This window comes from Triturus cristatus, chromosome 3_1 (assembly GCF_964204655.1).
Source record: "Triturus cristatus chromosome 3_1, aTriCri1.1, whole genome shotgun sequence".
In the NCBI taxonomy this organism is placed as follows: domain Eukaryota; kingdom Metazoa; phylum Chordata; class Amphibia; order Caudata; family Salamandridae; genus Triturus; species Triturus cristatus.
Genome location: NC_140583.1, coordinates 108819927 through 108964105, shown reverse-complemented (window position 1 = coordinate 108964105; position 144179 = coordinate 108819927). Strand labels below are relative to the sequence as shown.

At 45.7% G+C, this 144179-nt stretch overlaps 1 protein-coding gene across 2 annotated transcripts; it reads left to right on the top strand.

Annotated features, from left to right (window-relative positions):
- Positions 1 to 31668: 31668 nt before the first annotated feature.
- On the top strand, positions 31669 to 133828 carry EHF (ETS homologous factor). Of its 2 annotated transcripts, XM_085643510.1 has the most exons (10): positions 31669 to 31834; positions 83755 to 83852; positions 110996 to 111095; positions 113338 to 113586; positions 115398 to 115457; positions 119932 to 119991; positions 120368 to 120436; positions 122473 to 122529; positions 126858 to 127053; positions 133206 to 133828. In XM_085643510.1, exons 2-10 carry the CDS (start codon positions 83832 to 83834, stop codon positions 133303 to 133305), a joined length of 912 nt encoding a protein of 303 aa, XP_085499636.1. In that variant the 5' UTR covers positions 31669 to 31834; positions 83755 to 83831; the 3' UTR covers positions 133306 to 133828. The 2 variants fall into 2 exon arrangements, with proteins under 2 accessions (XP_085499636.1, XP_085499637.1); XM_085643511.1 differs by lacking the exon at positions 83755 to 83852.
- Positions 133829 to 144179: the final 10351 nt, after the last annotated feature.

Genomic DNA, 144179 nt, shown 5'->3' with positions numbered 1-144179 from the left:
CGCTGGATTTTATCACGGAGATAGCGCGCTATCAGCTACGCTTATCTCCAAAGCGATAAAAATTGCAGAGTTGGCTGCCAAATGTGCGATTATCGCTGGAAATCCAGCGATAATCGCACAATGATTGGCGATACGTTGTTGATAGGGCAGGGCAAACTTAGCCATAATATCCACCTTCCATTGGATATAATGGCTAAGTCAGATTGAAAGCAGGTGTAAGAAAAGTAGCGATAAGCGCGGTTAATGGTACTTTTCTTATCGCCATGCAAGTTAGCGGGAGGTTTGTTGATAGGGGAAATGTCGGTTAGGGACATTTCTCACGTTATTTTAGTGCGGAATGCCCACTTTGCATCTCATTAGAGATTAGAGATGCAAAGTTGGGCGTTGAGGGAAAGGGCGCTAAGGCAAGGATTCACGCGATAGTGTGACCTTGCTGATAATGCGATAAAATTATCACCGCTTTTCGCCCGCAAACGGACGCTAAAGCGACGATAATTTTATCGCGGCCCCTTGATGATATGCCCCATCTTTGTTTCCCCAATTACATTCTCCCTCAATTCTTTCTATCCTGTATCTAACCTCACTTCCATTCTACTAGGGACCTTATTCTTTGCTTGGGTCTGATATTTCTCCTTCTCTTTCGCATATGTGGCTTGTTCCCGTGCATTCATAGCTTCACATTGAACAGGTCTAGGTAAGGGTTTCATGTCATACAACACTCGCTTAAAATTCTCAATTATCCTCAGATTAAAGGTACCATGCAGTGAAACTGCAAACACCCTTCATTCTATTGTTTGAGCCAAATACATGTGTGTAAACAGATCGTGGCTGTCATGTAATGTGAGGGCATGCTCTTGGGAGGGGCCTACTTGCCCTCACTAACAGGTATTCTCACATCTTCACTAAAAAATGCTCCTAATTTCTTGAAAAATGTAATCTTCACTCTATATGAGACACAACATAAAATCAATAGACTTTAATTTAAATAACCGGCGATGCTGAGCAAATCACAAGGAAATGCGCACCAATACTAACATGCAACCTCATCAGAACTCCGCTGAACTAACCACTAACAGCGTGGCACTCGAAGCCGACAGAACCAATCCCAGTGCAGCACACACACTAACTGACCAATACCAGTGCAGCACCTTATGACATAACTCGCTGCAGCTAATAGCAGAAGCTCTCAACAGCAATAAGCCTCACGGTAGCAAATTATTGAAAAACAAAAACAAAACTATAACTCTTGTCTGTTCTACTAAAGAAAGCTCAAAGTCATTGATCACTCTACGTGAAGAATAGGGATAAGCACATTTCTCTTCATAGGTACAAGCAATATGCACGAAAGAGCATCTCAAATCTCATCTTCAACAGAGAACCCTCATGGATCCAAATGGACACCACACCCTGAAACACACTACGTCATCAAAACAGAGACCGCAAACATAACAACACTCGACAACCCACAATCAAAGATGCATAATCCTACCAATGCTCACACTTCTAGGGCACTGCAACGGCTTCAGGTATACCAGAACACTGCCAGTTCTCTGATCTGGACCAGGGAACCTGGAGGACGCGGACTGGACAGGGGAAGATTCTAACTGACTCTGGCCCAAATCCTAACTCCCTAAACCTCAGCTGGAACTAAACACTACTACCAGATTGTTGCACTTGATTTGCACTGTGCAGATCATTGGTGCAAACTCAAGCACAAGCTGCTTTCGAGTGGAGGGACCTTTAGACCTGGGCTGAGGCTTCACATAAAAAATCAACAATACATCAAAGACAGTGAAGCACATTAGGCCCCGCGAGGATGACCGAGAGTAGTAGATTTGCAAACCATGAAGGTTTTACTAAAGTTGCAAACTGAAATCATGCAGGTTTATCAGAGACAAATGGTCAGTTAGATAAATGTCTGTGTTATATCAATCAAAAGAACACAAACTCTGGAAATACAAAGCGAAATGTAGATAATTATCATAGAGCAAAACTGAGCCGATTCGGTTTCCCATAAAGGGAAAATTGCCAAATATGCTAAACTAAAGAATATCAGGAAAAATGTAAGAAAAGTCAAGCAAAGGTGTCGGTAAGTAAAGCCTTGAAACGGCAGAATCAAATAAAGATTCAGTCAAATAAATGAGAATGGATTTGCTCAGGAGCCTTACTCTTTGAGCAGGTGCAGAGGGGAGCATCTAATCTCGCGTGAGTGGAAAGGGTGAATCTGCATCTAACAAGCGCAGCAATGCACTATTAAAAGACACAATTCTTTGCAGAGAAGAACAACTCTCAACGGTCCCCGTGAAGAGATCCAATCAGAATCTAACATTTCACAATGAAACATTTTCAGTCTTCTATCCAGACGACGCACAATTGATGTTTTCTGTTGCACGCCTTTAAGAGATACCTTGCAGCAGGGTGGTACATAATAGTAAGCCAGTCCTCAAACACAGGTGTGGAAATTCATTATTTACTCTATGGAATGCATACATTTAATCCGTTCTCAGAAAAATCAAAACATTTTGTGGCATTCTAATTAACATGAACTCCTACAACGTGGCTCCTGAAACGAGAGAAATGGAAAAGAAAAGTAAATAAATATGTTTTTTTCCAGGTTGCTGTAACTGCTTGCTGGTACCTGCACCTGCTCCCTGAGCAATAGTGATCCTGGTGAGTGCGGTCCGCTCCCTGCCGTCCTCCCGGTTGCTGAATACTGCGAGGGCTCGGCGGCCGCGGCGTGGTGCAGCCTCGGCCTGGAGTTTGGCGCTGGCCGGAACCCCTACCATCTGGGCAGCGCTTGCTGGGGCGGCGCCGAACGCTCTGCGCCCGCCACCCTGCTTGCTGCGGCCGCGGTTGAGGGTCGTGATCCCCTGCTGTGGTGGAGCTGACATTGTTGGCTGTTGTCTGCCGTGGTGCTGCCTGGACCAGCACCTGCTACCCTGGAGCCCTCCTGCTGGTGTCTGCCGATAGCGAGACGCGACGTTGCCTGGGCCCGATTTCCTTCACTGGAGGAGCGGCCATTTTGAGTGACAGGTTGGTGAGGCCACGGGGAGGTGCGCGACTCCTGCGTTCTGCTGCGGGGTGCTCCCTTCAGATTGGTACGTTATCGGACTCTCCTTCCTGTCTACTCACTTTCTTTTAACGCCTAGTGGTGCTTCTGGAGTTTGGAATCCGCACTGCCTGTGCTTGCTGTTTTTCCTGGACCGAGGTTACCTGCATTGGGTGGCCCATGGACTCAGCGGACTCTGTGTTCTGATCTGCCCCCACTGGTCGCTTTCCGCTGCTTTGAGCTTGCTGTCCTGCGCCCCTGGTGCCACGTTGACTCAGTGCTGCTCCCCTTATACTGGGACCTGACCCGGGTGCAGGAGGTGGTGGTCTCGTCTTCCGGACCTTGGGACCCTGTGCCCTCTCTGCTGCTTTGCACTTACCTGCTCCAATCGCCGGCATGGGGAAAGTCGACAGAACCCAGCCCAAGCTACAGTTTGAGCAGCGCAAATCCCGGCGTAATGAGGAAGGGGCAGATGGGGCTCCCTCAGAGACTGATGTCCCAACTGACGATCCAGTGGGGGACATCAAGCATATCATTGCCTCTATGCAGTGGAGCCTCACTGCCAGTGACTCCAAGATTAACACGCTGGATTGGGTCTCTGAGCGCGTCGACAAACACTCCGTGTGCCTGGATATGGCGGAGCGCCGCATTACTGAGGTGGAGGAGGCCCAGACTGACGCAGGGAACGCGCAGAAGCAGATGGACCGCGCTATTTCGGCCTTACAAGACAAGACGGAGGACCTGGAGGCCCGGTTGCGCCGCAGCAACCTACGCATCAAGGGCCTGGCGGAATCTACTGCTACGGGGAACATGGATTAATTTGTGGAGCGTCTGCTGATCTCTCTCCTGGGTGCTGATACTTTCTCTCATCTATTTGTAGTAGAGAGGGCGCATCGCTTGCTCGGGCCCTGGCCCCAGCTAGGCGCCCCTTCCCGTCCCATTGTCGCAAAACTTTTAAATTATCGGGACAGAGACGCTGCGTTGCACAAGGCGAGGGAACTGGGTCCCCTGAGATATGAGGGGTCGGACATATCCCTGTTTCCTGACTTTACCCTCAAAGTGCAGGAGGCACGGTGGCAGTTCAGTACACAAACGCAAACTGAGGGACCAACACATCGAATATGCTATGTTATACCCAGCACGTCTTAAGGTCCTCTTCGATGGGAAGCCCAGGATTTATTCAGACCCACAGTCACTATAAAAGGTCTTCCGTGACTGGGAGAGGGCTACCAGACGCTCAAACAGTCAACAAGCCTCTTCCTCGTAGAATGAAGCCGCCGAGTCAATGGACAATAACGACTGAATAACTGGTGATAACTATATTATGTGTTATTCTGTTTCCTGCATTCATTGTTACTGGTTTGGTCACATGTCAATATATTTTGTCCGAGATTCTACTAAGGCCGAGTGCAGTGCTTTCGGTAATATTTTGCACCAGCGCAGGATCTCTCTCCCCTTCTGGGGTTTCTTCCTTTTAAGCCCTTACAGCTTCCCGTGTGAGCAGCCGGGGTAACTTACTTTCACTCAGTGGTTTACCCATCCACTGTTGTCCTGGTCTCCCAGGACAGAGTTGCTATGAATGGTTGCTGTTTCTTTATGGTTGACGGATATGGTTGCAGTGGGTTTGTGAATTGCAAGCGTTGTTTGAGCGGTGTTTTGGCTCAGTTTGTGTTGCTGGGCAACATCTGCCCCACTGCGTTAACTGCTGATCCACTTTATATAGGTGGGCGTTTAGAGGGAGCGATGGGTGGGGTACCCTCACGACTGGTCTCCTTGTTTGTGAGGGTCGGGTGGGTAGATGCTTGCCTCTGCAGTGTTGGGGTTTGCAAGGCGTGGGAGCGGGGAGGTGTGTTTCTGTGGGACGTTTTTCTTTTTCTTTTAATTTTTCATGCTTGGATTGTACCTTTTCCTTGTGTGGCGGGTGGGGGGAGGGGTTGGCCTCTATGCGGGCATTCCTCACTACTCCTCTGTAATTACTATGTCGGAAACGCAAGCTAGGGTGGGTGCACCCCGGGAACCTGACCTTCCTGACATGGTATGTGCGGGGATTAAATGATCACCGTAAAGTGCGTAAAATTCTTGCACACCTGAGGCGCAAGGAGGTAGACGTTGCATTACTGCAGGAGACACATCTCCAGCCGGGTGGTGCTCTCCTTGCAGATCACAAACTTGCGAGCGCCTCTCACGCAGCTTACTTTACCTCACACTCCAGGGGGGTCTTAACTTGGATTAATCCTAAAACAGGCCTTCAACTAGAGCCTCTGTTGTCAGACACAGCAGGTAGATATACCGTGTCACGTTGTTATGGTCCTAATTGGGAATTTCTGGTAGTCAATTCTTACGGTCCTAATTATCACGATCCGGAATTCTATCGGTCCTTGTTCGCACTGCTCCAGGACCGACGCTTCCTCCTGATCTTCTGGAGTGGTCACTTTAACTGTATTCTAGACATGACCCTAGATCTATCAAATGGCCCTCCCCGTCCGCTCTCTGCCTCAGCTAAGATGGTGCTAGACGTCGTTTTATAGTTGCAATTAGTTGATGTGTGGAGATCGTGGTCGCACGCCCAGGGTGGGTACATGTATTACTCTGCATCACACGATGTTCACACCCGCATTGACTACTGGTTTATCCCACGTGCTATGATATCTAAGGTTATGGATTGCTCGGTCCTTCCCCGCACCTTTTCGGATCATTCGCCGGTTGTGTTCACCGTTGCCGCCCCACCCCGGACTCCTCCCCTGTTTTTATGGCGATTCCCCCCCTACTCATTGTTAGACGCTGTTTTCCACTCGGAACTGAAAGAAGTGATCTCTGAGTTTTTTACCAATAATGTGGGCACGGGTGACTCCTTCACCACAGTGTGGGAGGCGTTCAAGGTGTATATTCGAGGGGTGGCCATTAGTAAGAATACGGGAGTCCTCCGTGCCATTTGGGACCATCTAGCCCTGCTTGAGATCTGCTTGTCTGATCTCGAAATGCGACTGACCCACACGGATGACCCTACGCTCTGTGAACATATAAAGTCCATATTAGACGAATTTCATGAGGAAGCCGATCGAGAAGTTAAACAAATTGGCAAATACGCTTCTGCCAGAGCCTATGAAGAGTCTGATCGGCCGGGCTCAGTGCTGGCGGCACTGGCGCGCCACCGAATGGGATCTGGTACCAATGTTGTGATAGAAGGGGAGGATGGATCGCTGCTGACAGAGAGTGCTGCGATCGGTGCCCGCTTCCGCTCTTATTACCAAGAGCTGTACAGCTCTAAACTCTCCCCTAGTGATGAGGATATAGCCGGCTACCTGGAATATATACAGCTCCCATAGTTACAGAACTGGTATCGTGAGTTCTTGATGCGCCCTATCGAGGTGGCGGAGGTCCGACTAGCGTCGAACTTCATGCGCGAGGTGAGCGCCCCTGGTGTGGATGGCCTCACGGTTGCATTCTATAAAGGCTTTAGTGACCTCCTTATCCCACACCTTATCCCCTTATTTCACGTTATTGCTGCTGAAGGCTCTATGCCCCCTTCCATGCGCTCGGCACTCATTATCACCTTCCTAAAGCCCAATAAAGACTCACGCAAATGCTCATCCTACCGCCCGCTCTTTCTCCTCAACGTGGACACTAAATTATATGCCAAAATTCTTACGAACCGGCTATCTCCGCTACTCCCTCAGCTGATTGGACCTGAACAAGCTGGATTTATCCCTGGTCGCACCCTCAAACATAACATTCGTACAGTTTTCAGTGCCATGCAGCACATGCTGCCCGAGGTCAAGGCTGCGGCAGTCTTCCTTGATGCCGAAAAGGCCTTCAATTCAATTAAATGGAAGTTTATGAAGGCTGTGCTGACCCGAATGGGGGTTGGCGGAGTGTATTTACAGCTGATCTCAGCATTGTACAATGCACCTATGGCTAGAGTCCGGGCGGGGGATACGGTTTCAACACAGTTTTCAATCTCCAGGGGCACTCGCCAGTGGTGCCCACTATCCCAGCTGAACCAACGTTGCAGGCACTGCATGAATATCACGGACACAGAGGCCTCTGCTTCCCCCGATATAATCTCCTCACATCTGCGTATGATAACGATACCCTCCTTTATGTCAGGGACTCTGAAGTGCATCTTTCTCTGGTAATTCGGGAGGTCCTTTGCTTTGGAGGCCTCTCCGGCTTATCAATTAATTGGGATAAGTCTATCATTTTTTCTCTGACGCCGGCAACAACACAATTCTCGCTAGATTATCCACTGCAGTGGACTACGGAGCATGTATGGTATCTTGGCATCCAAGTCCACTCTGATGCGGACGTTATCTTGAAAGCCAATTGCGCCCAGTTCGGATAGGGGGAGCCTTGACTCTCTTCATAAACTGTGCATGCAGACTATGGGGGATCTCTTTCGGGATGGGCGAGTGTGCTCTTGGGAGGAGGCGGCGGGCACTGATGACGGATACACGGCACTGCCCAAATTCCATTTCTTCAGAACCCAACACGCCTTGCTGGCAGTTTTGGGAGAGAAGCTGCAGGAACCTTTAGATATTCCACCTCTGACTTCCCTTTTGGGCGCCCAGAGCCCATGCAAAATGATCTCCAAATTATATACCTCGGCCCTTGCCACGAAGGTTCCCTCCCTCAACAAGGCTCGACAAGCCTGGCAATCTGACATTGACACCCCTATCACGGATGACATGTGGCTCTACTGTTGCACAGTGACCCGGCAGATCTCTATTAATGGCTGACATAGGCTTGCCCATTTTAAATACTTGAATAGAGTGTAGCATTCCTCTTCATGCCTTTACAGGTTTGGATTACGTGACACTGATGACTGTGAGCGCTGCCGAGCTTCCTAAGATGTTTTTTTTCCGCTTGGAGTGGCTATGTCCCCCGGTTGCACAATATTGGGATACGATTTTTCATAAACTCAGTGACATATTGGGATCCCCCCTGGCACCGGATCCCCTGATGGCACTTTTAGGCTACAGTAAACCTCTTCAGAAAGCTATGTGCAAATTGGTCGCTTTTGGCCTCCTTTTGGCTAAGCGTAGGCTGGCGATGAGATGGTTGAGGGGGCCGTTGCCTACTCTAGCGGAATGGGAACGAGATGTGGTTTACTGCCACACTCAATCGGAGATTTACAATGAAATGAGGCCACCGAGTAGCCGCCCGAAGAGTTTTTGGGGCCTTTTTGCTCAATACCGGGCTGCTAACCTGCCTGAACCTGACGCCCCTGATGAATCACTAACGACAATGGTTGCTCTCTGCTCATCAGTACCCTGAGCTATTGCTGCTGATGCCAACGATCCCCTCTGGACTGTTCGCTTTCTGTCAGTGTTCCACATGTTGAATGGGTGCCTGTACATCAACGTGCGGCGTAACACCTCAACACTCGCAGGGTTGCTACATCCCTTGGGATGCTTCTCTCCTCCCACCCTCCCAATGCTCGCCACTGTCCTCTGTATTGTTATTATTCTTCTGTTTCCGGGATTGTGATGCCAGTGATCTGCAGTCGTATTTTGTTGGTTTTTGTTCTTATGTTTCTCTCAGATGTGTATTTGTTTTTGATTTTCCTCCTTTGTTGTGTACCTTAAATTGCAAGAAAATACAATATTAAAAAAAAAAAAAAGAAACAACATAATTTTGCCTCTGAGGCTTATCTTGGGCTGCCACCCAGGCCTCATTCTAGGGCTGATCCCAAAGTGAAACACCCATTAGATCACATCTAGTGGTGGTGTTTGCCCACCCCACTGAACTGCCCACCATGTTAGAAGTTCTGTCGAGGCATTTATATAGCACTTGCATACATTGAATAAGGGGGGAAAGTAGTAGAAAGATGGAAAACAGTGGCAAAGAAAGAATGGATGAAAAAGAACTTGAAAGAGTCAAACATAGGGGCAAGTAGAGTCTGGTGGTGGATGAAAGGGGCATGTGCTGGAAGCAATATTATGCGGCCTTAGTATTTGCCAATACGACTTTCGATTGCTCTGGCTGTGGGCGTCTGAGCAAAACTTGGACCCCAGATGATGCACTGTCTGCACTGAGTCTTTTGTTCCCCCTCAATATTTCTAGAGTACTTAATTACATTTGGATACCAGTTATTAATTTTGTACATTACTTTCTCCAAAGAAGGCGATAGCAGATAGTCTAGGCATTCTCCTGGAGGTAGTAAATGTACTGGAACTCAAATACAGGGCGACACTCTTGATAATATGCAGCCAGTTTTCTTTTCTAAAGGAACTGTTTCTGAGGAGAGGGTTGGACAATATAGAATGAACGCTCCCAAAATGTGCTGTGCGACTCATAGTTCCACTGCATCCTCACATATCTCTTCTAATGTCTCTGCATATGCACGGTGTCTCTACTAGAGCTCTCGTCGGTGCAGTTGCATGCGTGAGCAGCTCATCCAGTCCTGGTCTTTGCTGTGCATTCTGGGATTGGAGTCTTTTGAATCCCATTATAAAATGTGGACATTCAGTCACAAACTGTTTGGAGGGAAGTTCCCTTTAAGCCAGCCAGGGTCCGTGGTCAGATAGAGCCTCAGATGAAATCAGAGTGGTCATGGACAGCTGCAGACAGACTGTAGGACACAATGCATTCTGGTTTGGTGGTTGTGTGGGGCAGCAGTGCCTCGAGCAGTCTAGCACTACTAAAGCTATTAGTCCCAGGAGACCAGTCCGAATGATTGGAATGCATTGGATTGGATTGGCATTTTTGTAGCGCTAAGTAATGCTACCCCTGATGAGGCACCGGTGAGCTCTATGGGGAGGTAGAACGCTACTCCATGGAATACTATTGTCGCAGGGCCAGTGTTCTCGGGGAGGCATTAAGACGGACACCAGACTGGTGGGAGGCACAACCTGACCAATCGCCTTTTCTTTCCACACAGCAAGGAGACTGGATACCGACATCACCAGACGAGTGCGAAACTACTGCTGCAGGAACAGGTTACTATACCTTTAAGTGGAACGACATGGACTATGACTCCGCCCCTTGTGGTGACGTGGTAGACAACGCTCCAACAAGAGACGACGGATCCCAGAAGAGGGTGTGTTTCACCACCAGAGGTCGAGAGGAGCAAGGAGAGTGAAGGAGTGATGAGGTCAGCGTTCGAGTCGAAGAGAGAGGAGAAGGAGAACGAGAACGAAGAGGGACGCGAGTACCATCTGGCAGAGGAGAGGATGTCGGGGATCTGAAGACGTCGGGACAGCCGAGGGGCTACGAGGATCACGCTTCACCCAGCCACGCTCCCGGAAGAGCGTGGCTAACCCTGGTATGCAAGGGAAACAGCTTAGCACCTATGTCCGAGCGGACATTTCTTTCGATAATATATCATATATATACTCATTTATTAATATTTTAAATAATTATTTTAATAACTTATAAATTGTTAAACAATATCTTATAAATTATAAATACATCTATGCACATAAAATAATATTATGAATACAATTTAAATAAATATATATGACAAGTTTTACAAAATTTAACTATTTTTAAAATTAATTATATACTACATTAACTAAAATATTACAAAAAATATTAGATAGCGAAGGGAATAAAATTACTATTCAAACTCCAAACAATGCAACAGTAGGGAAAGTGTTGGATAGCATAAGGATAAACATTTCTATTCCAACTCCAAACTATGGAGCAGTAGGGAAAGTGTTGGATAGCGTAGGGGTAAAAATTACTATTCCTACTCCAGTGAGTGCTACTGTAGGGAAAGTGTTGGATAGCGTAGGGGTAAAAATTACTATTACCACTCCAGTGACTGCAACAGTAGGGAAAGTGTTGGATAGCGTAGGGGTACAACTTACTATTCCCACTCCAGTGAGTGCAACAGTAGGTAGTGTTGGATAGCGTAGGGTTACAAATTACTATTCACACTCTAGGGAATGCAACAGTAGGGAAAGTATTGGATAGCATGGAGGTACAAATTACCATTCCCACTCCAGTGAGTGCAACATTAGGGAAAGTGTTGGATAGCGTAGGGGTTAAAATTACTATTCCCATTCCAGTTAGTGCAACAGTAGGGAAAGTGTTGGATACAGTAGGGGTAAAAATTACTATTCCCACTCCAGTGAGTGCAACAGTAGGGAAAGTGTTGGATAGCGTATGGGTGAATATTACTATTCCCACTCCAGTGACTGCAACAGTAGAGAAAGTGTTGGATAGCGTAGAGGTAAAAATTACTATTCCCACTCCAGTGAGTGCAACAGTAGGGAAATATAGGATAGCGTAGGCTTTAAATTAACGTACTTATTAATTAAATAATTTTTGTAAAATAAATAACATATTAATAATTAATTATCAAAAAAATTAATAATAAAGACCAATAAAATTAAATTAATATTTACTTAAATAACATTAAATGACTTCTATCCTATTCCCCCATAAACACACAACCCGCTACACATAAAAAATAACACAATTAATTTAATTATCAATTAATAAAAATTAATTACCAATAAAAAATTAACTAACAAAAAATTAATAATCAATACCAATTTAAAAAATAATAATTACTTAATTATAATGAATTAGTTCCCACCCTATTCCCCTATAAACCCACAACCCACTGCACATAAACAAACAACACAATTAAATTAAATATCAATTAATCAATAAACAAAAATTAATTACCAATTGATAATACATTTACAATAAATTAACAATAAGAATAAATACAAATAATAATAATACATTAATTATAATTAATATAATGATAAATTAATCAATTAATAGAAGGTAATTACCAATTAGTAATTATTTAACCATAAATGAATAATCAATAATAAATAAAGACATATTAATTAATTAAATATAATTAGATTACTTCCCACCCTATTTCCCTATAAACCCACAACCCGCTACACACAAAAAACATAATTAATTTATCAATTAATCAATTAATAAAAATTATTTACCAATTAATAATTAACAATGCATTAATTAACAATAACAATAAATAAAAATATTGATAAATTAGTTATAATAATATAATGATAAATTGATCAATTAATAATAATTAATCAACAATTGATAATTAACAATAAATTAATAATCAATAACAATAAATAAAAACATATCAATTCATTAATTATAATTACATTACTTTCCACCTTATTCCCCTATAAACCCACACTTCGCTCTGATACTAAAACGCAAAATTTACATTAAAAAAAATACTATTTTCTAAACATTTAATACATATATTTAAGAATAATAATAAGAAAACACATTCCAAAAAATGTTAAACATTCATATAAAATACATACTAAAATACATAACACTAATATAAATATTGATATAATTAACAACAATATTTTTGCTAACGATATTATTTATGTTACTTATTTCGATATAAAAAAACAATATTACTTACCCTAAGGTCGATATTCTGGGCACTGATATTCTTGACATCGATATTCTGTCCCTAGGATATTAAAAAATCGATATTAGTGTGGGTTGACATTTTGACTGCTCACTGCAGGGATCATAGGGTGCCATTTGAAATGTAGCACCTATGTGCACCTGTGCAGGGGTCATAGGGTGTCATGTGAAGCTTAGCACCTATATACGGCTGTACAGGAGTCATAGGATGCCATGTGAAGCTTAGCACTCATGTGCACCTGTGCAGGGGTCATGTGAAGCTTAGCAACCATGTCCACCTGTGCAGGGGTCAGAGGTGCCAAGTGAAGCTTAGCACCTATATGCGGCTGTACAGGGGTCTGATACCGCCAGGTAAAGCTTACCACTAATGTGCACCTGTGAGGGGGTCAGTGGGCGCCAGGTAAAGCTTAGCACATATGTGCATCTGTGCAGGGGTCAGAGGGCACAGTGAAGCTTAGCACCCATGTGCACCTGTGCAGGGGTCATAGGGTGTCATGTGAAGCTTAGCAACCACGTGCACCTGTCAGAGGTGCCATGTGAAGCTTAGCACCTATATGCGGATGTACAGGGGTCTGATACCGCCAGGTAAAGCTCAGCACCAATGTGCACCTGTGAAGGGGCCAGGGGGCACCAGGGAAATCTTAGCATCTATGTACAGCTGTGAAGGGGTCAGAGGGCACCAGGTGAAGCTTAGCTCCTATGTGCACCTGTACAGGGGACAGAGGGGGCCTTGTGAAGCTTAGCACCTATGTACAGCTGTGCTGGGGTAAGAGGGCGCCATGTGAAGCTTAGAACCTATGTGCACCTGTGCAGTGGTCAGAGGGAACCAGGTGAAGCTTAGCACCTATGTGCGGCTGTGCAGGGGTCAGAGGGCGCCATGTGAAGCTTATCCCCTGAGTGTGGCTGTGCAGGGGTCAGAGGGCACCAGGTAAAGCTTAGCACCTGTGTGCAGCTGTGCAGGGGTTAGAGGGCGCCATGTGAAGCTTAGTACCTATGTGCATCTCTGCAGGGGTCAGAGAGCACCAGGTGAAGCTTAGCACCTATGAGCAGCTGTGCAGGGGTCATAGGTGCCATGTGAAGCTTAGCACATATGTGCACCTGTGCAAGGGCCAGAGGGCACCAGGTAAAGCTTATCTCCTATGTGTGGCTGTGCAGAGGTCAGTGGGCACCATGTGAAGCTTAGCACCTGAGTGCAGCTGTACAGGAGTCAGAGGGTGCCATGTGAAGCTTAGCACCTATGTGCACCAGTGCAGGGGTCAGAGGGTGCCATGTGAAGCTTAGCACCAGTGTGCAGCTGTGCAGGGGTCAGTGGGTGCCATGTGAAGCTTAGCACCCATGTGCACCTGTGAAGGGGTTGGCGGGCACCAGGTGAAGTTTAGCACATATGTACAGCTGTGCAGGGGTCAGGGGTGCCAAGTGAAGCTCAGCACCTATTTGCAGCTGTGCTGGGGTTACAGGGTGCTATATGAAGCTTAGCACCTATGTGCAACTGTGACAGGGACAAAGGGCACCAAGTGAAGCTTAGCACCTGAGTGCGGCTATGCAGGGGTCAGAGGGCACCATGTAAAGCTTAGCTCCTGAGTGCGGCTGTGTAGGGGTCAGAAGGCGCCATGTGTAGCTTAGCCACTAAGTACGGCTGTGCAGGGGTCAGAGGGTGTCATGTGAAGCTTAGCACCTTGGTGCGATTGTGCAGGGGTCAGAGGGCGCAATGTGAAGTTTAGCACCTATGTGCGGCTGTGCAGGGGTCAGAGGGTGCCATGTGAAGCTTAGCACTAATGTGCACCCGCGCAGGGGTCAGAGAGCACCAGGTAAAGCTTAGCACCTGTGTGCAGCTGTGCAGGGGTCAGAGGGCGCCATGTGAAGCTTAGCACCTTGGTGCAGCTGTGCAATCAATCACAGAATTTGTAAAGCGCACTACTTACCCGCGAGGGCCTCAAGGCGCTGGGGAAGAGGAAGGGGGGGTGCCGCTACTGGTCGAACAGCCAGGACTTAAGTAGCCTCCTGAAGGTCAGCAGGTCTTGGGTCTGTCGTAAGCTGAGTGGAAGGGTGTTCCAGGTTTTGGCGGCGAGGTGGGAGAAGGATCTGCCGATGGTGGTAGTTCTTCGGATGCGTGGGACGGTGGCCAGGGAGAGGTCGGCAGAGCGGAGCTGGCGGTTGGGAGCATAGAAGGTAGGCTGGGCCGGTCTTGTGGTGTGCCTTGTGTGCGTGGATGAGGAGTTTGAAGGAGATTCTCCTGTTGACGGGGAGCCAGTGCAGGTTTCTCAGGTGGGGGGTGATGTGGCTGTGGTGTAGAACGTCGAGGATCAGGCGTGCAGAGGCGTTTTGAATTCTTTACAGTCATTTGATGAGCTTGGTCGGGGCTCCCGCGTAGAGGGCGTTTCCATAGTCGAGTCGGCTGCTAACGAGAGCCTGAGTGACTGTTCTTCTCGTGTCTGTCGGGATCCATCTGTAGATCTTGCGGAGCATGCGGAGGGTGTTGAAGCAGGAGGAGGAGACTGCGTTGACTTGCTTGGTCATGGAGAGCGTTGAGTCGAGGATGACTCCCAGGTTGCTTGCGTAGTCGGTGGGTGTCGGGGGTGCCCCCAGTGTCGTGGGCCACCAGGAGTCGTCCCAGGCTGAAGGGTTGGAGCCAAGGATGAGGACCTCCATCTTGTCCGTGTTCAGCTTTAGTCGGCTGCTCTTCATCCAGTCGGCGACGGCCTTCCTTTCCTTGTGGAGGTTGGATTTGGTGGTGAGGGGGTCCTTTGTGAGGGAGAGGATCAGTTGAGTGTCGTCGGCGTAGGAGATTATGTTGAGGTTGTGCTGTCTGGCGATGCGTGCGAGTGGGGCCATGTAGATGTTGAACAGTGTCGGGCAGAGGTATGATCCCTGGGTACGCCGCAGATGATCTCGGAGGCTTCGGATCGGAATGGCGGGAGGCGGAATCTGTGTTCTGCCGGAGAGGAAGGAGGTGGTCTATTCCAGGGCTTTTTTCTCGGATCCCTGCATCGTGGAGGCATGCGCATAGTGTGCGGTGGCAGACAGTGTCGAAGGCGGTGGAGAGGTCGAGGAGGATGAGGGCCACGGTCTCACCGTTGTCCAGCAGGGTCCTGATGTCGTCGGTGGCAGCGATGAGAGCAGTCTCGGTGCTGTTGTTGCTGCGGAACCGTGACTGGGATGGGTCCAGGATGCTGTTTTCTTCGAGGTATCGGGTTAGCTGTTTGTTGACGATCTTCTCGATGACCTTTGCTGGGAACAGAAGCAGGGAGATGGGCCGGAAGTTCTTGAGGTCTTTCGGATCCGCCTTGGGTTTTTTGAGTAGGGCGTTGATCTCGGCGTGTTTCCAGCTCCCCGGGAAGGTCGCGGTCTCGAAGGAGAGGTTGATGACGTTGCGCAGGTGGGGTACGATGGAGCTGATGGCTTTGTTGAAGATGTGGTGCGGAAAAGGGTCTGACCGGGAGCCGGAGTGGATAGTGCTCATAGTCTTGATGATGTTCATGTTGGCCCAGGCTGCCAAGGGGTCATGGTTGGTAGCATGCGGTGAGTCTGGTGTGTCAGGGTCTGTTGGGGCAGTTCGTGTGTCCAAGCTGTCATGGATGTCGGCGATCTTGCGGTGGAAGAAGGTGGCGAGGGAATGCAACAGGGCTTGCGACGGTGGGATGTCGTTGGAGTTGGAGCTGGGGTTGGAGAGTTCCTTCACGATGATGAAGAGCTCCTTGCTGTTGTGTGCGTTGTTGTCGAGGCGGTATTTGAAGGAGGTCCTCTTGGCGGACCTGATGAGGTGATGGTGGTGGCGGATGGCGTCTTTGTGGGCTGCGTTGCTGTCCAGCGTATTTTCACTGTGCCAATTGTTCTCTAGTTTCCGGCAGGTACACTTGGATGCTAGGAGTTCCACGGTGAACCAGCTGGCTCTCTTGCTAGTGTCTCTGTAGGTGGGTTTTTCAGCGGGGTGAGGGTGTTGGTGCAGTCGTCCATCCATCGTCTGAGGTTGCGGGCGGCGGCGGCGGGGTTGGAGGGGTCGGTGGGTGGGCTGAGGGCGAGGTTTGCCTGTAGTTGGTCTTCGGTGACTTTGCTCCAGCAGCGGCGGGGGATCTGTTGGGTGCGGTGGTGTGCGGTGGGTTTCTGGAAGGTGAAGTGGATGCAGCGGTGGTCAGTCCAGAGGAGTTCGAGGTATGGCTGAAGGAGACGTGGGAGCTTGAGTAGAAGACGGGGTAGAGCGAGTGGCCGGCGGTGTGGGCCGGCATTGTGACGAGCTGTCTCAATCCGAGGTTGGCGAGGTTGTCGATCAGGGTGGCTGAGTTGCTGTCGTTGCTCTCCAGGTGGAAGTTCAAGTCTCCGAGGAGGATGTAGTCGGTGGAGGTCCGGACGTGCGTGCTGATGAAGTCGGCGATGGAGTCGCTGAATTGAGGTCGGGGTCCGGGGGGTCTGTAGACAAGGGTGCCTCTTAAGGTGGTGTTGGGGTCCGTGTGGATCTGGAAGTGCATGTGTTTGGCGGTGCTGAGAGTGTCGGCGGTGCTGGTCGAGACCCTGATGGTGTTCGTGTGGACGATGGTGATTCCTCCTCCGACTCCGTTGGTGCGGTCTCTGCGGGTGATCTTGTAGCCGTCTGGGATGGCTATGGCGATGTCGGGTGCGGAGGAGTCGTTCATCCAGGTCTCTGTCCGGTGAGGATGTGTCGAGCAGGTCCCAGAGCTCGACGACGTGTTTGCGTGCGGAGCGGGTATTCAGTAGGATGCACCGGAGGTGGTTGAGGTCCTTCTTGGCGGGCGGTTTGGCGGCTCTGAGGCTGGTGTAGCTGCAGTTCCGGCAGGTGAAGGGCCATGTGTGCGTTTCGGGGCGGCCTTGAAGCAGGTGTGGGTCCGTCCGGGGTTGAGAGCGCGGAGTGTGTTGGCATCATAACGGCGGCGGTCGTCGTGGTGCGTGTGGGGGGCGCGCAAACCAGGGGTTCTGGCGCTGGGCGGGGTACAGGTGCGGACGGGCGCAGACGGGCTTTCCTTAGGCGCTCCCGCCCGCTGCACGGCCGCACACTAGCTGCCATATATAGGGAGGTGGGAGGGAGGAGCAGCTGGGAGGCGGGAAGCAGGAGCGGGGGCAGCGAATGGGCCGAGAGCGGGTGGGGACACAGGGGACACAGCGGGGACATAGGCAAAACGGGTACGGGGTTAGGGGCACAGCAAGGGGCAAAATACAGAGCGCACAGGGGGCAGCGAGGGGCACAGAAGAAAAACGGGCAAGAACAGATGGGGCAGCCTAACACACGGGCACAGAACAGTAGGGGCAGCGAGGGGCACAGAAGGAAAAAACGGGGTCACAACAGTAGGGACAGCGAGGGGCCAGAGGTGCAACTAGAGCCAAATTTTGGGGGGGGCTAAGAAAAAATTTCGGGGGGGGGGCTGAATCTTTTTTTTGCATCTTTTATATAGCGCAAACTCGACTCGAAGGTACATGAGCACTGTATTTACATTACATATTCAGGCACGGGAGATGAAGTGATTTGCCCTGAAACACAGGATGTGGACACGACCCCGAGGCTCGAACCCTGGTTTCCAGCACCAAAGTCGACAGTCTAGCCGACAGACCACATCCTCTCCCCTTTGAGCAATAGGCAGAGTGGAGCTGCAGGGGCTCTTAGAAGGGGTGAAACAACAGCAAGGCCTCATTAACATGCAAATGGTCTTTTACAGAACTGTGAAGTGCTCGGTGCGGCTGTGTGTGTGCCCAGGATGCTGTCTCAGCCCGGGCCTGCCACACACGACGGGGGGGGGGGGGGTGAAGCCCTTGAGTCCAATGGGTGTTGCGCGGCTGCGAGGGGCACAGAAAGAAGAACGGGCTCACAACAGTAGGGACAGCGAGGAGCACAGAAGGAAGAAACGGGCTCACAACAGTAGCGACAGCGAGGGGCACAGAAGGAAACAAGCATTTGCAATGCAACAGGTCTCGCATTAGTGAAGTTTGAGCTATTGGCGTTGCAAGTACTAGTACTGCACATTAATGGACACTATATGCCATTCCTGCAAAAAAGCACTAAAAAACACATTAAATAAGACACACCTGTAAAGAAGCACTAACACTGCACATTAAGAAAGCTCAGTGCTAAGTTGGACAATGGATGCTTCTGGAATTGAAGAAATATTGCATCTCTTTTGTACTGTTCATATTTCTAATGAAGGTTGAAGAGTTTGTTGATTGCCGTCACATGGCTGGGTGCGTTCAGTGATCTATTGGAGGGAGTGTCTGCTTTGCCAGTTGTTATTGGAAAGAAATTTGATTGGTAAATTGGCCGACTTTTGTTTTATTGTTCCAGAAGACGATAGAACCGCGCTGCATGACCACACCGTGTGATCTTGGGCACACTTTACAATTTCCACCATCCATCCAGTGGCTAAACTGCACAGTGTAAAACCCAATAACTGGGCACAATTACGGTGTCCCTGTGTGATCTTGAGCACTTATCACATCTCTGAGTACTTTAAAATACTTGAGCTCTTGGACAAATACTACCATGCATTTGCCTTGCCCAACTGTTTGCTGGTATGTGATTGATAAGAAACATGGCAGCACGACAACTGCTGTGGCCATTGCCGCACAAAAAGCACTGTCTCCAGAGTTGAGGCCGGGATTTTTCTCTCTTCTCATTTGATGGTGGTATTCGATCTGTTGTTTGGCTTGTTTGCTGTACTGTGCACACAGTTCCACGACACAATAGAGCGTAACGGAAGTAACAGTGTCTCGGTTGTGAAAGGCATGGCCTCCCATACCCCGGCTTGTAATGGGAAAAGGGAGTGAACAGCAGTTTTTAATTAACAAGAAAAAGGTCAGAATAATTCTGGTGATTGGTGTTCCTGTTGGCGTGAGATTGTATGTTTGTCTGGTGGCGGTGCAGCATATTTTGTCCCATATTGGTTCACTATTATGTCATCTTTAATATGATTAGAGCTAAATTTAACATCATTATTATCAGTTTAACATTTAACTACAGCATTCAGCAATTGGAAGTAGACCAGTTAACGATTGCAAAGTGCCTCTCACTGAAGGGCTAGACACGTGGCAGTGCTTTTAATAACATTTGATGCATTATAACTAGAAAGTATTTTATTGAAATTAGTAAACAGTGCAGCAGGGAGGAATTATGTGGCTAATTTTTAATTCAGCAGAAATAGCCACAGCATTGCATAAATACAGTGTCCCTGACCATAACTATCACATTACTATGCACGGCACCCCTAGTCATGAGCACCTCCCTGGTCACTCCCACACACCAATACATTTCAGTTTTCGGTTCAGAATTGCACAGCATGTATCTCGAACTCGCATATATCAAAGTGCCAGCATTACCGTTGCTTCTTTCTGCTTCTACCGCCTCCTCCGGTCCCTGTAGCAGCCGTGCAGCACAAATAACTAATCACAGCCGCAGCGGCCTGGAAAAGCGGCCTCCTTCAGCCACGGTCACAAAGCTCTCTGGCCACTTCCCGCTGAAAGCTGAATATGGCGCTCATACCTGTGGAGCAAGGCCCGGCATTAACCTTGCTAAAGAAAGACGAAAGCGGGCGCCGTGCAACTAAATTATATAGCGTGTCGCCCGTCCCTAATAAAGTTATGAGCATGGCGGCCCGTGAAGGCCACCATGCTGATAAAGAAAAAAACACTAAGCAAGGAAATAAAACACACAAGAAGACTAAATCTGTCGTTGTGCTACAACAGATGGTGTGTCGCCCGTGGTTCTTAAAGTTATGCTCATGGCGGGTCAGGAAAGGGCACCATGCCGATAAAAAAACACAATAATGGACAAAACCAGGCACGCTAAAACATATAGCGCGACGCCCGTGTCAAGGCAGGAAGCTTCAATAAAAAAAAAAAACAAGGAGGAGGGGCGGGACGTAGTGCCCGGCGCCACGTAACCGGCCAGTAAGGTTCGCGGTCGAACGAAATGGCTTTTCTTCTGAAGGCACGTTAAGCCCTTCGTGAGTTTTCATTTGGCTTAAGCAGTTACACTGTTTTTGACAAACGTAAAAAAGTATTTAAAACTTGGAAGGAAACGACATGGCACGAGAAACGAATGCTTCAGAAAAACAAATAATGGTAAAAAGAATGACCGCGTGAACAAAAATGCAAGTGAAGGGCTGCTTGGGAACGAGCCTCTGCATAGGCTTAACATCGGTAATTCTCGTAAAATATAATTAATCTCCCCATGCCTATCCAAAAGTCAATGTGTCTGTCTGTTATGTAACTGGTGTCCTAAAGCCCGGCTTCTAAAGTGGTCCGGACGCGAGCGCCCAAAGTGAAAGCAAATTTGTCAGGCGGACGCGCTTGGCGGGGGCGGGGGAGCGGACCCTTTGTAGTGGGATGCCAAACGGGTGATAACGAGAGGGCTCGTGGGTGGTAGAGTGTGGAAGTGGCTTCATACAATGAGAACAAGCAAGAAGGGGGTGGCAAATGGTGTGCACTTTGATGTGCTCAGTGGCCGCGCGGCTCACTGAGGACATCAAAGCAAGTGATCAGGCAGTGCTTTTCAGGCTGCCAAATGGTGCGCACGCCCGGCGCACATGCACTGTATTTGGAGGCCTGAAAAGCACTGTTTGCACTTCCAAAACTCGCTTACTATAAGTCTCGCCAGAGCAGCGCTAAAGCGCTGTCTCAGACGAGACCTAAAAACGGGCTCCCAACAGTAGGGACAGCGAGGGGCACAGAAGGAAAAAAGCGGGCTCACAACAGTAGGGACAGCGAGGGGTACAGAAAGAAGAACGGGCGCAGAACAGACACAGGCAACAGAAGAGAGATTGCAATACAAGGCAAGGAAGGACACAGCTACAGACAACAGATTAAACACAGACAGCAGAAGCGAAATGGCAATACAGGAGGAGGATACAGACCTAGAGCCTACTTCCTCCGAACGGCAGCTGGGGAGGGACCAACACAGGCGGTGATGTGCGGAGGGGGAGCAACCTACCAACAGGTGAAGGGTGCAGGGGTCAGAGAGCACCAGGTGCAGCGAAATACCTACGAAGAGGTTTATCTGCGCTGGTGGTGGTCATGTACTTGAAGAAGTTCTGATCTCAAGGTGCCTCTACTCATTGGAGGGGAGACTGTCATGTTACCTGGAACGGAAGCCAATGGAGACCGGTGTGTCCTCCAGGAAAGGCAGCAGAGCACACAGGAGGAGGAGCCGGAGCGCCGGGATGGAGTCGGTAGGCTGGTCACGTGACTGCATCTCACTGGCACAGCCGGTAATTGGTTGCCAAGGCCGGTGTCAATAATCAGTCACTGCATGTGTAAGCATTGTCACATAGAGAGAAAAATAAGCATTGGCAACTGAAACGAGTAAAGGAGCCGATTGCATCGCCGTGCTGAGAGCTTAGAAAAAGTGTTAACCTGGCTGAAACCTCTCTTTAGGGGGACAAATAGGCAGACAGGGCCGGAAAGGAGAATCCTGGCAAAGCTGGCTCAAACTTCCATCCTTCTCAGGCCGGTAAGTCAACTGTCATTAAAGTGGATAATAGTACAATCTGGAATGTGCTGCACAATCGTCAACTGCCTCGGGAAGTCTGGGGTCTACGGGTTTATAATAAGCCTGTGTACACTCAGCAAGCAACTTTGCAGATCAAAGACATGAAAAATCATATTTCGTAACACGGGGGCAGATTTACAAGCCCCTTGCGCCACTCTTGCGTCACTATTAACATGGGAAAAGTGACGCAAAAATGGGAAAAGTGACGCAAAAGTGGCGCAAGGGGCTTGTAAATCTGCCCCACGGTACTCAGGGCCTCATTCATGAAAAGTGACGCATTACTGCGTGAAAACAGTGATGCGTCACTTTTCACTGCGCCCTCCCTGCAACTCCAATGATGCGTCATATTTACAGTATGACGCATCATGTCGCAAGGAGTCACAGATACGTCAGTATTTCTGACGTATCTGTATGCGCAAAAGTGACGCAGGGGCTCATAAATGAGCCCCTCAGGGGCAGATTTATGTTTCCTGGCGCATCCCTGCAAATCAGCAGGGATGCACCAGGAATTATGCATCACGCAAATTTACTCTTGCGCCACACATGATGCGCCGCATTTACAATGCGGCGCATCATGGCGCAGGAATAAACAGATGCGTGACACATCCGATGGCGTAAGGTTGGCGCAGTGATTCAGTTGCGTCGCAAGCGCGACGCAACTCCAGCACTGTTCCAACCTACCCTATCCCTAACATGGTGCGTCAAGCCTTACGCCTGCTTCAAGCAGGCGCAGGGTTTTGGCGCATCAGCGTTGGGAAAGTGACTCAGTCAAATCTTATAGATTTGACTGAGTCACTTTTCAGGGGCGTTCCTGCGACGGCACGCCCCCCCCTCTGTCGACACGCCCACGTGAAACCTGACGCAGGTTTAACGTGGCGCAGGGCTTTACATCGTGACGCATCTCCATAGATGCGTCACGATGTAAATATGGCACAACGTGGCGCAGGGTTTACACCGCCGCTGCGTCACAAAAGTGACGCAACGGCGGCGTAAAAGAGGCGCATCTCCAATATAGATCTGCCCCCAGGTACTTACACCTGGAGAAGCTGTGTGCACTCAGTCCTTCTTCGAAAGCACCAAACCAAAATAAACAAGCACTTTAAGGAAAATAAATCCACAGAGTCCGTTCTGATGTAAAATGTGCCCCAAAAAGGCTCGCGAAATTTGTACAGTTGGATTTTTCCAACTACCTGCAGTTAAAAAAAAAACTTTGTCGTCGCGACAAAGTGAAATGAGCCTGTGAAAAAAATCCAGAAATCAGCAACGTGCCCCAACAAAATCTACGAGTTTTTGGAAAGAATACTTCTTGGAGGGGACAATATCATGCAAAAAAATGATTATGGAAATATCGTGTGCAGCTGCAGTTATGTGAAGACACAAGTACCGCAATACATTTCTGACAAAGTTATAATTTATCACACAACTACCCTAAAATCTTGTTGATCAATCTTAGATCTCTGTGACGCCTGAATTTCCAAACTTTTATTAAACACGTGGGGGCAGAAGACTAGAGCTGTTACTTAAGACGTATGGCATAGTGACTACGTTACTGAATCTGGAATCTTACAACCTGGGTTTCAAAAGGAAAGAGTACAGAGAAGGGCTGAGGGAGGCGCTGCAGGCTTTGTAAACTCCCCCTCCCCCTTCATCCATGCAGTTTGGTATAGATTAGGTGTGGCTTAAAGGGAATGGTCATCAATCAATCAATCAATCACGGAACTTATATCGCGCACTACTCACCCGTAAGGGTCTCAAGGCGCTTGGGGAAGGGGGTCTGCTACTGCTCGAACAGCCAGGTCTTGAGCTGTTTCCTGAAGGCCAGGTGGTCCTGTGTCATCCGCAGGTGGACGGGTAGGGAGTTCCAAGTCTTAGCTGCCAGGTAGGAGAATGACCTTCCTCCAGCGGTGGCTCTCTGGATGCGAGGGACGACGGCGAGGGCGAGGTTAGCGGAACGTAGCTGGCGGGTGGGCGTGTAGAAGGTGAGGCGGCTGTTGAGGTACCCTGGGCCTAGGTCGTGGAGGGACTTGTGTGCGTGGGGGAGGAGTCTGAACGTGATCCTCTTGTTGACAGGGAGCCAGTGCAGGTCTCTCAGGTGGCACGAGATGTGGCTGCGTCGGGGGACGTCCAGGATGAAAAGAAGGTGCAAGGCACCAAGAAGGAGAGGAGGTCTCAGCTCTAGTGAGGCAGTAAAGGCGTCTGGTTTTCTCCTGCCTGCAGTTTGTACCCAGGTCTGAGGAGGTTGTTGCTGTTATTACGTGGCCCACAGACAGTATATTTTACTTTCCTTGTCAGGTATAGTTGTGGTTCGAACCTCCAGCCACAGCTTCTCGGCCGAGTCTGTAAATGCAATTATGTAAAATAAATCTGTGTGCCACAGGATAAAATAGCTCAGGGGCTCCCCCAGTGCTTAATTTGAGCAGTTGGTTTCCAGTGCTGGGTACCGGCACTTAATTGTCAACATCGGCCCTTGTGACTGTCTGTCACGAGGTGGCGCTGTCTGGCTACTTTATAGATGACCATAACCACAGTTCATTATTAATACAATGTACATTAAAAATGACTATCACCTGCCGCCCAAACCATTCTCGTAGATTTGGATGCCTGAAATAGTCCGGATTGTCACACTTGTAGGATTGTGTTGTTACTATCTGCAAGCTGCAGTGTCCTCCTTATGAGAGCCCTGGCACTTATGTTTTTTTTTAAGTAAGCACTGGCTCCTCCACTATCTGCTAAGAAGTTGCTGTGCTCAAGGTGAGGCGGAGCACACATGTGTGCAATAATATAGAAACTACTGTACCCGGCCACTTGTCTAGAAGTTGTGTTACTGCAGGGGTGAGCTCAGAAGGAGAGAGTAAACGACCTCTGAAGGCATCAACATACAAGCAAAGTTTCTACGGAAGGGGCACATTTTCATATATTCTTGCCTCGGATCAAAGCGGTGCTTCATGTCTCGGATCTTCCGGTTACCAGAGTCTAAATCCTGTGCCAGAAACCATTGACGTTAGGAGTTACAGTATTCGAGTGCTATCCATGACAATGTATTTGTTAAAAATGTTCTGCAAATGCACAGAAACAACAAAACGTGAGTATCTGTCCTTGCAGTGTTTTTTTAATGCATCCTCGCGCTAAAATTGACCTGAGGAAGCATTTTGAGGTACACTATAGCGCGAAATGAAGGAATTACAGTTCACGTAATTTCGCCAAAAAATTGCCCAATGACACAAAAGCGCAAGTTTCACACACCTTTGAAGTAAATATGCCTGTCAGGCTGCCAGTGATGACGTTTATCACAGGACCACCTTGGAAAATGAAATGATGCATCCTTACAAATCCGATGATAGTGAAACGTCATAAGTGTTGTGCAAATTTAAAAAGTGCCTTCACAACTCCACGATCGATTTTTTTAAATTCTTAATCGTTTATCCTGTTCTTTGCAGTAAGCTGAGAGGTATGGGGGGCGCCAAATATTACAAGCAAAATACAAGTTTCCGAGGAGGATTTGAGCATCCCGGCATCACACCACGACCTGCTTAACAGGGTGGCAGCCTGAGCTGCTAAGAGGTGCCTGCCTGTAGCAAGAAATCGTTTACTGCATGCATGTGTGGGAGAAGATGTAGCATGAGGGGCGGGGGGATCTACACAACCCATCTTCAGGGCCAACATTTTCTTTAGAGATGCTGATAGCGAAAATGGGCACCTACCTATAATTTAACAGCCGAAAGTGTGTGAATGAAAACCATTCTCGTGCCTGTCTGGAAATATGTCATTGGTGTTTGTTTTTTACATTCAGCCTAATCCAATCTGCTCACATATTGCCAGCGTAGTTCACAGAGGCACAGAGAGAGAATGGTTTGCAAAAAACAAACATTTGGTAAAGTAGGGTACCCGAGATTGAACAGCAGTGTCACTTTCTGGAAAGGACATCATTTAGCACCAAATTACAGTTTGAAGAATTTCGGACAGTTGTGGTGGATATACATTGGATTTGGTGTTGTTTGTCCCTCTAGAATCCTGAGGTAATAGCCAGCCCCGTTTTTCTTGTTAACATACACTTAACATGAGCTTTTAGGGAAACCCGAAAGGCATCCCAAGCGTAGCAAAAGAATGGGAGCAGGTGAAAGAGTTCAAAAAGTGATTGCCCAAGAGCACACAATGTGATTAAATGGGTAGGCCGGGTTTAAAAACCATGTCTCCGTGTTCCACAGTTTTCAAGTAGGACACTAGCCCACCGCTGAGGAGCCAGTGATTCTGTTGCTAAAGTCACGGAAATAACTGTCCCAAGAAAATATCGCTATGCATGGGTCCTGCCCATATTTATAGTACAAAAAGAACGCAAATGAACAATTGATGGACAGAATGCAGAACAATGTCATACATTCACCCCAGTACAGAGATCTGGGCCTAAATCCATCTTTTTTTTCTCACCATGCCAGCCCAGTTTAGACCTGGCCATATGCAAATCAGTCTTGACCGTGCGCCCGATGGGAACCGTCCAGCCCGAACTGCCAGGCCAGGTCCTCCCTGGACTTGAAACCGGTCCTAGGATGCTTGTTTCCGGTCCAGGGAGGACCTGGCATTGCAGTTCGGACTGGACTGTTCCCATGAGGCACAGGGTCAGGACTGATTTGCATATGGCCAGGTCTAAACTGGGGTGGCATGGTGAGCAAAAGAATTATGGATTTAACCTAGATCTCTTGACTGGGGGTGAATGTTTTGATTTGTTCTGCATTCCGTCCATTAATTGTATGTCTTTTGCTTTCTCGCCCTAAGTGCACCAAGTATACCCAGATGTGGGTCCTGGGCTCACTGTGCGACTGGAATCAAGCTATCCTGGCTGATGAGTGGTGAAACCCTGAAACTGGTGCTAGGATGCTTGTTTCCAGACCAGGGAGGACCTGGCTTGGCAGTTCGGGCTGGACTGTTCCCATGAGGCACAGGGTCAGGGCTGATTTGCATATGGCCAGGTCTAAACTGGGGTGGAATGATGAGCAAAAGAAATATGGATTTAACCCAGGTCTCTTGACTGAGGGTGAATGTTTTGATTTGTTCTGCATTCCGTCCATTAATTGTGTGTCTTTTGCTTTCTCGCCCTAAGTGCGCCGGATATACCCAGATGTGGGTCCCGGGCTCACTGTGCCACTGGAGTCAAGCTATCCTGGCAGATGAGGGGTGAAACCCTGAAACCGGTCCTAAGATGCTTGTTTCCAGTCCAGGAAGGACCTGGCTTGGCAGTTCAGGCTGGACTGTTCCCATGAGGCACAGGGTCAAGACTAATTTGCATTTGGCTAGGCCTAAACTGGGGTGGCACGGTGAGCAAAAGAATTATAGATTTAACCCAGATCTCTTGACTAGGAGTGAATGTTTTGATTTATTCTGCATTCTTCTTGGCTAAAATGTAGCCGGAGGAACACATTTAGCAGTCGTGTCTGCCCCCTTTCAATTAATTTTCTACCTTTTCAGGGGCCTTGCCAGGGCACTGTTATAGTGCTTGCTCCCTGTATGGTGCCTCTTTCCAAGCATGTCCAGTATTTTCATATAATATGACAAGGTAGAAGTAGAGAGTGAAACATTTTGTTGAGCCTTGGGGTAGTAGGTATACTGGATACTGCTGTTTTCAATGCCTGTTTCAGTGAAGACTGTTTCATTCTATTTACATAACAGAATTATTCATTTTATAAACTACTCAACATACAGCTAAGTTCTATTGTTTAAAAGGGCCTGCTGTAGAGGAGGAGATGGGTATGGAATAACACCTTACACATGCAGGGATGTAAATGCCCATCTGGTGGTGGAGTTTCAAAATATGAAAACAGATAAGTTGGAATCAACACCAGCTTTGCTGCTTGTGTAAATTGTGCGATCCTAGTCAAACACTTTATTTCAGAGCCTCCGTTTTCTTCTTTATCAAATATGAGCTCACTTTTAAATACTTGAACTCAGGATTTGCGATGTACAAGCCCCTCTTATATTTGTTTTAATAGACTGTAATGCAGCTCTATCTATAATAAGAATTTAAGCCACGATTAGGGTTTGCATGACCACTGACTTGCCTCTTAGTTCACTAATGGTATTGTTGCCGACCGAGCCATAAATGTCTCTAAAACTTTGATTTTTAATAAATGTCTGTCTCTGCAGTGATCTAGTCCAATGTACTAAGGTGAATCACTTCTCCATGTCAAAGAAATAAACTTTTTTTTAATTTTGAAGAGATTGTGTCATATTATGTTTATTGCATGATATACATAGCAAACATTTTCATGGCCTGGCTCGTGCACAGACTCTGAGGGCAAAGCCACACCCTTGGCTCGGCCCACCCTGCTATTGGGCCTGCGCGTCCTGTAGTATTTGCCACTCAGGCTTAGTACCGTCAGTTACTTGATAAAAGGATTCGCAAAAGGCGAGGACTTGAAACAGAAAGACCTGCCCACATGCATCGGTTTGAGTGCTGTACTGTCAAGACATCTTGTAGCAGAGACTTGGACGAGCGTGCGCAGTGAAAACACTTTTAAAGTAAGTGATTCTTGGCAGGGCCGCCAGGCGTTGTGTTGAACGTGACTGTAGTCATGAGTTACCAGGGAGAACTACTAGGCCCAAGAGTGGTTGCCAGGGGGGTGGCTTCAGTGGGCGTGTTTGGGGTATGAAACTCATCAAATGCATTCTTGATTCGTCAGTTGGGTCTGGGGGCTCTCTGTCGAGTCTGCTTTGTCTGTGTCGGGTTTTCTCGTCATTCCCGTCTCACTAAGAGGTTTTAACTTGTTGATTTTTTTGAATTAGCATCCTAATCACATATAGTGAACGGTTTACCCAAAAAGTTGTACATCTTCACCCATAAAAGACTTCTTAGAAGGTTGGAAATGTACCACTCTTTGGAATCCACCAACGTTGCAAGTGGTAGGCTTGGAACGCGCACCAGTCCCAGGTTTCGAGACTTACGAATCAAACAGTAAAAAGTGATGAAAGGGATGCTTGGAAAATAATCTAGCCACGGTAATCCATTAGACGGCATTCCAACCTATTATTTTACCCATTGTGCCACCCGAGACAAAGGCCCACCTAATGCAAATCCTGCTCCCATGGCAACAGTCCATAAAGACCTTGGGCACCTCAGCCCTCCACCGTGGAGCCCACTGCTGTTTAGTTGGGGGATTTCAGATTCACACACCCACCAATCTCATTGTCTAAGCTGCGCCTCTTCTCCCGCAGCTCATAGTCACGCTAACAGATGTCTTCTTGTGCAGCTGCATGTGCCTCTGTGTCTCTGTGCATGCAATGTATCCTGCAAAGTGGTTGCAGAAAGTCGCCCACTGTACTGACCCAACCTCAACCACCACCTGACATGCAACTGGCGGACTCACCAAAGCCCTACTGGACTTCAAATCATCGCTATAAGAACTGTAGTACGCAGTGGTGGCCAGCACGGCTCGCTGGTGGTGTGGCAGGGGGAGGGGCGGGTGTCACGGGGAGTCGGCGTTAGGCAGAGGGAATTTTTTTTTAAAAGAACCTTACCATGATGCTGGGTCCTGCTTCTTCTCTGCTCCTGCCCTACTGCCTCCAACAGGAACAGGAAGCAGGCGGCCACGCCCCCTCCTCTAAGCCAATCACAATGCTGCAATGCAGCATTGTGATTGGTCTAAGTGCTGTGACATGGCGCTCAGCCGAGGGCGGGAGGGGTGTGCATGTTCTCTATGGAGGCTGTAATCCAGCCTGGATGGAGAAAGAGGAAAGTGCGCATGACTGGTTTGGGCTGCCAGAGAGGGCCGATCAAACAGTGAGTGACCACTTAGGAGGGGGCAAACCACTCCTCCCCTGCCCTGCTCGGGGAGCAAAGCAGCCCCGGCCACCTGCCTGCTGCAAAAGCAGGAAACAAAGCATAAATGATAATAAATCTATGTTAATATTATTTTATATTTCGACGCTCCTCCACCGTAGCGGAGAAGCTGCCACTGGTAGTACGTAGTTGACTTCAAGGAAATCACTCTGAGAGTACAGGTGTGTGTGCAGACATTTGGGTAAGAAAGCTGTGTCTGGTGCATTGATGTACAATTAATTAGCTCCACTTCCACTAAAAATGGCGACAGTAGTTTGCCAGTGAATTAGAGGGTATCGGCCCGCGCTCTACCCAGCCAAGGCCCCTAATCCACCAATGACAATGGTCTAATTTTTTGACAGGTTTGCCCCTGGCTCAACTTAGGCCAAAGCCTTTGCTACGATTATTAAGGAAACCTTAAAGGAGCATCTGGTGAATGATGTCACAATAAGTCTCACAGCCCAAGCTGACGTCATCAAACAAAGAAACACCGTAGAATGCCTGTGATGGTAATTGTTTGTGAGGCGGGACTGAGTAAAGAATAGTTTTTTCTTTCAATTGGAATGTCCCTTTTTATGACAGGATCAAGAACTCAGGGGTTTTTCATTTGACCTTTCTGGCTTTAGGTGTGAATGCCAACAATGCATAATGGAGTGATACCCCGAAACCGGTCCCAGGATGCTTGTTTCCGGTCCAGGCAGGACCTGGCCTGGCATTTCGGGCTGGACTGTTCTCAAGGGGAGCAGGGTCAAGGCATCCGTCTAATCTGTGATGGCGTGATGAGCAAAAGGAAGATGGATTAAACCCAAATCTGGGACTGGGGGTGAATGTTTTGATTTGCTCAGCATTCCGTCCATCATCTGTTCGTCTTTGCCAACGGAGTGGACCTGGCACATAAGCACAGTGGCACTGCCCATTCCAATCAAGCCGCCAATGAACATCACAGCCAGAGGCGCAACTAGAGCCAAATTTCGGGGGGGGGGGGCTGAGCAAAAATTTCGGGGGGGGCTGAACTTTAAGCAATAGGCAGAGTGGAGCTGCAGGGGCTCTTAGAAGGGGTGAAACAACAGCGAGGCTTCATTAACATGCAAATGGTCTTTTAAAGACCCGTGAAGTGCTCGGGTGCGGCTGCTTTTTTGCCCGGGAAGGTGTCTCATCCCGGGCTGCCACACACGACGGGGGGGGGGGGGGGGGGCTGAAGCCCTGTGAGTCCAATGGGTGTTGCGCGCCTGATCACAGCCAAACCATCCCTGGCCCTTATGTTAACTAAAGAGTGCCGCTTCAGTGTACATGTGTCGGACTCTGCCCCAGCCCTACTGGCTGTAAGCATTGACTGACCTCTAGGGGCATGTCGATGATTTCCGTTCCTACCTTCCCATATGCAAATCCACCGAACGAGCACAATGGCCGTCAATTTCCTAAAACTGTTGTGGCTGGCTCTGCCGCAGCCCTTCCGGCCTCCGAGTTCATGAGCATGACTTGTTTCCCTGTAAGCGATCTTATGTGCAGATACCAATCATTTTTCGCTAAGCCGCCCGCCCATCTGATGATGGAAGGCAAAAAAGAAGAAAAAAAACAATAAACTGGAATTAACAGCTAAACAAAAGGGGTGCCCAAAAGGTATTTTGTCGACTGTCTTTCGTTATACACTTCTGCCATAGCCCTGGGGTGACGTGGTCTTCGCAGAACCCTAGAGAGAGGGGTTAATGAGTGAATGAAGACGCAGACAGCCAGAGCTGCCGCCTCGCAGTGCCAGGCCGGTTGCCTAACCTCACCTGGCCTAACCTGTTCTTTACGGGTTTTAAGGTGTGAGCTATATGCAAATAGGAGAATGTTTACCATCCTTCTCGGATTCCCGGGAACCAATCAATATGTACGGAACTTCAGCCGGGAAAACCCCCTCCCTGGGCTGCCACAGGTGCCTCGCTAGCTGTCCCGGCCGCTTATTTGAAATTATCGCGTGAGCCCTGTCTCCACACACTCGAGGCGCTGCATCTTTGGTCCTCTAGCCGCTGTCCCGGCCTGGAAACTGATCCGCGTGGACAACCCCCCGACCCAGCTCCGCGTTTCACCTCCAGGGACCAGCCACTGACGCCCATTTAATGAGGTAGGCTTCTGTTTTGTCATCCCGTTTCCGCACCGTACTCGCTCTGTTTTAGTGGCGCAGGATGGCTCAGAGGGTTAGACGGTGGTCGCGTCTGCCTCTCAGCTCTACTCCCGCCAAGGGCAACGCAGGCTTTGGTCCGTCTCAGATTGGTGCGCTGTAATCATTAAACGGGTTAGCACCTGTTAGTGTTACCTCTCACAAACGCCATGAAGCGCTACGTAAAAGCATTATTCGTTGCTTATAATAACAACTGTTATTTAAGTTGCGTAGATACTGTATGAAGTGCAATATAAAAACGCGTTATTCAGTGGGGGAATAATAAAAGCTGTGCTTAGATATTGTGTGAGGCGCTTGAAAAGCGACTTTTTGTCAAGTTAAGCTATACAGGCCCATAACGAGTGGATGGTGGTAGAATGTTATGGGGTGTCCCTCACACTTTAATGTTGCACAAAGCGCTTATTATACCTTGGTCATAACAACAACATTTATATAGCACACTCTACCAAGTGCCTTGTTTCGCGGGGCTTACATTTTTTTATGACACACGAATTCACTTTTAAAAAGATGATCTGTTGAGTGAAACACCGAGGATTCAAACATGGGACTTAGTTTCAAATCACCCCGGGACCTCTGCATTAGGTGCACCAGTACACCGAGGGTTTTCACGTTTTTTTCCCGCCAATGGTGATATAGAAAGTGTGTGCTGTGAAATTAATTCTCGTGAACTTCACGCCTACTTGCAAAAGCCGAAAGCCACTGCTTAGTTGGAACTTTCACCGGCAGATATAGCGCTGATAGCGCCGAAAACGCTCCCAGCTACAAGCAGGACCGGTTTTGACGCTGGTGGTGCCTGTCGCCACAATGTTTTCGGTGCCCCCACCAATTACCTCTTTCACAGATTCCCTCATGAACTGCTATCCCAAAAGGTTCTATGCAACAAAAGCAGTAACCCACTGAGATATATATATATCCACATGAAATACGGCTCTGTGTTCTGCAGGGTATACGTTCTTTGCAGCAGGAACATTAACCCTCTTCGCTACTTCATGATAAGTCAAACTGCAACTAGACAAAACTTCGATATCTCTCCAGTAGGAACATTAATTAGCGGAAATATCTTGACATGTTTTGTGCTGACTAAAAACTGCTGGATACACAAGGAACTCTGCAGCAGGTGCTTTTAAAACCGGAAGGTATTTCTAAACACAGGCTCCTGTACCCAACGACGACCCTCTTCGCCCCCTCCACAATATCAGTGCTAGGTGCGGCTGCACCAGAAGCAGCTACAAGCCTGATTAGGTATTGGTTTACCAGTGGAACAGCACTCACTTTTTTTCTTCACTTTGGAAGGATGAGAGGTTAAATCGACCCTGCTGGGATTCAAACCTGTGAACTGCAAATGTACCCTATTATAGCAGTAGGGCGCCCGCCATCCTCAGACCTCCACTTTGAAAGGCGGCATATACTTCTCTTTAAAGAGCCCTTTTATCAGATCTCGCCCCACAGATATCAGATTCTGCCTCAAGGGGTATGTCGGTCTTCCACCAGGGTCTTCTGGTCATAAAAAAGTCAGACATTTTATTTACATCGCAGGGTGATTGCTTTTGGCGCTTCTTTTATGGTGTTCGGTGCACCAGGGACTAGCACCACGAAGTAACAAAGCGCTTTACAGAGAGCATTATTTCTACAGCAGCACCACCTCTGACACCGGATGTGTCAATGTAAAATGGGGCAAATTCTAATCTCTTAAATTACACCTATTTACAATCTGAAGCACAGGAGTGAGCAGGGCGCCTGTCACAAGTGTTTGCGTGAGTTGTTGTGGCTCACTACTCACTTAACAGTGACTTACTCCGGTGTTCGAGGAGAAAGACACGCTCATGGAAGAAATCTCTGTGAAGTCGGCCCAAAGTTATTATTTGCCCAGAGTCACACGGGTGGTAAAAGCTCAAGTGTCAAAGGTGCGGTTAGAAGCCTGACCTTTAGGCTCCAAGGAATGCTGTGCAGCCATTACACCAGATCTTGTCGTCACCTCAGCCTTTGACTGACACTCGCAACGGTGGGTTTTTATTTTTATTTTTCTGCTATTGATGATAGTCTATTTATGTGATCCTAGGGAAATGAGGCAATTTCCTTCTCACTCTACTACACAAAAATGTAAATCCAAAAATACATACTTTACATTTTCAGGTAATGGCATATAAAGATAAGCTAGCGAGTTTTGTAATAAAAATGTGTCTTATTAGTAATAACTGCTGTCCGTATTGACTATACGAGTTTGGTGGGATTTAGTTTAATTTATAGTAACAGTAAAACATCCATATGTTCACTCTAAAGCCTGTTTTTGATAAAAAAGCAACATGATTATTTTACCAATGTGGTAGCAATGTTTGATTCCTTTTGAAAAATATGTGCATGTCTGTTTTAAAGAAAACCGCAAACACATGGAATGATATCTCTTAATGTATATACCGGGGTTTATTTCATAGCGCTCTCAGCTTTGGGAGATAACTGCAGCCCAGGAAAACAAAGTGACTTAGACTATGTATCTAGCTCAAAGTACAGCTGAAGCTACCTCAAGGCGCTGTGCTGAACGAAGGTGTCTGAGATGTTTAGAATAGATGATTGTTTAAACTCTTGTGTGAAATAGAAGAAGTTTCCTTCCTATGCATAGAGTCAGGATAACATTCCAGAAACGAAACACGAAATTATCATGTCTCCCGACATGATAATCAAACTTGCCCAGGATCACACACTTGGTTAGGAGGGGAAGCAAGGACAGAATTCTCGAGGTTCATAGCCGGGAGTTAAGAATCCGTGGACCTTATCTCCTAACATTTTCTCTGGATGAAGAAAGTCTCAAGAATGTCTTAAGTCAGAAAAATAAATTCTGATGACAAGTTTATTCGACGGAGAACCTCGTATGTCTGCAAGTAATTGTATATGGAGGTGTATGTTCATTTCCCATTCAGTAGATCTTGAATATTGTATACGATAAACTCCTGTAGCCTCCCTATTACATATTACCATTTACTACCCTAAAATAAATAAAGTATGACAGCCCCGGGGATCAGTGCTGGTACAACCCTTGGTAAGGTATCGGTGCCTGGGGAGAAGTGTTGTCAATACTCTCAATAAATTACCGGAGCTCTGGGCGAAGAGCTGGCACTAGACTAAATAACGTACCATAGCTTCGCCAAGAAGTGCTGACACTAGACTAAATAAAGTACCATAGCTCCGGTGAGAAGTGCTGGCACTAGACTAAATAAAGTACCATTGCTCCGGTGAAAAGTGCTGGCACTAGACTAAATAAAGTACCACTGCTCCGGTGTAAAGTGCTGGCACTAGACTAAATAAAGTACCATAGCTCCGCTAAGAAGAGCTGGCACTAGACTAAATAACGTACCATAGCTTCGCCAAGAAGTGCTGACACTAGACTAAATAAAGTACCATAGCTCCGGTGAGAAGTGCTGGCACTAGACTAAATAAAGTACCATTGCTCCGGTGAAAAGTGCTGGCACTAGACTAAATAAAGTACCATAGCTCCGCTAAGAAGAGCTGGCACTAGACTAAATAAAGTAACATAGCTCCGGTGAGAAGTGCTGGCACTAGACTAAATAAAGTACCATAGCTCCGGTGAAAAGTGCTGGCACTAGACTAAATAAAGTACCATAGCTCCGCTAAGAAGAGCTGGCACTAGACTAAATAAAGTACCATAGCTCCGCTAAGAAGTGCTGACACTAGACTAACTAAAATACCATAGCTCCAGTGCGAAGTGCTGGCACTAGACTAAATAAAGTACCATAGCTCCGCTGAGAAGTGCTGACACTAGACTAAATAAAGTAACATAGCTCCGGTGAGAAGTGCTGGCACTAGACTAAATAAAGTATCAGAGCCCTGGGTAGAAGTGCTGGAACTGCCCTAAGTAAAGTACCATACCTCAAGTGAGAAGTGCTGGCCCTATCCAAAATAAAGTGTCACAGCTCCGGAAAGAAGTGCTGGCACTACCCTTGGTAAAGTATCAGTGCCTGGGGAGAAGTGTTAGCACTACCCTAAATAAAGTATCAGAACCCCGGACAGAGGTGCTCATACTATCCTAAATAAAGTATCACAGCCTCGAGGAGACGTGCTGATACTAAACTACTGAAAACATCATAATCTGGTGAGAAGTGCTGACACAACCCTTGGTAAAGTATCAGTGCCTGGGGAGAAGTGTTAGCACTACCCTAAATAAAGTATGACAGCCCGGGGGAGACGTGCTGGCACTACCACAAATAAATTATCATACCTCCTGTGAGAAGTGCTGCCACTGCCCTAAATAAAGTATCATAGCCCTGGTGCAAAGTGCTAACACTACCCGAAATAAAGTATCACAGCCTCGGGGAAACGTGCTTACACCGAAATAGTGAAAGCATCATAGTCTGGTGGGAAGTGCTGACACTACACTACTAAAAGTATCATAGCCCCGGTGAAAAGTGCTAACACTATCCTAAATAAAGTATCATATCCCTGGTGAAAAGTGCTGACACTACCCGATATAAAGTATCACAGTCTCAGGGAGACGTGCTGACACTGAACTAGTGAAAGCATCATAGTCTTGTGGGAAGTGCTGACACTACACTACTAAAAGTATCATAGCCCTGGTGAAAAGTGCTGACACTATCCCAAATAAAGTGTCATAGCCTTGGTGAAAAGTGATGACAGTACCCAAAATAAAATATCACAGCCTCAGGGAGATGTGCTGACGCTAAACTAGTGAAAGCAACATAGTCTAGTGAGAAGTGCTGACACTACACTACTAAAAGTATCATAGCCCTGGTGAAAAGTGCTGACACTATCCTAAATAAAGTATCATAGCCCTGGTGAAAAGTGCTGACAGTACCCGAAATAAAGTATCCCAGCCTCGGGGAGATGTGCTGACACTAAACTAGTGAAAGCATCATAGTCTGGTGAGAAGTGCTGACAATACACTAATAAAAGTATCATAACCCTGGTGAAATGTGCTGACACTACTCGAAATAAAGTATCCTAGCCCCGGTAAGAAGTGCTGGCACTACCCTAAATTAATTATCATAGCCCCGGAGAAAAGTGCTGGCACTACCACAAATAAATTATCATAGCTCAAGTGAGAAGTGCTAGCACTATCCTAAATAAAGTATCATAGCCCCAGACAGAAGTGCTGGCACTACCCTAAATAATGTATCATAGCTCCGGTGTAAAGTGCTGGCACTACCCTTAATACAGTATCAGAGCCCTGGGGAGAAGTGCTGGAACTGCCCTAAGGAAAGTTCCATAGCTCAAGTGAGAAGTGCTATCACTATCCAAAATAAAGTATAACAGCTCTGGAAAAAAACTGGTGGCACTACCCTAAATAAAGTATCAGAGTCCCGGGGAGAAGTGCTGGCACTACCCTAAATAAAGTATCAGAACCCCAGCAGAAGTGTTGACACTACACTAACAAACCCATCATAGCCTGGTGAGGAGTGTTAGTAATACCCAATAAAAAATCATAGCTGTTCTGAGAGAAGTGCCGACACTCCCCTAATAAAAGTAGTACAGCAGGAGTGCTGCTACTCTGCTATTAATAGTAGTGTAGCCTTAATGATAGTTACCTGCAAAGTCCTCTTACCAAGTGCCGACGGTTCATCAGAGCCACCCCGAGGAGCCTTTGCACTGTCCATGGAAGCATGGCGGGGTGGGGCAGTGTCAGTACAGTTCTAACAGAGGTGCAGGAGCCCTCACAGATAGGGCAGGCCTGTCTTATTAAATGTAAGGAAGCCATGCTGAAAAGGTACGACACTCCAATATTTAGGGTGTAGAGTCCTGCTGGGAAGGGCCAGTTCTGGTTTCATAAGACGACTGGAGGCCAGCTGAAAAGTGCTAATATTGTCTTAGGAATGTGATAAATATATGGTCCGTAGTTGTATGGAGGTTTCAGCGCTACTCTGTGTGGCGCAACAGCGCATACTCTTGGTATGGAGGTTGGACTGTAATCCCCTAGGTTGACCCTACTGCCCAGGCTGGGCTGGGACTATTGATGAGGACGAACCTGTTCTCCAAATGTAATTAATATAAAGAATCCAAGCAGAGTTTTTTTCTTATTTTCCGGTGACAGGCGCGTCACTGTGACTTCCTATCTGAGCTTGGAGAGTCCCAATGCACCATAATAATGCGCACGTCATTTATGTATTGTTGCATTATTCCATTCGGAAGCCTTGAGAAGGCTCATTAGATAAACAGGGTGAGCGAAACACGTGTCGGCTTCAGCACCAAGCTACATTAATATACAATTTGAAACACCTTGTACTACAGGTGGAATGGCTGTTTTTATATTAACTGTATTTCAAGTGCGGACTCCTCCTCACCAACTATTGTCTGAAAAAATAATACTTGTTCCCTGCGGATAAGTGACAGGTCTGTGTTAATAGAAGTTCTAAAGTCCTGGTGTGGATTATGTATGAATGCATGTATGTATGTATGTATGTATGTTTGCATGTAAGCATGTATGCATGTATCTGTATTTCTATAGCGCTGGTTCTGGCCTAGTTAGTATGCTGGAGCCATGCTCAGAATGCAGGCACTGTTTATCCCAAGAACCCTCCTGAGATGTGCCTGCTCCATTCTAATAAAAGTGCATGCTGGTGAGAGGTCAAGAGGTCAAATGAACAACACTGGAATAAAAAAAAACTCATACCCGAAGAATTCCCCGCTTCACTTTCTAAGCTGAGGGCTATTTTACAGGAGAGGACGAGGTGTGGCAAAGGGCGGAGGTGGGCTTTAACAACAAACAGATGGTGAACACAACTGTGAGGCTTCCACCTCGGGGTTGTGTGTCTACAAGACACTTGTCGTCTTTAATACACACACGGCCCTGTTAAAGGTCCTACCGTGGGGTGGTGAACCGCCCCCTGCTGGAGGAGGTTTACAAGACGCAGGTTCTTTCAGCGGGAAAGAGTCGCTCCAAGAAGGAGCAGGACTGGATGCTGATTGGCTGATAAATACCATCTAAATCCGAAGATGGCGGCAGACAGGCCGATTGGAATGTTGGAGGTAACCTGGCTCTTTTTTAGAGGAATTTTAAGTTTCGCACCTCGAGTGTATTAAATAAAAACAACAGTTTGTAGCATTCTTTTCTGTTGAAGGCACTTTCATGGAGTCAGTTTAAACAGCCAGTACTGCTCCTTGCACATCTTTAAGGATGTGCCATCAAGCACCACCCCATTCATGCCTAGATAGTAAAAGAGAGGTAGGCGAGTTGAAGATGTTCAGCGTGGCCACCCGCAGAACCTTCTGTGGTCACTCTGTGTTCAGGAATGTGTTCTGAAGGATGAGCTGTGCAAGGAACAGTACTACACTTTATGTGGCAGAACCTTCTGTGGTCACTCTGTGTTCAGAAATGTGTTCTGAAGTATGAGCTGTACAAGGAACAGTACTACACTTTATGTGGCAGAACCTTCTGTGGTCACTCTGTGTTCAGGAATGTGTTCTGAAGTATGAGCTGTAGATGGAACAGTACTACACTTTATGTGGCAGAATCTTCTGTGGTCACTCTGTGTTCATAAATGTGTTCTGAAGTATGAGCTGTACAAGCAACAGAACTACACTTTATGTGGCAGAACCTTCTGTGGTCACTCTGTGTTCAGGAATGTGTCCATAAGTATGAGCCGTACAAGGAACAGTACTACACTTTATGTGGCAGAACCTTCTGTGGTTACTCTGTGTTCAGGAATGTGTTCTGAAGTATGAGCTGTAGAAGGAACAGTACTACACTTTATGTGTCAGAATCTTCTGTGGTCACTCTGTGTTCAGAAATGTGTTCTGAAGTATGAGCTGTACAAGGAACAGTACTACACTTTATGTGGCAGAACCTTCTGTGGTCACTCTGTGTTCAGGAATGTGTCCTCAAGTATGAGCTGTACAAGGAACAGTACTACACTTTATGTAGCAGAACCTTCTGTGGTCACTCTGTGTTCAGGAATGTGTCCTCAAGTATGAGCTGTACAAGGAACACTACTACACTTTATGTGGCAGAACCTTCTGTGGTCACTCTGTGTTCAGGAATGTATTCTGAAGTATGAGCTGTACAAGGAACAGTACTACACTTTATGTAGCAGAATCTTCTGTGGTCACTCTGTGTTCAGAAATGTGTTCTGAAGTATGAGCTGTACAAGGAACAGTACTACACTTTATGTAGCAGAACCTTCTGTGGTCACTCTGTGTTCAAGAATGTGACCTCAAGTATGAGCTGTACAAGGAACACTACTACACTTTATGTGGCAGAACCTTCTGTGGTCACTCTGTGTTCAGGAATGTGTTCTGAAGTATGAGCTGTACAAGGAACAGTACTACACTTTATGTAGCAGAATCTTCTGTGGTCACTCTGTGTTCAAAAATGTGTTCTGAAGTATGAGCTGTACAAGGAACAGTACTACACTTTATGTGGCAGAATCTTCTGTGGTCACTCTGTGTTCAAAAATGTGTTCTGAAGTATGAGCTGTACAAGGAACAGTACTACACTTTATGTGGCAGAATCTTCTGTGGCCACTCTGTTCAAAAATGTGTTCTGAAGTATGAGGTGTACAAGGAACAGTACTACACTTTATGTGGCAGAATCTTCTGTGGTCACTCTGTGTTCAGAAATGTGTTCTGAAGTATGAGCTGTACAAGGAACACTACTACACTTTATGTGGCAGAACCTTCTGTGGTCACTCTGTGTTCAGAAATGTGTTCTGAAGTATGAGCTGTACAAGGAACAGTACTACACTTTATGTGGCAGAACCTTCTGTGGTCACTCTGTGTTCAGGAATGTGTCCTGAAGTATGAGCTGTACAAGGAACAGTACTACACGTTATGTGGCAGAACCTTCTGTGGTCACTCTGTGTTCAGAAATGTGTTCTGAAGTATGAGCTGTACAAGGAACAGTACTACACGTTATGTGGCAGAACCTTCTGTGGTCACTCTGTGTTCAGAAATGTGTTCTGAAGTATGAGCTGTACAAGGAACAGTACTACACGTTATGTGGCAGTACCTTCTGTGGTCACTCTGTGTTCAGAAATGTGTTCTGAAGTATGAACTGTACAAGGAACAGTACTACACTTTATGTGGCAGAACCTTCTGAGGCAAGAAACCTTCTGAGGCAAGAAATCTTTGCTCACCCTTCTTCAAAACTAGCAAAGGTAAAAGGGGCCTTGGGGCGCATCCTTCTACTGCAAAGTAGGCCTAAAACTGCCCCCTCCACCTTTGAAACTTAGTGATCTTTACACTTTACATAAAATGTACATAAAGTTGCAACAATTTAAGCAAATATGCAAACTGAACACGCCTTCAAAACTGTCCGAGCCCTCCCTGGTGTTGTATAGTGCTGTCAGAGGTCTGAGTATCGCAGGGCTCTGATTCTGCTGTGGCACTGATTCAGCCAGGTCTCTGATAATGTCTTTAGGATTAGAGAAGCCCACTCATTTGATCGCTCGGGTTGCACGCGTCTTCTTAGTTCAGCACAGGTTCTGTTTAGGCTCCATGAATGGTCCACACAGAGGCTTAAATTACACACGCATAGTATAAATTAAAAAAAACAAATCAATGCAGTCGCCTCCTCCTGCTTCCACCCACTCAACATGCTCCAGAAAAGCTACAGATGGATTCCCGTCAAAATGAGAAATAACATCACCCCGGCCCTTGTCACCGGCCGGCTCCAATACGGAAACATGCTCTACTCCAGTATCACCACCCAACTCCTCAAGAGACTCCAGACCATCCAGAGTGCAGCATCCAGACTCATCCTCAATCTTCTAAATGGACCCACATCCCCCACCTCAAGAACCTCCACTAACTCCCTGTCCAGAAGAGATGTTAATACAAACTACTAATACACGCCTACAGGGCCCTTCACTATGAGGGTCCAGAATAAATCAACCATCGCGTGAACTTTAAAACCCGCCAGACACCTGCACTCCAAATCTCTGGCCTACGCAACACCACCACATTTGTCACAGCCACAGCGGAGGTCCTTCTGTCCCCTACCTCGCCGCCAAGGCTATGGGACTGCCTGCCTCTCCACCTAGAACATCACCCTCCCTGGCGGATTTCAAAAGGGGACTCTAGACCTGGCTTTTTGACCGAGACTTGTGTTACTTCAGCGCCCCAATACCCTTAGGGGTGAAGAGCTGCGCTTTATAAATGACTGTATGATTGATTGATTGACTGAAAAAGCAAGAGCTGTGATTTAGGCTGTGCAGGAGTTTGATGGCAGGAGCTTCATTATGCCAAGTTTCTTACTATGCAAGGAGGAGTTTATCAATTCTCTCGGCCCTGTAGGGATCTGAGTATGCCAGGGTTTAATTATGCCCGGGATCCGTGTATCCCAGTATTCTAAGCATATCATGGTCCTTATATGTCCACAGGCATCCTATAAAGCTCTACATAAGAGAGTCTACCTACAAATAGTATCAGTATGAGAGCAACATTCATACTGATACGATTTGCTGTTTTCCGCATAGGTTGTCTTACACCTATAGTGATAGAGGGCCTTAGTTAGAGTTTGGCAGACAGGGTGCTCCTTTGAAAACGTGATAGAGTACTCTGCTCTCCAAACACTTGGTCGCCCCACCTCATTTAGAGATGGACCAGTAATGGATGTAAGTATTCCATTGATGGTGCCCCTGTTGCCTTTGTCATTGGCTTTATAGCCGTCCTTAGCGGGTCTACGGCCATTAAAGGCCCGCTCCCGCATTAAAGGCCCGGGCCGAAGAGGGCCTTTACCAAAGGAGCAGGCCTTTCATGGTTGGTATGAAAGGATATAAGGCTATTAGAACATTCCGCCTCAGCAGGATAGAATGGTCTAATTAGAAAAACAAAGGCCTCATGGAGCCCAAGGGGGCGGAAACCCCCTCAGGCTCCGTAAGATCTCTGTTCACAGCAACAGCTGTGAAAGAAAAACATTGGAATGTTGATGCTCCAGGCTTCTACTAGCGAATAGAAGCCCGGAGCACTCCATTATCTTCTACGGAGCATCAGCGTTCCAATGTTCTAATACCTCTGATGACCCGAGGCAGTAGGGGGCCATTGGAGGAAGGGCATTACACCGCCTGCCCAATTAACAGCAATGCTTTTTCAACCTATCCATCACTGCTAAGAAAAATATGGTGGTGAAGGAGAGGGGAAAAAATTACACCCACACCCTGGCAGAAATATAGCAGGATGTAGGGCCATTAGTTTCTTATTTTTCAAAAACATACTCTCACTTTGGCAGTTTTGAAAAACAAAAACCCTTTTGAAAAGTTTAATGGCGGACCATCATGCCTGACTCTACCATCCGCTGCTACAGTGACAGGAAACGCCATGATTGTGGAAGCTTTGAATGATGTCCGTGGGGCTAGTGGAGATCTCGAAATGTGTCCGGTGGAGGTCCCTCAAGATGGCAGAGGTAATGCAATGGCCATCCTGACCGAGTAAACTCCGTCCGCCAAACATTAAGTTAGCCCCAGTATCCCTCAGTTCAAGGGCATCTCTCCATAGAAGCATGCTTGGCACTCTCAGCACATTTCATGGCCCTCTGCATTGTTCAGCTATTTTTTGCTACATTATCTTGCATGTTCAAAGCAAATTTATAGTAGTACATAATAATGATAAGAACTAATCAAAATCTGCTCTATTACAAACTCAATTCACCCTTTTCCCAAATTATTTTAAAATAGATTGATTAATAAATGTACAGGTTCTAAGAGCATATTTGAGTAATCAAAGGAAAAATATTTTTTAGCAACTGATTGACATTTGTTTGTTTACTTCTGGAAAAACTTTGCTGCAGACATCTATTCTATAAATCCACACAGCTGGACATGGTTCTTTCAGTTCGGATGAGGGCCCTTGTAAATAACACCGCAGAGCCAGAAACCCATTGACACAACAGATACATATGGAAGTTTATAAGTATTAATAACTATTCTTATGTGTAATTTGCCAGTGATTCACAAATGGTATTGCGTTACGCATCTAATGGAGCACTATCTACTTTATGTATCATTCTTGTAGACGTATCACTTCCTATTACATTAGCACGGTTGCCTCATCTTTATTATTATAAATGAGTCATTTTTGTTTTGCTCACAGATGAATGCAGTTTCCTAATACCCAATTATTGTTACATACATTATCAGTGACTGAACTATAGAATGAAATTATAATGATTTTCAGATATAAATATGATATTTATGAACAATTATCCAGAATGTTTTCCAGTTTGCTATTAACAACACATATAATATGCACTGTTTGCGAAAATCATTTAAATGCAAAAAATGTTGTCAGTTCTTTGATGATGCCCAGTATATGACCTTATGATAAGCCTGAGTTCGCTACATATGCCAAGGCTCTCTCAAGACATCTGGGGGCATATTATCAAGGTGCCGCGATAAAATTATCGCTGCTTTTGCGTCCGTTTTCGGGCGAAAAGTGGCGATAATTTTATTGCATTATCTTCAAAGATACACTAGCGCGTGATTCCTTGACTTTGCGCCCATTTTTCACACACCTCGCCTCTGATCGATAATGCAGTGCAAAGCAGGCGTGGCTGTGAAAACAACATGGGATAATATTGCGAAGGCAGCTTCGCGATATTATCAACGAGGGTTCGCGATATTTGAAATCGCGTTAAGTATGCCTTAACGCAGGACTTTGACGCCTGTTAGATTCCTGACTAAGGCATACCTAACATGGGGGGTGGATTGTGTGGCTAAGACCACAGGCCCCTATCATCAAGGATTGCGCCGTTTTCCATGGAACAATGCTGGACAACCAGCGATGTTCCATGGAAAACACCGCTATTGCTGGAATAATAATCGCCATTGCGCTATGCGTTGTTAATACAGCGCCAGCATGGCGATAATTTCCAGCGATAGCCGGCGATGAAAATACTGACGCTAAGTGCGACCAGCGATAATTATCGCTGCCGCTTGATAATATGCCCCGTGGTTCAGGATAACCCTGCTGACTATGGAGCAGAGATTTCAACTGGAGCCAAATTGTCCCGTGGGGTGCAAACTGTCAGAGATCATCAGGGGTTCTTCGTCTGAATGCACCTTTGTCCTTTCTCCACGCCCACTCTAGCACGGTGGGGGGTGAACCACTCCAAAATCGGCCTTTCAATCTTTGGGGGACACTCATCCCAAGCAGTACTGGCTTCCAGAGCACACCTCTCATGAGGATGGAGAATGTCGCCTTTGACCGGTCCGCTGCCTACATCCTATTTAGCTTTTTTCCAACCCGGCGTAAAACATTTCTACTTCAATGGTTCAGAGGCACCAACCATATATAGCAATGCTCCTTTACATGCTGTATTGTAGTATAAGCCTCCTGTGTCCATATGTCTCTGTGTCCTTCCTGTGCCATGTGAGTCCCTCTGTGCGTGATGTGTGATGCCATGGAGGTCCCTATCAGGCAAGTTTCATGTAGAGTCAGTGGGACAGATCTCAGCCCATGGGCTGAACTGGAAACACTACTTAAGATGGAGCGAATGCTTGAATCAGTCGTATCCAGTGCCATTGCACTGGTTGGATTTCAAATGTCCTTTTTAGGTCTGGCTACAGACAGCTCTATGTTTTTGGACCTCACGTGATCGATTCTTCAAACAAAATAAGACAATAAGAAGTGCAAATTAATATTGGGCTGAATCATTCCCTTTCAGTCATTGGTTTTGATATGTTTGATGTGGTATGTCTATTGTTTGAATGGGCTGTCCGTGAAGCCATGGCATCCTGTCTATATTTACATTGTCCATAGTAGCGGCCAGTGCAGGTAAGCCCGGTGGGCCGGGGTGTCAACAGACAATGGAATATGATTACTTTATTTATTTCATTTTCAATATCCTGTCGTCTGTTGACTTTCCCCCCTGCCCCGCCCAACGCGCTTACTAGCACCGGCCACTGCTGATTGTCCCATTTGTGTGTGTGTGTGGGGAGGGGGGAGAGAGAGAGAGAGAGAAACCACATGCAAGTCAGGCTTCACTGTAGCCCAGTCAATTCTGGCAGCATAGCCCCTCTCAATGGGAATACCTGCTACCCCTGACCTGTTTCTGCTTCATTGGTCCTTGTCAGTGAAGTACAGCTGGGATTTCCATGATGCAGCAAGCTATGTGGCCCTTATTGGGGCTTACTCATATCACTTAGCATTACGAGGGCTGGAATGGGAGGAGAAACCGGCCCTGGCAAACTGCTCAGCCGCCCCCTCGGTTGAGGGGGAGTGCAGCTGAGCTGTTTGCGAGGGCCGGTTTTGACCGATTTTGTTACAGGGGGCCGATATTGCCGAACCCCGGTAACAAAAACGGCCCCCTGGGGGCCCAAAACGACCCCCCACCGTGGCAGCCTAACGGGGAAATGCCCAGTGCCCACTATTGCCAGTCCGGCCCTAAGCATTACTCTTAATTAGCAAAAGAATAAATGTGGTGGACGCAATGCTTGAATAAGTGGCTTTGCCCAGGGTTGCATTCCATTCCATCATTTAGAATTCAAATCTTTTATCCATCAATTTTTTATTTCACAGTCTCCCAAAATGAGCGGGTTACGCCTGATCTTATTTTTTGAAAACTACAAGTAAAGGTAGTTTTGATGGTTCCTGGCCATCATTCTGTGTTGCAGTCTCTAACTTCAGATATACTCTGTGCTTGCCATTAAGAGATACTTGCCCTAAAAGCAATGTTATTAAAGATACCGAGCCTAATATCATACCCTTTATGTCAGCAGTGCAGCCAGTGTGCCAAGGGCCCTCGTGAAAGGAAGAAAATGGGCTCTTTGCATTATAAAACACTTCAATAATCAGGGCTCAGTTGGCCCCACAGGCCTCTGGGGCTGGTGCCACTGCACCTGCTGCACAACTGGAATTTATGACCCTGCTCTTAATGCCCCATGGCCCACTTTGAGATTGCAAAGTATTTGGTGGGTAAAAAATATGTAAATGAAGTGAAATTATGGTGATTTATTGTCTACTGCACAATGCTGTGCTCAGCTCACACCTTTCACAGTGAGGCTTGTGTTCTCTGCCATTGGCAAATATGTGCCCACGGGTGCTTGTTTAGGTCAAGCATTCGAGACCATTTTATATACTTTAATATATACTTTAGTATATACTTATATGAGTATGTACTTGTGGGCTCTGGAAATCAGCCATAGGCAGTGCTTTAAATGGAAAAAAATAAGTGCAGGTACTCACCAAAAAGAGAGGTGGACTAGGGCGTGGAGTGTGGGGCGGGAATAGGGGAGGAGCCAGGGGTGGGGCTAGGTTTTCAACCTTTCCAAGCTTCATATGCAAGAAATCCAAGTGCAAAGTTAAAAAACGGAAGTATCTGTCGTATGGTTATGGCCCTAATAATAATATTAAGGGTATGTTCAAAACCGTCTCTGAATTTTGCCATCCAAGCTTTACATGCTGGAATTTTATGAACCCTTACTTATAATGAGAAAGGAGAACTAAGAGTCCCAGCATGCAAAAGCATTACCAGCTAAAATCCATAACTGTCTAAAAGTCTAAAGCATTCCATGGAGCTGTCTGTCGCATTTGGGTTAAACATGGTTTCCCATACGAAACAAGCGGTTTAAATGAACCAAAGCAAAAAAATAAATTGTGTTGCCTTTAAAGTGTTTTTATGTTTGAGGGTAATCGTAAAGTTGGCGGCAAAGGCAGGGATTTTCATTCAAGCAAAAATGCTTAATTTTAATTGCTGGTGCAGAAGCATTTTCAGTCCTTTGAAACAATGGTATGCTAAAAAGCTGTACTGCCCTGAAGAATGCGCCCCACGCCCTCTCCATTAGTTTTAGGATGGACTCTCAACTCTTACTGTGCAGGATCAAAGGGTAAACAAACACCCCTCAGCCACCCCACGATGCTGAAAGAGTTCCAGAGAAGCACAACAAGATTGCTGTGTCAAGGTGAGAAGAGCTGCTGTTCTGGCATTCCTGTGCAACTCAGCTCACTCAGGATTGCAGAAGCAGAGCGGGTCCTGTGAAAAGTGCTGCCGAGGCACGAGAAAATGAAGCGCACCACCTGTGTCAAGGCCCCCCATGAGTACCGGTACTCTCCTTGTCCTAGGAGAAGTTCCGGTACTCAAGAGGCGAAAATTAAAAAGTGCCGGTACTCCGTACTGGTGAGTACCGGCCCATTTAAAGCACTGGATTAGGACTGGTCTGCTTCCGCTTAGGGACTTTTGTTTTCTGTTCAACTGCCTCTATTTAACTGTCTTGATAGAAAACAACCAGAAGAGGTCAGTAAAATACCAGAATTGCTTTCTGCTCAGGGACTTTCTTTTTTTAAATTTTTCTGGCAACTGCCTCTATTTAACTTTCTTGATAGAAAAGGACCAGCAGAGGTTAGTAAAATTCCAGAATCACTTTAGCATTCTCTAGATTCTAGTCCATAGAAATTGTCTTCCACGAGCATCCGTAGACAATAATATTTTTTCCAAAACTTGTATTTTCAGTGATATGACCACCGAAGGCCCTGATTTTATATTAAAAACAGAGCTATGGACGATACCATTTCCCGCTGAAAGGCAATATTTCTCTCCATGTGTTCCCATACCTGGCGTGTCACGCAGTTTGGAGCTTACTTTCCCTCCAAGTTAAAGAAAAGTAGATGTTTCAGCACCCAGGCTAATGTGCTGCATAGCTATATACATAAAAGGTCCCAAAGGTGAGACTGATTGCATTGCAAATGCTTGTCTGTGTTTTGATGTTTGGTTCTAGTGCCTCAAAGCAGGACCTATGCGGCTGTGATGGGCGGAGGAGCACGGCCCATGGTCCAGGCACCAGTTGTACTTATTCCTGAAACCCTCACACATTGATTGATGTAAAACCTCTTTGTTGTGTCCTGCGCTGCTGAGGTTAGCAGTTCAAGGTGGTTTGCATTAATGGTAGCCTTCCTAATATTCCATAATATTTTGATTATCGCCTATATATCAGTTAGGGAAATTATCACTTTCATCCCATCATGACCTTTGAAAGTCCATACACTACTGGTGTAAAAGTCTGGATATCTGGGCACCACAGACCTCATACAATATTTTTACAAGTAACAAAAACGATTTGCTTAAAACTCATTTAATGGTTTGTGACCACAAGTAACCACGTGGTTAGGGCCACTCCTGCCTTCACCAAACAACATTCACCTCTGCGGCTCTACGTGCACAGTGGTTGAAACCTGGAATTGCTTTCAAGTAAGATACATGTGTATGACATGGCACCAGTACAGCTCCAACCAAGCTACAAAGTAACACAGCACTACTCAAAAGGCAGTGATCACGACTGCAGTGCTTTGTATTGTACTTGCATTAATAAGGCGCTTTATAGCGCTTCATACGCCTCACAAAGCTCTGAAGAACATCTGTGCAAGAATAGCGATGGATTTCTGGTGTGTTTTGATGTTGAGTGCGGTCACTGCAGTTGTGCACTGATCGGGTTTGTGTCAATGCACCTCTGGTATAAATAAAACAAAGCAAGCCATTGGACGCTCCAACTTGTAGATCACTAGTGTATGGATGAAAGGTGAGTATTAATGCAGAGTGTCCTACAAGGGCTGTGTTTTAGGGCCATGCATGTATTCCGCAGGCTTCTCATAACGAGGCCTATCCACAATAGCATTCATTATGTACATCTCCAAATTAGTAAAGGTGCGAAAAGGACACAGTTGTTCTATTTGTACAATTATATATGCATATTCCCTAAATATGCCAATTTCAGATGATTTTGCGGTCGATTCACAAAATCGTGTAAGAGTATATAAAAGAGTACTCCAGCCATAGTACTTTACGTACTTGAAAATCCCTTCGTGAACCGGCCTCATGCCGTTGCTGCTTACATCTAGCTGTGCTTACTGAAGTTAGGAGAGTGAGAGATAGCTGAGCAGGTTCTTGCGCTTTCATCCTGGACAGTGATTTCAGACGGCTCCTATCAAGGCTCAAACAGGCACTTCTAAGAATACAGACTTCAGAGAGGTTACAAAGCCCACTTACACCTACCTAAAGCCACATTAAACATGCCCAGTGCAGGCAATGCTGCCTGGAATTGGTGAATCAAATATCTCCAAGGCGTGAGATATCTTTAGGGTGTAGATTCCACCAAGGGCCTGTCACGTGAGCTAAAGCATACTTGAGAAAGGCACTCTAACCCCATTTAGTCTGCTCAAGGCCAATTTAAACATGGCCAATGCAGGCACAACTGCCTGGGATGAGTGAATTAACATCCCTAAGGTCTGAGATGATGTGGATCCCACCAGGCCCTCTCACTGCAACTGAAGCAGAATTGAGGAAGGCGATGTACGCCTCTTTAAACAAGCCCTACACAGATTTAGACATGCCCAATACGGGCACAGCTGCATGGAGTCACATAATCAAATACCTGCAATGTCTGGGGTGACTTCTGGATGGGATGTAGATCCCCCCAAGGCGCTGTGATCACAACCAAACCAAACTTGAAGAAGGCACTGTGAGCCCAATGACACGTGCCCTAAGTCAATTTAAACATACCCAAAGCAACAGCTGCCTTCTATTAATGAATTGGAGAGCAGGACATTTATTAGATATTATATGTAGAGATGATATGGGGGATTTGCCTACAGAGATCTCAAGTGAAAGGATATGTCTAGGCAAATGTGGGCATATTATCAAGAAACGGCGTTAAGATTATCACACCAGAATATGGGCTTCTATGGGAATTCTCAAGGGCATATTATCAAGCCCATTATTGCCGCTTTAGCGGCAGTTTTCTGCCGCTAAATCGGCGATAATGTTAACGCCGTGCTTGATAATATGCCCCATGGTACTTTCAGAATATTACATTCCAGAGCTCTTTCTCTTTTATTATCTTATTCATATCATCCGTTGGGACAGTAAAGACATCAGGGAAGATCTTTCCATCAACCTCTCTATTATTCTAACTATAATTCATATTTCAATATTAGATTTATAGATTTCCCAACACCACAATAAGTTTGCCCACGGGCTTCAACCATTGATCTTTTATTAGGGTTCCTTGAAGAGTGTGAAAATCCTATTAAGTCAAAGAGTCCAATACATGGTCATTTAGGAACACTACAAGAAAAGACTGATTGACTCGTAAATCTCAATTAACATTTCATAGTATTTTACTGTGTGACTGTGATTTGATTAATTGTCCAATTCACTTTTTGACGCATAGTTTACATATTGACATGTACTTCTTAATAAAAAATATACCACAATTTTTATAATTAAGCTCTTAAAACTAAAACAAACAGTCAAACCGGGAGACCACACAACAATTGTCAGTTGCTAATCATCTGGATTTCCTTGAGTGCCTGGTGAGTTCCTCCCTCTTGCTGGGATCGTCTTCTAAGCCCCCTTAAAGCATGAAAAGCCAGACAAGTAGGGAAGAAGGGCTGCCTCTGTTCAAGCTGCGAGGCTCTGGAGCGCCCCACCCAGTCCATCTGAGCACTTCCCATCCATCTATCCACTGTGATGACGTAGCGTCTTGCCTAGCAGTGCACAGTTTCTCTACAGATGGGCTGCCTTCATGTGTGTCTGTCTCCCTTGAAACTCCAGTGAATCCACAAAGGTGCGACAAGAAAGGAGTATTCAACATTGGACATGAAAAACATTCTCAAAAGTAAACAATATTCTTGAAGTTTTTTGTTGTTTTAGTATTCAACATTGGGCAAGGAAAACATTCTCAAAAGTAAACAATATTCTTGAAGTTTTTTGTTGTTTTAGTATTCAACATTGGGCAAGGAAAACATTCTCAAAAGTAAACAATATTCTTGGAGTTTTTGTTTTGTTTTAGTATTCAACATTGAGCAAGGAAAACATTCTCAAAAGTAAACAATATTCTTGAAGTTTTTTGTTGTTTTAGTATTCAACATTGGGCAAGGAAAACATTCTCAAAAGTAAACAATATTCTTGGAGTTTTTGTTTTGTTTTAGTATTCAACATTGAGCAAGGAAAACATTCTCAAAAGTAAACAATATTCTTGAAGTTTTTTGTTGTTTTAGTATTCAACATTGAGCAAGGAAAACATTCTCAAAAGTAAACAATATTCTTGGAGTTTTTTTTGTTTTAGTATTCAACATTGAGCAAGGAAAACATTCTCAAAAGTAAACAATATTCTTGGAGTTTTTGTTTTGTTTTAGTATTCAACATTGAGCAAGGAAAACATTCTCAAAAGTAAACAATATTCTTGAAGTTTTTTGTTGTTTTAGTATTCAACATTGAGCAAGGAAAACATTCTCAAAAGTAAACAATATTCTTGGAGTTTTTTTTGTTTTAGTATTCAACATTGAGCAAGGAAAACATTTTCAAAAGTAAACAATATTCTTGAAGTTTTTTTTTGTTTTATATTATTTGCCACCTCACTTCAAGAAGCATCAGTGGCCTTTTAAGAGAATATATATTTGTATCTCACAAAGAAGTTACTGTTTTACTTTTAATAATTTAGGTGCTCCTTGGTAATGACTGGTTATTATTATTCATAGTATTTTAATTTTGAACACATATTTCCTACTCTCTTTTCAAATTTTGCCTCTTTTACGAACATCTTTTAAAAAAAATCAAATAGCTTGTATTTTTGGTTAGTATGATATTCTGTGTGCTTTGCTCTTTACAGTGTTTAGGGCTGTATTACTATGGGATGCTTTTATTTATTAATGTTATTCCAGTTTATGTATTTATTTTTCTAATAATCGTGTAGAATAACGTAAGGTTGCTTATTATTATATTTAATAAAGGTTTTTAGATAGAAAAGAAGTATGAGCTGGCGCATCCATAAAGTGTAGCACATTCATAAAGCACTTCCTGCCGGAATGTGATCAGGAATGTGTTCTGCTACAATGCTGAATATACATAGGTCCTAGTGCTAAAAGAAGATCTGGAGTCCAGAGAGTGAGGAACATAGGTGGGCTGGTCTTTGGCATCGAAAGCCCTGGTCAAACACATATTGCTTGACTTGGGCATCCAAGCAACATCTGCGCCTCCCCCTCTGGGAGGATGTGACCGCCACTGTTCCTCAGGAGTACACCTGCACGAAGCAGGAATATTAATAATAATACTGCGGCTTGCAAAGCACATGGGTACTTCAGACGAAGTGTCCCAGCGCTGAAGGAGAGGTCCATTGAATCTGGGTAGAGGCATGTGGGTAGGTAGAGACCTCCTAGAAGGCCCGTTTCAGCAGCAATGCTGCTGTGGTCTTCAGGGATCCATACACTGTGCCCAAAATATTTCTACAGGACCTGGTTTAGAGTTGGGCGAGTGGGAGGACCATCATATACGAGTCACATGTGTGTGCCATACATGTACACCAAAAGGACAAGGGCACTTCTAGTACTCACATTAGAAATGTCCTTGATGGGCTACGAAAGTTCACCCTGCACATCAGGGGCACTCACAGGGCTTTCTGTGCACACCTGCAACGCTTTCCATGCCGGTCTTCCAGGGGCGATGGATCCCAACAACATTTTCAGCAGCCCTACTGCGGACTCGTGGTCAAGACGTAAATGGTAAAATCGATTCTCTTAGCCTTCCCTATCTTCCTAATAGAGCCAGGGAAAGCATGGGTGCCAGAACAGTTCTTCCACAATAAAACAGGGAAAGTCCCATTAATGACTGCCTTGAATCCAGGTCTGGAGACTAGCCCGCGAGTTTCACCGCGCTACAGGAGAGGTACATGAGTGACCAGATGTTTGCCAAGTGGCCTTTTATCTGCTGTCTCTTTCCCTACATCTGTGGAGCAGTTTATTCCCTTTGGGCTCGGAAATCTGCAGGCAGAGCCTTAAAAACATCACCAATCTCCTAGCTTAAAGGGAGCACCTGTTTAATGGACTGTCATTCCCCCTCCCTCTCCTCCCTCACTGTGCCTGTTCACTTCCAAGCTGGCCTAGAGGGCTTGCACTACCCAGTCTGCTGGGCACACACTGGCATATCTGTAGAGGCATTATCAACAGGAGGACACACATGCCCACTGTTCGAAGGTCGCTTGCCAGCTGCCACCATCACAAGGCTCCTTTGTTCTGCAGGTGGCAGGCGCGCCTTACCCACACCGACAGACCTTTAACAAGTGCAGGATGGGAAGGGAGCACCTCTCAGAGCCACCTTTACACACCACTATAATCCGCCCCCCTCTTTTGGGTAAAACCCGTAGTTGCTGAGGACAGAGACATCACAGAAGCTTGACAATATATGCCATTGAAATCCAGAACTAGGACATATTATGGGGCATATTTATCAAGGCTTTGCACAGGTGCAAACACACAAGAAAGTGATGCAAATCGGTGCAAAGTAACTTTGCATCAAAGCAGAGTCTTATAGGTGGTACATTGGATTTTCCAGGCTACCACTCGTACAATAAAGCACGCCCTTCTTAAATGTAAACTTCGTTCACATTTTATAAAAAGTTTTTACATACTCTGCTCACTTCCCTGCATTGTCCCGCCTCCACTGCCTCCTTATTTAAAGTTTAAAGGCCTCCCTGCACCTTCAAAAATAGCCTCAATTAGCTCTAATTATAATTCTTTGTAACCTAAAAGCATGTCTTTGTAGGACGTAAAAAATAAAGAGAAAAGCATCAAGTAGGACAATGACAGCCAAGGAACACTTGCTCAAGTTAAGATAAAACATATTTTAAAAGAAAACAGTATCGCAGTGGTGTGTGTTTAGTTCTACTGTTTATTTGTGGCTCTAAATAGTAAAAGTCGAGCCAGCCAACACGTTTCGTCACTGTTCGTGCTAACCATTGACTTCATCAGGGCTAGGAAAATCATATAACTATGTCAGAAGAACATTTATTGTTCTTTAATTACCATCATCAGTTAAATTGCCACCATCAGTTCTTGGCAGTTGGAGTCTTGGCAACCTGTTTACTATGTATTAAGGGACTCTGTCCATGACCTGGAAAGCATGGGAGTGTCTGCTTACCTCATCTGCTAAGCACCCAGACGGACTGTGAACCGTTTTTGCTGTTACTACAAGAGTTCTCTATTAACAATACAGATATAGGTGTGCTCCAACGCTTCCCTTGCCACTCCGAAACTGATTTTTATATCCTAAAAGAAGGCATGAGAGGAAACGTCCATTCTATGTTCTAGGGGAATGCCAGTGCTCCTTTATGTATCTATCATGGAGAAAAATCCTGTTAACAAGTTTTGTACTGAATTTAGCTGATGCATATGAGCCTTTCAACATCTGTTCAGATATACCAAGGCAAAAAACCAAAGGGAATTCTGCGCTATGCTGTATTGAGCTGCGCTCTGTTGCATGGAAGGTTCAGCTTAGTGTGAGTATCATATCTCTGAAACAGCGCTCAGTTGAGGGAACTGTGAGATGTACCATGTGCCAGGCACATTCTTAAATTAGGTACTCTGGGTCTCATTCATAATATTTTGCTGTAGGGCAGCTCTACAAGCCTCCCTTCTACGCAGCCCTATCGCAAAAGAAAAGGGCAGGAATGCGCTGTATCTATGAGATACAGCGCATTCCTGTCCTCTCTCCCCTGTACTAGCGCACAATAGGCTGCCTTGCGCCAACCAGGCACCCTTGCAGCATGGTGCAAGGGAGTCTGCACTGTTAGGATGATTGTTTTTGTACAGGAAGGGACACCTTCCTGCACAAAAACAATCAATGGAGGTGATTTCCTCTTTCTATGGGTGTTGCTGATTGCAGCACACATAAAAAGAGGAAAAACTAGGAGAAATAAAGTTATTTCTCCTCGTTACACTTCCTCTAGGGCGGCGTATGTTTTTGATGCTTTCCCAGGTTTACAGATCCTTGTAAATCTGGGAATGTGTCAAATGCCATGGGTGTTATGGAAGAACACCCACTGTAACACACATGGCACGCCTTCCCATCGCAGTATGAAGCAACGCAGCGACTTGTGCTGCTTTGCCTCACTCCATATCTACAAGGCCATGACAAGCCATGCAGGGTGGCTTTAGATGGCTTTGTAGATATGGCTAAGCTCTGTGCGCCGCTGGAACGTCACAAAAAGTGAATGAGCCCCTCTGCGTTTATAATTTAGCTTATGAATAGTGCTTGAATTTGGTGTGAACTGGTTCTTTCCTGCCCCATCGTAGTCAGATCAACTACGCCCAATTTGTGTGCAACTGGCCAAAATGACTCTCTTCTGAAGACCACCGCAATCGTGTCTTAAGTCCACTGCAACTTCATCTACAGCGCATTACAGCTGGGTATGCAGACCACATCAACTGCACCTACAAACAACTAACAATGTATCTGAAGACCATTCAAACTCACTCTACAGGTGACGACTGCTTAACCTGTATAGCACGACAAATGCATCACGAAACCATGAAGAGTTCATGATGATTAATGGTGCCCACTACAGCTTCAAAGGAAGAGCCTACAAGATCATCTGAAGTCAACTGCACTGGCATTAGAAGGCATCAAGTATGTCTAAGGGTCCCTACAATATGTCTCGAGACCCCAAAAAGTATGTCTGAAGACCAATATCACTGAGATTGCTATTACCTCCGTGATACTTCTGTGCAGGCATATATATTTATCAGAGAGGTGTGCAGGCCAGCACGCCATACCTATCTCGGATGCTGTAGTTTGCAGCAATTTAGTGCCAGCCTCAAGAAAAGCTGCAAAGTCAGCATTGAAACACTCTCAAAGAATTAATAACCGTGGACCCAATTCACAAAGCCATGTTCCCGAAGAACTCTGATCTACTACTGTAGGCTTTCTCCTAAAAGTGATTGGAGATTTGGGACTTTTTTGGGATTCATAAAGGCTCCAAAAAATACTCCAGGAACTTCAACAGTTGTAGATTAGCAAGATTATTTAAACTTCCCAAATGTGCGTATCTAGATTTTCCACAACGTAATCATGCCGTAATGCTAATTTGTACATGAAACTTTTTTCTCCCCATGCACAATATATTTCCCTCTGAAGAAACTCACTCCCCTGCACACTTTTTCCTGGCCCTTACACCCACCTTTAACAAAAGCCATTTTACATACCAGCCAAGGAACATGTGCTCAAGTTAAGATAAAACATTTCTTAAAAGAAAATAGTTCTTCTGCTGAGTTGTTGCACTAAATGGTAGATGTCGAGCCAGCCAACAGGTTTCGTCACGGTACTTGCTAACCATTGACTTCATCAGATGGGAAAGTCTGCTGTATTTTGCAAGTAAACACTTCCTTTCCCTAACCTAAAATTTACAATCATGGTAAATTTTGTATCCTAGGGGATTTTCCATTGGCATAAATATACTTTGTGGTTTGAAAGTTCCATTGATCCCTCCTGATTCTGTGAAACATGGTTGGTAAACTCAAATCATAGAATAGGCTCATTTTCACCTCGATTAGCATGCTTCATTTCCTACTGGCATTGCTACTCTGCCTCAATTTGGAGATACCAGGGGTATCAGGTGGCTCGCAGACGTGCTGTCTTGCACAGCTCTTGATATACCTGGTTCTTGTGGTCTTGCAGTAGAAACAAAATTTACTAAGGGGTCTACAAGCCTATAATAGTCTATTTTTTCCATTATTTGTTTTTGCCATGGCCTCTTGGCAAATAAGAGTGTGTCACAAGGTGTCAACCCTGTGATGCCACTGTGTGTCATAGGGTGCAGGATGTCTCTTGCAGTGCCCCTGGCATTCTAATAGACTCATATCCTTCCCTCTGCGGACTCACGGAATTATTTTTATAAAAATTGGACGTAGTAAAACATATATCATTCGTATATTGAGACATCATCCTTCTATACCTGCTTCACAAATCCTCTTTATTTGTAGGGCAGTAGTCCTCCCTACTGAGATGCATAAGATGTACTGATCAGCTCACAAGTGATTAATAAGGCATGATGTGTGAAAGGCCAATTTAAAGATGGCTGCCATGTTTACTGACGGTTGGGAACTAGAGCTTGATACAAGTCCGTTTTCTGTTTCAGTTATTGATGGTCACTTTCAAACATGCAAATCATATATCAACAGAGTTGTCAACTGAGCTCATATAACAAGACATCCGTTGTTTGGCTTCTGTTTTTTTCAGCGAACACCAGTAAATATGCTGGAGCGTATAGTTCTGGTTTTTCCAGTGTAAGCATTATATTACAAGTCCCATCGTTCTAAGTGCTGTTGAAAGTTCAAAGTCACCCTCCAGGCACGCGGCCAGTTAACAGCTATGTATGCACTACATAAACATCCTCTCCTGCTGTTCACCAGGCTTTTATTGTATCATTGAACCGAAGTAGGACCTAAGATTGTTTGGTGGATAAGGACTGCTGGCCCTAACTTGTTTGCCCATTTCCCTAACTCTACTTACAATTCCCATGTCTACTACTATTTTATTTCCCAGCCTTCTCCTTCCTATTTCCTCCTCTTTTTCTACAGTGATGATACATACTTTGATACACATTATAATATTGTCTTTCGCGGTAGTGTTTAGGCTGCAAACGTCATGAGGCCCTTTTGGCATTCACAATATAGTTTGTTTTATCGACCGAATGTTCAGTGCATTTTAAGCAGCAGCTTACCGTGGAGCAAGCTTATGATAGTCTCGATTTACGTTTTTCTCTGTGTTACGCCAAAGTTTCCTTGCTCAACACCCGTTTGTGATTATTGTTATATGTTTTTCATTCTGTTGTCATGTGCATTGTATACCACTTCACGCAAATTGTATCTCAGAATTTTTCTTTCTGATTTTATACCTCCTATCCTCTCAACTACAATAAAATATTTGAACCCAAATGAAAAAAGAAATGCTGGATGGTTACAGTGTCACAAAGAAAACTCTGACCGATCTAGCAACACAAGCAAACAGACACACCCGTCACCAGTCACCCGGAAAGCGCCGTTCACCACCTGGCGGGTAGTTTCATGGATGCTGCCTGCAGACTGGACACCAGACACACATTTTCAGAAGAAATCCCAGCAGACGATATGCGGCTGATGATGCATGACACACGGTTTCTCAAGAACTGTACCCAAGGAAGATAACCTGGTGATTGGACAGATATAGATTAGCGAAGAACTATCATGACCGATTTACAATCAACGCGCCTTCTGTCGCAGCCGCCATCAATGTCTCCAGGCATCTCCTGGGCCTCTCATATGCAGCCTCTTTAGTCCTTGACAGGTGTCTGTGTACATTCCATTCCAGGTGTCTTATATAGCGCACAGCTGCCCAGGAGACCTCCCGGCACTGAGGCAGGCACACCTGCAAGAGTTAGGCCAGTCATGCTGAAGTTAGAAGAGATGGGTCTTTAAAAGTTTCCTGAAGGACGTTTCTAGCTGCATTGGTCTTAAATTGGCAGGGAGGGCATTCCACAGCTTGGCAACCAGAAAGGTAAAGGACAGGTCACTCTGGCATCATGACGTCACGATTGGCCATAATGCGTCTGCGCCCGTCCACAGTGAGTGTTTACTGAAGAAGCTGAACACTGGCTCTCTTGTGTGAATGGTGCTGGGCTGCTGCTTGCTGTGACTGTCATTTAATGCTCGGTCATTGATTGCACTATCGCCTATCGCTGGCTCTCTTCATTAGGAGTCATAGGAATTCCTCCGCTAGAGTTATTTCCACCTCACTCTCAATACTGTCTATGGGAAATCCATCCATCTGGCGCTAAAACCCTCTGAACCTGTGTGTGAACCCTTCTAAATCTGAGATGACGGATCGAGGGATCATGGGAGCTGATACTCTTGATTGAGGGTTCAGCCTGGGGGATGGGGTGGGGATCCCACTTGCATGGGCTTAGGATGAGGTGATGGCCTCTTGGCCATGTTGGATGCTTCGTACCATGTGATAATGGTTGGGCGTCTCCCAACAGATCCAGTTTGCACTGAGCAGGGTTGGGTGGAGGACTCTATCTAAGTAGCACGGCTGCTTCTCTTTTATTCTATAGATATTGCTTCTGGAAGACCAGCAGGGCTGGGGTTGAGTCTAGCATTTGGGAGGAACTGAGCAATGTAACAGGTGCAGAGCCACCAGTTTAGACTTGTGCACAGCCATGTCTAGGCAGTTCTTCCCGTGCATGACCAACTCTGACTTGCAGGTTGATCCCAATCGAAAGTGGCATAACGGACAAAAATGACGGGCTAGAATGCCTATTCAAGCTGGTGCCAGTCTCAAAGATATTTGCGTGTATTCCCCTCACCGCTGTTGTGTTTCTGTCCACTACTTACATCAGACTTGACCAGTAGCGTAGCAAGGAAACTATGGGCCCTAGTGCAAGCAAGGTAATTGGTCCCATTGACTGCTGTTGGGGTGTAGAAAAATTCATCAATTAGCAGGGTTTAATAGCCCCTCAGGACTCTGGGCCCCAGTGACACAGCACCTGCGATACCAGTGGTAGCCTTTGCCCTTGCACATGCCCCAAAGGGTAAATCTGCCTAACCTACATCTAAAGGGGCTGTTAATGAAAGCCTGTGGGTGAGTGAGGGCTCATCGCAATGGAACAGATGTATAGTTAGAACCACTGGAATTATGCGATTGTGCCACACTGCGATTTTCGCATGATTGTAGATTTGCTACATTTTTCACATAATCTATCATCTGCCGCGTGATCTGCAGATTTTCACAATAAATATTGTTTCTAGCTCATATGGTTCAAAAGTTAGTAAAACACAGCAGCGTGTTGCAGAAGAGTGGAATGTCCTTTACAAAGGTTGACTGGTCCCTTTTCTGCAGCTTATTTCTATATTTGGGTGTCATACTGGTCCTAATGAGGAGCAACTGATGTCCAGACAGTATACAAATGACAAAATAATGAAGTAATACTATCACAAAATATGCTACATAATGCTGCATAATTTGCCTTTTCTTGCTGCATAATTTACTCCACTCTTCTGCTTAATTGTACCCTCCCTTGTAGAATAATTCCAGTCGACCTGTCTATATTCCCATGCTCAGTACCCGTTGTTTTCATCTGACTCTGCCACATCCGTGCCGAAGGTTCAGCAGCACATGCCAATTATGCAATCTGCCATGTTCATGTTTGAGTTCAGCACTTTGACTGCCCGTGGTTACCTCTGGATTTTCCTAACTGAAAAACCCAGGTGGTAAAAAGGGAAATGGACGTCGTACACCCCTCCTCGGTCCCCTACCCTTGCCCGGCCCTCTGGTGTTTCAGGGCAAGAATGTGAGACTTATTGGTTTTACCAATCCCACTCCACTTCACTCCACTCTACCACCACTCCACTCTACCCCCAATCTACCCCACTCCAATCTACCCACTCCTAGCCACCCAATCTACTTCACTACACTCTATTCCAATCTACCACACTTCATTCTACTCTATCAATGTACCTCACTCCACTTCACTCTATGCTACCACATGCCATTCAAATCGACCCCACTTCAGTCCAGTCTAACCCACTTCATCCAAATCCACCCCACTACAGCCTTCCTTACCCCACTCCAGCCCAAACTACCCTACTTCAATCTACCCCATCCGATCCGCCCTACTCCAATCTACCCCAAATTACTTCACTCCACTCACTCTATACAATCCTAACCCAATCTACTCCACTCCAGCATACCCCACTCCATTCCTATCTACCCCTCACCACTCTATCCAACTCCACTGTAACCTACTCCACTCCATTCCACTACACTCCACTCCAATCTACAGAAGTCTACCCCACTCCTATCTATCTCACTCCATTCTACACCACTCCACTCTAATCTACCCCACTCCACTCCAATCTACAGAAGTCTACCCCACTCCTATCTATCTCACTCCATTCTACACCACTCCACTCTAATCTACCCCACTCTAACAGGAAAATGGACGTAGTACAGCCCTCCTTGGTCCCCAACCCTTGCCCTGCCCTCTGGTGTGTCAGGGCAAGAATGTGATGATCCCCATGCCAGGCAACATCCTCCTCTTTGCTCCTGGAAATTTTCCACCTCCTCTAGCCACTCCCGGTCCTCACCAACCCCCTCCTACACATTTACCATCTGCCCAGCGCAGGTGGTAAATGTGTTTGTTAAGACCCACTGTATTAGGAATCCCATGCAGAATTCTGCCAGGTAAATCTGGGTATACACAGTCCGTATTGAACTTGTAATTTTACCACACTCCACCTCAATCTACCCTACTCCACTCTGCTCCACCCCAATCTACTCCACCCCAATCCACTTCACTCCAATCTACTCCACTCCAATCTACTTCACTCCAATATACTCTCCACCATTCTACCCCACTTCACCCCACTCCACACCACCCCACTCCAATATACCCACCCCACTCTACCCCACTTCACTCTACCTCACCTCAATCTACCTCACTCCAATTTAGTTCACTCCAATCTACTCTCCACCATTCTACCTCACTTCACTCCACTCCACACCACCCCACTGCAATCTACCCACCCCACTCTACCCCACTCCACTCTACCTCACCTCAATCTACCTCACTCCAATGTAGTCCACTCCAATCTACTCTTACTCATTCTACCCCACTTCACCCCCACTCCACCCCAATCTACCCTACTCCAATCCACCCTACTCCACCCCAATCTACCCCACCCTAATCTACTCCACTCCAATTTACTTCATTGCAATATACTCTTCCCCATTCTACCCCACTTCTCTCCACTCCACACCACCCTCCTGCAATTTACCCACCCCACTCTACCTCACCTCAATCTACCCCACTCCAATTTAGTCCCCTCCAATCTACTCTTCCTCATTCTACCCACTCCACCCAACCCACTGCAATCTACCCCACTCTGTTCTACCTTACTCCACTCTTCCCCACTCTGTTCTACCCCACTACTAACTACGCCATGCCAATCAACGCTCTTCAATCTACCTCACTCCAGTCTATCCTAATCCATCCTGAGCTACCATAATCAAATTCATACAATCTACCCCACTCCAGCCTAATCCACACCACTACACTACACTCTTCCCCAATTTAGGTCACTCCACTCCAATCTTGATTCCACATAAATCTATCCAACTCCATTCACTCCATCCCACTCCACTTCACTCTACCCCACTCCACTCTACCCCAATCTCCCCCACTCCAATCTACCTACTCCAAGCCAACCAATCTACCTCACTACACTCTATTCCAATCTACCACACTCCATTCTACTCTATCCAATGTACTTCGCTCCACTTCACTCTATGCTACCACATGCCATTCAAATCAACCCCACTTCAGTCCAGTCTAACCCACTTCATCCAAATCCACTCCACTACAGTCTTCCTTACCCCACTCCACCCCAAACTACTCTACTTCAATCTACCCAATCCGATCCGCCCCACTCCAATCTAACCCAATCTACTTCACTCCACTCCGCTCACTCTACACAATCCTAGCCCAATCTACTCCACTCCAGCATACGACACTCCATTCCTATCTACCCAACACCACTCTATCCAACTCCACTCTAACCTACTCAACTCCATTCCACCACACTACACTTCAATCTACAGAAGTCTACCCCACTCTTATCTATCTCACCCCAATCTACACCACTCAACCCTAATCTACCCCACTCTAATCCACCCCATTCCACTCTAATCTACCCCAATCCACTGTGCACCACTCTTTCCCAATCTACCCTACTCCAATCATATCTACATCAATATATCCCAGTCCAATCTACCCCATTCCACTGCAATCAACCCCCCCTCTTTCCCAATCTACCCTACCCCACCCCAATCTACCTCATTCAATCTACCTCACTCCATTCTACCATCCTAATCTACCCAACTCTTGTACTTCAATCCATGCAATCCACCCTACTCCACTCTACCCCAATCTAACCTATTCCACTTTAACCCAGTCTATCCCAATCCAATCTACCCCACCCCACTCCACTAACTTTTAGCAATTCTAAAAAGAATCCACACTGGAGTACAACATAGCTAAAACACAATTGTATAGGCGAGACTTATTGGTTTTACCAATCCTACTCCACTTCACTCCACTCTACCACCACTCCACTCTACCCCAATCTACCCCACTCCAATCTATCCACTCCTAGCCACCAAATCTACCTCACTACACTCTATTCCAATCTACCACACTTCATTCTACTCTATCCAATGTACCTCACTCCACTTCACTCTATGCTACCACATGCCATTCAAATCGACCCCACTTCAGTCCAGTCTAACCCACTAAATCCAAATCCACCTTACTACAGACTTCCTTACCCTCCTCCCCCAAACCACCCTACTTCAATCTACCCCATCCGATCCACCCCACTCCAATCTACCCCAATCTGCTTCACTCCACTCACTCTATACAATCCTAACCCAATCTACTCCACTCCAGCATACCCCACTCCATTCCTATCTACCCCACACCACTCTATCCAACTCCACTCTAACCTACTCCACTCCATTCCACCACACTCCACTCCAATCTACTGAAGTCTACCCCACTCCTATCTCACTCCATTCTACACCACTCCACTCTAATCTACCCCACTCTAATCTACCCCATTCCACTCTAATCCACCCCACTCTAATCTACCCCAATCCACTGTGCACTACTCTTTCCCAATCTACCCTACTCCACTCCAATCTACATCAATATATCCCAGTCCAATCTACCCCATTCCACTGCAATCAACCCCCCTCTTTCCCAATCTACCCTACTCCACCCCAATCTACCCCAATTCAATCTACCCCACTCCAATCTACCATGGTAATCTACCCAACCCTTGTACTCCAATCTAAGCAATCCATCCCACTCCACTCTACCCCAATCTAACCTATTCCTCTCTAAACCAGTCTACCCTAATTCAATCTACCCCACCCACTCCACTAACTGATAGCAATTTTGAAAAGCATCCACACTGGTGTACAACAAAGCTAAAACACAATCGCACAGGCGAGATTTATTGGTTTTATGAATGCTTGTTGTTGAAAGACAATTGTCCTGGGATGGTTTCTTCCAGCAACTGACATGCTTGAGGTGAAGTGGAAAGGAGAAAGTCTCCTGTGCTATGAAGCCCAGAGAGGGACAGACTGCATAAGCAAAGCCTCTATGTCAGGGGACCTGTTGCATGAAAGAACTGTAGATGTGTGCAGGTAGAACATCTGTAAATGTAAATGTAAAGGCTGCTTGGAAGCAGTATTGGTTTTAATCAATGGAGTCACCTGAAGCTTTATGATGACAAAGATTTATTCGTTTTCAGTGGTAGTCTAGGATATTAAATATTTGTACTATGTACAATCCGAATGTTAATAAAAAGTAGATTTTGGAAACACTTTTCGCGCATTTTGACGCAACCTATTTTATACTGTGTTTAATAGTGAATCAACAGGATTTGAAAATCGGGGGTATTACCCTTGCGGATATTTGGAACTGAATAGTTTAACTTTCATCGATCTTTCATGTAAGGTGTGCGTTATTTATATGCATTCCCCCCGAAGGTGAAAAACCCACAAAATAGTTACAGAATATCTTGCTGTTGTCTAGGCACGCCTTTGACTTTACCTCCACGCTCACTGACCCCGGCCCCATTGCACTCAGGATCACAGTTACTGTTTTTTAATGCACCTCGGCCACTGGTTTGGCGTATGGGTACTCATTGCTAACAAATCACGTCCGCAGGGGCGGTCTGGCCGTAGAGGGCACCGGGTGTTTTCCAAGTGGGCCGGAATGGGGGGGGGGAGGCTGATTTACCAGAAAGGGGGTCTCGGGTTTTGTCACTGGGGGCCAGATTTGCAGCAGGGCTGTAATATCGGCCCCCTGTAACAAAAGCAGCAACAGGGCTAAAGCGGCATCAGTGATGCTTCTCACTAGCACCCCCCAGGGGGCCGGTCCAGCAGAGGTGCCTGGGCTGGTTTGTGCTCCCAGTCCGGACCTGCCCGTCCGCCTTATTACAAGTGCATTGGCATAGAGCTCTAGGCTACAACGCACTTGTAATAAGGCGGACTGGATATCTGTCACGTTTCCCAGAGAGTACCTGTCTGCCAAACGCTGAATCAGGGCCCTAGACAAAGATGTGAGAACAAAATAGAAAATGAATAGGTGAAGTCTAGAAAGAGTCATTAACAGCAGGTTCGTTTCCACAGTCACTTGAACCAGAATGAATGGAAAATTACAGCGTAATAAAACATGGTCTGTATCAGATGTCGGCGTCCCCTCCCACGCCTGCTTTGTGTGGTTGCAACGTGCCATAAATGTGTCATAGTAAAACTGAAACCCAAGCTCTGGCGTCCTTCGCATGAAAAGAAGAGTTCACCTGTCTCGGGGGCGCGCAGGCCAAACCAGTTTGGGCACATGCCACTCTGCCCTTCTCTGTTTATATTCTAGTAAATCAAAGCGAGGCCTGTGTTGCTATCAGCGCGCGTCAACAGGTGAGCGAAACCGCCGCCGCTGCCAGGCAGGCCACGCTGAGGGGGAGTCGAGTATCCCATGGTGTGACACAAACGCCGGTGCCAGGTAGGCCATCCTGAGGGGGAGTCGAGTACCCCAGGGTGTGACACCCAGCGCCGGTGCCAAGCAGCCAACGATGAGGGGGAGTCGAGTACCCCAGGGTGTGACACCCAGCGCCGGTGCCAAGCAGGCCACACTGAGGGGGAGTCGAGTACCCCAGGGTGTGACACCCAGCGCCGGTGCCAAGCAGGCCACACTGAGGGGGAGTCGAGTACCCCAGGGTGTGACAACCAGCGCCGGTGCCAAGCAGCCCACGCTGAGGGGGAGTCCAGTACCCCAGGGTGTGACACCCAGCGCCGGTGCCAAGCAGGCCACGCTCAGGGGGAGTCTTGTACCCCAGGGTGTGAAACCAAGTGACGGTGCCAGGCAGCCCACGCTGAGGGGGAGTCGAGTATCCCATGGTGTGACACCTAGCGCTGGTGCCAAGCAGCCCACGCTGAGGGGGAGTCCAGTACCCCAGGGTGTGACACCCAGCGCCGGTGCCAAGCAGGCCACACTGAGGGGGGAGTTGAGTACTCCAGGGTGTGACACCCAGCGCCGGTGCCAAGCAGCCCACGCTGAGGGGGAGTCGAGTACACCAGGGTGTGACACCCAGTGCCGGTGCCAAGCAGCCCACGCTGAGGGGGAGTCCAGTACCCGAGGGTGTGACAACCTGCGCCGGTGCAAAGCAGGCCAAACTAAGGGGGAGTCCAGTAACCCAGGGTGTGACAACCAGCGCCGGTGCCAAGCAAGCCACACTAAGGGGGGCGTCGAGTAAACCATGGTGTGACACCTAGCGCCGGTGCCAAGCAGCCCACGCTGAGGGGGGTGTCGAGTACCCCATGGTGTGACAACCAGCGTCGGTGCCAGGCAGCCAACCGTTGGCTCTGGCAAATGGGCTCTGCCTTGACAGCTTGTTCTGCGGCCCGGGATTCAGGATGCAGGGCACAAAGGGGCCTTTGTTTGGAAGGCGCAAAATGGCGATCCGTCTTCGATAAGCACTCATCAAGCTGCACGCATGGAGCTTGGTTGGATGCAAAGACACTGCACACATGGACCTACTAGCTAGCCCAGGGTTGATGACAAGAGGAAAGGTTTTCATGGAAAGCTCCAGAGCTTTCTGAGTGAAAAAGGGCCCAGGACTTGATAAGTGATATTTTTACAATATTCCGTATCTAAGAGTTTCTGATTATAAGGCAATCTGAAAAGGGAGGACCCTGACCAGGTCACACTTGGATTATATTATAGCAGGCCTCTGCCTGTGCTAAAGATGAGTATGGCAGTGCTCTGGTTATAATAGATCTATAGTTAGGTATGTCAGTACTCTGATTAAGATAAAGTTTTGATTATGCAAGAACTTGGTTTATTGAGGGGTTCTGGTTATGCCGGGCTCTGAGTGCGCGAGGGCTCTGATTATGAATGGGTTTGGGCTCTGATTATGATTGGGTTCGGGCTCTGATTATGAATGGGTTCTGCCTCTCGTTAGGAATGGGTTCGTTCTCGGGTTGGGGCTCTGATTATGAATGGGTTCGGGCTCTGATTATGAATGGATTCAGTCTCTGATTATGAATGGGTTCGGGCTCCGATTATGAATGGGTTCGGACTCTGATTATGAATGGGTTCGGGCTCTGGTTATGAGTGGGTTCGGCCTCCGATTATGATTGGTTTCGGGCTCTGATTATGAATGGGTTCGGGCTCTGATTATGAGTGGGTTCGGGCTCTGATTATGAGTGGGTTCGGCCTCCGATCATGATTGGTTTCGGACTCCGATTATGAATGGGTTCGGGCTCTGATTATGAGTGGGTTCGGCCTCCGATTATGATTGGTTTCGGACTCCGATTATGAATGGGTTCAGGCTCTGATTATGAATGGGTTTGGGCTCTGATTATGAATGGATTGGGGCTCTGATTATGATTGGGTTCGGGCTCTGATTATGAATGGATTCGGGCTCTAATTATGAATGGGTTCGGCCTCTGATTATGATTGGGTTCGGCCTCTGATTATGAATGGGTTTGGGCTCTGATTATGAATGGTTTCGGGCTCTGATTATGATTGGGCTCGGGCTCTGATAATGAATGAATTCAGGCTCTGATTATGATTGGGTTCGGACTCTGATTATGAATGGGTTCGGCCTCTCATTAGGAATGGGTTCATCCTCGGGTTCGGGCTCTGATAATGAATGAATTCAGGCTCTGATTATGAATGGGTTCGGGCACTGATTATGATTGGGTTCGGACTCTGATTATGAATGGGTTCGGCCTCTCATTAGGAATGGGTTCATCCTCGGGTTCGGGCTCTGATTATGATTGGGTTCGGGCTCTGATTATGAATGGGTTCTGCCTCTCGTTAGGAATGGGTTCGTCCTCGGGTTGGGGCTCTGATTATGAATGGGTTCGGGCTCTGATTATGAATGGATTCAGTCTCTGATTATGAATGGGTTCGGGCTCCGATTATGAATGGGTTCGGACTCTGATTATGAATGGGTTCGGGCTCTGGTTATGAGTGGGTTCGGCCTCCGATTATGATTGGCTTCGGGCTCTGATTATGAATGGGTTCGGGCTCTGATTATGAGTGGGTTCGGGCTCTGATTATGAGTGGGTTCGGCCTCCGATCATGATTGGTTTCGGACTCCGATTATGAATGGGTTCGGGCTCTGATTATGAGTGGGTTCGGCCTCTGATTATTATTGGGTTCGGGCTCCGATTATGAATGGGTTTGGGCTCTGATTATGAATGGATTTGGGCTCTGATTATGATTGGGTTCGGGCTGTGATTATGAATGGATTAGGACTCTAATTATGAATGGGTTCAGCCTCTGATTATGATTGGGTTCGGGCTCTGATTATGAATGGGTTCGGGCTCTTTTTATGAGTGGGTTCGGGCTCTGATTATGAGTGGGTTCGGCCTCCGATTATGATTGGTTTCGGACTTCGATTATGAATGGGTTCAGGCTCTGATTATGAATGGGTTTGGGCTCTGATTATGAATGGATTGGGGCTCCGATTATGATTGGGTTCGGGCTCTGATTATGAATGGATTCGGGCTCTAATTATGAATGGGTTCGGCCTCTGATTATGATTGGGTTCGGCCTCTGATTATGAATGGGTTTGGGCTCTGATTATGAATGGTTTCGGGCTCTGATTATGATTGGGCTCGGGCTCTGATAATGAATGAATTCAGGCTCTGATTATGAATGGGTTCGGGCACTGATTATGATTGGGTTCGGACTCTGATTATGAATGGGTTCGGCCTCTCATTAGGAATGGGTTCGGGCTCTGGTTATGAGTGGGTTCGGCCTCCGATTATGATTGGTTTCGGGCTCTGATTATGAATGGGTTCGGGCTCTGATTATGAGTGGGTTCGGGCTCTGATTATGAGTGGGTTCGGCCTCCGATCATGATTGGTTTCGGACTCCGATTATGAATGGGTTCGGGCTCTGATTATGAGTGGGTTCGGCCTCCGATTATTATTGGGTTCGGGCTCCGATTATGAATGGGTTCGGGCTCCGATTATGAATGGATTTGGGCTCTGATTATGATTGGGTTCGGGCTGTGATTATGAATGGATTCGGGCTCTAATTATGAATGGGTTCAGCCTCTGATTATGATTGGGTTTGGGCTCTGATTATGAATGGGTTCGGGCTCTGATTATGAGTGGGTTCGGGCTCTGATTATGAGTGGGTTCGGCCTCCGATTATGATTGGTTTCGGACTCCGATTATGAATGGGTTCAGGCTCTGATTATGAATGGGTTTGGGCTCTGATTATGAATGGATTGGGGCTCTGATTATGATTGGGTTCGGGCTCTGATTATGAATGGATTCGGGCTCTAATTATGAATGGGTTCGGCCTCTGATTATGATTGGGTTCGGCCTCTGATTATGAATGGGTTTGGGCTCTGATTATGAATGGTTTCGGGCTCTGATTATGATTGGGCTCGGGCTCTGATAATGAATGAATTCAGGCTCTGATTATGAATGGGTTCGGGCACTGATTATGATTGGGTTCGGACTCTGATTATGAATGGGTTCGGCCTCTCATTAGGAATGGGTTCATCCTCGGGTTCGGGCTCTGATTATGAATGGGTTCGGTCTCTGATTATAAATGGGTTCGGGTTCTGCTTATGAATAGGTTCAGATTTTTCCACCGATCTCTTCATTCCTGGGTGCTGATATTACTCGGTTCTTGTTTTGTCAGGACTCTGATTGTGTAGGATCTCATACTAATTACGGTTTATATTAAGCAAGAATTTTGGTTCTGCCAGAGCTTTGATTATGCAGGGCTCTAATTATGCCCAACCTCTGCTTGCTTGTGATAGGGCAATAATTATGACAAGCATCTGATCTGGCCAGGAGTCAGAATAGTGCAGTACATTAGCAGTACCGAGCTCTGATCATTTAATGATCTGGTGCTGTCAGGGCTCTGATTCTACTATTGGTCAGAGTAAGGCAGAGCTCTGATGATATCAGTTCTTATGTTAGCCCAGGGCTTGGAATAAGCTTGGGATCTGAGATCTGACACTGCTCTTATGACAGGGTTCTGATGACACCAAGGATCTGATCAAGTTAATGTAGCCCTCGCATGGTCTTGTGATGTCAGGGCTCTGAATCTACTATTGGTCAGAGTAGGGCAGAGCTCTGATTATATCAGATCCTATGTTATCCCACGGCTTGAAATATGCTGAAGAATTAAGATTTTTTTTCACCCTGAGGGTGAGGGCAAAATTGGAGAGCCCGATTGGGATCCGTCTCAGCTCCTGCTTTGTAGAACTGCCGGTACTGAGCACCGGCAGGACCTGGCCCACTAAAAACCCGGTATGTATATATGTATGTATGTATGTATGTATGTATGAAGGTAAAGTCGTCTAAGTTGCTGTCTCTGTAGAAAAGACGAGGACCGGACCCAAGAATCAGTGCCAATCAAAATTAGTTTATTAGAATTAAATCGAGCCTGTCCAACATGACGCGTTTCAGCCCCCACTCGGGTCTTGATCACATGTATGTATGTATATATATATTTGCTGATCTGAACGAAAGAGCAACAGAGGGTGAACAGGGGGCGTGGCCTCTGGAAATATCATTTTGGACTTGATACATAGTGTACATAAACATCTTATAGAATTTGATTGGTTCTTTCAATAACCCTTCCGCATTCATGCTCTGGAGTGGTAGGTAGGGTGTTGATAAACCTACCTAGTTACTTCATCATGTATGACGGGCAGTTGTTTCCTTTTCAACTTGTTTGTATCCACTTACCATCAAATCAGTGTCTAGCATACATGCATCCTTCTAGGAACTATGGTACGCTTTGTACAGGTGAAATAACAGTAATACGTTTAACACTGTTTCACCACTTGTGTAAAACGGAATACAACAAACACTATTTTCTACAGTCCTTATTAGATTAAAAGTGCACGAGGGGCGAACTGAGTAAAAAAGATTGTGAGAAAATTATTAATCATATAAAACTCTTGTAATACGTTCCTTTCATTCATGTTTTGTTTGTAATTGAGATTTTGTCAAAGAAAACTGAGTACATGACAAAGTAATACAGACTCTGTATGCTAATTAACCTACTTAAATATAAAAAAAGAACACATCGATGTTGAGAAAAACAGTCCTGCCTCTCACATTTAAATGGTGAAATATATTTTTCCCTCAATTCTATATTATACACAAGAACACGTGTTATCATAAATTGAGTCCATTACTTATTACACAAAAAACAAAAATGGTGTAAATGGACCTGCCTTATTTTTGCACCATCGCGGTCATGCTGGAAAGTAGTCACAGTTTAAAATACAGTTCAGGCCCAAATGAAACCCACCAACCAAATGAAGGTGCAGAACCCGCCCACAACTCTGCTGGTACGTTCAAGGGAGTCTGTAGGGGGACCTCACTGCATGACTTTGGATTGCACCTTCCAGTGCTAGTACAGGTTGCAGTTCAGAGTCCACTGCGGCTGGCTGTTGCTCTTTCCTATCAGTACCACACACCACAGGTGCACAGTAGCTCTTGGTCGGTGCTTGGGAATCCTATCACATGTTTTTCTTGGTGCAGAGTACCTCTGGGATAGGCTTCGGGTCAATCCCTGTGACGTCCCTTAACATGACGGGTTCTAATGGATTAGTGGACTAATGCATCCACTGTAGGGACCTGTGTTTGACTTCATGGTCACAGGTTCGAATCCTGGCAGATCCACTCAGTCTTTCATCCTTCTGAAGTCAATAAAATGAGTACCATTGATCTGTTATTCAGCGCCAAGATACCCAAGGGTGAACGTGTGCTTTACAAGTGCACGTTATGGTATGTTTTACACCACTCCGATACCTCCCAAGCCAGAGAGGTGCTGAGAACACTCAAAGACATGTGAGATTACTGGGGGCATGCACTACAGTAGTGAGGTGCTTTCTCAGCTCTCCAGGTAGCACCAACGACATATTCTTAGACTCTCAGAGAGACTCTGGAGAAACAAGCGCTCCACCACTAGTCTCACTCAACTTAGTGAGAAGTACTTACAACAAACACATCCGCGTGGCTAATATAGACCACTTCAGAACTCAGCTGGATGGAGCTCAAAATAGACCTAAGAAACTCTTTGAAATAAATCATCAAGGAACAAGCTAACCACTCTTCCAACCCTATGACTTCTCTGGTTTCCTTGCTTCTTAGCGGTGATGATTTCACTGTTCATTTTTCTGAAAAAACAAGGAAAATCGTGCTGGAGCTACGTCCTGGCACTCCAACTCTGAGGCCTCCGAATCCATCCGCTTTTCCAGTTGAGCTGGTAGAATCCTCGACAATATCATCACCCTTAGGATGTTCTCTCAAGAAAAACACCTCTTGGAATTCCTTTCGCCTCCCTGATGTCAAGGAGCTTCTACACAATATGGCGTCCCTTAAACCCTCCAACCATTTTAGTGATCCTTTACCTGCCAAGCTTTTTAAAGAGATTAATTCAGCCATTCTCCCTCTTTGGTCCAGGATAATTCTTGAATCCCTCTTACAAGGAAAGATACCTGACTGCTTCAAGGTTGGGCAAGTTACGCCCATCCCTAAGAAACCCAAAGTGGACCTGTCGGATCCTAACAACTTCAGACCTATCACCTGCATTATGACACTAGCTAAGCTACTCAAAAAATGCTTCCACTCGCAGCTATGCAAACACATTGAGAAATATCAACTCCATGACCCCCATCAATAAAGTTTCAGATCAGGCCACAGTACTGAAACGGCACTAACTCACATTGTAGATGACGCCTTGAGAATCCCTGGACCAAAATGTCCCTTGTCTCCTGATCCTTCTGGACCCGTCTTCAGCCTTTGATACCGTCAAACATGAGAACCTGATTGATCTTCTTCAACACAGGATGGGTCTCTCGGGTCTGGTCCTAAATTGGTCGCCTCTTTCCTGCATAACCGTACACAAAGGATCAAAATCAACCAGGCTCTTGCTTCCAGTACCCCTGTCACGATAGGAGCGCCTCAAGGATCCGCTCTCTCGCCCACTCTCTTCAACCTTTTTATCGAACCACTTTCCGTCATTCTGAACCCTACTAACATTCAGTAACACATGTATGCAGATGACACGCAATTGTACCTGAAGATCTTCTCGCAAGAGGACATAAAAACTTTAAATGCTGCACTTGAACAAACGCAACAATGATTAGCTCAGAACCATCTGCTGTTAAATACTCTCAAAACGGAAATCCTTTTGACCCCACCCCCCACAATCACTGGGCTCCCACCTAGATTGGCTTAAACAACTCGCTGCTCTGAACTGCACATCTCATGTTGTAGACTCTGCCAAATCTCTAGGCATTACCTTGGATGAACACTTAAACATGCAAGCGCACATCAGTGCAGCTAATAGGGGAGCCAACTTTCAACTTAATACCCTTAAGAAAATCAAACCTTTCCTCACCCCCCCCGAAGAAATCAAGCTGGTGGTTCAATCCTTGGTTATCTCTAGGTTGGAATATGGTCTGGTGACCCTTGCTGGACTTCCCAAAGCTAGCTTGGCCCCACTCTAAGCTACCCTGAACGCATTGGCTAGACTCATCACGGGCTCCAGAAAGCATGACCACATCTCCCCTGACCTTTTGCAACTAAATTGGCTATCTATTGAAGCCAGAATCTGAATCAAGATAGCTTGCCTGACCCATAAAGCCATACATTATAACACTCCGATCTACTTGGCAAATAAGCTTGAACTCTCGGCTCTGGCCGGATCCTTAGAAGTACGTCCACCCTACTCTTGAAACCACCAAGATTCTAAAAGAAAATATCTTACAATCCTACTTTCTCCGGTCTGGCTCTAAGAATCTAGAACTCCCTGCCTCCTGAGATCAGATCCAATCCCTCCACATTATCTTTCAAGAAACTTGTCAAACGACTACTCTTGAACGAACTTTAACAGCATCAACTGACTCTCATGCTCTTGTTTGTTAATATTTAGATTCTTATTGTAATACTTGAGTGCGCTTTATTGTATGCTGGTATGTTCAACTGTTTTCCTGCTCTGGGACACCTCTGATACCCCAAACTCTTAACTGGCTCTGTTTTCCCACTCTGTTGTAACCTCACTTACTGTCCCTTTGAGTTTGTTACTCTCGTTTTTGCTATTTCTGTACAGCACCCTGATACCCGTATGGGTCTTGTTCGCCCTTTATAAAACTTTTCAAATAAATAAATAACAACACATTTAGACGCCTTGTGTGAAGATCAGTCTACTTCCTGTCTCCCTCAGGCCACTGTAACATGTCTTTTCTCAGGAAAAGACTTCCTCCTGCAAGGATACCCTCTACACTCTTCTCAGGTATCAGGCAGACTCCTTTCCAAGGAAAACCCACAAAAGTCGCTGCAGACGTCCTCAGGTAATATCCCCCCACCTCTGGAAGACTGGCTGTCAGCAACACTATCCTGGATCGCAGATGTTTTCCTGACACTCTGCATCACTGGTCAGTGAAGTCTGGTACCATTTACGCCTGACTCCATCGGGAAACAACCTTTACAACGCAGTCATTACATCGCACTACATTTACAACACATTCATTACATCGCAACATCCTTTACAACGCATGTCACTACAACGCAGCCATTACATTGCATGTCACTACAACGCACGACACTACAACACATGTCACTACAATGCTGCCATTACATCGCATGTCATTGCAACGCATACCATTACAACGCATAATACCCCTACAATATCCAAAACTTACCCTACTGTTGCACCCCCTGGAGATAGAATAGTAAGTTTTACCCCTACACTATCCAACACTTACCCTACTGTTGCACTCCATGGAGTTAGAATAGTAATTTTTACCCCTACACTATCCAACACTTATCTTGAATGCAATGTAATGGTATGTGTTGTAATGGTATGCATTGTAAATGTATAATGCGATGTAATGGAATGCGTTCTAAATGTAGTTTAAAAAAAATCGTTGTAGTGGCATGCGATGTAAATGTATGCATTGTAAAGGATGTTGCGATGTAAAAACTGCCTTGTAACGGCATGCGTTGTAAATGTATGCGTTGTAACGTCATACATTTTACGCCATCTTTATCTAAGACTTCTTTTCCAGACATGTTTTTTTGATTCCACATGGTCTGATTTGATGCAATCACCTTACTTCGTGTCTCCCTGCTCTCTGAGGTCTGACGAGGAAAATCTCTAACGAGAGCACTCAAAATACAAGCAGCAAGAGTAGTGTGGTCCTCAAACCTGACAACTATTAGCCTGTTTTGTGCGAAGCGCCATGAGGTGGAAAAGAAGGCAGGTCCTACCCCAAAAGGTTCACCGTGTCCTACAAAAGAAGCAAATTACCCCACCTCCCAATGCCTTGTATCCATACTAATGGAAGGAGTTCAAGAAGTCACAGAAAGGAGGACCCCACATAACAGTCAGAGGGAGGCTTGTCTCCATCATCCCACACTTCGGAGTCTGCTGTTTGCAAAAGCCTCGGGATGCTAGCAATACACAATGCTAGCCTAGCAGGCTGCCTCCAATCTCCATCTTGTGTAGCATATCCAAAATGGATTTGCTTGACAGATATTCTTACAGTTCAAACACTCCACTGGCTCACACTGCAAACCATATGTTATGATGCACAAGTACTAGCCATGCATACAGGATGCAGCAAACGTATCCAGCCACAAAACATGGACTTAACTTCTGAAGTGAGGCCAAGGTACCGCTTGCAGGAACTGGGGACAGGAGAAAGTCCTTTACTGCATCTGTGCTTCACAAATATGCAAACATTACTGCCAGTCTCATGTCAGCTTGCAAGGATGGTAGTCCGATGTCCAGAGAAGGCATGGTTGATGTGCCATTACCGACCACCTCTGTACCATTTACTAGACCTGAGTCCCAGTGAACACACGATTGTCCCACACAAGGCGTCATAAAAATGTCATAATACCGTACAGTCATGAAGGTTGGCTACCCAGGGATGCACAATTGCCAATCTATGCACTAGATATTCCCATCCCAACAATGGACCCTTGATAGGAAGAAATGGTGTTCGTATTTCAACTCACTTTGACGGTTTCTTATATCCAATCAATCAATCAATCAATCAATCACAGAATTTGTAGAGCGCACTACTTACCCACGAGGGTCTCAAGGCGCTGGAGAAAAAGGGGGGGGGGTGCTGATACTGGGCGAACAGCCAGGTCTTGAGTAGCCTCCTGAAGGTCAGCAGGTCTTGGGTCTTTCGTAGGCTGAGTGAAAGGGTGTTCCAGGTCTTTGCGGGGAGGTGGGAGAAGGATCCTCCGCCGGTGGTTGTTCTTCGGATGCGCAGGACGGTGGCGAGAGAGAGGTCGGCGGAGCGCAGCTGGCGGTTAGGGACGTCGAAGAAGAGTAATCTGTTGAGGTAGGCTGGGCCAGTCTTGTGGAGTGCCTTCTGTGCGTGGGTGAGGAGTTTGAATGAGATTCTTCTGTTGACGGGGAGCCAGTGCAGGTTTCCCAGGTGGGGTGTGATGTGGCTGTGGCGTGGCACGTCGAGGATGAGGCGTGCAGAGGCCATGGCCTGGAATATAAATTCCACTGGTAGAATCCAGCACCTTGTGTACCATCCACTGCAGTGGCAATACAAACTTTGTTTCAGGCCTAGCTTGTGTAACCTGACTGTTGCAGAATACACCTGCAGCTCTATCTGCCCAAATAGCCTTTTTTGACTGGTGAAACACCCCTTTTCAAATATTACTAAGTCTCCTCTATTTAACCCTTGTAGCCTACAAGATAGAAAGCATGTTATTTAAATGTGGGACATGTATAAAATTAATATGACCATATTCCTGCAATGATAAGGCCCATAAAAGCGAATTTCACGGTGGCAGGCCTAGCTTTCCTACGTAGAAAACCAGAATGCAGATTAAAATACTCCAACTGCTAAATGGACCAGCTAGAAAAATAATGAAATAACTATTTTGAATAGTATTTAAAAATCCAGTTGAATGGCAAAGTTGATTTTAACTAATGTTAAGAAAAAGTAAGAATGTAGAAAGTTAACCTTTACCTGCCTGACCTGTCATAAGGCTAAATAACATAAGCCTTTGACAGCTCCCAGCCAGTGATTAGCCATTAATCTGTGTAAAACAAAGGTGTGAAATGCCTCCCAGAAGGCTGACCTGAATGGGCAGACATGACTCCTCTGAACTTCACAGAATATGCAGGATGAGGGCTGTGTGTCTACTTTTGACGGCCCAGTGTCAAATTCCGCTAGACAGGTCTGCTGGGTTCACATATAACACTTGGGCAGTGCTTGAAAGGAAGAGAACGGTATGCCAAGATAATTTTCGTTGCTGAAGAACTGTGCTTTGTCCTACCAGACCTCTGTCTGGGTTTGTTGTGGTTGGCTTTCCTGATCCAAACTGGATTTTAGTGTCTGATGTGGAAGGTCACTAGAATTATTGTAGTGCACTTCACACATACACCCCAGCCCTCAGGACTAAAGTTTAATGTGACTAAAGACAATTCACTATCTTAAAAACACCCTCACACATGTTATTTTGGGCCTGTTTGCAACAAGGTAGACAGAAACTACTGATATAGTGGGTAGAGTTTGCTTCGGGAACTTTTACCCTATTGTTTAAGCAGCGGCTATTAGTCACACCCACCCATGTACTAGTGGCAGGCATACATGTGGAACCCCGAGGCACCCATTTTAGAAGACTTTCTTGACCTGCAGAAGATCAGAAGCAGACTGGATCTGTTGTCTGTGACCTGAGAGGAGACCTGAAGGACTGGAACTGGTACCTCATGTATCCAGGACAAAGGGTTGGACTCCTAGAGTCATTTGGCTGACCTATGTGGATAAGGGAAGACAATGAGCTGCAAGAGACCTTTGCTTGGAAGTACCCAGCTCATCAGTGGCAACTGGGCCTGGGATTGGCCCTGCAATTAGCAACTAGCTGACAACCTGTGAGTCTTTAAGTGCCTCCTCTGGCGTCCTGTGGGCTTATGAGTGTACTCCTGTGACAGATTGGGACTTGGAAACCTAAGGGCCTGATTTATACTTTAGCATATACCATTGCCGTGACGGAGTACTTTACACCTCTCTTGTCGAGTGTACTTCACCTACCAAATTCAGAGATGTTCTCCATGCCATCCCAGCAGACATCTCTGGCCTTTCCAGGAACTTGCTGTCACGGTGGTGGAAATGCAATAAAAATGAAAAAAAGGGACCTGCCGCAGCCCGAGCCATCTTCAGTTACAAACTAAAGAGCCCATCTGGTGAAAGTTATCACAATAGATATAACAACTCCAGCTAAACAAACATTTTAGAATTTTTGTTGTTGATTGTAAGTGATGCATGACTGGGCAAAGAGACAATTTTTGTATCTGCACTGGATGGCCCCTTTAAAGTAAGGGAAGACGAGGCCGTTGTGCAGTGGGGCTGTGTAACTGGAGATGAAGACTTGCTCAGTGACCTAAAAGCCTTGCAGGATTGGGTGAAACATTGTAGCTGTGGGGCAGGAGGTCATTGCAAGGACGAGGTGCAGCTGCTACACAGCATGAGCGGCCCCATTGACTTGAGCAGCTCCAGGGCGGCAGCAGAAACATTTCCAGCTAACACACAGGGTCGCTAAAACTGTTTCAGTTTTTTTTACTTTTGCTAAATTTGCATCTTACAGAGTTAAAAAAAACACTGGAGTAGTTGCGAGTAGGATACTTTGAATCTCCCTAGGATATACCAGCTACTCAGACTTGCCATATAGGGAGGAACAGAGCTTGGTGACTGTGTTGGTGTACAGCATGTGGGATGTAGCAGTTGTTTGTTATTGCCTCCAGGTTATCGTATATTATATATCTTGCTTTCCTCTCTAAACCCTGCGTGGGATTGTGGCCCTAAATACATCTCTACTCGTGTATCGCACAGCAGCAGCCCGTCCTTAAGGGTGGAGGGGACCCGCTCCCTCACCTTTTACCAAACATGAAGAGTGTCTGTCAGGCTGAACATTTTGGAAGTGGGGGGCAGCACAAATGCAGTTCGTAGGCACTGACAGTGAAGAAGTGGTGGATGTTAAACCTCGAATGAAAAAGGAACCACGGTAAATACTCTGAGCACATTTCATTCCATTATTTGTTAGCTCGTCTGCGTCATTACAGACCTTTACGAAATACTCTGAAAGGACAGAAAGAACTAGGCCATCTCCATCCAAATGTGAACATAAGGAACCTCTATGGTGTTTTGGGTTCGTTGGACCTCACCAGTAAGGTGCAGCTTGAGTTTGCAGATTCTGTAGCTAGGCGACACCTCAAGATATGGCAGAGTAAGGGGGCATGCAGCTGCTTGTTTCAACAGACTCACCTTACTGCCCGTGTGCAACCCAAGAGTTCATGTGTAGCGGGGTAGGAGCTCTTCTGTGGTTGCCCATCTCAGGGGCATATCAACAAGCGGCAGCGATAATTATCGCTGGCCGCTCTTAGCGTGAGGAATTTTATCGCCGGCTATCGCAGATATTATTTGCACATATAGTCATCAACGCTTTGTCGTTACAGGGTGGCAGCCCAAACTGGCTGTGTTTGTTGAGGATACACTTACACGGTATATATGTTTGGCTGTCCCCCTATCCACTGTCCCGCTAAGAGAATAAGAATGAGTGAAAAGGGAAAGGATAGAGAATAAGGGAGAGAAAATAAGACATAGGATACAAGAAGATTACTAAACAGGTTTTAAGCCCTTTTCTAAGCTGGAATGGATCAGCAGAGTGTCCCTGGGCAGCTGGAAGTTTATTCCATAGTCGAGCTGCTTCAACCGTGAATGCTCGTCCCCCTAGCCTAGTCTTTCTAAACCTGCCCACCCTGGTTGGCTGAAGAGGAGCGTGTAAGGATCGGTCCAGTGCCCGGGAGGGATTTAAAAACAATGCAAAGGGACTTAGACATGGTTCTTTGTGTTAATGGCAGCCAATGTAAATCTTTCAGACAACGGGATACAGAGAATCTTCTCGGCCTATTCAGGGCCGGTTTGCTGCCAGTGCTTGGTCTCTCTGAAGCTGCTGGATTAGAAAGTTCTGGAACTCTCTCAGGAAGACATTGCACTAACCCAGTCTGCTTAGAATCTCACTGCTGACACCAATGCTCTCGATGAGACAGGAAGCAATGGGAGAATCTTCCAAAGTGCTCCTCTGGTCAATACAAACATCATCCATTTCACTCAGTCATGTTTTCATTTCAGTGCCAGAGTGTTATAAGTGTGTTATTAAATTGCGTCAAAGTGAATGCTATGAAAAAGCAAAAGCACAGGATGAGTTGCTATATTAAAACAGAGCATAATTGTACTACTGAGACTACTACTACTGCTACTACTGTGCGACTACTACTGCTACTACTGAGACTACTACTACTGCTACTACTGTGCGACTACTACTGCTACTACTGAGACTACTACTACTACTACTGAGACTACTACTACTACTACTGAGACTACTACTGCTACTACTGAGACTACTACTGCTACTACTGAGACTACTACTACTGCTACTACTGAGACTACTACTGCTACTACTGAGACTACTACTACTGCTACTACTGAGACTACTACTACTGCTACTACTGAGACTACTACTACGGCTACTACTGAGACTACTACTACTACTACTGAGACTACTACTACTGCTGCTACTGAGACTACTACTACTGCTGCTACTGAGACTACTACTACTGCTGCTACTGAGACTACTACTACTGCTGCTACTGAGACTACTACTACTGCTACTACTGAGACTACTACTACGGCTACTACTGAGACTACTACTACTGCTGCTACTGAGACTACTACTACTGCTGCTACTGAGACTACTACTACTGCTGCTACTGAGACTACTACTACTGCTACTACTGAGACTACTACTACGGCTACTACTGAGACTACTACTACTACTACTACTGAGACTACTACTACTGCTGCTACTGAGACTACTACTACTGCTGCTACTGAGACTACTACTACTGCTACTACTGAGACTACTACTGAGACTACTACTACTGCTACTACTGTGCGACTACTACTGCTACTACTGAGACTACTACTGCTAGTACTGTGCGACTACTACTGCTACTACTGTGCGACTACTACTGCTACTACTGAGACTACTACTACTGCTACTACTGTGCGACTACTACTGCTGCTACTACTGAGACTACTACTACTGCTACTACTGTGCGACTACTACTGCTACTACTGAGACTACTACTACTGCTACTACTGTGCGACTACTACTACTGCTACTACTGTGCGACTATTACTGCTACTACTGTGCGACTACTACTGCTACTACTGAGACTACTACTACTGCTACTACTGTGCGACTACTACTGCTACTACTGTGCGACTACTACTGCTACTACTGAGACTACTACTACTGCTACTACTGTGCGACTACTACTGCTACTACTGTGCAACTACTACTGCTGCTACTACTGAGACTACTACTGCTACTACTGAGACTACTACTACTGCTACTACTGTGCGACTACTACTGCTACTACTGTGCGACTACTACTGCTACTACTGAGACAACTACTACTGCTACTACTGAGACTACTACTGCTACTACTGAGACTACTACTACTGCTACTACTGAGACTACTACTACTGTGCGACTACTACTACTGCTACTACTGAGACTACTACTACTGCTACTACTGAGACTACTACTGCTAGTACTGTGCGACGACTACTGCTACTACTGTGCGACTACTACTGCTACTACTGAGACTACTACTACTGCTACTACTGTGCGACTACTACTGCTACTACTGAGACTACTACTACTGCTACTACTGAGACTACTACTACTGCTACTACTGTGCGACTACTACTGCTACTACTGAGACTACTACTGCTAGTACTGGGTGACTACTACTGCTACTACTGTGCGACTACTACTGCTACTACTGAGACTACTACTACTGCTACTACTGAGACTACTAATACTGCTACTACTGTGCGACTACTACTGCTACTACTGAGACTAATACTACTGCTACTACTGAGACTACTACTACTGCTACTACTGTGCGACTACTACTGCTACTACTGAGACTACTACTACTGCTACTACTGAGACTACTACTACTGCGCGACTACTACTGCTACTACTGAGACTACTACTACTGCTACTACTGAGACTACTACTGAGACTACTACTACTCCTAATAGTAAATAATAAAATAATACAAAGAGATGGATAAGTTGCTATATTACAGACGAGCATGTTTCTAATACTGCTACTACTTCTACTACTGCTAATAATTACTACGACTATTAGTGTTATTATTGTTGTTTATTAGCACCAACAAAAGCATGTGGGGATGAGATAACATATACCTTAGACAGTCTCAAGTGTGAGTGTGAGGAGAGCTTAATGTAGTAAAACCTTTCCAAAGGGGGACGCTAATCTGGAGACAGTGGTCTCTGGATGTTTACTGTCGAATAAAGAGACAGGACACAAAAGGAAGATCCGCCATCTTGTACTCCTCCTGCTGCCTACGCTCAGTACCCTCTCTATGACCACTTCCTGTCAGGAGGAGGAAGTGGTCAGCATTGTTGTAGGGCATGTGCAGTGGTCAGCGAACCTGCAGAACTACAGGTAGTGCTCGCAGACTGTACTATACCTGGTAAACCCAGGACAACACTTTAAAATAATAAATAAACTGTTGGGCAATAAACACTCAGATGCAGCTGTGCAAGTAATGTGTGTTTATTGAAGGTGAGGAGCATTGGTAGACCTAGCTTCCTATCTTGTGTCCACCATCCAACCGGCTCCCAACCTTCCTTTTCCAATTAAACATAAACATGCAATGCATGCAAGCAACTCTGAGCATCCCACTATCTAAGCTATTTACCATAAACTTCTGTGTGCATTAGAGGGGGGCGGGGCGAGATGCATTTTGGAATGTTTAGAGATAAAAATGGACAGCTCATTGTCTGTAATAATGGACAGCTCATTGTCTGTAATGTTGGTCTGTTGTTTACACTTTGGTGAGATAATGTACAGAGAATAAAGGGATCAGATGCACTAATTGGATGATGTACATTCATTATTCAAACAGATTGTCATGCTTAGAAAACAAAAACTGATTGGTGAAAAGGAAGCCAGACCGAGGGACTGATTACCTGCCACTGATTGATGTGTTCTGGCCGCCAGCCAGTAAGTATGGGACTTCATTCCATGAATAATGGGGGATGAACCACTGCTGTTTGGGCATCCCAAAGTACCAACCATTGTCATGTCAATACCTTAGAGATGACGCACCTTCCGGTTCTCGACTTAGGAATCGATAGGTCTATTCTTTGTAAAACAAACTACCAGAGTCAATAACTGTTTGTGATTTTGGAATTCCAAACTACTGCAAAGTGTATAAATGCAGCCAGATTTTACGTCTAACACATTATTTGCTCAATGTAGGACACGAGATTGCAGCAGTTACAGGAAATGTTGCCCCTCTACCAATGACTGCATCATTAGTCCAATGGCCTCAGCGTTCCCTCGTGTGTTTGTGGATGTCGGTGAACAAGATTATAAGTGGGTGAAAACTTTGGAAAGAATCAGCACGCAGAATTTCAGCAAGCGCATATGTTGTATTATAATAAAGTTCAAATTTTAAAATTGCCCAAGGCTGATTCGCAAAGCAAAAGCAAACCGAAGATTCAATAACTTACTCTTAGGCTTTTTGTAGCGTAACAATTTGTTAGACCTGACAGCCTTAGGGATGTGGTTCCCCCAACTTTTTGCCTTTTTCCCTCAATTTTTCAGTCATTGTTTTTGGTGGCTTTAGGACTCTGCACACTTTACCCCTGCTAACCGGTGCTAAAGTGCTTGTGCTGTCTCCCCTAAACATGGTTTAGTTGGCATATTTAATTTACTTATAAGTCCCACGTAAAGTAAACTACATGCGTTCTATAAATGAAAGGCTACTAGTGGTCCTGCAGCCAGCCGCGGTCGGTACTAGGAGTAACTGCAGGGCGGTGACGTGGGGAGGGGGAAGGGCAGGGTGGGGGGTAGTAAACTATGGATTACGGAGGTTTACAAGTAAGTTAATATATAAATTAATAAAACGAATTTCGTTGCGGCCACTGCATCTCTTTTATGTGTCCCCTACATCAAAGACACATTTGGGTGTAATTACTGGGTCTCTGACCCCAACAAATCAGACACTCCTGGGTCTTGCACGTACCGATTTTAATGAACTGCAGTGAGGCCCAACTGGCTCACCTAGACTGCTTTACTGGAAGGACTGCTTTCCTGCTTGTTGCCCTGCTGCCTGCTGCTCCCAGACTTTGCCGAAAGGAGAGCTGGACTTCCCTTCAAAGTGATCTCCAAGGGCTTGTTAGCTTGCCTCCTGTTTCTGAAGTCTCAGAGACACAAAAGACTTCCTGCCCTTCTGCTGGGGCTGCTGCACTCTGCCCTCTGTGAGTCCTACCCTTGTCTGAGGTGCCACCTACAAGTTCTGGGCCTCAGAAGCGGGTTCTACAGCTGAGTTTCTGCTAAATCCGACGTGAAGCAACATAAAGCCTCACAAAGTCTCGCCGCATAGCTGACAGCTCTCGGAACCAATAACAGGATGACGTGAAGCCCTGCTGCACAACCCCGCTGCACAGGCTCTCAGAAGTGATGCCGCGCACTGCAAAGCGTTGCCTCGTAGCCTACGCACCAGGATCCAAGGTACTGTGTTCAGCAGGCCCAAGTGGGTCCCTGTGGCCAGCATGCACTCCATTGCTGTCGGCCTTAGTTTGGATTTGCACCGGTCCCTTGCGACCTGAAGTAACCTTTTTAGCATTGGGTATCTGCCCACACAATAGAATAGCAAACATACACCAACCTTGGATATCTTCCCACACAATAGAATATCAGGCATATGCCAAGCTTGGATTTCTGCCCAGGCAATCGAATAGCAGGCGTACACCAAGCTTGGATATCTACCCACACCATAGAATAGCAGGCGTACACCAAGCTTGGATATCTACCCACACCATAGAATAGCAGGCGTACATCAAGCTTGGATATCTGCCCACACCATAGAATAGCAGGCGTACACCAAGCTTGGATATCTGCCCACACCATAGAATAGCAGGCGTACATTAACACTACTCCTACAAATTGTTAGTGGAAAGACTATACACCAGATATGGGTTAGACGGAATGGACACATGAACATTAGTATTATTATTATTATTATTATTAGTAGTAGTAGTATTAATATTGGTATTATTATCATTAACCTCTTCAGTGCCCATGACGAGATGGTCTCGTCATGGAGCGCGGTTGCGCTGTGCCCATGACGAGACTATCTCGTCATGAACCCCGCCCGCTAATGCAACGCCCGGCACAGGGCGAGGAAAGGGCGGGACACTGAAGAGGTTAATGATAATAATATGTGTATATCATTTTTAATATCACTAACAAAAATACACAACAATATAATAAGTATTATAAATACATGTATTAATTATTATCTAACTATTATTGTTATTGTTATTATTATTATTATTATTAACAATAATAAATAATAACATGGACATAAATAGTATTGTATATACTTGATACCTATAATTAAATCCCTATTATGATTATTTTAATTGTTATTTTTATTAATATCATTATTATTGGATAAAACACGATTGTGTTAAGAGTTTACAATTATTATTATTATCAGTAGTAGTAGTAGTAGTATTGCTAGTAATAATAATAGTAAGTATACTTGTTAACCTCTTAATGCAATCAGATTTCCTCCAGTCGTCCATCACTTTTTAATAAAGCCTCTCCTTCCCGGTGCACCCTGAAGTATTTAGAGTGCTCCATTCTTTTTAGATGGAGACATCCAGATCAGCCCGTTGCGTGGACGCCCCTCTACAGCGCCTCCTGAGTGTACACTAGTGTCATGAAAACATTACTGGTGTGTTGCAAAGCGGAGGCTCCTTAGCAGGCCGTTGGACCCATGGGTTACTTCCAACTCTAGCGGGCTTTGGCCCTTTGAATTACTTTTAAGCACACCCGGACCCTTGGAACACTGGTGTCCGCGGCACACAACGTCTTCAGATACTTCTGCTGAAGTGCACACTCGTGTGCAGTATTTAAACCAGTGAATCATGAGCAACATGAATTGCAAAATGTGGTGAAATGTTTGAAAGGTGAGTGCGGCTGTCGAGAAAAGCTCTTGACCTGAACCGCAATCCAAATTTCCCAGAGAAGCATTTCAATTATAAGGGTGGAAACAATCCAGGATCCTTGGGGTCAATGGGCATTCCTCGGTTGAGTGTCACCTCAAGGACCCACACTCCACGGCAGCAAACGAGTTCCCTCTAGGTTTCAGCAAGAGCACAAACCAATTCACAATCAGGTGCAAAACTCAGCAGCAAACTGAAGGCTTGAGCATATGCTGTGTCTTACTGATCAGTTGAGAATTCAATTTTACATCAATCTGCTTTCAACTAACTCTCTCAGGTTAATAGTAGAGGAAAATCAACTGTCCTTATACACCTCCTAGGTTATCTTTCCTAACTTTTAAATATCTGAATAGATTACCCCCTCCAAACCTATGTGACAAGCTGCCCCAATGCAGTCGAAGCAGAACATGGAGCTGCCACCATCACTTTCTCCTCATATCCCCTGCCTGTGACTTTCTGCATCAGTGTGGTCTACAAACACCGCAAGCTCTAATGGCAGTTCCTTCAATGTTAGAGCTCCTCTAAGGGTTGTCTTCAAGCAGTCAGAGTAAGTTAACTCTTTATGTGGCCGGTGTATTATGAGCACTGTATAAATCCCAAAGGTTATGAAAGTTCTTATAAAATAATCATTACGTTATAGATGACAGGGCATTCCCATTCCAACATGGCTGCCACGTTCAGGACCAGTTGACCATTACACTTTGCATGTTGCTGTGGTAACAACTACAGTCTAAGCAAGTGTGGCAGTCTGGAGCTGTGTGACTGCCTGCCATGCTCTGTCATTAGCAGGGTTCCACTTCTGATAAGGTGCCTCATTGGGACATTGGGGTGTGCTGGTTGAACCAGGGTGAACGCTGATTTTGCCAATGACGTAACCAATCCACCCCATCAGTTGCCATCGCTGAGATGAGCTCCAATGTCTTTTGGGCGCCTAAAGCGAAAGATAAACTACTCCAGGAGTTATTACTGGTAATTACAGCACAGGATGGCAGTAATATAAATGGCACTTGCAACAAGCAAAGGTATGGAGGGTCGAGCCATCCCCCCTTTCTATGTTTATTATCTATGGAGCCCGAGGTGTGAATCTCAGCTCCCATACTTATTTAAATTGTGCAGTCTTAGACAAAGCCCCCGTGGTTCGGTTCTATTGTCTGAGATCATTTCAGGAGTATGTACGGCTCGTCCAGTTTAAAGTGGGATCTAAGAACATTTATCAATACTTTTCATAGCATTCCAACCAAGAGGCGTGGTGCGTCCATTGGGGCGTGGGGGCGTTGCCCCCGCGCACCCGCCCGCGCCTGCAGCTCCCTCGGTGTCTCTGAACTTAGTTTACTTAAGATCAGAGACGCCGAGGGTGGGGAGAACTGACAATGCATGTCAGTCAGCATGACGTCGGACCGTGGGCGGTCCGGCATCATGTTGACTGACATGCATTGTCAGACCAGGCAGCACTGCAGCACAAGTGCGCATGAGTGGGCATGGTGAGCTAGTTTTTAGTCCGTGCCCAGTCATGTGCACTTGTGTTTTCACCGATTTGCGCAAGCCCATTAGGAGCCCCTAGGTCTCCTAATGGGCAGGCAGCGGGCGAGGAGTAGGCTGTGCCCTCAGCCAATCCTGGCGCTGCAGCAGCGCCAGGATTGGCTGAAGGGTTGCCACTGCAGTGATGACGTGACGTGCTGTTCCATCCAGTTTGAAGAGGGCAGAGGCGCCAACGCGGACCAGGAGCATAGGCGGTCAGGTAAGTTTTCCTTTCAATTTTCACTGTATTCGCCCGTGCGACCCCCCCCCCCCCCGCGCGTGACCCCCCTCACGACTGCTCACACGTTCGTTTGCTTCCTTTGCAATCATTTTACGCCCCGCCACTTTCAAATGTCACCAGCCACCCCTGCCAACCAATCCTATGCCCCGGGCGCGTCTAATGTAGAGGAGTCTAGCTGAGACCTCGTGACCTAGCTGTGCATCAACCCAGGTGTGAAATGGCCGACCCAGAATGCAACACGAGATAATTAATTTAAAACACAAGTAATATAGCAGGAGAACACCATATCTTCAGAGCTATGGCTCAGCCCCTCGTGAGGCTGCGCTGCGTGGCAGGGAGGGAGCAGGAGAACACCATATCTTCAGCGATATGGCTCAGCCCCCCGTGAGGCTGCGCTGCGCGGCAGGGAGGGAGCAGGACTACACCATATCTTCAGAGATATGGCTCCGCCCCCCGTGAGGCTGCGCTGCACGGCAGGGAGGGAGCAGGAGAACACCATAGCTTCAGAGATATGGCTCAGCCCCCCGTGAGGCTGCGCTGCGCGGCAGGGAGGGAGCAGGAGAACACCATATCTTCAGAGATATGGCTCAGCCCCCCGTGAGGCTGCGCTGCGCGGCAGGGAGGGAGCAGGAGAACACCATATCTTCAGAGATATGGCTCTCTCCTACCCTTTCTCTTGTGCCGGCCCATGCTCCAACCTTGCTACGTCCCCATGGTGGAAAGTAATGCATTACTTTTATGTTCTCTCCAGCGCTAAACATGTTTAGTGCTGAAATGTGAATAGGTAAAAAAAGATTTGGTGCTGATATACGGCACTTTTATGACGCAAACACGGAGCAAAATCTTAGTAATTCTCCCCCTATGTGTTTAACATAACTACATTTAAAAGAAAAACAAACATAAGCAGAAACTTTTGAAGAATTTATGGAAGAACCATACTTACTTTTCTTTATGTTGCATTAGTGTTTACCATTAATATATGTAGTTTAAATTAAAATCAGAGAACCCTCACGAATCACCCTTGGTGTACTTATGCAGTAGAGACTGTTGAACATCATTGCTGTTGTGAAATAGCATCAATATTAATTTTCAAAGTTGGGTTTAAGATTATGGTCTGTCGTTTATTTTCAACAACATGGGGTGCTTTCGGGAAAGGTATAGGGCCCGATTCACAGAACGAACTTAAGACAAAATCCTAAACTTACTACCATTTTGGTATTCACAGAAGGCACTTACTCATTTTGGTATTCACAGAAGGCGCTTACTCATTTCGGTATTCACAGAAGTTAGGAGTCCTAACTTTAGGACTCTTAAATGCCTTCTGTGAATACCGAAAGTCTTAAAATTAGGATTTTTCTCAGTTTAGTAGTAATATAGTTAGGACTCCTAACTTTAGGAATCCTAAATGCCTTCTGTGAATACCGAAAGTCTTAAAATTAGGATTTTTCTCAATTTAGTAGTAGTAAAGTTAGGACTACTAACTTTAGGACTCTTAAATGCCTTCTGTGAATACCGAAAGTCTTAAAATTAGGATTTTTCTCAATTTAGTAGTAGTAAAGTTTGGAGTCCTGACTTTAGGACTCCTAAACTGAGAAAAATCCTAATTTTAAGACTTTCGGGAATTCACAGAAGGCATTTAGGAGTCCTAAAGTTAGGACTCCTAACTTCTGTGAATACCGAAGTGAGTAAGTGTCTTCTGTGAATACCAAAATGAGTAAGTGCCTTCTGTGAATACGAAAATCGTAGTAAGTTTAGGATTTTGTCTTAAGTTAGTTCTGTGAATCGGGCCCATAGCCTTCTTCATATTGTAAATAAAAATACATGATAATAAGTAACTTATTTTTCATATTTCATTCACATGTTTGCACCACAAGTCACAACAAGACGCGGTATAAAATATGAACACCCAAGAATATATTGACAGTCCCCTGATGTCATACGTGACATCTTATGCCTGCCTCGTTATGTGAGTCAAGAGCATCTCTATGGTTAGAATTTTAAGCCCATGCTTATTATTGCAAAAGGAAATCTAGAAGTCTCAGAATACAGACATGCTCTCAGTAACAAGCCAGGATAAGCTAAAGGTGACCCCTAACGGCTGGTACCTAGTCACCACCTCGATGTACCCACCACAGTATCATGGGCATGGTAGCATCAGTGGCACAAGCTTGGAGGCCGCATCAGCACTGGTCTGGGCCCTGCAGCTGATCTGGAACCTCTAGCTGACCTACTCATGCAGGGCACTCCCCAGGGAAACTGAGGCCACTGCAGCAGGTGAGAGGAGCTATAAGACAAGAAGTCTGCCGGAAAGTAAAGCAATGTGTCCGTGGAGGCTGCCCTGCTGACTGAGACAAGAGGAGAGTGTGAGTGACAGCTGTCACTCGGGAGCCTCCCAGATGCTCCTTCTGAGACCCTTGTTGAGCAGGGCCAAGCCTCCTGGAGGCTGCAGCTGAGACAGTCAAGTGCCTTTGTGGAGTTCATGCGCTCACCATGGACCATATTTATGAGGGGTTTGTGTCATGCTACCACCATGCAGCGTGGTACGTGCACGACGCAAACCTATGAGTCCTATGTTTGGATTTATGAAGCGATGCAAAGCCACGATGCAAAAAATGGAGTATTGCAGGGCAGCACAAATCATTGCATTGCATTAGCGGGCACCAGGGTGGTCTTCCATGGGCGCTTTGCTGGGTGTTCCCACGATAAAACTCATTGTTTTGATGCATTCCCAGATTACTAATCCTGGTAAACCTAGGAATGTGCCAAAAAGATATGAAGATAAGGTGTAATGACGAGAAATATCTTTATTTCTCCTCTTTCTAGAATGCCTCATACATAGAAAGAGGAAATAGCATCTCAGGATTGTTTTTGTGCAGGAAGGTGTCCCTTCATTAATAAAAAACAAACTGCATGCAACGGAGGAAGTCGCAGCTGGCATTATTCATGGGTGGGGCAGCGGGGGATCGCACGGGGAGGGTTGCTGGGGGTTAATGTAATAATACATAAAAAAAAGTACCTGTACCCCGGCCAGGTCCCGCATTTTCTCTGCTCCTGCTCTTCTGCCACCAGCAGGAACAGGAAGCAGGCAGACTCCCCCCTCTCCTCTAAGCCAATCAAAATGCTGCAATGGCAGTGTTGTGGTGGGCGGGAACACCACCCAGCCAGGGGCTTACGGGGAGGCTATGTTCTGCATGCAGGCTGGGGCAGAGTGAGCAGGAGTGGTTTGAGCGGCCCCAGAGGGCTGACAAAACTGTCATTGCGCCCTAAGGAGAGGGCACACCACTCCTCCCCTGCTCGCAGAGCAGCCCCCCTACCCGCCCGCCTGCCCACAACTAAACAAAAAAAGGTAATAATGGGAAGTTATTACCATTTTATGTTTCTTCTTCTCGCACTGTGAGAAAGCATTGGGGAGACGCTCCTCCATCCTAGTGGAGGAGCTGCCCCAGAACGGAGGTACCCTTGCACCACGGTGAAGGGTGTCTGCATTGGCGCTAGGCTGCCAAAAGGGTGCAGGGAGAAAGGACAGGAATGCACAGTATTGGATAAATACGGGGCATTCCTGACATTTCTCTGTGACGCAGGGCAGAGCCACAGATCTTGTAAACATGCCACGTGTGCGCTGGCCTCTCTCTGTCCTCGCACAACACCTCCATGGAGGGCATCCAGTGAGGCCAGAGATGCACGCACCCTGCTCACCCACCCTTATGTGGAGAACAGAGTGTCCAAATGCCCTCTGTCATAATGACAGGCACTCCCAGGACCAAGTGGCTGTCCTGTGGGCTGATCCAGAGCACGAACAGCGGTTTTAGCAAAGCAAAGGTGGAAGGGGCTTGACCCACCGCCACTTCTGGGACATCACAGCATCCTGCGCCAGCAGCGCCAGCAGGGCGCGGGTGACAGACAGTCGTCGCTGCTGAGAAGAGATACTCGTGAACTCTCAGCAGTGTCACATGTAATCAGCTGCTGTGGCGCAGCTAAACTCCCAGCAGTCACACTGTCCTGTGCATAGAAGGACTCCACGGGGTCACCCGAGGAGAGGCCCGGATGTAACGTGCGACGAAGACAAGCGACGAAATGGAACACCGACCGTTGAGCAATCAAGACAGAAAACATTGTGCGTGCAAGGTTACCTCAGACGTCGTCTCAGATTAACCCTTTCGTGTTACCTGAAATATTTTTAGCAGTGTACACATATAGGGCTTTACTGATACCCATGTGTACAGTGTGAGTGCAAAAACTCTGGCCCAAATCACCCTTTGCAGTAGGTACCAGGTGAGCTATTTATGGCCAATTGGGCTCCAGGGCTAATAATGGGGAATAATGTTCATGAATGGTACGAGCACTGTTTTGAAGGACTTTAAAAAAGGTTTTACCCCACTGTTGATCACCTGATAATAGTTGGTGGGATGAGCAGGGCTTTAAGTGGGCCGGGTCTCATCGGTGTTGAGCACCATCAGTTTTTTAAAGGGGGCCTCGAAACGGGCCTCTATGGGGCTCTGTTTTGTGCCCTGGCACAGGCCGCCTGTTTTTTCCGTACTGCAGTGACAGCAGGAACATCAATGCGCATGTGCTCACACTGCTCTCTTCTCACTACTGGAGAAGTTATGGCATAACACAATGCCAGGTGAGGTTGTAGGCAGGGCTTTATGTGGGATGGAAAAACTGGAGGGTCCCTCAAAGGGGCGTGGCCAATGTAATTACGGGGCGTGACATAAACTCTCCTAAAAATCTGTGCTTAGCATAGTGTACCGCCAGACTCGTATTTTGCTGTTTTTGTCTTTGCATTCAGATATATGAAACAACAAGTAACATCCTACCTACAACAACTCATGACTATTGGCTTGGTCAATGGTTGGCAGATGCATAAAATAAATAAGCAGCAACTATGGCTTGTATATAATATTGAAAAAAGCTTCCACTTAAAGCCCTGGTGACACCACAACAATGTTGCTGCTCCTGAGTTTCAAAAAGAGAAGGGAAACTAACAACCATTGACAAAGCCAATAGTCCTGACTTGTTGTAGATATGTTACTTGTTGTATCATATCTGGATGCAATGACAGAAACAGCAAAATACAAGTCGGGTGGCACACTATGCTAAGCACAGACTTTTAGCATAGGTTTTTTAAGCACACCCTTAATTACATTGGTCACGCCCCTTACAGAGATTCCCCCCCCCCCCCATATTTTCCAACCCACTTAAAGCCCTGGGGATGAGAGTCCCCGAAACACGAGCGAGCACTGGTTGTGAGATCATTTTGTAGTCAACAGTAGTGCTAGTAGTGCCCCTTCTGAGGATATGGCGCCCACCTCCACTGAACCCTGCTGCCAGGAACTGGACAGAAACCAGTCAAACGCCTGTGAACGGTGCAAGGATTTTAGGCGCTATAGACTCAGCTATAGTGGATTTTGCAGTTGGTGCGCTCTCCCTCTACCAGCAAAAACACATTTTTGTTCACTTTTTTGCAATGTGGCACCACTTAATGACATGCGGTAAGGATGCTGCTCCACTTTAATATATCTATGCACTGGCCCTCAGGGGGCTTTTAATATACTTCAGCATCAGGTGTGAAGATATCGTACATTTAAAAAAGTCTGGTTCCGGGGCCAGTCGTGCTAATTCTGCTTCCACAGCACACAACCATTCCAGCTCTCCTGCCTGTTTCAAGCGCCTACCCCGACGGTACTGGCCGCTTAAGAAATCCCGCAGGGATGCACTTCCGCTCACTTCTCTTCATTGTTTCATTTTTCCAAGGCCACAGTGGTAATGGAAAGTTACTTCATGTGTCCATTAACACAATAACGCTCAGTAATATCACCTGACCATGTCAGATCTTAATTCGAGCCGGTGGTTTCCAGCGCTCAGCACCAGCACTTTATTCTTAGCACTGGTTCTTGTGACAGTCTGCCACATGGTGGCGCTGTCTACCAAATTTGGGTATGAGCACAACAACGGCTGTTTATTACTTTATTATTGTTGGACCCGGCCTCGTAGAATGGCCCTCCGTGCCCCCGCACCACCGAAACCTGGTGCCTGCAGCCCTAGCACGCGGCCCAGCCGACCTTTCCCACCAGGACACCTGCACCAACCCCAGACATCCCCGTCCATGGCCTCTCTCCTTTCGGCCACCCCGGGCCCGCGTGCCCACTCCCTGCAACAAGATGGCCGCCCGGCTCCAGCGCGACCCGGGCCTCGAGGCGCCACTCCGGCTGGAGGACATCACGCTTCCAGGGGATGAGAGAGGGAGGAGCAGTTTCTATCGCACCTCTGAACTCCCCTGGGACGATGGGTTTCGATCGGCCCTCCGGCCTCCCTGCGGGCTGGCTCCGTGCCTGCTGGGTGTCTGGGACTCCTCCCGAGCCGGCCCTGAAGGGATCAAAAGACAATAGCAGGAAACCCCGACAAGCGGCCCCCAGGTGACAAGACCCCTGCCTGCGCAGACTCCGGACATCAAAGCGGGGTCGACCTATAACAAGGGGTGCTCTGGGACTGTCCGCCAGATTCGACGCTGGAACAACGAGAGCCTGCTGACGTGGTCGCGGCTCCTGGAACTGGAACTCACCTGAGCCCTGCTGAGTGACTCGCGGCTCCCTGAAGATCGTAAGACCTCCGAACGTGTACCTGAGCCCTGCTGAGTGACTCGCGGCTCCCTGAAGATCGTAAGACCTCCGAACTTGTACCTGAGCCCTGCTGAGTGACTCGCGGCTCCCTGAAGATCGTAAGACCTCCGAACTTGTACCTGAGCCCTGCTGAGTGACTCGCGGCTCCCCCAGACTCTCACGGTCCCGCCGGACCCCGGCTCCGACCACGTATCCCCCAGCTCGAGGATTGTGAGCTGTGCGCCGGATACGTCCCTGCTTTGAACCGTTACCAGAGACAGTCCCGCTACCCCCTACCTTTCCGAGACTCTTGAGCCCGTGCTCACCTTGTACATATTTGCAGTGATACCTATTTGATAAAGCTTGTTCTGAGAATACCCCGTGTGGTCTCTCTGTGTCGTGTGGTGCCAGAAGTACGATCCTAGTTGCGAGATTCCTCCCCCTGGGGAATCTCTCGCCAGTGCCCGGCTACAATACTACACGGGTGGGACTCAGGGAAGTCAGGACCCCTTTCCGGGCTCCTCTGAGGTCGCCGTCTAACATTGGTGGCAAGCGACGGGATTCGGGCCCATCACCTAGAGATCGTACAGTGAACAACGGACGCACGACCAACAAAGATGGCAGAAGGAAGCGCCATGAGCTCCGCAGAAACCAACGCCAACAGAGTGTTCCAGGTGGAGCATCTGGAAGAATACACACACAAAGAGCTAAAACAATTTTGCAAAGAACTTAAAATAGCTACCACTGGCCTCAACACTAAGGAAGACTTGCAGAAAGCACTGAAAACTTGGGTGGAGACCGGGGCATCCCGCCCGGAAGGCACGGGGGAGCGCCCCGACGAAGCCGAACCCCCTCTAAGTGAAAGCAGCGACAATCAGGTGCAAGGCATTGTACCAGACGGGGGCCTATCCTCGGGAGAACTCGCGGACAGAGAGAGAAGCCGCAGTCATGAACTCGAGTTAGCCAAACTCAAAATCGAGGGCGAATTGAAGTTAGCGGAGAAAAAGCTAGCGGTAGAGCAAATGCGCGTACAAGGCGAACTGGAAGAAAAGAAGCTCCAACGGGAGCACGAAGGAAGAAAGCTCCAACTAGAGCACGAACGCAGCTTAAAAGAACTCGAGCTCAAGGCCCGAAATGAGGACGGGAGGCCCTCAGGGAACCGAGAGACGGCCCCCCCAGCGGAACAGAAGGTCCACATCCCCAAGGATGTGGTCAAAGAATATTATAAAAACGATGACATTCAGCAATGGTTTCGGGCCTACGAGGTCGCCATGACCTCCCATCGGATTCCACAGAAGGACTGGGGGGCGGGGTTGTGGGGGCGGTTTCTGAGCGAAGGAAGGGACACCCTGCTCGACCTACCCCTCTCCCTGCAGACCTCCTACAGCCACATGAAAGAGGCTCTCCTCACAAGATACGGCCTCACCCCAGAAATGTACCGCCAACGGTTCCGGGACTGCAGGAAGATCCCGGGCACCACCTGGGTGGAGTATGTAAACTTTTTTAGTCGGGCCTTCGATGGGTGGGTCAAGGGCAGCAAGGTCACCACCCTTGCCGAACTCACTGACCTCATGTTATGGGAACATCTGGCTGCGAACTGCTTCGTAGAGCTACGTCAACATCTGCTGGATAGCAAGCTCACAGATCCCCGGAAGCTGGCTGTGGAGGCCGACCGCTGGACCAACACCCGGGTCTCCCGGGGCATGGTAGGAGAATACCCCAGAACCAGTCAGGGACCACCCCGCCAGAGAGGGGGAGGGAACCAGGGAGGGCCAAGAGAGTCCCAGCCTAGCCCCCCGAAGACACCACCTCCACCTTTCCCGGCGCCCCCCCCACCAGTAACAGGGCCCCCTGGGAGACGAGGACACCGGGTGACCGTCACATGTTTTCGTTGCCAGAAACCCGGGCACTACGCCAATGACCCAGAGTGCCCCATGACCACCCAAGTCACCCCTGCGAGACAGATAGCCAACGTAGCCCTGGGGGAGGAGGTTGAGGAAGCCGAGGAGTGGGAACCCGCCGCTATGGCCATAGTGTCCCTGGGAGATAGGGAAATGATCCCTGGTAGCCTCCTACCGTCCAACACGCAGAAATATGGGCAGCTCGTCAAGATCAATGGCCACCAGGTAGAGGCCCTGCGGGACACCGGGGCCAGTATCACCGGTGTCCTCAGGCACCTAGTTCCCGAGGAGCAGATCCTCCCCAATGTCTTTTGCCCCGTAATATCTGCAGACAATAGGGAAAGTATGTGTCAGGTAGCCCTGGTGCCATTTGAGTGGGGAGGGGTGATAGGTAAACTCAAGGTGGCCGTAAGAACCTCCCAGCCGGTCGACTGCCTCTTAGGGAACGACCTGGAGAGTTCTCCCTGGAAGCACGTAGAGCGCAAGGCCCACCTAGGAATGATGGGACTCCCCGAGTGGGTGTGTGCCACCACCCGATCTATGACAGCCCGACTCACTCCCCAGAGAGAAGTCGAGAGCCCCCCGGTCGAAGAAGCCCGCACCGTCCCCGCCGAGGGTCCTCCCGTTCCCCCATCAGAAGGGTCCGTCGCCAGCGACGAACCCGCACCATCCGACCCCGCCCCGGTCCCCGAGTTGGGGGATCTACCCGAGTTGGCCCATTGGCGCCACGAGGGCGGGCCCACCCGGGAAGAATTTTGCCGGGAGCAAGCCACCTGTCCTTCCCTGGTCGGGCTGCGGCGCCAGGCCGAGGGCCAAGCCGCAGGTGACCAGACCGGAACGCACCGAATCTATTGGGAGAATAACATCCTGTATAGTGAGCAGAAATCAGTGGAGCTGGGATCCGGACGGGTACTGGTGGTACCTCTCCGCTTCCGGGATTTCCTCCTGGGCTTAGCCCACGATGTCCCCCTCGCTGGTCACCTGGGTCAGGACAAGACCTACAGCCGTCTCGTGACCCATTTTTATTGGCCTAAGATGAAAGCAGCGGTAGAGGCACACTGCAAGTCCTGCCCCACGTGCCAAGCCAGTGGGAAGAGTGGGGGGAAGCGCAAGGCTCCCCTCCAACCCTTCCCGGTCGTCAGTACCCCCTTCGAACGAGTCGGAATCGACATCGTGGGGCCACTGGACCCCCCCACCTCCCAAGGTCACCGTTTCATCTTGGTCCTAGTGGACCACGCCACCCGCTACCCAGAGGCTATTCCCCTGCGCACCATTACGGCCCCCGTGGTGGGCCGGGCCCTGATGGGGATCTTTTCCAGGGTGGGTTTTCCCCGCGAGGTCGTGAGCGATCGCGGCACTAATTTTATATCAAGGTATATGACGTCCCTGTGGCAACAATGTGGGGTGTCCTATAAGTTCACCACCCCGTACCATCCCCAAGGGAACGGCCTAGTAGAGAGGTTTAATAGGACTTTGAAAGGGATGATCGCTGGCCTAGAAGAGCCCCTCCGGCGTAAGTGGGACGTCCTGCTCCCCTGCCTCTTGTTCGCTTACCGGGAAGTCCCCCAGAAGTCCTTAGGGTTCAGCCCATTTGAATTACTCTATGGGCACCCCGTCCGAGGTCCCCTCAGTTTGGTTAAGGAAGGGTGGGAGGCAGCACCCCAGACCACCCCCCGAGATGTGTTCCAATATGTCCTGGCCCTCCGGAACCAGACCAGGAGGTTCCGAGAACTGGCCGAGGCCAACCTGGAGGCGAGTCAAGAAGAAATGAAGCGCTGGTACGACCAGAATGCTACTCTGGTCGAGTTCCAGCCGGGCCAGCAGGTGTGGGTCATGGCCCCCGTGAAGCCTGGCGCTCTCCAGGACCGATGGACTGGGCCCTACAAAGTGGTTGAGAGGAAGAGCCAAGTCACCTACTTGGTGGACGTCCAGTCGCCTCGGGATCCCCTCCGGGTCCTGCACGTAAACCGCCTCAAGCCTCACTTCGTGCGGACAGAACTGAGCCTCCTGCTGGCCACCGATGACGGGGCCGAAGATGAGTCGGATCCCCTCCCGGACCTCCTGTGTGTCAAGGAGCAGGATGGCTCCGTGGAGGGAGTGAACCTCTCCCCAGCCCTCACTGCCCAGCAACAAGCGGACTGCCGCCAGCTCCTCAGACAATTTTCTGACCTCTTCTCCCTGACCCCCCGGGTCACTAACTGGTGTGTTCACGATGTGGACACCGGGGACAGCCCGCCGGTGAGACACCGAGCCTACCGGGTTCCTGACCGGGTCCGGTGCTGTATTCAAGCCGAACTCTCGAAGATGTTGACCCTGGGGGTGATCGAGCCCTCTGACAGTCCCTGGGCCAGCCCCGTGGTCCTGGTTCCGAAGGCAGCAGCCCCCGGTGTCTCCCCCGAGCTCCGGTTCTGCGTGGATTACCGGGGGCTCAATGACGTTACCCGAGCCGATGCCCACCCCATTCCACGAGCCGACGAGCTCATTGACCGACTAGGGGCCGCCCGGTTCCTCAGCACTTTCGACCTCACCTGCGGCTACTGGCAGATTGCGCTCACCGAAGGGGCCAAGGAGAGGTCTGCTTTCTCCACCCCCGATGGGCACTACCGCTTCCGCGTGATGCCCTTCGGGATGAAAAATGCCCCGGCCACTTTCCAGAGACTGGTAAATAGGGTCCTGGCCGGGCTAGAACAGTTCAGCGCGGCCTATCTGGACGACATCGCTGTCTTCAGTTCAGAGTGGAGTGAGCACCTCCAACACCTCCGGAGAGTGCTAACCGCCCTGCGCCAGGCAGGCCTCACCGTAAAAGCCAGCAAGTGCCAGATCGGGCAAGGATCCGTAGTCTACCTGGGGCACCAAGTTGGGAGTGGCCAGGTCGCTCCTCTACAGCCAAAGATCGACGCCATCCTGGCCTGGGACCCACCCATCACCCAAACGGAAGTCCGGGCCTTTCTGGGACTCACGGGCTACTACCGCCGATTCATTCGGGGGTATGGCAGCCTGGTCGGCCCTCTCACTGAACTCACGTCTAAAAAACAGCCAAAGAAGGTGCAATGGACGGCTGCCTGCCAGGAAGCTTTCGATGCTCTAAAAAAGGCCATGTGCACGGCCCCCGTCCTCCAGGCTCCCGACTACACCAAGGAGTTCATAGTCCAGACCGATGCCTCCGAGCATGGCATTGGGGCCGTCCTGTCCCAGGTGAATGATCAAGGCTTAGACCAGCCCGTCGCCTTCCTCAGCCGGCGGCTGCTACCCCGAGAACAGAAGTGGAGCACCATAGAGCGCGAAGCCTTTGCCGTGGTCTGGGCACTCAAAAAACTACGACCCTACCTGTTCGGCACTCATTTCAGGGTCCAAACTGACCATCGGCCCTTGCGATGGCTCATGCAGATGCGAGGAGAAAACCCCAAGCTACTGCGGTGGTCAATCTCCCTCCAGGGAATGGACTTCACCGTAGAACACCGCCCTGGTACGGACCACGCCAACGCTGACGGCCTCTCCCGGTTCTTCCGCCTCAGCGAAGAGAACCCCCCAAGGTGATGGGCAGTTCTCTCCGGCTTTCAGCTGGGGGGGACGCGTGTTGGACCCGGCCTCGTAGAATGGCCCTCCGTGCCCCCGCACCACCGAAACCTGGTGCCTGCAGCCCTAGCACGCGGCCCAGCCGACCTTTCCCACCAGGACACCTGCACCAACCCCGGACATCCCCGTCCATGGCCTCTCTCCTTTCGGCCACCCCGGGCCCGCGTGCCCACTCCCTGCAACAAGATGGCCGCCCGGCTCCAGCGCGACCCGGGCCTCGAGGCGCCACTCCGGCTGGAGGACATCACGCTTCCAGGGGATGAGAGAGGGAGGAGCAGTTTCTATCGCAACTCTGAACTCCCCTGGGACGATGGGTTTCGATCGGCCCTCCGGCCTCCCTGCGGGCTGGCTCCGTGCCTGCTGGGTGTCTGGGACTCCTCCCGACCCGGCCCTGAAGGAATCAAAAGACAATAGCAGGAAACCCCGACAAGCGGCCCCCAGGTGACAAGACCCCTGCCTGCGCAGACTCCGGACATCAAAGCGGGGTCGACCTATAACAAGGGGTGCTCTGGGACTGTCTGCCAGATTCGACGCTGGAACAACGAGAGCCTGCTGACGTGGTCGCGGCTCCTGGAACTGGAACTCACCTGAGCCCTGCTGAGTGACTCGCGGCTCCCTGAAGATCGTAAGACCTCCGAACGTGTACCTGAGCCCTGCTGAGTGACTCGCGGCTCCCTGAAGATCGTAAGACCTCCGAACTTGTACCTGAGCCCTGCTGAGTGACTCGCGGCTCCCTGAAGATCGTAAGACCTCTGAACTTGTACCTGAGCCCTGCTGAGTGACTCGCGGCTCCCCCAGACTCTCACGGTCCCGCCGGACCCCGGCTCCGACCACGTATCCCCCAGCTCGAGGATTGTGAGCTGTGCGCCGGATACGTCCCTGCTTTGAACCGTTACCAGAGACAGTCCCGCTACCCCCTACCTTTCCGAGACTCTTGAGCCCGTACTCACCTTGTACATATTTGCAGTGATACCTATTTGATAAAGCTTGTTCTGAGAATACCCCGTCTGGTCTCTCTGTGTCGTGTGGTGCCTGAAGTACGATCCTAGTTGCGAGATTCCTCCCCCTGGGGAATCTCTCGCCAGTGCCCGGCTACAATACTACACGGGTGGGACTCAGGGAAGTCAGGACCCCTTTCCGGGCTCCTCTGAGGTCGCCGTCTAACAATTATGCATTAACAATCACTAATGCCTGCTGCCCAAGCCTTTATTATAGCTTTAGGGGCCTGAAATAATATGAAATGTCACATTTGTAGAAGTGTGGTGGTTAGAAGTTGTGTTGGTAATGCAAGTGCAGCGCTGGCAGGGGCAATGGATGTTGCAAGCTGCCATGTCCTCCTGACGAGTGCCCTGGCATTGATTGTTTTACAGATTAACCACTACATTTGCTGCATATGTTGACACAATAATTATTTGCACCCATTTTGTGGGACTCGTTGGTGAAGACAAACATGCATGAAATTACATATCAAAGTCTAATTTGGCAAGTTGGCAGATGTGGTTACATACTTAGGGGCAGATTTACAAGCCCCTTGAGCCTCCTTGCACTGCCATTGCATCACTGTTTTTGACACAACGGCGGCACAAACAATGCGGCCGATTTACAACGTGATGCATCTAGGGAGACGCGTCATGTTGTAAAGCCCTGGGTCACTTTATACCTGCCTCAGGTATAAAGTGACCCAGGGCTTTACAACATGACGTGTCTCCCTAGATGCAATAGGTGCAATAGAGTAAGAGATGCAGGTGCACCATAATGGTGAGAGGTGCAAGAGAAAATGAGATGCTGGTGCATCATTCGGGTGAGAGGTGCAACAGATTAAGAGATGCAGGTGCACCATACTGGTGAGAGGTGCAAGAGAAAATGAGATGCAGGTGCACCATACCGGTGAGAAGTGCAAGAGAAAATGAAATGCAGGTGCATCATACGGGTGAGAGGTGCAACAGATTAAGAGATGCAGGTACACCACACTGGTGAGAGGTACAAGAGAAAAAGAGATGCAGATGCAACTCCAGCAATGCGTCACTTTTGGGTCAACAGATGCATCAGAATTTTTGACGCATCTGTCAATCCTTGCACCATAGTGCGCTGTATTGTAAATACGCCGCATCCATGGTGGCGCAAGGGTTTTTTTCGTATGGAGGCGCAGGGAAACTGCCGCATCTATACAGATGTGTCCGTTTTTTGTAAATGTGTCCCTTAGAGACATTTCTAACAAGGCAGGGCGTACTCCCCGGAGTCTTTTTTTAGCAGTAAATTGTTAATATTCCAACTCTCGTTTGAACCCCTGAAAAGAGGAGCCTTAATGTATGCTTTGTTGTAGAGAGTTCCAGTATAGAGCGCCAAGAAGGTAAAAGGACCGAAACCTAGCGCTAGCACAGGGCAGATTGGGTGCGACAAGGATATTACTTGTAGTGATTTTAGGGTCCAGGTGGAGTGTTTCCGGATAGGGTGGCAGAGAGGCAGCTGGCCGCAGCACCATTAATTTCAGAACCTTTCATGTAGTACTGTTTTTGATGGAAATCCAGCAAGCTTGAAGCCAATTACGTGGGAGGTTAAACAGCCAACTAAGAAAAACCTGTTTTGTCACTGACGATGAAATGACAGGTGGGTGGGCCCCTCCATTATCAATAGAGCGTATTCCACTTTTAGTCTTAGTAAATATAGAAGAAAAAACGCACTACACGCATTGGTTGTTAGTTATATTTAGTTGTACTGTTTTGCATTCAAGTGGGAGTGAAATAACATTGATATGATCAGACCAGTATCCACAGATGGTTAATTTAAACATGGGATTTGTTAGAGGTCTGCAACAGAGTAATACATCATGAGCCCATATGGATGGTACATGGCTGTGTGTTGTCCACAAGACAGGCGAGTCACATTTTTAATGAAGTATAAACACATTGCACCCATTAAACGCCAATCGAGAATCGGTCAACATTCAATTGAGTTCTATATTTAATACTAAGCTTCAAGCACATGAAACAAGCATTGGAAAAAACAGTAGGTCTGGCTTTGGTAAAGAAAGTGCTTCTTCATTGGCTGGAGAGTTGAGTTTGTGGGTGGCTAAGTGGGTAAGTGCTCGAGTGAGTCAATGGTTGGATTTACTGGGCTCAGAACAGGAGGTGCAGCAGGACGAGAGGTGCAGCCAAACAGGAGGTGCAGCAGGACGGGTGATCTGCAGAACCTCAAGAGGTTCAGCAGAACAGAAACGAGGAGAGACTAATGAGAGCTGCTAGAGAATAAGAGATGCAGGTGCACCATACTGGTGAGAGGTGCAAGAGAATAAAAGATGCAGGTGAAGCATACTGGTAAGAGGTGCAAGAAAATAAAAGATGCAGGTGCACCAACCTCGTGAGAGGTGCAATAGAGTAAGAGATGCAGGTGCGCCATAATGGTGAGAGGTGCAAGAGAAAATGAGATGCAGGTGCATCATACGGGTGAGAGGTGCAACAGATTAAGAGATGCAGGTGCACCATACTGGTGAGAGGTGCAAGAGAAAATGAGATGCAGGTGCACCATACCGGTGAGAGGTGCAAGAGAAAATGAAATGCAGGTGCATCATACGGGTGAGAGGTGCAACAGATTAAGAGAAGCAGGTACACCACACTGGTGAGAGGTACAAGAGAAAAAGAGATGCAGGTACATCATACTGGTGAGAGGTGCAACAGAGAAAGAGATGTAGGTGCAGCATACTGGGGAGAGATGCAATAGATTAAGAGATGCAGGTGCACCATACTGGTTAGAGATACACGAGAAAAAGAGATGCAGGTGCACAATACTGGTGAACAGGTGCAAGAGAAAAAGAGATGCAGGTGCATCATACTGGTGAGAGGTACAAGAGAAAAAGAGATGCAGGTGCACCATACTAGAGACAGATGCAAGCGAAAATGAGATGCAGGTGCTTCATACTAGTGACAGGTGCAACAGATTAAGAGATGCAGGTGCACCATACTGGTGAGAGGTAGAAGACAAAATGGAATGCAGGTGCGTCAATGGGTGAGAGGTGCAACAAATTATGAGATGCAGGTGCACCGTACTGGTGAAAGGAACAAGAGGAAAAGAGATGCAGGTGCATCATACGGGTGTGAGGTGCAACAGATTAAGAGATGTAGGCGCACCATACTGGTGAGAGGTACAAGATAAAAAGATATGCAGGTGCATCATACTGCTGAGAGGTGCAACAGATTAAGAGATGCAGGTGCACCATACTTGTGAGAGGTACAAGAGACAAAGAGATGCAGGTGCACAATACTGGTGAGAGGTACAAGAGAAAAAGAGATGCAGGTGCACCATATCGTTGAGAGGTGCAAGAGAAAATGAGATGCAGGTGCATCATACGGGTGAGAGGTGCAACAGATTAAGAGATGTGGTTGCACCATGCTGGTGAGAGGTACAAGAGAAAAAGATATGCAGGTGTATCATACTGCTGAGAGGTGCAACAGATTAAGAGATGCAGGTACATAATACTGGTGAAAGGTGCAACAGAGTAAGAGATGTATGTGCAGCATACTGGTGAGAGGTGCAAGAGAAAATTAGATACAGGTGCATCATACTGGTGAGAGGTGCAACAGAATTTAAGATGCAGGTGCACCATACTGATGAGAGGTGAAAGAGAAAAAGAGATGCAGGTGCACCATACTGGTGAGAGGTGCAAGAGAAAAAGAGATGCAGTTTCACGACACTGGTGAGAGGTGCAAGAGAAAAAGAGATGCAGGTGCATCATACGGGTGAGAGGTACAAGAGACAAAGAGATGCAGGTGCACAATACTGGTGAGAGGTACAAGAGAAAAAGAGATACAGGTGCATCATATGGGTGAGAGGTGCAACAGATTAAGAGATGCAGGTGCACTATACTGGTGAGAGATAGAAGAGAAAATGAAATGCAGGTGCACCGAGTGAGAGGTGCAACAGATTAAGAGATGCAGGTGCACCATACTGGTGAGAGGTACAAGAGAAAAATAGATGCAGGTGCACGATACTGGTGAGAGGTGCAAGAGAAATAGAGATGCAGGTGCATCATACTGGATTTAAGGTGCAAGAGAAAAGAGATGCAGGTGCACCATTCTAGAGAGAGATGCAAGAGAAAATGAGATGCAGGTGCTTCATACTGGTGAGAGGTGCACCAGATTAAGAGATGCAGGGGCACCATACTGGTGAGAGGTAGAAGAGAAAATGAAATGCAGGTGCATCAACGGGTGAGAGGTGCAATAAATTAAGAGATGCAGGTGCACCGTACTGGTGAGAGGTACAAGAGAACAAGAGATGCAGGTGCATCATACTGGTGAGAGGTGCAATTGACTAAGGGATGCAGGTGGACCATACTGGTGAGAGGTGCAAGAGAAAAAGAGATGCAGGTGCACCATACTAGGGAGAGGCGCAGGAGAAAATGAGATGCAGGTGCATCATACTGGTGAGAGGTGCAACAGATTAAGAGATGCAGGAGCACCATACTAGTGAGAGGTAGAAGAGAAAAGGAAATGCAGGTGCATCATACGGGTGAGATGTGCAACAGATTAAGAGATGCAGGGGCACCATACTGGTGAGAGGTAGAAGAGAAAAGGAAATGCAGGTGCATCATACGGGTGAGATGTGCAACAGATTAAGAGATGTAGGTGCAGCATACTGGGGAGAGGTGCAAAAGAAAAAGAGATGCAGGTGCATCATACTGGTGAGAGGTTCAACCGATTAAGAGATGCAGGGGCACCATACTGGTGAGAGGTAGAAGAGAAAATGAAATGCAGGTGCATCAACGGGTGAGAGGTGCAATAAATTAAGAGATGCAGGTGCACCGTACTGGTGAGAGGTACAAGAGAACAAGAGATGCAGGTGCATCATACTGGTGAGAGGTGCAATTGACTAAGGGATGCAGGTGCACCATACTGGTGAGAGGTGCAAGAGAAAAAGAGATGCAGGTGCACCATACTAGGGAGAGGCGCAGGAGAAAATGAGATGCAGGTGCACCATACTAGGGAGAGGCGCAGGAGAAAATGAGATGCAGGTGCATCATACTGGTGAGAGGTGCAACAGATTAAGAGATGCAGGTGCACCATACTAGTGAGAGGTAGAAGAGAAAAGGAAATGCAGGTGCATCATACGGGTGAGATGTGCAACAGATTAAGAGATGCAGGGGCACCATACTGGTGAGAGGTAGAAGAGAAAAGGAAATGCAGGTGCATCACACGGGTGAGATGTGCAACAGATTAAGAGATGCAGGGGCACCATACTGGGGAGAGGTAGAAGAGAAAAGGAAATGCAGGTGCATCATACGGGTGAGATGTGCAACAGATTAAGAGATGTAGGTGCAGCATACTGGGGAGAGGTGCAAGAGAAAAAGAGATGCAGGTGCATCATACTGGTGAGAGGTTCAACCGATTAAGAGATGCAGGTGGAGCGGTATAAGAGATGGAGGAACAACTGATGCTGCTACAGAATAAGAAATGCAGGTGGTGAACAACAAAAACGCAGGTGCAGCCGAATATAGATGCAGGGGCAGCAAATGGGAGCGCATATGGAATAATGTATGAAGGTGCAGCGCAACGGAGACGCCGCAGAAGCGAATGGGAGCTCGTGTCGAATAATAATTGATGGTGAAGCGCAAAGTAGGCACAGGTGCAGCTAATGTGAGCTTGTATAGAATAATGTATAAAGGTGCAGCACAAAGGAGATGTAGGAGAAGCTAATTGGAGCTTGTGTTGAGTAATATATGAACGTGCAGTGCAAAAGGGAAGCAGAAGCAGCTAGTGGGAGCTTGTGTCCAATCAGATATGAAGGGGCAGCGAAACGGAGACGCAGGCGCAGGGAGTGGGAGCTCGTGTAGAATATTATATGGTGGTGCAGCGCAAAGGAGACGCAGGAGCAGCTAATCGGAGCTCATGTAGAATAATGGATGGGAGCTCATGTAGAGTAATATGTGAAGGTGCAGCACACTGGAGATGCAGGAGTAGCTATTCGGAGCTCATCTCGAATAATATATGAAGGTGCAGCCCAGTGGAGACGCAGGAGTGGCTAATAGGAGCTCATATAGAATAATATATGAACGTGCAGTGCAAAAGAGACGCAGAAGCAGCTAGTGGGAGCTTGTGTCCAATCAGATATGAAGGGGCAGCGAAACGGAGACGCAGGAGCAGAGAGTGGGAGCTCGTGTAGAATATTATATGGTCGTGCAGCACAAAGGAGAAGCAGGAGCAGCTAATCAGAGCTCATGTAGAATAATGGATGGGAGCTCATGTAGAGTAATATGTGAAGGTGCAGCACACTGGAGATGCAGGAGTAGCTATTCGGAGCTCATCTCGAATAATATATGAAGGTGCAGCGCAGTGGACACGCAGGAGTGGCTAATAGGAGCTCATATAGAATAATATATGAACGTGCAGTGCAAAAGAGACGCAGAAGCAGCTAGTGGGAGCTTGTGTCAAATAAGATATGAAGCGGCAGTGAAACGGAGACGCAGGTGCAGGGAGTGGGAGCTCGTGTAGAATATTATATGGCGGTGCAGCACAAAGGGGAAGCAGGAGCAGCTAATTGGAGTTTGTGTAGAGTAATATGTGAAGGTGCAGTGCAAAAGAGACGCAGGACCAGCGAATCGGAGCTCCTCTCGAATAATATATGATGGTGTAGCGCAGTGGAGACGCAGGAGCAGCTCATATGAGCTCACGTAGAATAATAAGTGATGGTGCAGCACATTGGAGACACAGGAGCAGCCCATGGGAGCTTGTGTAGAATAATATGTGACAGTGCAGCGAAACGGAGACGCAGGAGCAGCGAGTGGGACCTCTTGTAGAATAATATATGATTCATGCTACAGGAGCAGCAACTGAGTGCTGTTACAGGATAAGAGATGCAGGAGCGGCAGAACAGAGATGCAGGAGCAGTGAGTGGGAGCTCATGTCGAATGTTATATGACGGTGCAGCACAAAGGAGACGCAGGAGCAGCTAATGGAAGCTTGTGTAAAGTAATATATGAAGGTGCAGCACAAAGGAGACGCAGGAATAGCGAATGTGAACTCACATAGAATAATAAATGATGGTGCAGGACAATGGAGACGCAGGAGCAGCGAGTGGGAGCTCACATAGAATAATAAATGATGGTGCAGCACAATGGAGAAGCAGGAGCAGCGAGTGGGAGCTCTTGTAGAATAATATATGATTCATGCTACAGGAGCAGCGAATGAGAGCTGGTACAGGATGAGAGATGCAGGAGCAGCAGAACAGAGATGCAGGAGCAGCAGAAGAAATATGCAGGAGCAGCAGAATAGAGATGCAGGAGCAGCAGAACAGAGATGCAGGAGCAGCAGAAGAAATATGCAGGAGCAGCAGAATAGAGATGCAGGAGCAGCAGAACAGAGATGCAGGAGCAGCAGAAGAAATATGCAGGAGCAGCAGAACAGAGATGCAGGAGCAGCAGGAAGGTGAAACGGTCAACAGAATGAGCTATACAGATCTAGTGGAACGAGAGGTACCGTGGCAGCAGTATACGATGTGCCAACAAATAAACGATGGAGCAAAGTGAGAGATTCAGTATTTTTATTATTTCATCTATTATTAAGCACTGAATCAACGAGTTCTGGCATCAGAGCTAAAATAAATCATTGTAAATAGTCATAGTAACTAAATTGCTATTCCGTTATTTATTTAGTCCGCAGATCTACTTAAATATCTATTTTTCGGGCCTTTAAAATCCTTGAATCCTTCTAGTCACTCTGTATATATTACGCACTATCACCATATCACTGAGCACCACATGTCACCTTGTCACATATTATATTTCACTGCGTGCCTTGACAGCCCTGCAAAATGTAATTTGGGTATTTATAAATGACTTTGATGAATTTCAGATCCCGTGAATAAAAAACGAGGAATATAACAACAATGAACAACTTGTCAGTTTACCTTTGAGTTTGAACAGTGTTTATTCTGCAACTTTGTTGCAATTTCGGCTGTGCTTAGAGGGACACTACTCAACTCGATTAGTGCATTCTTCATTTGTCTACACGTCCCAGTTTAGGTGACGTTTACCTCTAAGGCACGCCTCACCTTGTCTACATTTGTATAAATTCAGGTGTGCATGGTTTTCCATTCATTATTTATAAATGACGCAATTTATAACACTCTTAAATACCCCATATGGTCTTTGTGTGTGTTGCTTATGACTAATTGTTTTTCTATGAATAAACCAATGATTGGTTCAATTGTTTAAGAAATAATTTTCACCCGACAGAACCAACTGTTACTTTTGTATAACTCTCAAAGGACAGCAGGCAATGGAAAAAAGAAACCAGGGAGGCGAGGCAGTTAATGAAGGGGTTCCTTTGGGGTCTGAAAGAATAACTAGTATATATATGCCAATTCTGTACGAGGGGACACAGATGACATATTGCAGCCGGTGCCCTGCCCTTTCGGCTAATAGTAAATCGCACTGTCGCCTGGCACATCTCTGCCCAGACACAAGTTTGGGTAGGGCCTTGTGTTCAAGGGTAGTCAATGGTATTCTTCGCTCCTCTCTGGTTTTGGGATCGTGTTGAAGGGTAGTCAGTGTTTTTCAGCCCTACGTACTGCTTCAGGTGGCATGTACCTAAGAGTAGTCGATGATTTTCTGCTCTACACACAGGTTGGGGAACTACCCTTTCTCCAAGGGTAGTCGAAAATATCCTGCCTTACCCCTGCCCTTGGTTGGCATGAGCTAGTGTGCAAGGGTCATCGATGTGAATCTGTTCTAGACAATGGTTGACTGAGACCTATGTCCAAGGGTAGTCGATCGTATTCTGCCATGTCTCCTAGATCGGGGGAGGTTAGTGTACAAGGTTAGCTGACACCTTCCTACCCCACACATTGGTTGCGGGAAGGGCTTGCGTCCGAGCATAGTCGATGGTTAGAGGGAGAGGGTGTCCAAGAGTAATCTATGCTGTTAAGAGTCCCACTGAGTTCTTTGGTTTGTTGTGTTGCGCATTTGGGATCTTTCCAGGTTTCCGCCTGCAGGATTACTCGAACGAGGACTATCGTTTTTCACTGGTACCATAAGTAATTGTTCCCTGCTGTACCAATGCCAAGCTTTAGTACCCAGTGTTATGCAAACTACAATTTGATATGGAAATACGTGCAATAGACAATGTTTCTGATAAAGAGAAGCTGAGAGACCAGCATTGTTTCTTTCCCTGGTCTCACGACACAGTTTACTCCCTAGGTAATTTATGAACACACTTTTCTTACCTCAATTGGAGACAGCACTGCATGAAGAGGAATCTTTAGAACACTGACTAAGTGGTTGTTACACCCTTTTCTCTTACAGAACATGATTTTGCAGGGAAGCAGCATTATGAATATAAACTCAAGCAGCAATCCGCTGGGCCATCAGGCTTCCTGGTCACATGGATATCCCTCGTGTGACGGTAGGATTCACCAATTTAGCTATAAATCTCTTCATCTGTCTGTCCATTTGTCGATGTCTCTGTGTATCTGTCAGACTATCTAGAGTTTAATGGATAGCCGCAACGTAAATTGAGTAGTAGAGTGCTACTATTAAGGGTTACATCTCTGCATGTTTGTCTGTCAGTCTGTCTATCCAGCATACCAGCACCGTACATGGGACAGAGATGTGGTGCCTGTTAATGATTCCCTTTGTGATACCAGATTACCATTGTCCATGGAACGCGTCAAGTGGGCCTCACGTGCTGTGATCTTGCTTGGCTAGTTATATTCTATGGAGACTTAGAGCATGATTTAGAGCTTGGGGGAGAGGTTACTCCATCACAAACATGGCGGGTATCCCGTCTGCCATATTACAAGTGCCTTATATCCTGTGGCGCTCGCCATAAAGTGGACGGATTATCCGCCTCAGTGAGACGGATCAACCCATCCTCCTGACTCTAAATTTGGTCCTTAGACTTTCATTATCTAGCGAGAATCTTTTTATTTTTATTAACTACTCGTGGTCGATGGACAGCTCAGGTGGAAACACAGTGGTAGCACTCACTTTGTAAATTGCCTCTATATTGTGGGAAAAGAAAATTTATTTCAAGATTAGATGGTATTGCTTTTTATAAACTGCAGTTGTTAGTCTTTCTGTATTAATATATTTTTCTCCATCAATCGTTACAGCCTTTAATCTTTTATGTATTCAATATTAATCTCTCTATACATCTCGTCTCTTAGTATCCACTTTAATATTTTTTAATCTTTATCTTTTATCTCTATTCCATTGTGTTCTACCAATACATTTCACAATCTTTCCGTTAATTATGATATATTTTAATCTTTGTATTTATTCGGTAATGTTCTAGATATAAATTTCTTGTTCACTATTTTGTACCTATATGTCAGTTTCAATGATGAAATAAATATTTTTACTAGATATTTCATAATATTTCTATCTTTTCTGAACTGGGCCAGACTGTGCGAACCCAAATGACTTTAGAAGTGCAGTGGTAATTTCCACAGCCTCCAACATATTTTCGTTCAGGACTTGGAGTCACGTGCGTGAACTTACTCTGTTGCCGGGGAAGCGGAAGTGTCATCACACACTCTTCGAGCCCAACGACATTTGAGCTCTTGTCCCACCCGTAGCTTCTGTTGAAAGGCTGAGAAAGTAAACATGACTCTTAGAGGCTGTTACTATGTTTCTGCCAATGGTTTCTTGACTCCAAGGAAGGGCACCGCCAGAGGGTATGAAAGAGAAAGCCGGGTGCAGCACCTGAAGTTAATTGACGTCATATTGCAAACGTTCCTACGCGCGATTTATGGAAAGCGGAACAGAAAATAAGTATCTCAGACTTGGCAAGACGTTTATTTGATAGCAGTTTCGCAAATCTGCATTCGTAGAATAAAAAAAGCTGCAAAGCTACATACAGTTCATTACAAGCTAAGTTAACATTCACCAAAAACAGTGCAATTCCAAAGGCTGCTTGAAAAAATAATAAGATATTTTTTATTACATTACTACTAAGTAGGTTTCTGAATTTTTAGAGACAGTCCTTTATAGTCCTGCCACTGTTCCCCTGTTGAATGCCTGCAGCATTAATTGATAAATCTTACTGTCTAACCCTCACTGCTATGGCGCCGCTGGCTACTCCTAATTATTAGCTGTGAGTAAGCACAAGGAGACGTGGTTTGCTCAGGATCACACAGTTTGGTCAGAATAGTAAACCAGAATTTGTACCTTAGATATTCCAATCTATAAACTGGGAATGCATGTGGCCAGATGTGAGATGCAGCCGTTATATATTGCGTTATATATTAAAAGCTAAATGCTACAGCAGAAACAGTTCTGCTACCAATGTCCTTCAGAAAAAGAATAATATTGTATTAATTGATAATATTCATCCGCTAAGGCTTCTGTGGGCATAAAGTTTAAAATTCTGTAAATAATAGACACTAGTATTGCCTCACTCAAAGATAGTTATTTTATCGACATCAGAAGAATGAAAGGCTGAAACAAGTATCTTAACAGCAGTTAGACCCTGTTTCAGTCTTTCATTGACCAAACATTACACACAGGTCTCTGAATCAGGGCTATTAACTAACCGTGGTATCTCGCTGGCTCCCGATAGTATAGCGAGTGCACTTAATTGGCATTGAACCAGAAGATCCAGACTAGAACCTAAATATAATGAAAGCCTTTCTGTCCATTTCCAGTTTCAACAAGTTTCTTTGGAGACAGTCAATGGCACGAGCTGCACCCTCAGTACTGGACAAAATTCCAGGTGTGGGAGTGGCTTCAGCACCTTCTGGACACCAACCAGATGGACGCCAGCTGCATCCCTTTCCAAGAGTTCGACATCTGCGGAGAGCGGCTATGCAGCATGACGTTGCAAGACTTCACCCAGGCAGCGGGATCCGCAGGCCATCTTCTCTACAACAGCATCCAGAGCCTGAAGTGGCATGGTAAGTATACCCGCCTGGCTTCACGCTTGCCCGCCATATCTGAGAGGTGCAGTCTGAAATTCCCGACACCCTTGATCATGTAGGGGTTACCGTTCAACAGACCTGGATATATCTATATCTATATATCTATATATATATATATGTATGTATATATATATAAATATATATACATACATATATATATATATATATAGATAGATAGATATATAGATATATATAATGTATTCACTTAAAAAACAAATCTTACAGGGTTGTTATAGTAAGAAATAGAATTTTTAAAAAATGCAGAAATCACTGAAAAAGCCAAAGGTTACCGGGAAGTTATAGTTAGAAAATAGAAAAAAAAGTCTTTGAAATTTACTGAAAAAAACAAAGGTTATAAGGATGTTATAGTTAGGCTCAGATTCACTCATACAAAACCATTGAAATTCAGCAGTTATAGTTACCTGAGCTAACTATAACTTAGGCCCCCGCAAGGCACTGCCGATTACCTCACATATTACATCACTCATGACATGAGCACTCTGATTCCCAAGCAATCGTAGATACAGATATAACCCTTTCGTTTGTTACTGTAGCATGCCCAAGGCGTTCACAAAGAAAAGAAATGATATTGCATTTTTAAATGTTTATTGAAAAGCTCTACTCTTTGTAACTAAAACATGAAATGCGATTATGAGAAAGATGAGATTCATCATTGTTATAAGTATTAGTAGAACGGTGAAAAACACAAACAACTCCACCAAGTCAGTCGTTCATAATAACACTGATGTTACTCCTTCTACTGCTAGTTCCTCTTTGCATGTCGGGAGTACACATCTGCCACGGCTATTGGAGTGGCCTAACACCATACCTTGGTACTGTATGTAAGAGAGCCGGCCTCAGTGACTTAATGAATGCACTCCTGTCAGAGTTCACAAGCCTGCCCACTCCTCTTGCACAGCTACCTTCCTTCTCAGGATGAAGGTCGGGGACAGTGGAACTGCATCTCAGTCACAACTCACAGCAGTGTATCATGATGACACCGGGAGGCAGTGAACCTCTGACCGACTGCTGCATGGACACTGTTTAAATAATAAAACGGCAAGCTTATCGCATTGAGATGCTAGAATATCTTGAACAGACTATCTAGGGCCAAAATATCAAAAGGTAACTGTATATATAGCAGAATAGGTTTACTATTGCTAACTCCACATCTATGCACCTTGAAGATATATATATCGTCACGGTACATATATGCGGAGTTAGAAAATGTATACTTACGTTTTGCTATTTTGGATTCAATATTTGTTCTTAATATTTGTATGCTCCAATAGTCTGGCTTCGATATTCAGGGGGCACAGCAAGGTGAAAATAAAGGGTAAGTGTTTTAAGTCAACACACACATGAAACACAGAAATTAAAATGCAGTGCACTGGAACTGTGATTTTTATTTCACTCACCCCATTCCATCCACAGCCTCCTGCACAGTGGCACTGGCTTGAATAGGTTTACTAGATTTGGGCAAATATATACTTGCTATGTTTTGTTGAAGCATGTGTGTCCTCTGAGAAATGTGCAAGAGTTGCAGCATCACATGAGTACTCAAGGAATGTTTTGTGAATTCCAAGAAAGTCATCCATTTGCTCCAAATGAAGGAGTAATCCAAAAGGTGCACATGTATGACTTTTTTATTTTAGACACAGGGACAAGCATTTTTAAAAAACATTCTACTCTCGATGCTCTTAAATCTGTTCCGAGTATGACGTTCCTAAGGATTGGCTGAAGGTGTAAGTCAGTGTATTTAACCCTGTTTTCCATTCGTCTGCTAGGTCAGTGTGGTAGTCAGATGCTCCAGACGTTGAATGCTGTTGTTAAATCTGAACACACAGGTAAGCACTGGCCTAGATGATATGTAACGGTGTAACACAAAATGACGTGGCCGCTCTTACAGACTAAGATGATGGGTCCCGAGTCTCCCATAGCTCACAGGCTGAGTGGGGTCCCGTGAAGTGTTGTGAGTCTCTCTGCACTGCAGGGGCTACAGGGGCCTGAGTTACTCCCCTGATGAGGTCCATGGCGCATAGGGCTTAATTTGTGCTGATGGTTGCAGGTGGAACACAGCAGCACTGACTTTTGGGGACCAGGGCTTATTTTTCAAAATCAGTCTTATGGCTTGATTTAGAAGTCGGCAGAGGGGTCACTCCGTCACATCGGTGACGGATATCCCGGCCACCGAAATATAAATCCCATTATAACCTATGAAATTTATATTTTGGCAGACAGGATATCCGTCACTGCTGTGACAGAGTAACCCGTCCGCCGACACTTATATCAGGCCCTTAGACTTCAAACAAGAGAGAAAGAAAGACAGGAAAGGGTGAAAGAAGGAGGAAGTGAATGATGGAAAAATAGTGACCAAGCGAGAAAGCAGGGATGAAACAAAACCTGCAAGAGTGAGTTTAAGGGGTAGGAATTGAATCATGGTGGATGTGTTGGAATCAAGACTAGACATCCTTGTTAGTCAGAAAACCTGGCATTTGACAGTACCAGAGGCAGGCTTCAGACAACAGCTTTGTTTGCCAGCACTTGTTCTTTTACAAATTAAGGGGTGAATGTGCATGCCAACCCTGGTACAGAATCCCTATCAACATTCCTACAGTACATCTACTGCACTGCTCGCTAACGTGCTTACGTAAGCTGTGTGGACATTTTGTAGACCAGGAAAGTCAACCCTCCCAAAGAAATTGGAGCCGTAGAGTGAAACTTGACTTCCAGCCATGCAGTGATGTGTTATTTTACATATGGAGCAGAGCTTTAGGGATTTGAATACATTTCATACTTGGACCTGTTTCACATAGGTCTATCTTTTTTGTGTGGAGGCTCCGCAATCGTAAAAAAACTACTCGTAAATCTCTTTGTAAATAGCAAACAATCGTAGGCTTACACAAAAGTGTAAGTTTGCCGTTGTGAATCAGGCCCCTTGTCCGTATATCAATGATTTCCTGTAAAAAGCTATGCAATGATCTTAGTATATTGTGAAATCTGGCTTTAGAGGGTTCTGGATTTTAAAAAGTTTAATCCCATTTTGGTTTGGATGAAGTAAGTGCACTCCTACCAGGTGGCTGACCTTTAAAACTGCCTGCAAGGTGCACACCATTGTTTTTACTTTGCCAACCTACATTTCTAGGTAGGAAATTTTGTAAGCACTAATGGCTGATTCAGTGCAAATATACACTGCTCCTCTAACCCTGTGTCTGTTGTCCCTACCAGCAAGCAAATATGCCAGAGAGGTAAAAAGATCTGCCTCGCACCGAGGAGCAAGTTTGTGGAACTTACTCCCAAAAGAATTGCAGGAGGTAGCGAAATTCCTCAGATCCTAAAATGATGGTGTTTTAAGTGAACATATCCAACTAGGTCACTACTCAGTATGAGGCTGGATATTTACAATCTCAAGAGACACTTGTACCACTCTATAATGGGAAGGGAATGGAAGAGAAGGATAGGGCAGGTAAGGGATGGGTAGGGACGGGAAAAGCAGCTGAGGTGAGGGGAGGGGTGGTAACAAATGGAGGTGGGAAGGGAGAGGGGAGGAGAAGAGAGGAGAGAAGAGATAGGGAGGGGATGGGAGGGAAGGGAGAGGAGAGAGGAGAAGTGAGGAGAGGACAGGAGAGGGGAGGAGAAGTTTTAGTCTTGGACTGGATTATGCTCAACACTCCCCTAAAAATTGACTGCCTTTCAATGCCAAGTAATTCATATATTCATAAGATTATAATCATAAAAGTGCATGGAATATTAAAAGTAAGAAGTTAATTGAACCGGCTCAATGAATCACAGTGATTTAACATAGGACAAGGAAAACTAAAGACAAGCAAAAGACTGTTGATTTAATTGTACCAAAACACATCAAAATGTAGTTTTGCAAGTCTATGATTTTGTACTGGGTGATACAGATGGGGAGGCGATGCAAATACCCACGCCCAGTCTGTCACTAACAAATACGAGTCTACATTAAATGCACAGGGACATACATTCTAAATTCAATGAAAATTACTGTCTTGGATAGGTAACCTGGAACACTCGTTTCCTTAACTGGAGGGATGAGATTACCTTTGGTATCTAACTTAGAGAAGATTATAAGATACATAGAGGCATTAGTACATGACCCTTTCGAAAATGGAGTGTCACTTTTTTTGACGCTTTGGTAGCCTAGGGCCATTTCACATATTTACCAGGTGGCGCTAAGCAACTTAATGTGGCTTATCACCACCTTGTAAATATGCCCTGTTCCGCTGCAATCCTCTGTGGCAAAAGGGCGTACAATGGGTTCCACCTCAACACCCATTACTTTTTGTAGTTTCCTCAGATTTACAAGGCTGAGGCTACACCAAAAACTAATGCCAGGGAATACCTGGTCTTAGTATGGTGATACGAGGAGAAATTGATTTCTCCTCACATTTTGCTCATTCCATGTGTGCTGCATTTTGTAGCACACACAGAAAGAGCAAATCACCTTTAAAGATTGTTTATGTGCAGGAAGGTGTCCTTTCCTGCACATAAACCGTCACCCCTGCAGCACAAGCACCCTTGCAACATGGCAGTAGGGGGCCTGCACTGGCCCTGGACAGCTTTTTAGCGCCAGCACAAGGAAAACGCAGCGATGAGCAGTATTCTTGTGAAAACGGTGTATCCCTGCATTTTAAAAAAGTTCGAGCGTGGCATTGCCAAATTTAGCGTAACACCGTGATACGTTATTTTATTAGTAAATATGCCCCAGAGTCTTAAAATTATTAGATTATAGGAGACAACAAAAAATACCAATTTGCAATTTGCAATAACTAGCATAACCTAAATAAATGTTGCCCTAATTGAAACGTGTTGCAGCTGTGTTTGAAAATAATGTGGTCCTGAAGCAGGCACACAATATTCCATTGCTAGCGCTGAAATACGTGTCAATCATAATTATTATTTGTTTGATGCCATCAATAGCAGAGTTGCAATTACGTTATTTCATACCACCTACAGTACCCAAATATCCACACATTATATATCTGTCTAAGACGAGTTGTTTTGTATTTTTCGCATTTTAATTAATTTAATAACCTATATGTGTCTTTGAAAATGTGGTCTGTTGGAGATTTTTGAAGTCTATGAAGTATGAATAAACTGGCTGTACTAATGTTTAGATTTTAAGGAAAAGAGATTGTTCTGGCTAATATTGTATGTTAAGATTAACACATGTTAACATATTTTGAAGTCTTTCAATAATAAAATTATTGAACCTTAGTGCCAAGGATTTCTTTTTGATACTAGGTTTTGACTTTGCCCCTGTTCCCTTGGATTTGTAAATCTAAAGGCGATACAAATACACAGATAGCATCCATTACTTTTTGTTTAGGGGCACCCGGTAACTTTCATAACTATTTTACAATCCATCTTCTCTGAAGGATGCTGGGTTCCTCATAGTCTGAGGTTCCTTCATGTGGTAAACAGAGGTCTTCCATTGCTGGTTGGCATTTAGTGACTGAAATGTGACAGTTCTGAGGGTCTTCATAGTGGTGATAACTGTCCTCTGCCTCTGGGTACTGTGGAGATTCTTAGACTATGAGGTGGGCTGAGGTTCTTGTTGGCAGTGATTGATGGCCCTTTTTGTGAGTGCTGCTGGATGTCTTTGAATTACATGTTAGGATTCCACTTGTTATATTGTCATCCTAGTGATGTTCAATAGCCGTCCTTCGCTGAGTCATACCCGGTTTATACAACAGAGGAGTTTGGATTTCTACTAGTGTTCTCAGAGATCCTCCATCCCTAAGACATTTGCTTCCTAAGAATACAAGGATCCTGAGGTTCCTCCCAGTGGTATGTTATAATTCACCATGCATGAACAATCCCTCTTGAGGTTTGAAGTTCTTCATCTTGATACACATGGTGCCCAGCTCCAGTGTTCTTAGAAGATGGATTAAAGCTTCCACCTGGTGCCCTCTCGTAGTCGCCTGTCTGTGAGTGCTGCTTTATGCTTAGAATAAGAGGGCTTTGCAGGTTGTCCTATTGGTCTTTGCGGGTCACTGTCCAGTTGATATGCTTCTTGTAATACAAGTTGGCTGAGGTTCTTCTTGAAGTAGCTGTAGTTCTGGTCCTTTCTCAGGGCTCCCAGAGGCTTGTTTGACATCTCAAGGCAGAAGCGTGAGATGAATTAGACTGCACATGGATTTTGTGTACTCTAGCTTCTCAGGAAGATCAGACCAGGTGGATGTCATCATTTCCTATTAAAATCCATTTTCTAAGCTATGCTTGGATTCTGCCACTTGTTACATTTCATCGTGTATGAATGTTATTCATCATTCTGTTTCTTCTGATTTATTTAAGAGCCCTCGCTGATGACTCAGTGGAACGAGGAGAGATTTTTATTTGATGGAACCTATGACGGTATGTTACCTTTTAATCCTAACCCTTTTTTCACTCAGAAGCTGTTCTGATTTGTGACTCTGAGCAGCTTGCAGGCATGGAACTCTTGGTGGCATTATTATACTACAGCAATCTGTGTTTCAGCACAGTGACTAACAGTTGATCCCAACCATATTTAAAAAAAAAATTATTTCATATCTTATTCGCCAATAAATTCATATGCTACCACATGCATCACGGCCTGTAGAACTCTCTTCAGTGATTGCAAGAGGCACCACCTCGTTAAGAAATAACGTGTCCCTTACCACTGAATTCATTCTCTCAGTGTTATTCATATTATCACCTATGGCGATACGTAAGGATATCTGAAATGTTATCTTTTTGATATTTTCCATAGAAATGTATGAGAGTAAAGCCCATTGTCGAGAACAGATCTCCATGGCCAGTGCGAGCCACCAACCGATAGGTAAGGTACATCTCCCCCATCACTTGTTCCCATGAACTTGTAAATATGGACCTCTTCTGCTGAATGAATCCCGTGCATGCATATCTGTGAAAGGAATTTCCTGCATACAATGCAACTGTACAACATTATACTGATGAGTGAATTAATGGAGAGAGAACTGGTAACATGCTCCAACATGAGCAGGAGATTTATTGCATAGAGACTGTCAGGAACTAACCCGTCTGAATATAGATGATAGACAGAGATGCAAAATAAGAGGCATTATCGAGCGGCTGAAATACTATGGCCTCAGCCCTTTCCTAAAAAAGGGTATGGTTGGATCTTCCCCTTATTTTGGTTGGAGGTTCATTCCAGGAGTGGGTCCTCTCCACTAGGAAGGCCCTGCCAGACACTGCCGCTGTAGGCAACCCAGGAACTGAAGGAGATCTGGTTCGAGTGGAGCGTCGATTGAAGGAGGGCGGATAGCAGTGTCACTTCAACCAGAGATCTCTTGGTCTCCACCCTGATCAAGCCTGAGGAACAAGGCTCCATTTCAAAGTCTGTTCAGCATCTCTATGGCAACCATTGCAATGTGAGGACCACAGATGAGACATGTTGAAGGGCAATGTCGGTTATGTCCCAGCCAGCCACATCGAAATGGTTTTCCGGGTAAAATTTCGAAAGCCCAATGGATATAAAGTAATACACAAGACTCTGGCCAGGACGTGTTGTGTCCCACGGACCAACTTGTATGGAAGATCCAACTTTGTTGTCATGGCCTGGGTGCAGTGTGTGCCATAGCTTCTCAGTAATGTACCGATGCACAGGAAAGACCCACAGGCTACAGGACATCAACGCCACCCTCAAACCTTTCAGGTTCCCTATCTTCATCCATCATTACCCAACCCTGCTGATCCCAGTCGCGTGATCTGTTCTTTTGTGGGTTCAACCTGCCCTCTCCATCTCAGGATATCATTATTTTCTACCTACTCATTTTCATTTCACTTTGTTATTCTACAAGTAGACTAACATCCTATTCTTATCATCCCGTTGAAAGAATACATTGCTTTGGAAGTGAGTTATTTATATTCCAAAAGGTTTTATTTAGCAATATCACATGTCTGCAGGTTCATCTTGACCTATTTCCCTTCGTCATTTAACAATGTGAATGTTGTATGTCTGCTTTTCGTGTGCTCTGTAAAGCGCTGAGAAACCGCTGTACCTAGCTGGAACTAAATAACACTACAGAACGAATTACCTCACTCTGTGTGGTTCTGGGCTTCATAAAACTGATTACTAATCATGCCTTCTCTGCTCCTGCTGGGAGGCTGCTCACTGTTCTTTGACCTTTCACTGAATACCTATTCTAAGGTCACTCAATTACAGTCTCAAATTGTGCTTTACATGCACGTTTGTGGAGGATTTTGAGGAGTTTGACGTTTTGTTCTTTGTCCCAGGCTTAAAAACATTAGACATGTAATTTGCTATTCAGCTGGTATTCAATGTGATACAAAAATGGACGACCCGCAGTGTGAAAAACAAGTTAATATCGTATAAAATCTCAACCTCAAAGGGTGCACTATCTCGGACAAGCGCAGTCCCCTGTCTGTGTATGTTTAGTCCCTTCAGCAAAGGCAATTTCTCCCCACATGCCTCCTTTCCTACAATGTCGAGAGCTTTAAACTTTTGATAGGCTCATCATCTGCCAATCAGTTCTGTGCTAGTATCACTGGATGCCTGCACAGTGCATCTGGCAGGCCGGACTTATGACATCACAGATTATCCGAAAGCAGATACCGCTGCCAGTCCATGGTGGGTCCTGGTGCCTTCTCCGTGTCCTGCTGTCTCCTAGACATATCTTTATTACTGAAAGGGCTCTTTGTGCAGTTTCAGGATCTGTTGTTAATGTTTAACTTGCCATGTAAAGCTCTCAAACTTCTTTCCTGTACTTTGTAGTGCTTTATTGGTTATTTGTATAATAATTTATAATATGTACTTGAAGAATAACACTATTTCAAACCCGGAAGTCTGATCCCTGTTTTTCGAATGTTGCACAGATTTGGATACGAAAAAGCAACAAGATAGTCCCCAGAAACCCGGCTCCAGAAAGCACAGTAAGTAATTGATCGATGCTGGGCTGGTCGAGAACAATATGCTCTCTGTCTATGGAAACGTGGACAGACTGCACGGTTGTGAGATGTGTGTGGGGGGGGGGGGATAGCAGAAGTTAAATAGATAACCAGTGAATGTCTGTGTGTGAACCTTGGGAAGAATTTGAAGTACACATAGAGAGAATTTAGCAAGATTCTGTGGATTCGGATGTGAACAACTGGGGGTTATAGCAAAGGTCACATAGACCTTATATGTGTTAATATCTTAAAAACAGGAACTGTCCGAGTTAGACTTGGCAAAGAGAGGTCCCTGTAAAAGACCAGCAGGCATGTGGTACCTCAGTGTCAGGCTCAGATGGAGCAAGGTGACCTCAAAGAGTTGCCTAAAGTAAAGGGCAGGTGAGGATGTGGCCCTCGGTGTCAGACAGAGTCAGATGTGCTCCGGTGGATGCATCAACGCCAGCACCAACAGAAGCACAGAAATATTTGTCATAGTGAAAGATTTCACAATAATTCTGAATGCTTTCACCCCTTCCATGACCTTCCCAGATGCTTTGTATTCACACAACTGTCCTCCACTCATGGAAAGAACTCTCTGTCGATCCTTCAAAGGTCACCAGCTACAAACTAATCTTTCTACTACCAGTCCCGGCTAAGTTCTTAGAGAAAATCATCAGCAGATGCCTCACAAAATACCTCAACCACAACTAACTCCTTGATACAACGCTGTCTCCCACTCCATCCTCATCCAGTGCCTACACAGCATCAGAATCCAAGGACATGCATTCCATTGGATCTGCTCCTTCTTGACTAGAAGGACCCAGTCAGTTACTCTGGCACCATACACCTCAGACGACCACAACCTCATCTTCGAGTTTTCTCAAGGATCCTCCCTGGGCCCAACCCTCTTCAGTGCATAGATAATACCTCTAGCCAGCCTTGTCCTATCCAATCACATCAACGTCCTCTCCAACGTCAATGGCAGACAGCTCATTGTCTCCCTCACGGACAAGATGCCCAGTACCTGGATCTAGTTCAATGGGACTGAAATCGTGATCTTTGGGAAGATCACTTCACTATGGGCCTCCACCTCGAGGCCACCAGACCCCCACTCCAAAAACCCGGGGATCATCATTAACAGCAAACTCAACATTACAGCCCAAGTCAACGTCGTCAACACCTCATGCTTCCATACCTTGAAGATGCTGAAGAAGATTTTCAAATGACTGCCAATCAGCACCCAGAAAACCATCACACGCACACCCTTGTCACAAGCAAGCTGGACTGTAAGTGCACCCTTCATGTTTGGGTTTAAAAGAAATCTCACCTGAAGGCTACAGACTCCTCAGAACTCGATTTCCACGATCGCTCTCAACTTCCCACAGTACTCTCAAATCACAACACACCACTGGCTCCCCATTGAGAAACGATCACAATTCAAAGCACTACATAACACTGGCTCAGCGTACCTCAACAATAGCGTATACTTTCACAAACCTTCCAGACCTGTCTGCTCGTCCAGATTTCTGCTTGCACACATCCCATGCAAACGAAAAACTAGATCTGGCTGTCGAGCCTTCTGCTACATTGCTCCTAAAGCATGGAACGACACATAAGAGCATCCTCTTCGTTTCATGTACTCCGCAAGAAGCTGAAGACCTGTTTTTTCAGTAGTCTCACTATGCCACTCGGTGTGTTTAAACTCACACCTGCTCTGCACCAGGATACCGTCCTGCGTGAGAGTGTATTCTACAAATCTATATAGCATAACATAACCCCAAAGAGAGACCACTGTAAACGACAGGCAGTCACCCGGTGCCTCAGTGTCAGACTCAGATTGAGTCAGGTGATCTCAAAGAGATGCCTAATGTAAATGGCAGGTGGGTACTTGATGCTTCAGTTTTCAGAGGAAGATGGATTCCGGTGACGCCAAAGAGAGGCCACTGTAAAAGGCAGGCAGACAGGCACTTGTTACCCCAGTATCTGAGTCAGATGGAGTCAGATGACCCCAAAAGAGTCCACATCAAAGGACATTGAACCTACTGATCTATCCGTATCAGGTGGCATCACCTGTGGCCAAAAGAAAATCACATCATACAGCAAAGGGATGCAGCACAGTCAAGGTAAAAGGGCAAGAAAAAGCACAAGGGTAATTGGGAAAGTAGCAAGCAAGTGTCTGAACGCCCTGGGCTTAAACCTATATTTATCGGGCCAATGTGAGGTTCACTCAAAAGTGCATTTTTTTAATAGAAAATCACTGCTTTTAGCTGGACTTCAGAGGGCCTTGGTGGGCTATCAGGCCTAGGAATAGCCACATTATTTGGTAACTCTGGACCCTGAACAGAGTCAAAGGAGGAGCCAGAGGACTCTCCCTGGAGCCAAAGACACCACCTGTGATCACAAAGATTAGGCGCCTTCTTTGTTACCTCCCTCCTCTAAATCAGCCACCTGACTCCTAAAGGAGCCCTTGGCCCTGCGCATATCACATGAGCAGTAGCGCAAGAGGGTCTCATTTAGCCTTTTGTTATGCTTAACAGCTCCAACTGAGCACACTCATGAGCTTTCTATGGGCTCCATGAGTCTGGAATCCTATTTATAAGACCAGCATCACACTTTCTCTTGATTCCATTGGGCATTTAGGCAAATGGCGGGGTTGGGGCCATAAACCTGTGGTTAGGCGTCCTTCACTCTGGTAGCATCCTCTTATGCTGTCGAGTTATGTCTTTTGTCATATTGTAATATGTTATTGTATTTTCTGAATTATAATGCCATTGCGTCATTAACTCAGTTATATTGTGTGGTGTCGTTTTGGTGTGTTATTGTATAGTGCCAGTGTTTGTATGCTGCATTTTACAGCGCGACTATGTTGTCTGTTGAGTTACTGTTTTATGTACTGGGGAAGTAAAGTTATGCAAGTGGTGCTTTTCACAGTGTAGCTTGTCATCAGCAGGGCACTTTGGTGTACTGCAGGAAAAGGAGGAGTTGGGCTCCATTATGGTTACTGTATGTGAAATTTAAGTTGATCAATTACCAATGGCTTCTGATGGATCCAGCTGCTTGCAGATGGGTGTTTGGACTCTACTGCTTCGTCAGAAAGAGCATTTCAGTTCATGCTGTCCAATGGTGTCTATTGCTTTGGCATTTCCTTTAGACATTGGGATTTCTTTAAGAGAATCTTAACGCCTAATTATATCTGCTCCATTAGTATTGATAGAGCTAGTTAATGTAGTTATCTACACCCGTCAGGATTACAAGTAATACAGTTACCACCCAAATCATTCATCTGCAGTTCCTGCATGGAAATAACCCAAAACATGCAAGAACTGACCCAGGAAAACTGATTCCCACATGTTACCCCATATTCACCTTCAGGAGTAATACCCTACCTAACCGAAAGCATTTGTAAATGGTCAATTGAAATTTTCCACAATGGTGTAATGCAGGTATGGTTAAGCTTTTTGTAAGAATGGGTGCAACTCGTAAAGTTTTACTTCGCAGATTTCTGCAGTGACATAAAAAGTCTGCGAGATCGTGCGGAGTTCCGCGAGCGGCGGCATTTCGGCACATTGCGCTGCTCGCACTGATGTTTAGAATTGGGGGCTTGTTCTAGGCAGTAAAATAAACACGAATGGCACCATGCCCCACGCCAGAGGGTTCTGCTTCTTTCTGCCACTCGAGTAGTTTTCCTACTCGAGGGGCACCTTTCTCAACGTGAATGGTAGCAGCTTTCTGCGACTGTCCGCATTGAGAAATCATGCCGGGACTCGTCCTAGTGCTCAATTTTTCTTAACGTTGGCGAGCCACACATGAGAAAAACTCTTTGCAGAGTTTTCCTGAGACTCGTGCTCTAGGCGAAGTGCAGATTTGGTAAAATTCTGTGAACTCCTCTAGCGGTGCGGAGCTTACCACCCATCACTAGCTTTTTGAAGGAAGTTGCCTTAAAAATAAAATTTAGATTTCAGATGATTATATCACTTTTATGTTGAGCCATTTTTATTTTATGAGGCTTGATTTAGCTAGGTTTATCTAGATCAATGTTGGACTCGGATGCCAGTGTTGAGCCTTTGGCTTAGGATGCAAGTTTTGGCCCTTTGGCATAGGTAGCTGGTGGTCTCATCCCAGTGTGACCAGTGTAGATTACACTGAAGGTTATGTTTAGTTCTTGCCTGAATGAACAACCATAGCTTTGTCTTGAGTGCAGGGTGTAGGTTGTCCTGATGTCACAAACCTTCTAGGAGGTAGACTGGGTAATTGTAGGTCAATGCAATGTATCGGAAGTTGAAGCTTGATCCTGCTGCACCCCGTTTTAATATACCTATATCTTCTTCCAGACCCCCGAGGAACTCACCTGTGGGAGTTCATTCGAGACATTCTTCTGACGCCAGAGAAGAACCCAGGACTCATAAAGTGGGAGGACCGGTCGGAGGGTGTCTTCAGGTTCCTAAAGTCGGAGGCAGTGGCCCAACTCTGGGGGAAGAAGAAAAACAACAGTAGCATGACCTATGAGAAGCTGAGTCGAGCCATGAGGTAACTGCCGGACCAGCATAGAACCATCTTATATCAAAATGATGATATGTTTCAAATTCATTAATCAACCTGGACTCACTTCAACCTGGTCCAGCCTATACCAAGCATATTTAGTGGCAAGTGGTAGCTAGGATGGCACTTCATAGTGTACTACAAAAATTATCATAACATAACACATAGGCCTACATGTTTAAAAACCTACACATTTTGCAGCACCTAAAAATGCTTTGCTGTGTTGCGTGAAAGGGAGAGAGAACAACAGCGCCATATCTCGATCGGTATGGCATTCTTCTCCCCTCTCCCTTGCGCCAGTGCACAAACAGGCTGAGGAACGCAACGCACACACCTTTGCACTATAGTGCAAGGGTGCCTGCGTGAGCCTAGCATAGGTTTTGTACTGGAAGGTTATCCTTCCAGTACAAAATCTTATACTAAGAGACTAACTTTAAAACGTTTCCTATGTTGGATGTGTGCATACCCTGAAGCACCAATGCAAAGTGGGAAACGTTAATAGAAACAAAAGCATTTCTCCTTTTTATCACCTGCTTCATAGTGGCATTATTTTTGGGCGGAAACCTTGTCTTCTGATGCTAGTAGATAGAGTTTTGCATCAAAAAGCATGGGTGGTTGTAGGGAATGCCCTCGTACCACGCCCCTATGATGCGAAGTATCGTACAGAAGAGCAAAGCACTGTTTTGCTTTACCTTTATAGAACCTTCCAGTGCAAAACAAGTTTTGCACTGGGAAGTAATAACAACAACAACAACATTTGTGCTGGTTTACCTCACTTTTATGACGTAAACACGGATCAAAATACTTGTAAATCTGGGCCATAGTGTGTTTAGGTGCATGACAATATTTGATATTTTAGCTACTGTGGAAGACAATGTTTTTGAGTGTATACTTTTGCAGTCTCCGTGTTTTTTAGTCTATTCACAGTTTGTGAATTGAATTTACATAAACTTTGTAGGGTTCCATCAAGTATGACCAAAATCATTAATACCTAGCATCTGGGTAGCTCTCCTTAAAGCTATGAAGTATTTCCAGGTCCTAGATTCAAGGATTAATGCAAGCATAATTACGGAAAACCGTGAAATTGTAAGCATTAACTAAAACGTTAGGGTAAGTAGTCGCCATGTAGGTGCACAAATAAATAGCTTTATACCATGAACCACAGCAAGAAAGCAACAGGCTTAATTATGAAGGTTTTGCGTCACCATTGCACCATTGAAGGGTGTGCAAGGGCGACGCAAAACCTAAGACGGATTTATCAAGCCATGCAAGGCCACCTTGCGCAGCCCTGCATGGCATGATAAATCCAGAGTACCGCAACACAAATTATTGCATTAAGTTACTCTACTCTGGGAAGGCATTCCATGGGTGGAGCGTGGCACATTCCCAGATTTACCAACAATGGTAAACCTGGGAATGCATCAAAATGCTACGCCTCCACAGGTGACGCGTAAGGAGGAGAAATATCTTTATTTCTCCTCATTACTTCCCCTTTCCATGTGTGCTGCATTTTGCAGCACACATAGAAAGAGGAAACTTCCTCACAGGATTTTTTGTGTGCACAACGTGATCCCTTCCTGCACAAAAACATTCCTGCTTACTACGAAGGAACCCTTGCATCATGGTGCAAGGGTGCCTGCGATGGTGCTAGGCAGCGCATTGTGCGCCAAAGCGGGGAAATGACAGTAATGCACCATATTTTGCTAAGGGCAGCGCATTAATGCCTATTCCTTATCATGCAGTGCAGCAAGGTGACTTTCTGCGCTGCATGTTAATTTAAAAAATATGTTCCCAGCTTTGTAGCATAGATCGTTGAATTTGCCAAAGGGATGAAGGACCAGAGAGCAGTGTCCGCTATGAGTGCGCTGACACCAGCTTTCCCCGATGCGTCCATATATGGCTTGCTTCTTTTTCAAAGATCTAAAAGTGTATTTAATCTTTAAAAAATATTGTTAGAAAACATATTCAAAGATGGTCTACCATTTTGAAGTTCAAACGATACAATCAAATATGACAGTATATCCAGCATGGCCTAACTCTGTAATTGAAATGGTACTTTTGATGGGCTTGGTGTTACGTGAAGATTCTTCTCGAAATGACGAGTGTTGTTTAAAATGAAATAAAAAAATGAAGTTAATGCACAAACTTGTTTTAACACATGGTGGACTATTTCAGATAGGCATCTGGACTTCCTTCTCCTTAATGTGGTCCCTGTGTCTGTAGGAAATTCAATCAAAGGCTTCAATGATGTTTGGCAAATACTCAAGTGGGAATGTTTTTACTGGCCTCTCTAGGGGCACTTGGGATTTTATCCACACATGTAATATACTTTTCCTCATGGTATATCTCTGGAAAGAACTACTTTAAAATCAGATGTTTTGGTGTATCTGATGTTGTGTATTCTGTTTCTTTCACATTGCTTGATGGAATTCAAGCGGTTTCATTTTCAGTTCCAATAGCTGTTCCCCTGTTGATTGCCTAGATCTTGTCTACTGTTGTCAAAGATCTATTGAGGACATTACAATAAGGAGTTATAGGGTTTTAGGTCCGCCCCTTACTCATGATTAGATGACTTTGTTTTGTTTCTCATTTCTTTGCTCCTGTTTGTTTTGTTTGGATGGCATGTCTCTTCCCACTGCATTATAGTGCATATGAAGGGCTATTTTGTCTACCTGTCTCTCCCTGCTTCCCGCTTCTTTCCTAAATACTACTCTCCCACTCCTGATTTCCCCCTTGCGCTCTGAGTACCTGTGGCCCCTGTAACAGCCAGCAGCCATCTTGAAGTGCTTTAAGAAAATCCATTCAAAATGGCCCCCTTGAATACATAAGCATCTGCGGCAGCCACCCTGAATCATTTTTTTTAAGTATCCACTGCAGCCATAATATTTGGTAATTCCATTACAAATAGGATTTAAACTAAAAACATACTACAGCAGAAAAAACCAACGACCAGTACAATATATTCCAGCATATTTCTTTATAGAAAGCAAGAATGATCTGAAGTCCCTTGACCCTGTTAAATGGTTAATGTTGTAGTTTCCGGTTCCATAAGCTTGACCAAAAAGCGTTTTCTCAGCTGCTGATGTCTAATGCGTTTTACACTTAAGGAAACCAAGCCGATGGTGAATCTCTCCAAATGTACTCAGACGAAATCCGTGTTAGGGATGAAACATTACTTGCCTGGCACACATATATTTTAGTTATATTATTATTTTTATATTTCATTATTAGTTACAAAATGTTATTAACACTTATTTGTGTAATCATTTTTAATTAATGTAAATTTTTTATTATTTTTAAATAATATTTTTAACAATTAAAAAAAATAATTCACGTTGAAGATAACTATTAACACTAAGAAAATATGCTCTTTATTTTATTTGCTATGGAGTCTTATTTTAAGTCCCCGACTCCATTATTTTCTGTGGGAGTGTGTTGCAGTACCTATGAATGGCCATGTGTGGTGCTAGACTTACTCCCAGACTGGGCTGGAGTACATATACAACTGTTTGGAATCCTTTTTGGCTGCAGTAACTTTAGAAGTGCAGATTGTGAATAGCAAAATGTTTACGCTTTTATGTGTGGGTGTTTGTACTTGCACATCGCTCCCTAAACCCCTTCCTAAGCACCTCCTTAGTCACCTCCCATTTAGTAGTTCATTTTCCAGCCACTCCCTCAGAATCCCTCTGCCTTTACTACTAAATATCGGCATGTTCACATGTGTTAAGATCTCCACAACCCGGGTGGAGAAAACTCCACATAGAAAATGATAGGAGATGCAAAGTCCCCTTGCCTAGGTCCATGAATAGCGCTTTGTATCGAATTTGTAGTACTAAAGTAGCAATATTAAGTGTACTACAAAGTGCAGTTTGTGAATATGCCCCTCTGCATTAATGTTGTTTCAGTGGCTACCATTAGAAAACCAAACTCAAGAACTATGATTAAGTGTGAGAAGAAAGTCATGGGAATTCTTACCTACAATAGTCCTTTTAGGAATCTGCTAGACCAAAATCCGTCATGTGAACACATCATGTAAAAGCCCATTATCAAAGTATATAAAGCCTGCACAACACATTGTTTACAAGGCAGACCACGCCAGCCTCTAGCACTCTCTCGCTAAGGATTCCTATGCACAGTATCAACATCAGTCGGCTTCTTCCACCTTTCATGAGCCTTTTCACACTCACGCAACATTAAGTAGGTAGAACAAGGACAGCTATATATTTCTGCATTGAATCACTGTCCTTTGTAATATTTCTTAATATTGGATATGATCCATACTAGTCAATTCATTAATAAATTCAGTACTGTAAATTCTGTACCATACCATGATACTACAAAGGTGCCATAATTCCAACTTGATAAATTAATCTGACAGCTTGTTCCTCTGCTGTACAGTTTAACCTGAGGGAATAAATGTTTTGGGATGTTCAGTACACCAGTTTAGATTTTAGATTATTATATAAGAAATAGTCACAGAGCTTTGGGCCCTCATTTATGGGATTTTGGCTTAAGGCAGCGCCTTAAGGCCCGTCGCTGCACTGCCCTACGCCAACGTGGAAGGGTAAGAATGCAAAGTATTTAAGCAATACGGTTCATTCCTGCCCCTTTCCCCTGTGTTGGCGCTGTTTCAGCAGCCTAGCGCCAACATAGGCACCCTTGCATCATGGTACCAGGGTGCCTCTGTTGCATCTACAATTGTTTTTGTGCAGGAAGGGGCACCTTACCGCACAAAAACAATCCCAAGAGGGGTTTCCCTCTTTCTATGTGTGCTGCAGAATACAACACGCATGGAAAGAGGAAGAAACAAGGAGAAATAAACATATTTCTCCTCATTACTCCTCACTTCGGGAGGCATACGAATTTGGCGCTTACCCAGGTTTATATCACTTTGTAAATCTGATGCAGTAGTAAATTCCATGGGTGTTGGGTAGGAAAACTCACCGGAATGCCCATGGAATGGCTCCTGGTTGCAGAGCAAGGTGATGCCTTACTCATGATTTATGAGGACACTCAACGCCACACAAGGTGGCTTTTCGTGGGTTCATGAATCGCAATGAGAGCCCTGTGTCATGCATCTCCCACTTTACGTGGTGCAAAAGTGATGCAGGGCTCTCATAAATAATCCCCATATACTTTCCCGCCACTCATAAAAACAAAGTATTAATTTGGGAATTTCAGGTTTAATTTATTACGTAATTGGCATTCTTAGTGTCTCACATTGATAAACATGGTGGAAATACAACCTGTAACTAACTAACCAACCTTAATCTGTATTTTGGATATAAATTCAAAGTATATTTGGAGAATGACAATTAATAAAGGTCTCGTGACTATTTCATTTAGATGAGATTAGTAGTTAATCCCTCTTATGTCTGCCCTCTTAGGTGCTTCGGAGCAGGATTGGTAAACACCCCATAATTATATATGAAAGTAGCAGTCAGGCGCCAGACTTCTTACAAATGAATTATTTGGTATTTACTCAAACATTCCGTAAGATATTGTGATAGTAATATTCAGTAAAAGCCCATAAAGTTCCAAAAAGGAGTCTTGATCTTTGATGAGTCTGAATACGGAGCTAAGTCACCTTCATTGGCTGTATCAACATCGGAAGCCGCGATCATGCCTCGGATCATATATGGGATTGTGGCTCTTCTCACTGCCAAAGGCCTGTGGTTCTTCTCATGACTAGGTAGACGCCATTCAAAGTTTGGTTCAATTGTAGCAGAGTTTCTGATTCCATAACACAGGAATGGGTGGAGGTCCCATAAGTGAAATGTGGTCTCAAAGTTGCCAAAGTTGTGCCCAATATATGCTGTGTGCTTTTTAATGACAAGTTCAGAATGTGCTCAAAATGTAGGTACATTTCATCTTACTGTGTCTTAAAGGTCATACTGGTAGAGGCAGGGTCTCATCACTGAAGGCGCTATCCAGAATCTTGATCCTGCGAATCCTTTGATCGTCTTGGGTCAAGCGTAGAAACCATGCAAAAGTTGGTTGAATTGGAAATTAGGGTTTAAAATCCCCTATCTGAAGATCCACGTTTAAACATGACTGTTGCCTGACTATCATAACAAAAGACATAGATTATTTCCCTAAAAAATGTATTAACTAGTAAACTTTAATTGTCCTTTATACAGGTACTACTACAAGCGGGAAATACTGGAACGCGTTGATGGGCGGAGATTAGTTTACAAATTTGGAAAGAATGCTCGTGGATGGAAAGAAAATGAGAACTGAAGATTTTGAGACATCCAAAGCATCAGCATTAAATAATTCAGAGACAATGTTCTTTTATTTAAATAAAAAAGGTCTATCTACAAGGACGGCATGGAGATGCACTCTAGTTGATGCTAAACTTACTTTGTCATGCTAAGTATGTCCTATATGGGGAAAAAACGTACACAGTTTTCTGTGAATTAAGATGATGTCAATTTTTAAATGTTTGCTTTTATTTTTGGTGTTCCTTCTTGTGGAAGCGGGAAACCGATACTGAGATTTGGCGTTATGATGTGATCATTGCGAAGAATTGGACTCAGCAAGGTCTTCTTTGTTTTGTAAGCAAACGGATTTAGGCTAGTGCATTGTTGATATTTTTGTACATAAAAAACTTTTCGGTAATATGTTGTTTTGTATATAAAGAACATGAAGACAGTTCAGCCAAAGGCTACAGAGAAACTGGATTGTGTTTAAAATATCTGTGTGACCATGAATTATAAAAATGAAGACTTGTATTAAATTATATGATGATATTCTACTGAAATTCAGATTAATTACAGTTTGTTGTCTCAATTAAATGTATTAGTTTAATTTTACATTTATTATTTTTCAATACTTTCAACAAATGCAGACTTTGTCCAGACCCACTCGTTTATGCCACAGCGCACACAGCCCCAGCCTATTCCCTCTATGGTATCTTCCTGTTTTCTTCTCTATGGTTCATTTGAATACCTGCAGGAAATCCAAGGAAAACAATTGGTGCTCATCGAAATAGGTCTAGCAAAGAACTAGCATGGCAACATAGCTTACAGAACATGTCATCACCGGGCGCCATGATGGCAGTAAAACCGGCTGTAGATTTCATAAGTATCCTTTTCATAAGGCTCAAAATTGATATGAACAGACTTTTGTCTGTGTTACCACCGATTGAAGGGTCTTTTCACAGGGTAGTCATAACATCACAAACCAAGGAATTATGGGAAGGGTGCAGATGGAACCCAACTGGATGTACAAGAACATCACAATGATTTTCAGTGTGAATTAGGAATGTCGTCGTAGAATAGAGAGTTAAAGACACCTATAACTGGAAGTCTCACACTGCTCACTAGCCACACCACCACACTCTCATTTCTGAGCTGAGCTGGTTGAGTGGCCCTAGAGCATACCCTGGATTTCCAGACAAGGTGAATGTTAGGTGTTATTGCTTTAAAAATCGAGTCTTCCACCTGAATCGGGTAGTTGGAATGGATGTCATCGGTCTTCTTAAATATCTTGTTTTGTGCCTGCCTCAGTAAAAGGGGCCTGAATGAGGCACTGGATTGTAAGAACTCTGCCATTATAAGATAATAATATAGCAAAAAATTAGATCATGAATAACATTTCTCAAGCTAGTAGTACACAAACTGGAAACCAAAAGAGAAAGAAATATAGTTTACTTTCAATATGAGGAGTTTATGGGCAAAATTCTGCCAGGACGAATGTGACTTGGATTAGATACAAGCCATCTGACTTATATCCCTTTTGTTAGTCATTGTGTAACTTACTTGAGGGTACCACATGGCTGGTGGATGAATGAATGAAGTATTGTGTTGTGCTCCCTATAATCATTCTAAGTCTGTCTCAGAGCTCTCTACAACGAACATCCCTAGAGGACACCACCCGATGTGTAAGACCACTCGAAGGATGTTCTATCCGTAAGTGGTCTGGTTCAGTCCACCACCTGTGATGGACTTTGTTGAACAAACCCATGCCTCCCACCTAGGAGGTTCTTCATCCAGCAGATGTATGCCTCAACCCGGAGACCTTGAGAAGTCAGCTGACTGTTGACTGAACAACCACATCCTCTGACGAACTAGAGATCATGCAGTGAGTGTGCTTGTCGTATGCTCAGGCAGCCTTGAAGAAAAGGATAATGATGTAGAATTCCATTCATCAAGGCACCATAGGGGAATTTGGGTTAACACACTGCACAGACCAAACAAGCATTGGAAATGTATTGGTTTTGTGTATGCGATAAATAAAAAGGTGGGTCGGGGTCCGGGATGAAGGGAAGAAAAAAAGAGCTCTCTGACAAGCATCAGAGGAGTAGACAGGGTGCTGTGGCCGGAGCTGCTGACTCAAGAGCTGGACATCCCGGTTCGAGTCTGGGTGCTGCAGCATCCGGTGACTCTGGGCAAATCCCTTAATCTCTCCTGATAAGTTGCCCTATATAAATCTGCTATAAGATGAAAAAGCAGAAAGATGCAACACTTTATAAAAAAAATAGTTCCACCAAAGCGAATGTTAACAGTATTTTGGGTTCAGAAAACTGATAAGAGAAGCAGAGGAGGAACACGCATTGGTAAATGCAGGAGAATATGCTACAGCCAAACGAAATGGAGAAAAAGTAAGTGGCAAGCACATGAACCAATGAAATGCCAGGAAAGAGAGGAGGCGGGACTGATGCCCCTTTTAAGTTTATATTAAAAACAATAGATTTTATAAGCACAGTGCAAGTAAAACCCAAAAAGGAAGTTGATTTGTTCACCTGCTCATTCTGACCTACGTCGAAAAATGTGCTGAGCTGTCACTCCTGCTGTAGGAGCTGATTGCCCACTAAACTTGGATACATTTCAGGGGTTACATGTGAACCTGTGACTGAACAGCCTCAGCACTTCTGGCTTTTCATCAGTGGTGGTCCATTGCACACCAAGCCAAGTGAATGTGATGTTCTGCATCACAATCTTGCTGCTCCAGACCTTACAGGTAATAAATGGGAGAGAGAAGTGGGACTGCTCTGCTTTTTATGAAATAAGTCTCAAATAATCTTAAATAAGGAAATGGTAAATTCTGCACCTTAGAGAGATGAATCATGTTCCTATGCACAGAAAGAGTATACATTTGTGCGATTTTATTTTGTTTCAATACAAATATGGAAATAAGACTATCAATAGAGGCAGCTGTTTGAGATAATTTATAAAATTCTATAGGTAGGCTTCATGTTTTCAGCACATTAATAACCTTGGTATATGATTATCTGCACTACAGTTGTATGGCCACTTTCCCTGTGGTGAGTGTGTGAATGTGGTTGTAGGGAGCAGTGTAACTGCAGCAGGTACAGTGTCTGGCAAAGCACAAGGAACCATTGTCAGAAGCCGACACAGTTATATTCATGGACAATGCATAGATATCCAGATAAAAAAATTCTGCCACACTTCTAGACTCCTAGAAAGGAGAGATAATGCGAGTTGAGGTGACTAATTCCGGGATAATTTATTAGGTCTTCTGTCACCTGATTGGTTGCCCTGAACATGTGCTGGAATGATAAAGTTAACATAACTAATCAGTTGGGAAGTGGTGTCACAGGAGTCAGGAGTGACGCTTGGTGCTGCCTACAGGACTGTCCACTAAGGGCTGCCAACCCGTTGGGTGACTACAGACAGCTGGGTAGAACCTTACTTCTTAACAGTAGACGGGGAATGAGACCTGCCCACAGGGCTCACACTTCTGAAAAAGATTATAAGAACTAACCGATCAACAAGGTGAACCCTGGACGGGTCTGGGGGATTTTTCTCACACCTGGACACACAATGTAGTTCCTTACCATTTGCTGAGCTGCACCACATCTTAGGTATAACACACTTCTGGATGCGATATGTTTAGGAAGGAGTTGTACCCTCTGCTTGTGGTGGAGAGCAGGGTTGGAAAGTACTGGGAAACCCGCCAGATCCCGGTTCCGGCAGCTGTTTCTAGGTAAGCATGCTGAATTTGTCCTTGTGTCCTTTACAGAAACCAGGGACATAATTCAGCAGTGCTCGCACACTTTACTGCATTCCATTTGGAGCAGCAACCTGCAGACTGTTAGGGGGCTTTCTTATATCCACTTCTAGCTGGGTCTAAAACAAAAGACTAATTTAAAGAGCCATAGGCTGCAGATAATCAAGCCTGATAATAAGCAGTGCTCAGTCAGATTTCTGACAGGGCTGGAAATATATGACGAACTTAAGCACTGAGGTATTTGACTCCTAAATAATAGTGCTTGTCAACTCAATTTTGGAAATGAGACCAATATTACATTTCTGAATGCTTTTAAATGGAAGAAAATTAAAATTAAAAGTTGCCTTATTGATTAAGCTAACTCTTTACTTTAATTTTCTTTCACTTCAAAGTGTCAAACAGCAGGCCTCTTGCTCCCAGGCGTCGATAGATATTGTGCCATATTTATAACTGAAAAATACAGTCATTTTTTAAATGGGAGAAATTTAAAAGAGAGGAAAAGTATTTCTATTAAACATTAAGATGTGAGTTGTAATGTCTTTCTCCACTTTCAATTAAGCAAGTTATGACTAGCTTACTACACTTGAGCTCCGTTCCTATATGTTACGAGCATACCCCTTATCAAGGTGGGACGCTTGAACACTCATTGTGGTACTATCTTACTCTGGACTAATGGATTAATACATCAAACTGGTGAGCTACTACCTTTGTTGACTTTCCCATATACTATTAACTTATTTACTTGTCAAGTTGCTATACCATCCATATGGTCACCTGCGTCTGTGCCACATTATAATGGCCCTTACGAAGTCGTTTCAGCCTAAACACGTGTTGGCTGTGCTGTTTCCAGCTCAAAAATCTATCTATTTCAGTTTGTTACATCAAGTGTTTTAAAATGGAAACTAAACAAATGCATAGAATATCTATTGTTTTATGTTTAAACACTGAGAATTAATGCAGAATTGTGAGAAACCAAAGCATTTTATCAAGATTAGAAATAAATAAGTTTCTTAGTTCCTAACACAATTGCAAATGACTGCATTTTATGTGTGCTTCAGACTCTAATAATGCATCTTAGTGGTTAAAGAAGCATGTTTCTTTACTTTAAATTCCTCCCATTTAAACAACAAATGGCTGTATTTTCTCTGTTATAAATATAACACTGTGTGTACAGGCCACTGGGAGCAAAATGCCTGTTTTTTGTAAATGTGACACTTGAAAATGGGAGAACATTTAAATGATGAGTTTTATGGAATCTATATAAACATGAAGATAACTCCAGATCAATGTTCTCCTATTTTCAAAATGTTGCCTTTACACACAGCAAGCATCTTGTGGCTAGCAGACACGCTGCCATATTTGTAACGAAAAAATACAGCCATTATTTTAAGTGGGAAAAATTTAAAGTGCAGAAAAAGTGCTCCTTATAATAAACATTTTTGCTGAAAATTTTTGGTTCTTGGAATTTCTCCCATTTAAAACAATGGTTGCATGTTTGCGATATAATTGTAATGGCACACATATGGCGAAAGGTATATCCTATGCTAAATACAACACTCACTCTAAGTCACCTATATACATATATCTCATTCATAAGCATAAATGTTCATACATCCCCAAAGAACTCGTTATCACTGACACACATGGTAGCCCTGTCATAATGCCCCTAATCAAAGTATTTTATTGAAAACATAGTTTCTGGCTCTATGGATATTAGGTTTAAAGTATATAAAGCTGAGCGTTTTGGTTGTCTGGTAACAATATGAAAGTTGCTTAGCCTCCAGTAGCTCACAATGGTTTTTACAAATCAGAAGTAGCTCTCACTACAGAAAAGGTTATAGACCCTTGAAGGATACACATGGTATGTTTCTCCATGCCCATTAGTTCAATAATAGAAGGTAGTGAGCTCTACAGAGCTCTCTGTTTATTTAAAGAGACAGCAGCACCTATCAGCAGTGTCTGCCAAACTTAAAGGGGTTGTACCCGGTGCATGCCGCTTTCTACTATGGTGCAGCACTGTGCCTGGGTATGTACATATTTAAACTTCTGATAATGATCTCCTGCTACAACAATGGCTTCTTTCTCCTTCTTGACAGCTGGACTGCGTAGACCAGATCTATTAAATATTATCAGTTTATTCTCCTTCTGAATTCCATTCCTTGATAACTTTATGAGTTGACCATTGAGATCTGCGGTGCTCGAGGAGACAGAGCAGAATGCCAGTCTGGTGCCAAGCACAGAGGAGAAGGTAGATCACGGGTCCCACTTGGAAATCTCTGTAATGTCTAAGAAAGAGCACCACACCTGGGCTTCCGCTGTCTCTCTCCTATCCATCTTTACTTCTTTATTTTTTTCCTGCTTTTTTTCTGTCTGCCGGTAGTTCTCAAAATATTTCTACAGCAGTGTATTTCCTTGCTTCTCGCTCTCTTTCTCTTCTTCATTGTTGCCTTTCTTTCTATTACTTTCCTTTCTATTTCTATTTCTCTTCCTTTTCCCCTTTAATTCTCTGTCTGTATAGATATATTTCTTTTTCGGACTTCCTTGCTCTTTATTTTTCTATGTTTGTCCCTCTATTTATTTCCTGGACATTCATTTGATTGCATTTCCTCCTGTTTTTGTTTCTGGTCCTATCTGTTCCTCTCCAGATAGCATTTTTATCCTCACCTGTTATTTTTTTCTAGATGCCTTTTTTTCTATCATTGATTAAGTCTTCACATTCTTCTGCATTGTCATTTCTATATCTGTCCCCTCACCTCCCTACCTTACACTTTCACTCTCTGCACCAGTGCTTTCTCATGGTCTGTGCTCTAAGGTGGCAACAGCAGTGCTGAAGGCACTATGGCTCGGGAGCCCATGCTGACGCCCATTTTCCCATCCCTGACTGCCTCCTTTCTACCTGCCACAGTCAGACAGTTGTGTTGCATGTGACACGGCTACTTGGGTGCTTCATTCCCTGGCATTTTCAGCCCAAAGCACCTAATTCACAAACTGCATCTTATACTATGTAAAGTAGCACTACTTATTTACTACAAAATGTAATTCACAAACCTACGAGTGGAAATCTCCACTCCTCCCCTCTTTTCTATCGAAAGATCCTAAGACATTTTTTTTATGTAATCTAATATATTTATATTAATTACATATTTAATAAAAAAAAATAAGCTAATACAGCTGTAGTATTACATTACCATTACCATTATTCAAAACATCAATTTGTGAACACTCCAGAAAGAGGACAAAGGGCAAAAAAGAGAAGTGGGTTCTTACATTTGAGACATAGCTATGCCTACAACTCAGTTGTTAACTGTGTTCTTTTCAGTGAATTTAAATAGCTACGGAAAAAAACACATGTTGGAGCTGTTTGAGAAGGCCAAGTGGGAACCATGATTTTTTTTCCTGTCAAAACTGTCGTCGGGGGAAGGACATGCTACATGACTTGGGCCATCCCATCAGTTTGTCCGTCCACTCTAATATTAGGGCTGCGGCCTGAGCGCGCTAATAAAAAATATATAAATTAAAACTGCGTCCATGTATAGGCACTTTGGGTGAGCTTACTTCAACCATTGGTCTTTGCAACTGTCATTCACATTGTGCTTCTGCCTACCATAGTACAGCATTGGGTAATGGGTGAGTCTGATTAATCCACTGGCTCTCTTAAACTGTGAACAATGGCACGTTGTCTACTCATATGCACGAATCTGCATAAAAAGAAGTGCATTTTGGTGCCAGGCTTGTGGGCCAATACAAACCAACTGTGTGTGTTTAAACTATATTTTCAGGTTACAGTAGTTGTAGTTAAAAGCCAATAGTACATTTTCTTTGTATCCAGAATTAAATTTTCCTCTGATGTGCATGTAAACCAAAAAAAGGGTTTCCGTACATGTACTAGGAACGCTTTTCTGGTACTAAGTGCATGTACGGATGTATGATGTTACAACGCGAGTGAGTGCAACGCGTACCGTTACATCGCGGTCGTTACAACGACTGCGATGTTACCACGCCATGCCATAACAACGCAAGTCTTTACATCGACTTGCACTAGATGGCGTGCTAACATTAGTAAAGTATAATTTACTATTCCAACTCCAGTCCACTTAACAGTAGGGAAGGTGTTGGGATAGTAAACTACACTATTTGTAATGTTAGCACGCCATCCAGCGCAGGTCGATGTAAAGACTTGCGTTGTAATGGTATAGCGTGGTTATATTGCGTTCGTTGTAACGATTGCGATGTAACTGCATCGCGGTGTACTAACCGCGATGTTAAGGATGTTCCCCGCATGTACTATTATATTAAAGTTATATGCAGGCATATGGCCACCATCTTTAGACAGTAGCAGGTTGTCTTTTTTTTTTTTGTGGAGTAGACTACAGAAAAAAGTAACCATTGCACCAGTTTGCCAAGACCAGACCTATTGACTATAACAATGCTCAGTAAATGTATTATTCAATGTGTTAAATATGTAAGCATTATTACCTGCATCTATGGCCATTAACAATTGTTAACTAACCGTCAAAAAATATAGACCTGAGTCCCTATAGGTGAGCATATTTAACGGCCATTATTGCCCTGCAGGCATGGCAATAAGGCTACTAGCACCATTACTTCTAAAAACTAGAGTACAGTGTGAGCAGGGAACCATTCCCCTTACAAAAAAGAAAGCCAAGAGGCTGACAAGCAAGGAGGGTGATCAGCAAAGACACACAAAAAAGCCGTTAGACACAGTATGCTGGGTCTTCATTTGCTCTCAGAGAGATGATGCTCGAGAATAGGGGTGGGCGTAACTGGCGTAATTATCTCTAGCGTAATTACTCAAAATTGCTTATAAATATGCATAATTCTGTGAGAAGCGTACTCCACTATTTAGTGCTATTTACTATTCTCGTGAGGCTGTGCCGCCTCCCACAGGGTAACTACCCAAGCTTGCTTGAAGTACACCAAACGCAGTTTGTGTATATAGATCCTTCCCACCCCAGCCACTTCCTGTTAGTCACTAAGGAATAAATTGTGTCACAGGAACTGGAAGGGAGGTAGGGAGGAAGGGAAATTACTATGACGAGGAGGACTATCCTAAGGGTAATACAGATTACCTGTAAGTAATGGGTTATTTACCCCTACGTCTCATCCTACTCATCATAGTCTGTACTCATGAGAACATACCAAAGCCAAAAAGAGACAGACTTAATGTATGCTTCTCAAATAATATTATTACATCCAACAATCACTTCATTGCAGATTTAAGACCTGATGCCCCAAAATACATAGACTCATTTAAGAGACAAGTCGAACCAATAATGCTGAAGAAAGGTGTTAGGGTTAGCCCAGGAAGCAGCTCTGCATATTTCCTGAATACAGTACTTAATTAGAGCCAGTGGTTTCCAGTGTTCAGCACTTACTTGTCAACACCAACACTTGTGACAGTCTCACACAAGGTGGCTCTGTCTGGCTAATTTAATGATGAATACAATAATAGTTAATTATTATTTCAAATTACTATCACCTGCCTCCCCAAGCCATTATTATGACTGTGGGGGCCTGGAATAGTCAAACCTTTATGGGTGTGATGGTTAGTAGTTGTGTTGTTATTATCATTGGCAATATCATGTTAGGTGCAGTGTGTGGTGAATACTGCAGTGGCCTCCTGACAAGAGCCCCAACACTTGTTTTATTTACAAATGAAGTGCTGTATGAGGGGGGCTCCACCCACCTCTGCCCAAGATGTTGCCATGGCCCATGTGGATCTAGCCAACACATTATCTGGCAGCTGTTCTCCAATGATGACATAGGATTGAGAAATGGCCAGTTTGACCCATTCACTGACAGTCATCATTGGTGCCTACTTACCTTTGTTTGCTGACCCATAGGAAATGAACAAAGACTGGGATTGTCTACATTGCTTTGATCTCACTATATAGATCAGCAATGCCCTTTTGAGGTGTAGATAAGAAAGAACATTTTCATAGTCCAGAGAAACTGGGAGAACAATTTCTTGGATTAAATGAAAATGAGATTGGACCTTGAATTGAATCTAGGGTCTGATCTGGGAATCACCCTATCTGGAAAAAACTTCAAATAAGGATAGGAAGTTAATAGAGATACAAACTCCCAAACCTTCTGGCAGACCTACCAAGAGGGCAGTAATTGCAGAAACCGATGAGATGTGAGCTTGATCTAATGGTTCAAAGGGTGCAAAACTAGCGAAATATCTCATGAAGGGATTTGGTTTGATACTCTCAGCCTTATTAAGTTAAAAGTTTTGATGAACTTTTTCACTGAAGGGACAATGTAAGATAGATCCCTGGAGGCGCTTATATTAATTGGAGCCCATTGAGCTGTAGTAGAAGAAGCCCGACCCTTGAGGATCATATCCTGATTTATTTCGCCATTTTGAAAAGTTTACCCAAAGCTTAGTATAGGATTACGGGTCAAGTCTTTCTTTGATCATTGCATGACACAGGCCTCCTCTAAAGAACATTCTTAATTTTGTAATCTAACCCTTTCATTTTCCAGACTGTCAGCTTAACTGATGCAAATGTTTGCAAGTCAATTCTGGAAATCAAAGGGGATTGGGACAAAAAGATAGCACGAGATAGTGTTCTATTGACATCAGTGAAAGATGAGAAACTCAAGGTCTCCTTGGCCAGAATGGTGTAATTAGGACTGCTATTGCTTTCTCCCTCAGAATCCTCAAACGCACCTTAGGGAGGAGGGGAATCGGAGGGAAGGTGTATAATAGCTCACGAGGCCATGGAACTGAGAAATCATCTATACCCCCGGCTTCCCTGCAGAGTGTCTCCAAACAAAATCGAGGAAGAAGGGCATTTGTGGGTGACCTGTCTTTCCCCAAACCTCAGACACTGCACTGTCCTTCTCCCCTTTCGTTCTTACCTCCACTCCACTACAACAGGCTGCGACCAACACTGTGGCCGGGCCCTTGGTGCCCGCCTATACCGCTTGGTGCTACCTGCCTCTGATGGCTGGTAGCACCGAGCTCACCCACCATGTGCCTGTCTTCTCCCATTGTGCCATCTCTCCCCTGGGTATTCGCTCCAGCCACTGCCCCCTGCTCTAAGGAGACCTGATTCCAGTGTCTCCTTCTCATTGTCATGGCCTGCACCTCCTGGTCTAGTTCTGCGTCC

Bases quoted from the DNA above. Each gene is read 5' to 3' on its own strand.
- EHF (XM_085643510.1), top strand. From the start codon at position 83,832: ATGTGTTCTGGCCGCCAGCCA. The intron at 115,458-119,931 runs GTAAGCACTGGC...GATTTATTTAAG, and splicing joins TGTTAAATCTGAACACACAG to AGCCCTCGCTGATGACTCAG. The intron at 122,530-126,857 runs GTAAGTAATTGA...ATCTTCTTCCAG, and splicing joins ACCCGGCTCCAGAAAGCACA to ACCCCCGAGGAACTCACCTG.